The 144,179-nt window shown below is 42.7% G+C and overlaps 1 protein-coding gene and 1 long non-coding RNA gene across 2 annotated transcripts; one reads left to right on the forward strand and one right to left on the reverse strand.

The window, feature by feature from the left end:
• Positions 1-9,635: 9,635 nt before the first annotated feature.
• Positions 9,636-13,819, reverse strand: LOC142144636 (uncharacterized). Its single transcript, XR_012689754.1, has 2 exons — positions 13,746-13,819; positions 9,636-10,254 (listed from the first exon to the last, which is right to left on the reverse strand). It is a non-coding gene; the product is annotated as an uncharacterized LOC142144636 (long non-coding RNA).
• Positions 13,820-13,838: 19 nt separating this feature from the next.
• Positions 13,839-106,284, forward strand: HEATR1 (HEAT repeat containing 1). The gene is made up of 45 exons (XM_075203734.1): positions 13,839-13,931; positions 16,051-16,213; positions 25,856-26,072; positions 27,075-27,216; positions 27,530-27,631; positions 29,149-29,289; positions 30,983-31,194; positions 32,165-32,298; positions 33,028-33,130; positions 37,136-37,246; positions 38,704-38,821; positions 40,094-40,201; positions 42,492-42,587; positions 44,182-44,270; positions 54,949-55,160; positions 60,821-60,942; positions 61,419-61,604; positions 61,742-61,925; positions 63,390-63,538; positions 68,690-68,882; positions 69,778-69,950; positions 70,185-70,349; positions 70,663-70,905; positions 71,624-71,755; positions 73,468-73,574; positions 77,489-77,626; positions 79,307-79,425; positions 81,205-81,326; positions 82,081-82,209; positions 83,653-83,883; positions 84,108-84,237; positions 86,244-86,410; positions 87,631-87,677; positions 87,904-88,027; positions 88,267-88,407; positions 92,589-92,881; positions 93,523-93,673; positions 94,752-94,910; positions 96,539-96,676; positions 96,934-97,038; positions 97,120-97,288; positions 98,077-98,231; positions 98,400-98,558; positions 105,351-105,459; positions 105,677-106,284. Exons 2-45 carry the CDS (start codon positions 16,072-16,074, stop codon positions 105,763-105,765), a joined length of 6,456 nt encoding a protein of 2,151 aa, XP_075059835.1. The 5' UTR covers positions 13,839-13,931; positions 16,051-16,071; the 3' UTR covers positions 105,766-106,284.
• The last annotated feature ends 37,895 nt before the right edge of the window (positions 106,285-144,179 follow it).

The following is a 144,179-nucleotide window of genomic DNA, read 5'->3' on the forward strand; positions in this document are numbered from 1 at the left end:
CACGCCGCTCCCATAATCAGGTCCCGGCTCTGTGACTTTCCCTTTAAGAACCATGATTCTGCTTGCTTCTCCTTCAGACCTTACTTTCACAGGTGTTCCCAGCTACTGTGATCTGGACCACTCCCTAAACCTTATTGGTCCCGGAGCACTATATTAACCTCCCAAGATTATGGGCTTATTGCCTGATCTTTGGTTACTCAGTCTACCTTGGTCTAGGCTAAATTTGCTACTGCTGTTACCTGTGTGCTGGACTTCTACATCTACAACCATCATACCTGGCACTTGTAGTTCCACACTGCTTACTGAATCTCCTACTGCTGTTACCTGTGTGCTGGACTTCTACTTCTGCACACTGAACTGTCTCGTGAGTTGCCTATTACATCTGCACTCATATTGATTGGCTCAACTAACTCTCTGCTCGGCTGCCTGTATTCTTTACTGAACTACAATCAACCTTGTCATCTGTGGTTCTATGTTTGGCACGGCTATTATTATTACTCTGCTGATTATTAGTTGCTAGACTGTTATTAAGAATATATTGCCAAGCTAGTAGCCAGTTCCGTTATTCAAGTTGTGTGCGTTCTATCTTCATGCTGTTGCTATTGGTTACCAACTGAACTTCTTTCGTGATTTCATTGTATTTTGTGAACTGCCGTGTACTCAGCTTGCTGAGTTGTACATATCTTATACTGTTGCTGTTATACCGTCTATCAATATACTATATTGCAACGCTACTAACATCTTCTGTGTTTTGTTCAACCTCCACCATCCGCTGCTAATAACATCTAAGTAGAGGCAAAAGGGATCCATAAAATATCCATAGCCGTGATAGTAAGATCAGGCCAAAAATGTCTGATCCCCCGGTGGAGCCGTCTGCGAGGGATATGCTACAGCATTTAATTCTTCGAGCTGAAAAGCTGGAGGACACATTGGCTCTGGTGCTACGATGTCTTCATACACTCACTGGTCGTCTGGATGCGTTGCTAACAAATCAACCACAGATGCCAGCCTCCCCTCCTGAGCAAGTTTCGGAACTGCAGGCCTCCCTTGTGACTTCCTCTACGCTCAGGTTACCTACTCCGGCCAAATTTGATGGGGACCCGAAAATGTGTTGTGGTTTTCTCAATCAGTGCTCAATCCAGTTTGAGCTTCAATCACAACATTTTCCCACTGATAGGTCTAAAGTGGCATATGTGGTTTCTCTACTGAATGGCAAAGCCTTAGCCTGGGCATCCCCACTCTGGGAGAGGAATGATTCACTTCTCTCTGATTATGCATCTTTTCTTTTGATGTTCCGTTGCATCTTCGATGAACCTGGTCGACTCTCCTCTGCCTCCATGGCTATACTCCGTTTGTGACAAGGGAATCTGTCAGTGGCTCAATATGTCATTGAATTCGGCATATTATCCTCTGAATTATCTTGGAACGATGAAGCACTGGTGGCCGCATTTTGGCAGGGGTTATCTGACCGTGTTAAAAATGCTTTAGCCTCTTATGAACTTCCTACGAATTTGGATGCGGTCATCTCATTGTGTAACAAAGTGGATTTATGTTTCAGAGAGAGAGAGAGCTATAGAGGAAGAGATAGCTCGCCGCCCAAGCTATAGGCCAGTTCCGCACTCTGTGTCACTTTCTACAATACCTGATGAGCCTATGCAAATTGGGAGAGCTCGATTGACCCCAGAGGAACGTGACAGAAGACGTCGGCACAAGTTATGCATTTATTGTGGTGACTCTGGTCACTTTCTAGATTCCTGTGATAAAAGACCGGGAAAAGGTCACACCCCGATCTGCTTCGGGAGAGTCAGATTGGAGCCTAGGGAAACCTTTTCTCCTGTGGCTTGTAGCCTTTCTGTTTCTTTGATGTACAATTCCAAAAGTATTGCTACTCAAGCTTTGGTGGATTCTGGTGCAGCTGAGAACTTTATTTCACAGACTTTAGTTAATGAATGGTTCATTCAATCTGTTCCTTTGGAGACTCCTGTTGTCATCACAACCATCGATGGATCCCAGCTTTCTCAAGGGGTGGTTCATGCCCGGACCGAGCCGCTTCGTCTTCATGTTGGTGCTTTACATTCTGAAAGTATTTCTTTTCTGATTTTGCCTCGTACTGCTTTTCCAGTTGTCCTGGGCCTTTCATGGCTTCAATTACATTCTCCACAACTGGATTGGAAGACTTCTGAGATTCTGTCCCGGGGTCCTCATTGCCATTCTGCATATCTGACCAAGGTGAAACCACTCCGGTCTCCTAGACTCCCTGCACCTTTGGAACCTTCTGCATTACCTTCTCTATATCAATCACCTACTCCAGAGAGGGCCCTGTCCCTCCAGTCTGCTCCAGAGACGGCCCTGTCCCAGGCGGTTCAGCCCGAGTTGCCAGTCCATGCGGTTCAGCCCGAACTGCCAGTCCATGCGGTTCTGCCCGAGTTGCCTGTCCATGCGGTTCAGCCCGAGTTGCCACTCTATGCGGTTTAGCCCGAGTTGCCACTCTATGCGGTTCAGCCCGAGTTACCATTTGGTGCTGTCTGCTCTGCGGCTCCTCACAGTGCTGTCTGTTCTGCGGCTCCTCACCGTGCTGTCTGCTCTGCGGCTCCTCACAGTGCTGTCTGCTCTGCAGCTCCTCACAGTGCTGTCTGCTCTGCTTCTCCTCACAGTGCTGTCTGCTCTGAGGCCGTAATTCTTCCTCAACAACCTCCTACTAATCGTTCCAGTTTGGATCCTAAGTGCCTACAGATGTCTATGGTTATTCCATCTTCTCCTCCTGCTGCAGAACTTGTTCAGAATTTTTCAGATACTTGGAATCCAGTTATATCCCAGCTTAAGAAGACTTCTATTCGATATAAGTCAGCGGCTGACAGGAAACGTAGAACCGTATCTGCTCTTGAAGTGAGTGACAGAGTTTGGTTGTCAACTCGGAACATTCATGATAAAGTCCCTTCTAGGAAGTTCGCCCCTCGATTCATCGGACCGTATAAAGTTTTGAAGTCATCGCTAAGTGTCCAGTGGCCACTTTTAAAAGGGGGGGTACTGTCACACTCCGCTCCCATAATCAGGTCCCGGCTCTGTGACTTTCCCTTTAAGAACCATGATTCTGCTTGCTTCTCCTTCAGACCTTACTTTCACAGGTGTTCCCAGCTACTGTGATCTGGACCACTCCCTAAACCTTATTGGTCCTGGAGCACTAATATTAACCTCCCAAGGTTATGGGCTTATTGCCTGATCTTCGTGTTACTCAGTCTACCTTGGTCTAGGCTAAATTTGCTACTGCTGTTACCTGTGTGCTGGACTTCTACATCTACAACCATCATACCTGGTACTTGTAGTTCCACACTGCTTACTGAATCTCCTACTGCTGTTACCTGTGTGCTGGACTTCTACATCTGCAACCACCATACCTGGTACTTGTAGTTCCACACTGCTTACTGGATCTCCTACTGCTATTACCTGTGTATTGGACTTCTACATCTGCACACTGAACTGTCTCGTGAGTTGCCTATTACACCTGCACTCATATTGATTGGCTCAACTACCTCTCTGCTCGGCTGCCTGTATTCTTTACTGAACTACAATCAAGTTACCATGTCATCTGTGGTTCTATGTTTGGCACGGCTATTATTATTACTCTGCTGATTATTAGTTGCTGGACTGTTATTAAGAATATATTGCCAAGCTAGTAGCCAGTTCCGTTATTCAAGTTGTGTGCGTTCTAGCTTCATGCCGTTGCTATTGGTTACCAACTGAACTTCTTTCGTGATTTCATTGTATTTTGTGAACTGCCGTGTACTCAGCTTGCTGAGTTGTACATATCTTATACTGTTGCTGTTATACCGTCTATCAATATACTATATTGCAACGCTACTAACATCTTCTGTGTTTTGTTCAACCTCCACCATCCACTGCTAATAACATCTAAGTAGAGGCAAAAGGGATCCATAAAATATCCATAGCTGTGATACCTTGTTAGCCCAGGCCACCACCATAGTGGGTTTAAACATACTGCCTGATGTCACATAAGCTGAGTGGAGGGCCTAATCACACTTTTTATCTGTGGGATCCTTCAGTGAAACCCACTCCTGAGTGGGAATTGCTGAAGAGGAGGACAGACGTGCTACAGCAGTGTCAACTCTTGGGGAGGCCTGCCATTTAACGGAATCCTCTGCAGGGAGAGGGTAAAGCGACTTAAATCTGCCCGGCATCATAAACTGCTTATTTGGCCTCAGTCAGGCGTCGGTTAACATTTCCATCATCTGAGTAGATGGTGGGAAGGCAGCCACCTGCACCTTGGTCTTTTAAACAAAGAGAACAATGAAGGGGCCGTGGGTTCTGGATCTGCAAAACCTAAAGTATGTCCGATACCCAAAATAAGGTTATTAACATTATGGGCAGATGCATAATCTACAGAAATAAGTGTGTCCTCTTCTTGTAGATCAATGTTTAATTCACCTTCTTCTTCTGAGGAATGCTCTGAATCATGATCGCGGCCCAGAAATAATCCTTTTGGCCCTGTGTGATATTGTAAGCAGGCGTTCTTTTCCCTGAACTAAATCAGACTGAGCGGATGTGCCTGCGGCAACTAGAGAGTGTGTAGAAGTGTGAGAAACTGGAATCTCATGTACCTCTGTGGACCGTAACATCATCCTGGTGAGTTCCGCCATGGCTGTTGTTAGAGACTTAGCCCAGAGCGGTTCTTCCATAGCTGCTGTCCCCTGGGCTGGACCGCATCGCTCCTCGATCTCAGCTTCGCAAGCCGTGCAAAGAGCCTCCTGGTTAGGCTGTCCAATAGATAATTTGGCATTACATTTTGCACATTTATAAAACAGCGCAGACATACCAGCAGATCCCTTATTTTTGGACGTCCCCTTCTCAGACATATTTTAAATGTATAACAGATTAGTTAAACTAATTACAAAATTAATAAGAAATAGTCTGAGCACTAAAGTCTGTACACAGTACAGCAAGATCTTACAATGTCTGTATGCTAGGTAAATGTCTTGAGCATACACCAATCCCCGGACACTGAAACAATAGTCCTGATTGTGAACAGCACTCAAAGGTGTGCAATATGTCTCTATGGAGTACAATATTAAACAGAAAGAATGATACCAGTTGATGAAGAGGCAGAGCAGAGGAGCAGCGTGCAGCACGACGATCTCCGTGTCCAAATATGGCCGCATCCGTGCCAGGAAGTAGGAAGGGGGTAGAGGGAAGTTCCTCCTCCAGAACCACCCCCCAAATATGGCAGCCACTGTGAACTGCCGATCAGCGCACACCTTAATATGGCTGTCGGCGTGTAATGTATTCATGCTAGAAAGAGTGCCCAGGCAGCGTGTGCAGTGTTTTTTGCAAACGAATTGCCTCCTAAGGAGCGCGATCCTTAGCTTGTCCCGCGCTGCTCGTAGTCTACGGGGAGGGGGGGGACTTGCTGGCACGTTCATCGGGCAGAGGGAGGTGGATCGCTGCAGCTCCCCCGCGCGACTTAGTTACACTGTGGCTGAATAAGTAGCCCCTTTTTCCTTTGCGGGGCACCTAACGCCCAGTAAAGCTCATTTCTAGGGGATGACTGCCGGCCAAGAGGTGCAAGGTAAGTGAACGATGCTGCTGCTTACCAGGCAGGGCTATCTTAACGACATTATGGACCCCTGGGCAAAGCAGCGCGCCGGGGCCCCTATATATATATATATATATATATATATATATATATATATATATATAATTACACATATGGGCCCCCTTAACTTACCTTTCAATCGCCTCCAATCCACTTTTCTTCTTTTTTCTGGGTTTTCGCTGAGTCTCCGTTCCTCCATGCTGTACTCGCAGTGAATGTCTGGCGTGACGTCATCACACCCGACATTCACTGCAAGCACAGCATGGGGGAGGGGCCAGGGAGGGAGCCGGATCGCCACCTGACCTGAACAGGGCCGGATTAAGGGAATGGAGGCCCCTGGACTAAGGGGGCCACCATTCCCCCGTGAGGCCCCCCCGAGATATGCTCCCCCGTGAGGTTCCCCCCCGTGACCTGCCCACCAGCCTTTCCCAAGCACTTTTTTCTGTTCTCCTCCTGCCACTGTAGTCCTTACGCAGTGTCAGCAGCATTGATCGGGCCGGGAGTGCCCCTGCTCCCCGCAACGATCAATAAGGCCGCTGAGCTATGTCAAGGGCCCCCTGGATGCCTGAGGCCCCTGGGCTGTAGCCCAGTTAGACACCTCGGGTTAATCCGGCCCTGGATCTGAACGATCAGGTGACCGCAAAAGGTAAGTTGTTTTTTTTTTTGCAGGATTTTTATTATTTTCATTGAGTCCTGCCTTGGGCCCTCTTTCCCCCTGCGCCCCCGGGCACCTGCCCATCGTGCCCAGTCGGAAAGACGGCTCTGGACCCAGGATGAATAGAGATGACAGGCTATTCACCCCTCTTAGTCTTAGGATCGATCCCCACACTAAACCTGAAAGGGAAAATAAAATAAAAACATGTAAAACCTAAAACTAAACTAAGTATAGGCAGGAGCTTATACCAAACTATCCTATCTCCTAGGCACTTTAAAAAAAACGAGGAATCTACAGGAGAGGAGGGGCATAGTAAGGGAGGAGAGTGAAGATCACACAAGTTGATAAGTGCCTAAACTCCTAGTCCCACTACTATACCCCAATGTCTCGCAGTGTCCCCCAATAGCAGGAAAAAGAAAGCTTTTTTTTTTTTTTTAAGCCATGCCTATAGCGCCCTCTGGTGTAGATATAGTTCAATAACTAAAAGAGTTGCTGCATTTTTTTGTCAAATGGGATATAATTTGTTGTATTACTAGTTAGAATGTGTATACAAAAATATACATTTATTTTATATTAATATTCAACCTGACTTATGTAGGCTGTGGCTCTCCTGCAATTATAGAACGAAGAGTTGCATGTTCTGCCAGCAACGTGGTGCCAGGGCATGCATGCATTTGTCGTTCCGATGGCCGTAGAACCTTAGACTATATATCTTCGATTTAAAACGGTATATTTATATATGTACACACTCAAAAAAGAAAGTGATCTGTCAGAATTTAAAATTAAATTCAAAATATATACAATCATAAATGCAAACAATCCTTGATTCTATGCAGATTTCTAAACAGCGCTTTCACTATCCATTGAGAACATTATTCAGTCAATTTGCCCTTCGTATCTGGTACATACACTGCATGGGAAATAACACACTCAGTGTGAGCCAGCTAAATCCCCTTCACCGTAGGTACCTTTTGGCCCCTGCTTGCCGGGTCATGAACTGGAAGGGGATTTAGCCAGCTCACTGTGATGTGTCTAAATCCCTTCACACTCTGCCATACTGCTTTGGCCCCCCTTCACACTCTGCCATGCTCCTTTGGCCCCCCTTCACTCTCTGTCATGCTGCCTTTGCCCCTTCTCCCTCTCTGCCATGCTGCCTTTGCCCCTTCACTCGCTGCCATGCTGCTTTGGCCCTCCTTCACTCTCTGCCATGCTGTCTGTGCTCCCCCTTCACTCACTGCCATGCTGCCTTTACTCCCCCTTGCTTAAGTTCTTGCACTTACCTTTTCTATTGGCTTCTTTCTTCTCTTCTTTTGTCTTCTCTCTTCTTGCCGACTCCTCTCTCTGCCGCTCCTCACTGAACGTCAGCCGTGATGACGTCACGCCCCAGACTAGGTGCGAACGGAAAAGAGAGTAGTCGGGGAGCACCGCGGTCACGTCATATTTAAAAAAAATATATATATTTTTTTAAAGTTACCCGCTCTCTTCACCAACGAAGAGGGGAGCGATCAGGGTCGGGGCCTACCGGGGGATAGCCCGGCTCCCTGGTGGACCAGTCGGACCCTGATAATGTGTAGATATTAGCCCATGAGAAAAGTTATTTACAATTAATATTCTATGCTAGAACCTTAATGCACATCAGCATGCATTAGACATATAGAAAGAGCCCCCTCTCCCTCTCTATTCACAGAACTTGTTTTCACTAGCAGACAATTATAGTTGCCAGCTCATTTGTTTGGTGTTATTTCGTATTCTCTATATCTGATGCATGTAGATTTGCTTACAGGAGTTGACTATTATACTTGTATACTTTGTAGTGGATGCTTTAGGTTATGTTTTAATCATATTTCCCCACTCTCCTGGATTATCCGAGAGACTCCCTAATTCTGCATAGATCTCCAGCACTCCCAGAGCTGTTGGTTTTCCTGCATCCTGCCACTTCCTAGTGAAGTGGGCAGGATGGGGTCCTCCATGACACGAGTCACGGCAATTTGCGTAATGTAGGCTTTGCCACTGGGCCATATTGATGCGGATGCGTAAATGTATCATTGGGGGTGGTACCAAAATGACACAATTCCCTGCCCCCCCTCCGTCCTCACACTTAACCATACCTTAAGGATATGTACAGATTTTAGTTAATCACATTTTTAAGTTAAAAAGAACTTGGATATACACATGCTGTACATTTTGCTCAAGTGGTACTTATGTGGCATTATTAACCACAATGGGTCTGGTGACTCCCCAGTCATTGTCTCCTGTCCATGTACTAGGATACCTCATCTCTATCCTTAATCCTACTTGAACCATACTCAAGAAGGGCACTGGGAGTAGGTATAACAATTATCATAACAAGAGCGCATAATGGTGAACAATGTAAGTAAGGCAGACAAGAGAAGGAATGATTCTGAGGATACCCTATCACAGTAAAATTATATATATAATATATATATAATTAAATCATTGGTCTGCTTCTGTCCAGTTATGCATTCGGACACCCCTGCACCAGATTGGGATGAAACCAACACGAGATGGTCTAGTTGGATACTGGCCAGGTTTTAGGTGGGGATTAGGGTCCCAGTAGAACCTCCCGTTGGTGTACGCTGGGCAGAACTTTGACCTGGCGAGCCTGTTCTGGGCCTTCCACTAGATGGATTTCAATGACATTTAATATAAAAACAATACTTTAGGGATTTATCCAATATTTTTACATGCTATTAGGACACAAGAGGAAAGCGTGTAGGTCTCTTCCACACGGGTCACATATACACATGTAACAAGTTATCTAGCATACACATTTTTGGGTCGAAAGTTATCTTCCAGGTCTGGTGGCTTGTAAACAAAATAAAATGTGCTACATATAAAGCAGTGTTTCTGTCCAAGTTGTGGCCAGTGGTCCTACATGTGTAACTTACTGACTTACTGTACATGGTGAATTATTGTGCACCATTTTCAGAGGCTTATGGCATGATATCAGCACTAAATAGATTGTTGAAATAATTAGATCACACAGTGCAAGACAATGGGGTATATTTACTAAACTGCAAGTTTGAAAAAGTGGAGATGTTGCCTATAGCAACCAATCAGATTCTAGCTGTCATTTTGTAGAATGTACTAAATAAATGATAACTAGAATCTGATTGGTTGCTATAGGCAACATCTCCACCTTTTCAACGCATCAGTTTAATGAATATACCCCCATGAGTGTGATGGTCCGGCCAGCTGCCTGGATCAGTCACCCCCTCCTGGGTACTCCATTGCTGGGGTGGGAACCTTGGTTGGCATAGCAATTACATGTAAAGTACAGACTTGATATACTGAATATGTAGATGTTTTTGAGAAAGTATAGCAGGCAAAACAAAAATAAAGATGTAGTAATTTTAATGGTGAAAGAAATAACTAGTTTATAACAACCCTTACCTCTCAAATATACCAAAAAGCTGCTTTCAGTAGGTTTTGTTTACATCACATTATGCATTTCTTACAAAATATTCAATTCTAGAATGTATTAGAAAGCTCAACTATATGTGGTATGTAACAGCACACACAAATGTCTGATAACGTCCATTTAAAATATCAGGTAATATATTCCACTTGCTGGTCATCATAACAAGCGACAACATAACTATCATTCTTCGCTTTAAATTCATCAGGCATTATCAAGTGGGGCAATAACATGAAGTTCGAGAGTAGAACTAAAATAATTAATAAACTGTCTGTATTTGGTTTCTTGTTTTCTCCTTCGTTAATATTGCTTGATGAACGGACACTTTAAAAAAGAAAACCCATAATAGTCCACTCCAGAACATGTCCTTTTACCCTCTGGAGCGCAGCTCTGGGAGAAGAAAGTCACAAGCACTATTTGAACTTTTCGTTAAACAGGTGAGCTTTCAGCAGGGACCTGCAGTTAGAGACAATACTTGACAGACAGACATTCTGTTGAAGATTTCCAGGGGCAGCATTCAAGAAGGGTCGTAGTCCTGAGAGCGGAGGTAACCTGGGAGAAAAAAATTAAAAACATCAGCGTGAGCAGAGGGTTGGTATGCAAAGAGATTGTGATAATAGATATTACAAGTGGAAATTGATAGGACAGCACTAAGTACTTTTGTAGTGAAAATATAATTAAAATGAAAGACAAGATGATTTTAGTAGAAGAGCAGTAATTAATGATGGAGAGTAGAGAGGTTATTCCTGCAGCAGCTATTTAAATGGATTGTAGGTGACCAAGATATCATTACAGCAAGATAGAGGTTACAGAAGTCTGGACAGTATGTAACAAAAATTGCTTTGTAGTACAAGCAAAAATGTTTTATTTCTGAAAGAGTAATCAGGGAAAGAAAACACAAAAGCAATAGGATTTTTATATATCCGATAAATTATTTTATCTTAGTCCACTGGGAAACATTGGGGTATAGTGTAGGGACCAGTCATGCGGACACTTAAAGACATCCTAGAAGTTCACCGTAGCTCTACCCCCTCTATACCACTCTCCCGATAGGCCTTCAATTTATGTTTAACCCTGAAGAGGAGTAGACAGGCTCAAACATCAGCGATCGTGGGTGGGCAGTACACCATCATGCCAATTTCTTATCAGCAGACTTGGCGACTGGGCACCTAGCAGACAAGAGAAACCTGGGCACCTTAGCTTTTGGTACATTAACTGGAAGGAAAGCACTTTTTCCTACTGTCGTCTAACTAATAAAATTGTCTAGCTACAGCCCAAACAGGACACCCACAGAAAAAGGAAATGACTCAAGCGTCTTCTTAGACTCTATAATAGCTTCCAACGACTAAAGCCAGAGAGTCCAACAAGCCAAAATCACAGAGGCAGATATCCATGCCCCAATCAATGCATTGTTCAGGACCACCTCTCCCAGATACTCTGTAGCTCTCTGAATCTGTTCCACCAACAGGAGCAATTCAGATCACGTTTTGTCAGCTAAGAAGTCCTTGGTAAGCTGCTCAGACCTGCATTTTCACAACCATAGTCACCCAAGCAGAGTGGGCCTTAAGGAGGCTCCTGTTGTCCCAAAAAAAAGGACTTAATGTTACCCTCGAACTTATGGTTCGCACCATCTTTAAGCATGGCTGCAATAGGACTTGGGATGGTAGTTGTCTTGGACAACCGCGCTACAGGTGTGCCCACCTTAGGAGGTTTTTCGCATTTACCAAGGGAAGAAGTAAGCAGAACTGTAACCTATGGGGAATCCTGGAACTTCCGGTCTGGCAAGTTACAAACGTCACCCAACAAATCATCCAGCGTAAGAAAAATGTCTAACACCTGGAGCACAGCATGTATCAGCTCCCTCACCCCCTAAAAGTAAGTGGTGACTTCCTGCCCAAAGCAGGAGTCCTACATATCTAGCACTTTGCCCTCCCTATGAGCAGAACAGTCAGAGTCTGGCTCATTCTCAGGTTGGGGTGTCACCACCATCCTGCACTTATACTTAACGTCCAACATCCTCTCCAAAATGGAGGAAACCAAAACCAAGCTGCTGCCACAGGACCTTGGCCCAACAAAACACCGAACAAACCAGACTCCCTGAAGAGCGAAAAAGAAATGACTAGATGAGCAATCTAAGCCATAGAGTTGGCTAGTGACTTATCCCAGGCATTTAGAGCTTCAGCTGGAACAGGTAAACTTCGTCATACAAGCTACCCCAGCCATAGCCCTCGAGGATGACACCCCAATCTGACAGATAGAAGAAAATATAAAAGAACAGACAAAAGCAGCACTCAATCACAAAAAAAAATGAGCCTGCAAGACAGCCCTAGAGCTCAATAAATCTTTTGGACTAACCACTTAGTAAAACACAAAAAACCTATTACCTTAAGAGTAACAGAAAAAAGGAGTGCTGGTGATCCAAGATGGCTGCACCCGTGGAGTGACAGACCACCAGAGAGAAAGTGCAAGGAAAAGAAAGAAGCACCTCTCCCCAGAAATGCATTGGTAGCTGTTCAAAAGGAGGCACCTTCAAACAGTCCAGTGCCTAGTGGGGTCTTACATATACCCAGTATCCGCCCCACCTGACCCAGGCCCCTTAACAAAACATGAAGCCTGCCCCAACACTAAGAGATATCCATTCCTGTGGCCCACAGCAGCTTGCTAAACCTATTTTCCAGTACTGTGGTGAGAAATGTTAACACTCATAGTCCTGCTGTCCTACAGAGCACTGTGAAGCAGTGAATGCCATTCCTGCAATCACTGCCTGGGAACCCCTGTAGCGACTATGGCTAGGTCCTGCGGAGGAATCCAGCATTGTGAGTGGGGGCATTAGCGTAATCACCACCTCATTACCTCCGATCTCCTGCTCAAAGCATTACAGTCATCCGCGCTGTGACACTAAAGTTGAAGACTTTGGAGATCACCCCACAGTAATAAAAAATATGTCCTGCCACACTGGGCAATTATTTAAACTGAAGGCCTAAAAGGAGAGGGGTATAGAGCAGGAGGAGTGTCAGTGAACTGCTAGGATGTCTTAAATTGCCCGTTCGCCTGGTCCCAACACTACCCTCCCATGGTTCCCGGTGTCCTGCAATGAATGCTGAAAAATATAAAAAGTTAAAAGTTATGGATAAGTGAGAAGGCTGAAGCATGGCACCTAAAAAAAAGTGCGTAGAAAACGGGATGTATTGTTATTTTTGTGAGCTAATTGAGATAAGTCTTTTAGGTACGTTGTTGTGACATAAGCAATTATACTAATGGTCTCTAATGATGATATCATCCGAGTAAAATGTGAATAGATACAAAACCACAACATCAATGGCATTAACAGTGTCTGTATTATCTCATTTGCTGGTAAGGCTCTACTCCTCTTTCAAATAAAGGGTGCCTCTTTTCATTTTGAAGTAAGAGGTGACGGGATTGAGGCAGCGGGGACTGTGAGGGAGAAGATAATGAGCACGTGTCATGGGGAATATCAGAGAAAAGCTGGTGAGTGTTGTAGGGGTATTGTTGGTTGAGGAGGGGCCCTGTGGGGAACAGGCTTCTCCCTCACATGCCCCCTCTGCCCACATGCTTTACTCACACATGCCCCCCCCCCCTCTGCCCAGCACCTTTAGCCACACATGGCCCCCCTCTGCCCAGCACCTTCAGCCACACATGGCCCCCCTCTGTCCAGCACCTTCACATATGCCCTGTAGCTTCCATCACACATGCCCCCCCTGTGCCCTGCAGCTTCCTTCACACATGCCCCCCCATATGCCCTGCAGTTTCCATCACCCCCCCCCCCTGTGCCCTGCAGCTTCCATCACACATGCCCCCCCCCCTGTGCCCTGCAGCTTCCATCACACATGCCCCCCCATATGCCGTGCAGCTTCCATCACACATGCCCCCCCCATATGCCGTGCAGCTTCCATCACACATGCCTCCCCTGTGCCGTGCAGCTTCCATCACACATGCACCCCCTCTGTGCCCTGCAGCTTCCATCACAAATATCCCCCCTGTGCCCTGCAGCTGCCATTACACATATTGATTTGCCAAGATACCTAAGCTGAACGGGATTTAGCCGCTACCACTATCATAGAGTAAACCGGAAGTGTGAGATAGAGCACAGCAAAGTAGTTCCGGGTGAGGGGTCGCTCATGCTTCCATGTGGTGTGAGTGTGGAGCTGGGAGATCCGCTACATTGTACCGGTGCTGAGAACAGACTATAACACAGCACACGTAGACAGGTATATAATAGCATCATGTAAGACTTCACTCTATAGTTGTTTATATTCATATTCGCAAGAAGAAAACGGCTGGTTTTATATTATTATAAAATATATTATTATATTATTATATCTTAAGTAAGTTGATGGCTCTGTAGAGAGGTGTTGCTTTGCTTCGGAAATTGTTAGATATATGTTTACGTGCTAACGAGACCACTTTCCACAGTGTGATCATATTCTTCTCATGATTTTACACGACATTGGAGGTAAAATTATATTTAAAAATAGTTATCTCACTCGGTCCAGCTTACTGTAATTAAGAAGAATGTGGGAAACAGCGACAAGATCATCACACACAGAGACACGGGTCAGGCTGGTGGTTCAATGTTTGTTTTCTACAGTGTATGAGAAAATTAATTTTGAACTAGTCTGTCAAGCAACAGATTTGCATTATGTTATGGGTATGTATATAATGTCACAGCAAAGGAGAAAGGTAGGCAGATAAACCACACAGAAAACCTTGTCTAGATTGTGTCCTCTTTCACATGTTATGTCAGACATGACACTTTTAATGTTGTTCACGCTGACATGATATTGAGCAGTTTCACAGCATTTGTAATGTAAAGTCACCATTGTTTCCCAAAAGAGTTGTATAGACTTGTATGTAATACTGGTTTGTTGTGTTGTAGATCTACCTTGTGAGATAGGTAGTAGTTTCATCCTAAACTCAGGTTGAGGACAGATACAACTAGCCCAAAGGATTCCACCTTTATATGACTTTAATTCACTGTGTAGGTTGTATCCTTTTCCAACTTTTGCATTATTTTGTTGCACTTTCTAACTGCTTTCTGTGTTTTATAGCCATTTATATTATCAGACATAGTTGTGTGTTTGGTCATTGGGATACATATGACACAAAGCTACTCTCTGGACTCCAGTGCTGCATACTGCTAAATTGTGGTTATTAGCTCTCATTAGAAGGCTATTGCTATAATTTATTTACAATGGGGTTTCTTTTAGCCACCTCTTCCTAATCTTAATGGTTGTCCTATGGTAGATCTAATACGTGAAAAACCGTATTTTGATGTATTTGGTTGTATCTGTGCTATAACTCAACATTTCTGGATGCATAGATGGTTTACTGAGACATAATAGGAACAATTTGCATATCTCTGCCCACAATTCCTTAACTTCTTTTGCTGCTGTTTTGAGAAGCAATGTTATTTTATAGTAGAGGGCAGCTTCATACTTGGCAAGTGCCACTTTATTTGGTACACCTGCATGTTAGTGTGTGTGTGTGTATATATATATATATATATAATATATATATCTATATCTCACACACACACACACACAATATCAGCCAATCCTGTGGCATCAACTCGATGCATAAAAACATGTAGACATGGTCAAGATGTTCATTTGTTGTTTAGACCAAATGGCAGCATGGGGAAGAAATGTGATTTTTGACCATGGAATGACTGATGGTGCAGAAGGGGTGTTTTGAGTATCTCAGAAACTGTTAATCTCCTGGGATTTTCACTCACAACAGTCTCTAGAGTTTACAGAGAAAGGTGCGCAAATAAAAAAAAAATCTAGTAAGCGTGAGTTTTGTGGGGAAAAATGCCTTGTTTATGCGAGAGGTTGGAGGAGAACGGTCAGACTGGTTAAAACTGACAAGAAGGTGGCAGTAGCTCAAATAACAATGCATTACTACAGTGGTATGCAGAGGAGCATCTCTTGACTATACAGGAAGTCGAACCTTGATGTTGATGGGCTACAGCAGCAGAAGACTGCTTTGGGTTGCATACTGACACTATTTAACCTTAAATAGTAACAGACACTAATAAAAAAAAAAATCATGGTTACTTTTTCTAAAATATGGTGTAATTCTCGCTCAGAAGAATGATTACCCCCTTTTTCTCTCCATATTTCTTGTTGTTTTTACAGAATTGTCACAGTTATCTTGAAACTCTGTAGGGACATAATGCAAAACTTTTGTTGATGTAACATAGTTCACATGTGATTTCTTTTGTTTGCACTAAACCAGTTCACCCTTTAGTTCTAAACAATTATTTGCTAAAATCTTATCTTTTGTAACAGTAATGTAAGTATTTAATTTTCTGTTTTCTGCACATAGCACACTCAACAGGCAGCAGCCATGACTTCTTTATCCCAACAACTTAAGCGTCTTGCACTGCCACAGAATGACCCCAGCTTGCTTTCTCGACATCAGGTCGCTTCCCTTCTCTTTGATCCCAAGGAAGCTGCAAATATTGATAGAGACACATTTTTCGCTATTGGTAAGTGGAGTTTTATTTTGCAATAATGGCAAGAAGCCATTCACTGTTTAATTAAAGAATGATTCTTATACTACTTCGTACATTATTGTTGGTGAAAACGTGTGTATAATTGTTATTTATTGTCCAGTGTGTGATGTGGTGAAAGGGTTGTCCTCATCTCGTACCATAGTGCCCCCAATCCTCTCCAGTTAGTGATGTGGCTGATGCTTTCTTTGCTGTTACCTAGTTCCAGCTGCTGTTCCCAGGATAATGAACCAAGCTTTTTCTCTTGCAGCAGTTGTGCCTTGAGGTGTAGCTTGAGAGCATTATTTCCAAAGTGGTAGTACTGCTTTAAGACCAACTACAACATTTAATGTAAATCAGCTTAAAATGTAGGAATAACCATCAAAACGGCAGTTTGACACTTGGCCTAAATCTATGAACCTAAGTACTAAGGTTAAGCACAACTCTTATCAATCTTGTTTTGTCACACACAACTGTAAGATACACCTTTGTACCGTATTTTCTCTTTCATCCGGTCTGGGGGACACTGCTTACCATGGGTTGTGGAGGGGAGCTTGGGAGTTGGCACCTAACTAGTTAACTTTAGTACTGCTGACAAACCCCTCCCCTCTACAATACCCCTGCCTCTTACTGTCCAGTTTTTTTAGGTGCCCTGGAGTTTGGGCAGCATTTTTTAGTACTTGGGGCGACGGTTCCCAAACTGTGCGCCGCGGCGCTGTCTCAGGGGTGCCGCGGCGCTGTCTCAGGGGTGCCGCGGGCCAGCCATAAAAAAAACAAACAGAAACACTTACCAATGGGCGCGGCACCGGGACCCAGCATCCTCCTCTCTCACACAGCTGTCATATCAGTGACAGCTGCTGCGTGAGAGAGGAGGATGCTGGGTCCCGGCGCCGCGCAGATTGGTAAGTGTTTCTGTTTGTTTTTTTTATAGCTGGCGCACGGCAGAGGGGGCAAAGTGAGAGAGGGACAGAGAAGGACAGAGGAGAGTGACAGGAGGGGGACAGAGGAGTGTGACAGCGTGACAGGAGGGGGACAGAGGAGAGTGACAGCGTGACAGGAGGGGGACAGAGGAGAGTGACAGCGTGACAGGAGGGGGACAGAGGAGAGTGACAGCGTGACAGGAGGGGGACAGAGGAGAGTGACAGCGTGACAGGAGGGGGACAGAGGAGAGTGACAGCGTGACAGGAGGGGGACAGAGGAGAGTGACAGCGTGACAGGAGGGGGACAGAGGAGAGTGACAGCGTGACAGGAGGGGGACAGAGGAGAGTGACAGCGTGACAGGAGGGGGACAGAGGAGAGGGACAGCGTGACAGGAGGGGGACAGAGGAGAGGGACAGCGTGACAGGAGAGGGACAGCGTGACAGGAGGGGGACAGAGGAGAGGGACAGCGTGACAGGAGGGGGACAGAGGAGAGGGACAGCGTGACAGGAGGGGGACAGAGGAGAGTGACAGCGTGACAGGAGGGGGACAGAGGAGAGTGACAGGGGGACAGAGGAGAGTGACAGCGTGACAGGAGGGGGACAGAGGAGAGGGACAGCGTGACAGGAGGGGGACAGAGGAGAGGGACAGCGTGACAGGAGGGGGACAGAGGAGTGGGACAGCGTGACAGGAGGGGGACAGAGGAGAGGGACAGCGTGACAGGAGGGGGACAGAGGAGAGGGACAGCGTGACAGGAGGGGGACAGAGGAGAGTGACAGCGTGACCGGAGGGGGACAGAGGAGAGTGACAGCGTGACCGGAGGGGGACAGAGGAGAGTGACAGCGTGACCGGAGGGGGACAGAGGAGAGGGACAGCGTGACAGGAGGGGGACAGAGGAGAGGGACAGCGTGACAGGAGGGGGACAGAGGAGAGGGACAGCGTGACAGGAGGGGGACAGAGGAGAGGGACAGCGTGACAGGAGGGGGACAGAGGAGTGGGACAGCGTGACAGGAGGGGGACAGAGGAGAGGGACAGCGTGACAGGAGGGGGACAGAGGAGAGGGACAGCGTGACAGGAGGGGGACAGAGGAGAGTGACAGCGTGACCGGAGGGGGACAGAGGAGAGTGACAGCGTGACCGGAGGGGGACAGAGGAGAGTGACAGCGTGACCGGAGGGGGACAGAGGAGAGGGACAGCGTGACCGGAGGGGGACAGAGGAGAGTGACAGCGTGACAGGAGGGGGACAGAGGAGAGGGACAGCGTGACAGGAGGGGGACAGAGGAGAGGGACAGCGTGACAGGAGGGGGACAGAGGAGAGGGACAGCGTGACAGGAGGGGGACAGAGGAGAGGGACAGCGTGACAGGAGGGGGACAGAGGAGAGGGACAGCGTGACAGGAGGGGGACAGAGGAGAGGGACAGCGTGACAGGAGGGGGACAGAGGAGAGGGACAGCGTGACAGGAGGGGGACAGAGGAGAGGGACAGCGTGACAGGAGGGGGACAGAGGAGAGGGACAGCGTGACAGGAGGGGGACAGAGGAGAGTGACAGCGTGACAGGAGGGGGACAGAGGAGAGTGACAGCGTGACAGGAGGGGGACAGAGGAGAGTGACAGGAGGGGGACAGAGGAGAGTGACAGGAGGGGGACAGAGGAGAGTGACAGGAGGGGGACAGAGGAGAGTGACAGGAGGGGGACAGAGGAGAGTGACAGGAGGGGGGCAGAGGAGAGTGACAGCGTGACAGGAGGGGGACAGAGGAGAGTGACAGGAGGGGGACAGAGGAGAGGGACAGCGTGACAGGAGGGGGACAGAGGAGAGGGACAGCGTGACAGGAGGGGGACAGAGGAGAGGGACAGGGGGGGGACAGGAGGTGGACAGAGGAGAGTGACAGGAGGTGGACAGAGGAGAGTGACAGGAGGGGGACAGAGGAGAGTGACAGCGTGACAGGAGGGGGACAGAGGAGAGTGACAGCGTGACAGGAGGGGGACAGAGGAGAGTGACAGCGTGACAGGAGGGGGACAGAGGAGAGTGACAGCGTGACAGGAGGGGGACAGAGGAGAGTGACAGCGTGACAGGAGGGGGACAGAGGAGAGTGACAGCGTGACAGGAGGGGGACAGAGGAGAGTGACAGCGTGACAGGAGGGGGACAGAGGAGAGTGACAGGAGGGGGACAGAGAAGAGTGACAGGAGGGGGACAGAGAAGAGTGACAGGAGGGGGACAGAGAGTGACAGGAGGGGGACAGAGAGTGACAGGAGGGGGACAGAGGAGTGACAGGAGGGGGACAGAGAGTGACAGGAGGGGGACAGAGGAGTGACAGGAGGGGGACAGAGGAGAGTGACAGGAGGGGGACAGAGGAGAGTGACAGGAGGGGGACAGAGGAGAGTGACAGGAGGGGGACAGAGGAGAGTGACAGAAAGGGGGGCAGAGGAGAGTGACAGGAGGGGGGCAGAGGAGAGTGACAGGAGGGGGGCAGAGGAGAGTGACAGGAGGGGGACAGAGGAGAGTGACAGGAGGGGGACAGAGGAGAGTGACAGGAGGGGGACAGAGGAGAGTGACAGGAGGGGGACAGAGGAGAGTGACAGGAGGGGGACAGAGGAGAGTGACAGGAGGGGGACAGAGGAGAGTGACAGGAGGGGGACAGAGGAGAGTGACAGGAGGGGGACAGAGGAGAGTGACAGCGTGACAGGAGGGGGACAGAGGAGAGTGACAGGAGGGGGACAGAGGAGAGTGACAGCGTGACAGGAGGGGGACAGAGGAGAGTGACAGCGTGACAGGAGGGGGACAGAGGAGAGTGACAGCGTGACAGGAGGGGGACAGAGGAGAGTGACAGCGTGACAGGAGGGGGACAGAGGAGAGGGACAGCGTGACAGGAGTGGGACAGAGGAGTGGGACAGCGTGACAGGAGGGGGACAGAGGAGAGGGACAGCGTGACAGGAGGGGGACAGAGGAGAGTGACAGCGTGACCGGAGGGGGACAGAGGAGAGTGACAGCGTGACCGGAGGGGGACAGAGGAGAGTGACAGCGTGACCGGAGGGGGACAGAGGAGAGGGACAGCGTGACCGGAGGGGGACAGAGGAGAGGGACAGCGTGACAGGAGGGGGACAGAGGAGTGGGACAGCGTGACAGGAGGGGGACAGAGGAGAGGGACAGCGTGACAGGAGGGGGACAGAGGAGAGGGACAGCGTGACAGGAGGGGGACAGAGGAGAGTGACAGCGTGACCGGAGGGGGACAGAGGAGAGTGACAGCGTGACCGGAGGGGGACAGAGGAGAGTGACAGCGTGACCGGAGGGGGACAGAGGAGAGGGACAGCGTGACAGGAGGGGGACAGAGGAGAGGGACAGCGTGACAGGAGAGGGACAGAGGAGAGGGACAGCGTGACAGGAGGGGGACAGAGGAGAGGGACAGCGTGACAGGAGGGGGACAGAGGAGAGGGACAGCGTGACAGGAGGGGGACAGAGGAGAGTGACAGCGTGACAGGAGGGGGACAGAGGAGAGTGACAGGAGGGGGACAGAGGAGAGTGACAGGAGGGGGACAGAGGAGAGTGACAGGAGGGGGACAGAGGAGAGTGACAGGAGGGGGGCAGAGGAGAGTGACAGCGTGACAGGAGGGGGACAGAGGAGAGTGACAGGAGGGGGACAGAGGAGAGGGACAGCGTGACAGGAGGGGGACAGAGGAGAGTGACAGCGTGACAGGAGGGGGACAGAGGAGAGTGACAGCGTGACAGGAGGGGGACAGAGGAGAGTGACAGCGTGACAGGAGGGGGACAGAGGAGAGTGACAGGAGGGGGACAGAGAAGAGTGACAGCGTGACAGGAGGGGGACAGAGGAGAGTGACAGGAGGGGGACAGAGGAGAGTGACAGGAGGGGGACAGAGGAGAGTGACAGGAGGGGGGCAGAGGAGAGTGACAGCGTGACAGGAGGGGGACAGAGGAGAGTGACAGGAGGGGGACAGAGGAGAGTGACAGCGTGACAGGAGGGGGACAGAGGAGAGTGACAGCGTGACAGGAGGGGGACAGAGGAGAGTGACAGGAGGGGGACAGAGGAGAGTGACAGCGTGACAGGAGGGGGACAGAGGAGAGTGACAGCGTGACAGGAGGGGGACAGAGGAGAGTGACAGCGTGACAGGAGGGGGACAGAGGAGAGTGACAGGAGGGGGACAGAGAAGAGTGACAGGAGGGGGACAGAGAAGAGTGACAGGAGGGGGACAGAGAGTGACAGGAGGGGGACAGAGGAGAGTGACAGGAGGGGGACAGAGGAGAGTGACAGGAGGGGGACAGAGGAGAGTGACAGGAGGGGGACAGAGGAGAGTGACAGAAAGGGGGGCAGAGGAGAGTGACAGGAGGGGGGCAGAGGAGAGTGACAGGAGGGGGGCAGAGGAGAGTGACAGGAGGGGGGCAGAGGAGAGTGACAGGAGGGGGACAGAGGAGAGTGACAGGAGGGGGACAGAGGAGAGTGACAGGAGGGGGACAGAGGAGAGTGACAGCGTGACAGGAGGGGGACAGAGGAGGGGGACAGAGGAGAGTGACAGGAGGGGGACAGAGGAGAGTGACAGCGTGACAGGAGGGGGACAGAGGAGAGTGACAGCGTGACAGGAGGGGGACAGAGGAGAGTGACAGCGTGACAGGAGGGGGACAGAGGAGAGGGACAGCGTGACAGGAGTGGGACAGAGGAGTGGGACAGCGTGACAGGAGGGGGACAGAGGAGAGGGACAGCGTGACAGGAGGGGGACAGCGTGGCAGAGGAGCTGTGACAGGGCAGAGGAGGGGGACAGAGGGCAGAGGAGCTGGGACAGCGTAGCAGAGGAGGGGGACAGCGTGAGAGGGCAGAGGAGCTGGGACAGCGTGACAGAGGGCAGAGGAGGGGGACAGAGGGCAGAGGAGCTGGGACAGCGTGACAGAGGGCAGAGGAGGGGGACAGAGGGCAGAGGAGCTGGGACAGCGTGACAGAGGGCAGAGGAGCTGGGACAGCGTGACAGAGGGCAGAGGAGGGGGGCAGAGGGCAGAGGAGCTGGGACAGCGTGACAGAGGGCAGAGGAGGGGGGCAGAGGGCAGAGGAGCTGGGACAGCGTGACAGAGGGCAGAGGAGGGGGGCAGAGGGCAGAGGAGCTGGGACAGCGTGACAGAGGGCAGAGGAGGGGGACAGAGGGCAGAGGAGCTGGGACAGCGTGACAGAGGGCAGAGAAGGGGGACAGAGGGCAGAGGAGCTGGGACAGCGTGACAGAGGGCAGAGAAGGGGGACAGAGGGCAGAGGAGCTGGGACAGCTTGACAGAGGGCAGAGGAGCTGGGACAGCGTGACAGGGGGCAGTGGAGGGGGACAGGGGGCAGTGGAGGGGGACAGTGGGCAGAGGAGGGGGACAGTGGGCAGAGGAAGAGGACAGCATGAGAGGAGCAGTGGAGGGGGACATCATGACCGGAGGGAGACAGCGTGACAGAGGGCAGAGGAGGGGGGACAGCGTGAGAGAGGGCAGAGGGGGAAGAGTGTCTGGATGCAGAGGGGGCATTTTTGCATACAAGTAAATAAGCATTTCTGTCCTGACCTAAATACTTATTACAATTTTTTGACCCAACTACTTCTAAAACAGGACTGCTCAGTAATTATTTTGGAGGGGTGCCTTAAAAAAATTATGGAGACTCTAAGGGTGCCGCGAACTGCAAAAGTTTGGGAACCACTGACTTAGGGTAAATTTAAGAAATTTTAGTTTTTTTCTTTTATTTTTTACTTTTTTTTTACAGGTGGCAGTGCTGGAGTGTGTTCTACTATAGAGAACACACTCACAGCTTGGCAGCGCAGGCATTCCCCTGTCAGCTGAGAGCCAGCCAGGAGAAGCCTGCGTCCTGACGACCACCCTGTATTGCAGGGGGCGCCAGTGGGGGGACGTCTGTCTCTGTTTTACGAACAGTGGGCAGCGTCTTCCCAAGACCCTTGGATTTGGGGGATTATTTCAGAAGGGTACAAGATTGACCTTTTGGGCCCGGCTCCACGCCGTTACTTCCAGACTCCCCTTCCCCGAGATCCATTAAGAAGACAGGCTATACAGGATTGTGTAGCTTCTCCTCTGTTTCAGAAGGTCATCTGCAGGGTTTCAGATTGCCAGAAGGGAAGAGGTTTTTATTCCAACCTGTTCCTAGTCTCGAAGCCGGACGGCTCCTTTCGTCCCATCCTCAACCTAAAGGGCCTCAATGTTCACTTAAGGGTGGACAAATTTCGGATGGAATATCTAAGGTCAGTAATAAACGGCCTAGAGAAAGATCAGTTCATAGCGTCCATAGATATAAAGGACGCATATCTCCACATTCCCATTTGGATCCACCATCAGTCTCTTCTCAGATTTTCGGTGGGATCAGTTCACTATCAGTTTCGGGCCCTCCCCTTTGGCCTCTCAACAGCGCCAAGGGTTTTCACAAAGATTATGTCGGTAATGGCAGCATGTCTTCACCTGCAGGGTGTTCAGGTCGTTCCTTATTTGGACGACCTACTCATCAAGGCTTCCACAGAGAGTTGCCTAGGCTATCACCTATCCCTCACCCAGGCAGTCCTAAAGGGCCACGGATGGCTGATAAATTCAAGGAAATCCCAGTTGGTTCCGTGTCAGCGCATGGTGTTCCTGGGACTCATTATGGACACCAGCAAGCAAAGGATATTTCTCCCAGTAGAGAAGGTCACCTCTATTCAAAAGGTAACTACTCAGGTTCTGTCTTCCCCCAAACCCTCAATGCACTTGTGCATGAGGCTACTCGGAAAGATGGTGGCCTCCTTCGAGACCATTCCCTTTGGTCGAGCCCATTCTCGCTGTTTCCAGTGGGACCTATTGTCGAAGTGGTCAGGATCACACCTACACCTGGAACTTCAAAAGATCTCTCTATCTCAGAGGGCGAGAATATCTCTTCAGTGGTGGCTGTGCCAGGATCACTTGAATGTGGGCAGATCTTTCGCACCATGGTCGTGGAATATAGCCACGACAGATGCCAGCTTGAAAAGTTGGGGGGCGGTAATCCTGCACCTTCAGCTCCAGGGACGGTGGTCGGTTCAGGAGTCTGCTCTCCCAATAAATGTATTGGAAATGAAGGCCATTCTTTTAGCCCTCCGGGGAGCACAGTCCCTTCTTCAGGGCCACCCGGTCAGAATTCAGTCCGACAATGCCACGGCCGTGGCATATGTCAACAGACAAGGAGGAACCAGGAGCGCAGCGGCGATGGATGTCGCAGCCCAAATATTGGTTTGGGCAGAGCTATATGTTCCGGCAATATCAGCAGTTTTCATTCCAGGAATAGAAAACTGGGAGGCGGACTATCTAAGTCGAAACCAAATGATGCCGGGGGAGTGGTCACTACACCCGGAAGTCTTCCAATCTCTGGTCCACAGGTGGGGTCTTCCAGACATAGACCTCATGGCCTCCAGACACAACAGAAAGGTTCACAGGTTCTGCGCAAGGGTAAGAGATCCTTTAGCGGTGGCAGTGGACGTCATGACGATGTCATGGGAATTCAGGATGGGATACCTGTTTCCTCCGATCCCCATGCTTCCTCGCATCCTCAGACGAGTATGGCAGGGCTCTCTGCCAGTAATTCTAGTAGCTCCCTTCTGGCCACGGCGTGTGTGGTTCGCAGAAATAATATCTATGGCGGAAGGTCCGGGATTCCGCCTTCCGTATCGAGACGACCTTCTTCTTCAAGGTTCATTCCATCACCAGAATTTACCTCAGCTCAATTTAACGGCTTCTGCTCGTAGAGTTTCTGAATTAGGAGCCCTGTCCTGTCGGGAACCTTATTTGGTTTTCACGAGGACAGAGCGGTGTTAAGAACCCTTCCTTCCTTTGTTCCAAAGGTAGTTTCGGCTTTTCATCTAAACCAGGAAATAGTAGTTCCGGTTTTCTCATCCACTTCTCATGCGGATCAGCAATCGATGGAAAAGTTAGATGTGGTTAGGGCTCTCCGCATTTATGTTAAAAGAACTTCCCAGTTTAGACGGACTGACTCTCTGTTTGTCCTTTATGACGCTAATAAGAGAGGCTGGCCAGCCTCAAAACAATCCATCGCTAGATGGATTACGTCTACCATCAGGCATGCTTATATAAAGGCTAACCGTCCTGTGCCGGAGAGACTTACAGCCCATTCCACCAGATTGGTAGGGGCTTCGTGGGCAGCAAGAAATGGAGCTTCTGCAGACCAGCTTTGCAGGGCAGCCACCTGGTCCTCTGTCCACACCTTTACAAAATTTTATCAGTTTAATGTTTTTGCATCAGCTGATGCAGATTTTGCTCGTAGTGCTTTACGAGCGGGATTTTCGGAGTAGTCCCACCCTTAGGGGGCTGCTTTAGAACATCCCCATGGTAAGCAGTGTCCCCCAGACCGGATGAAAGAGAAAAGAGGATTTATGTACTTACGTTAAATCCGTTTCTCTGATTCCGTCTGGGGGACACTGCGATCCCTCCCTTCTGTTATTCTTCTGTGTGCTCTTGTGTGACTGCCCTTTTTATCCTTGGGCTTGTTAAAACTAACTGGACAGGAAGAGGCAGGGGGATTGTAGAGGGGAGGGGTTTGTCAGCAGTACTAAAGTTTAACTAGTTAGGTGCCAACTCCCAAGCTCCCCTCCACAACCCATGGTAAGCATTGTCCCCCAGACGTAATCAGAGAAACGGATTTAACGCAAGTACATAAATCCTCTTATTTCCTAATGAATTATAGATGAACACGGAATAACTGTTTCTTGTTTTTCTTGTAAAGGGTGCACAGGTCTTGAAGAGCTAATGGGTATTGACTCCTCCTTTGAAATCTTTGAGGAGACTCTGTTCAGTACAACCTCTAAAACCATAGAGCGCAGTGTCCAAACCAAAGTCATGAATAAACAGCTGGATGAAAACATTTCCTTGTTTCTCACACACGTGTCCCCTTTCTTTATGCTCAAGCCAGCCCAGAAGTGCCTGGAGTGGCTTATTCACAGGTGTAGTATAAAACATTTTTTTTTAATATAGTTAAATGCAACACATGAATGACGTATAAAGGAACTCTAGCTCTGTTTTGTGTTTGTTTTCATTTATTTATTTATTTGTATTTGTTTATTATTTAGAGATGAATGTATAACATGCTTGACATAGGATTTGCCTATTTTATGTTAAGATGTTACAAAATCAGCTTGCAGAGTTCAACATGTTGTTGTTGCTCCCGTTTTTGTTGCATCTTACATAGAACATATATCCCCATTATAAATACTTATTATTCATTGATTATAAAACAGACATACTTCATCAACATCATCTTCAACATTTATATAGTGCCAGCTAATTCTTTAGCACTTTACAATTGGGGACAAACAGTATTAAAACAATACAGGGTACTATTTACAGACAGAGAGGTAAGAGGGCCCTGCTTGCAAGCTTACAATCTATGGGATACTTGGGTTTATGTAAATATTCCTTACACTTTCATTCAGCCGTTCACTAAGTAGTACCCCAAAGGTATTTTTAAATTTGGGCGTTCTTTCAGTGACTCATTCATTTCAGCCCAGGCCTGATTGTAACATGTTCCAGTCCTCCAGCCTGGATGTTGGGGAAAGATCAACTGTCTGCACTGCCGGTCATGTAGCTGCTGCACCAGGTCCTTCAGCTTCGAGGACTGTAAAGTATTAGTTTCTGTCCTGATCTAAAATGAATGGGCCCTCCTTTATTAGTTTAGTGGAAGGGAGCAGTAGAATACATTTACTTTAACCATTTTAATTTAAAATGTTTTGTATGTGCTATCTTGAGTTAAACCCTACTAGATTGTATGCTTCTATTTTTTTTTTTTTTTCGGTACTGAGGTATGTCACTGCCTTATTGATAATTTTTGTAGCAATGGGACATGTTCTTCAAGAATTTGGTACAGTGTAACTGTTTAATAATTGTCTGCTGCTTGTGTTGACCAGTTGTGAACAGAAAGCTGATACTGTATCTTGGTTCTGTCCCAGGTTTCACATTCACCTCTATAATCAAGACAGCTTGATAGGCTGTGTTCTGCCGTATCATGAAACTAAAGTGTTTGTACGAGTCATTCAACTTTTAAAGATCGCAGAGCCCACCCATAAATGGAACTGGCTGCATCCCATCCAGGTAATGTTGAATATTTCTTTCTGTGTTTCAGAATACATGTCCGACTGAATGTTTAAAACTCATTGGGGTAAATTTGTTAAGCTGCGAGTTTCCGCCGGGTTTGAAAAGTGGAGATGTTGCCTATAGCAACCAATCAGATTCTAGCTATGACCTTTGTAGAATGTACTAAATAAATGAAAGCTATAATCTGGTTGCTATAGGTAACATCTCCACTTTTTAAACCTGACGGAAACTTACAGCTTGATAAATTTACCCACTTGTGTTTATATCCTGTTTTATCCTATAACTGTTTTTTTCTTTTTCTTTAATACAGAAACCAGGGGTCCCTCTTGCCAGAAGCACAGTAATTACACACTGTTACAAGGATATGGATTTTATGGAGTTCATTTGCAACTTGGCCACTAAATCTGTGAAGGTTTGTATTTCTCATTTCTGTTTTTAATGTCATTTTATGTGTGTGGTCCCTTTTTAATGGTCATTTTGCTCTTAAAAGGTTATCTTTGTCATTGTTTGTATTAACATGCTGTACAGTTACTTTTTCATTGTGATTTAACAGCCACAGATATTGAAGTGCAGTGTAAATCTAAATAAGGATGATGCTGACTTCTATTAAAACTTATAATATATTTAACTTTAAGCTAACCACCAATCTGTAACAAAAAAGTAGAATAACACATTTAATATACTTCAACTGGCTGTCCATATGTCATAAGGGCTTATCACAGTTGGCGCACATGCAGACACGAATGGTAGACAGGGCCTTACTTGCGAGTGCTTACAATCTAGAAGGAGGAGGCATTGGTTAGTGTTGCAGGAGGCCGCCTCAGTAACTTTGAAAAAGAGTGTTTGTTGGGGTGTGTTTGAAACGAGTTTCTTTGACCAAGTTAGCTCAAGTTGCTAATCTTTCACAATTAATAGTGTCAAATGTTATGTCAGCGTTGAATTATGTGGTAAACACCTCATCAGCTATGGGCAATAGTAGGTGGGAGTGCATACCCCAAGATTATGATATTGTGCGATAATTAGAAGTGGAAGTCAAAACAGATTAGCAAAGATCAGTCTACTGCAAGTTTCATCCAGTGGCGCGAGCAGTCGGTTCTTCAGAAAACAATCTGACGAGAATAACACAGAGTGCACAGTACCATCATCAGCATCATCGGCTATTTATATAGCGCCAATAATTCCACAGCGCTGTACAGAGAACTCACTCCCATCAGTCCCTGCCCCATAGGATCTTACAATCTAAATTCCCTAACACACACGCACTCACAGACCGAAACTAGGGTCAATTTGATAGCAGCCAATTAACCTACTAGTATGTTTTTGGAATGTGGGAGCAAACCCATGCAAACAGGGGGAGAACATACAAACTCTACACAGATAAGGCCATGGTCAGTGCAGTCAGGCTCCCACATGGTGGGACAACACCTTATTAAGGGACTTCATTGGTGCTTCCATTTTTTCTGTACAGTAGGGGACAGTTAACGCGTAAGGCAGCTGTAGTTTGAAGGAAACCTGCAAACCACTAATTTATGCTAAATTATTCAAAGCCGGTGTAGTATTACTTAATCTTGGTTATTTGTTGCATATAAGCACCTTGGATATTCTTTCAGTTTGTCCAGTATACATTTTGTGCCATCCATTTTCTCATATTTGACATCCTTAAGAAGCTACTTAGTGAGGTATAACTTCTTTATCTTTTATCTCAGGGTTATTCAGAAGCCTGTTTAATTGGAAGACTTGTAATATCTAATTTGCATATGTGTTTATCTCTACCTTTTTATGCCATTCAATTCTGTGAGTTATACACTTAGACCAAAGTGTAGTGGACGACTGATCTTTGCATTGTACACAAATCACTGCTGTGAAAATTTCAATTGTGGTTTAATTGAGATTTTTAGATCATGTAATGCCTCGTTTTTGTTTTTTTAGGTGTTTTCAGAAGAAACAGGAAGCGCGACCAAACTAAGGGTCTTGATGTCTTTTTATGTGTCAACAATTGTGGCTGCTTTGGATGCTGCTGAGAAGATTTCTGATGCATTCGTTGCTAAACTCCTTCCTTATGTGCAAAAGGTATTATTATTGTTTGAGAATAATCTGTTCCTTTCCGTAGCATCAGAGCTGTCTTGGGTTTTCTTTTATTTACTTCCTGGTGCCCAAGAGTAATGGTAGGTTGGCACCTTTTTGCTTGGTGCAGCCCAGGTCTTTGGTACACCAGGTGTGCAGGGCAGCCACCTGAACGTGTCTGCATACCAGAAGAGAGTATTTTGATAGGGTGGGCTTACTCTGCGACCCTGTCTGAGGATTGGTTCCTCTTACTGTCAGCAACCTTTTAAAAACATCCTACTAGTGTTACTAACCCATTAGACACTCACCCACTGTGTCAGCTGTGCACCACTGTGGTGCCCCCAGCTATAGAAGAAAAAATGCTGCCACCACCAGGCTCTAGCACCTGGAACCGCTTGCTTTTGGATGGTGTGTGTAGCTGCTACAACACCTCTTTTCTCGTTACTGTGGCTGGATACTTCTGGTCAATTACTGTGCATTGGGACTTCTGGGTAGGAATGCAGGAGGTGCAATTAAAAGCCCTTGTGATGCCGCTGCTACTGGCTAGGGCTGAAGTGCTGAGGTGAACATAGGCTATTGTGGACCCTACAGCACCACAACGGCCCAGTTCTTCAATAACAATACAACACCGCTAGAGACACTCCTATCCCCACTGGACAGGGGTTGTTTTAACATTTTTGTACATTACTGTACTTTACCTACCACACATTTTGCTAGACAAATTACAGAACGTCTGCCTAAATCGCCCAAACAGGAATTTGGCCTTTCTGTACTTGCTGCTTCTCCCCCCATTTAATTTTGACTCTTTACTTGAATATGGAAAAACTGGGGATAAGCAGTGGATTAGATAGTTATAGTAGGGGAGAGACAGAGTCACACTTTTTTTTTTTTTTTTTTTTTTTTTTGCAGTTCTCTACCTCCTAGGGTTGGAACATAACCCATTCTCCCTGTTTCCCTTCCAGCAATAAGCTGCTATATATAGGCAAAGTATGCTGGGGCTTGTAGTTTCACAACACCTGGAGTGTCACAGGTTAGCCAACACTTCTCTAGCATCAGAGAAAGGATTTAACTATGAGTACAAAAAATCCTTTTTATTTCTCATCCTGCTCCTAAGCGTGTGGCTGCTATCTTTCTCTTGTAGGGCTCCACCAGAGGAGCCCTGCAGTTCTGTGGTCTTGTTTCCTGCAACTTTCTTCTGGTCTATAGCTCTGAAGAGCAGTTTCCAATTAGTACTGTCAACCAAATAAGAACATAGCCATGAAAGAGGTTTGCAAAAATGTAAATGTTTTAATTTTCTGGGCCATTAATCCTGAGGATGAACAACAACCTTAACGATACTCCAAGGGTGTTTTGATATTCACCTGTGTTTTGTTGCTCTCTAAAACTTTCTTTCTCTTTCCTGACATTGGGGTAGACTGCGAGATATTGGGGTATAGTAGTATCTGCAGCAGAGGAGGGTCATAGCAGGGGAGGAGAGTGAAGATCATAAGTGCCTAAACTCCTAGACCCACTACTATACCCCAATGTCTCGAAGTGTCCCCCAATGGAGTCGGAGAAATTGATTCTTACGGTGAGTAAAAATCTACTTTTTAACATTTAATACTTTTAATGATCGTATGACAACATACTGTATATATTCATATAGTAGAAAGAATACTGGTAACCTTTCCTTTCTAACTCGCTTTGTTTTGTGCTCTAGGGGTTAAAGTCTTCTCTGGTGGATTACAAAGCTGCCACCTACATGATAATCTGTCAGTTAGCAGTAAAAACTGTCATGGACCCATCCTTGGTAAAAGCCCTGGCATCACAGATCAGCCGTACTCTGCTGAAAACGTCTTCTCTGGCCCGGGAAGGAGTGGGGTGTCTAATCATACTTCTTCAGAGTCAGGAGTCAAATGATGTGGGGACAAAGTGAGTAACATTATGCATGAGTGTTTATTTTGTTGTCAAATAGCTGCTATTGTTGTAATCACAGCACTAGCGTGTTTTGATGGCAGTGAATGTGGAATATTTCACACAGTGCTTGTACAGCAGTAGCAGGATTTATATTTTTAAATGCATTAGATGCAGTCACATATCTTATGTCCGTTGCTACTGGATGTAACAGTTATGTCATGTACGCAGCTTCTTACTATGGCCGGCTGAATGCTCATAGAGTGCTCACAGATGGTCATCTTGGTTTCGGGTTCATATTTGGGTGGCACCCTGATCCTGAAATTCTTTGTTTCTTCTTCCTGAATTTCTTGGTTGAGTCTTGAAGAGAGACATTCTGATCATCCAATCACTTCTTGTAAGAGTAGAGGCTGCCTCCATGTTGTGGAAGGGAGGGGCAGATCTTGTCATGACATGAGCACTTGGCTCACTCTGTGGGAGTGAAAGGACTACCTTCTGGTCATCTCTTCCCTCTCGTAGCTCAATTGAGAGCCTATTAGACAGAGGCTGCCTATTTTTTATAGCAATTTTAAAAAATGTGGTGTTCATCTCAGGAAGAAATTTTAGGGTAACGTGCATTGTGTGAAAATAGCAAAGGACAGGGTTAGAGTTATGTATGTTTCCTATATATGATCTTGCATGCTTGTGGAATGTAGGGATTCTTATTAGTGTACATTTCCTAGATTACATTGTGTTTTTATTGTTCTTAATTTGTTCTTTAATTTCTGTTAAATGTAGTTTGACCAACATTTTGAGGTGCATAGCATACAATATAAAATAATTAGTTTTAAATCTGTAGGATGTCTACTTTCACAAAATAAGATTGTTTATTAGTATATATGACCTCTGGCAGCAAAAGGGTTGAAACTGCTTTTCATTGTCTACTATTGTTTTGTAAAACTTGTTTATTTCATGTATATTATCTTACCTATGTGCTGCTGTTTCCTAGACCATTTGTTCATCTGTGCAAGGTTCCGGACTTGGTCAATATACTTCAGGAAATCTCCACCTCATATGACACGTGCTCATTGTTACAATACCTACTACCAAAACTGATATGCACAATCATTCCTTCATCTATAGGTACGTGGGCCATGTTGCTGCACAGGTGATGTTAATATGATATATATACTCTCCTGTACATACTATCGGTATAGATGGTGATTTCTGGTGTCATCTGTTGTAATCAGTTAGTTCCGATGTCAACATTTCATTGTTCAGTAAGAAATCTTGTGTATTAGAAGGATCAGTGACCCCCTACTGTAAATTATTACTGACAATGGAAGTTATTATTAGAGATTTGCCTATAAGAAAAAAGCATTTTACCTACTAGACAGTGTAAGTCTATAATAAGCAACTATGGTGATTTTGTTTAAGGTAAATTGCATGTAATTTATAATCTAATATCTTTATTCATTAACAAATCATACTTATGGAGTATATGATTTAGGAAATTGTGTTATTTCTTCCATTTCTTTATATTTTATTTTATATTTTTTGTTTTTGTTTTAGACCACCAATCTTTATTTTTATATGTAATTGTTATTACATATTTCAGAAATGGTTTTGTGTTTTAGTATAGGTGTACTGATCTAGCTTTGTGATGTCTAATTAAAAGGAGATAGTATAGCAAGTGGTATATTGTAATTACAATGCTAAATATTCTAGATTTTGGCCACTGTGTGTTCTTTGTTGGACACTTGTCTTTCTTTCCCTTTGTCATTCTGCATTTGTCATTCTGCATTGATGCTGCTTATTGAATAGTCGGAGTTGCTATCTGTTGTTGACATGCATGTTTTTTGTTTTCCATAGAGGACACTGTAGAACAAGCAAGTCCTGATGTGTGTAAAAGTAATCTTGAAGCAATACTCCACAACATACCACTAGAGAGAGATTTGGATAAACTTTTAGCTTGGTAAGATTTATGAGTTTGTGTTTTTATAAGTTAAGGTGAATTTAAGAAGTAGAATCTTTAGTACTCTTAGGGGCGTATTCAATTGTTAGCGTTAACGCTAGCAAACGAGCGCTCAAAAAATCTTAGCGTTAATACGGTAATTACTCGCGGAATTTCAGCTCGCAGCTCCCTGAAATTTCGCGAGTAAACTACCGTATTAACGCTTTTCGCGCACAATATTAGCGTATAAACGGTAACGGTAATATTTTTTGAGCCCTCGTTTTTCAGCGTTAGCGCTAACAATTGAATACGCTCCTTGCTGTTTCTGAACTCTTCCATTATGAATGGAAGCGTATATTGAAGCGCATGATACAGATAGGGATTGTCTGTTAACCACATGTCTGTTAACCACATGTCCAAAAAAGACTAATTTTGACCAGTCTGTAGTATTTGTTACTAAATACAATAGTTATGCAAATGAAATCAGACGTATTATTACAAGAAATTCTGTTTTGTTAGAACTTGATGACTGTATAGGCCCATATGTTAATAAGGGCCTATACAGCGATGCTTGCATTCAGTTGATTTTTAGTAACACTGGACAGACCCAGAAGTTCAGTCCACACAAATACTCTAATCATGGCAGAGGTCCCTGTGTGGCTCCTGGTCTTGACCAGGTCAAGTCAGGATCCCTTCCTGCACCAAAGTTTACCTCCGCTGGCGCTAACAACGTGGCTGTTGTTTCTTGGAGTTAAAGGTTTTTCTGGCAGTGTGATTTAGATGATGGTCAAGGCTCAGAAGCCCGTTTCGGTCAGGAATTACCACAGGGTTTGGAAGATTTGCATCTGGTGTGAATTGTAGAGGTTTCCTTCCACTTATTTTTGGTCTGGTTACTGCAGTTCCAGCAGAACGGTCTAGAAGGGGGTTTAAAACTTAGGTGTCAGCCCTCTTGGTTTTCTTCCAGAGAAAAGTCTTTCTGTTTTATCCAGTGTGGGGGACACTGCTACAATAGGTTGTATCAGGGCACTCACGAGTAGGCACTTAATAGTTAATTAAACTGTTAATCTAACTGTTGGCAGAAGCTTCTCCTCTGTGCAACGTCCTCAGTGTTTTATTTTAAGTGCCCAAGGATTTGGTCTTCATTTTGGGATGATTTTATTCTCTTTTATTCACTTTTTTGTTTTTTAATTTTGTGTTTCTGTGTACTGTGTTCCAGTACACAGATAACTTACAGGCATGATCTCCTATAGAATTTTATTATTAGTGACAGACTTCAAAGCTGCCTCGACGCCTCTCTGCAGCTGCCTCGATGCCTCTCTGCAGCTGCCTCGATGCCTCTCTGCAGCTGCCTCGACGCCTCTCTGCAGCTGCCTCGACGCCTCTCTGCAGCTGCCTCGACGCCTCTCTGCAGCTGCCTCGACGCCTCTCTGCAGCTGCCTCGACGCCTCTCTGCAGCTGCCTCGACGCCTCTCTGCAGCTGCCTCGACGCCTCTCTGCAGCTGCCTCGACGCCTCTCTGCAGCTGCCTCGACGCCTCTCTGCAGCTGCCTCGACGCCTCTCTGCAGCTGCCTCGACGCCTCTCTGCAGCTGCCTCGACGCCTCTCTGCAGCTGCCTCGACGCCTCTCTGCAGCTGCCTCGACGCCTCTCTGCAGCTGCCTCGACGCCTCTCTGCAGCTGCCTCGACGCCTCTCTGCAGCTGCCTCGACGCCTCTCTGCAGCTGCCTCGACGCCTCTCTGCAGCTGCCTCGACGCCTCTCTGCAGCTGCCTCGACGCCTCTCTGCTGTTTTTCTGGTTGCATATTGATTGTGGTTCTGGTTCATGTACTTGGGGTTTTTACATTACAATGAAGAACTACAGGGTTTGCACAGGGGAAGAGCTTCTGTCAACAGTTCTATTAACCATTTACTTAACCATTTACTTAACTATTTCAGTACCAACTCCTGATTTCCCTCATACAATCCATGGTAGCAGTGTCCCACAGATGGAAACTGAGAAACGGATTTATTGTAAGTCCTCTCTTTACTTGAAGTGCAGACCTTCTTGCAGGGAGTACGGCCTCCATACATACCCTTGAATAGCTCCTTTGGATCGCAGCCTGATGCTGATCACTTTACAGCACCCTCCTTTTGAACCATGGTTTTGGTGGAGTTAAATTCTTTACATAGAAGAGTACCTTTTCTGTTTGCTATTTCCACAGCTAGGAAACTTTTTGAACCGGGTGTCTATGCCTTGTAGGTCTCAAATTCTCATCTGCCATGGGGACAGGGCTGTGCTTAGGACTAAGAATTCTTTCTGCCCAATGTGGTCTCCAGGTTCCATCTGATTCAGGATGTAGTGATTACGGCCTTAGTCTGGGATAAGTCTCCAGAGGAAGAGGGCTCTCTTTGTTTTTGACATTGTTGGGGCATTGATGACCTATGTACATAGGACCAAAGAATTTTGTAGGATGAATCACCTGTTGGTCCTTTGCAACGTCCACATAAGAGGTTGGCAAGCGTCTAAACAGACCTTTTCAAGGCAAATTACTTTGGTACTTTGCCAGGCTTACATTGTGGGAGGGCAGCATGTTCCTGAAAATGCGAAGACATGTTCTACTTGATTGGTTGGTGCCTTTTAGGTGGTGTGGTATGGGCCTCAGCTAAGTGGCCACATGATTTTTGGTGCACACCTTCATGGAGCTCTATAGCTAAAATACTTTTGCGTCCAAAGATGCCAGTTATGGACATAAGGTGCTGCACACCAAGAATTCTGAATGTACCCTCCATTAAGGACCATTTTGGGACGTCCCCTGTGTTTGTGTCCCCCATGGATGAAAGAAAATCGGATTTTTGTATTTACTTTAAATCCTGTTCTCTGAGGCCAATGTGGGACACTGCATACCCTCCCTTTTACACTTTTTGTTCTTGTTCTTTGTTTTATCAAGGATGTCTTTCTTAGAATTCATGTTCTCGTTGGAAAATGTTGTTCTCTCCTCCCCTCTTGTTCTGCACTCCTGGTTCTGTCCTATGAGGCTTTGTTGGAAAATTATTGTGCTTCCCAGACAGCTAATGGGGCCATAGAGGGAAAGGAGCTTGAGTTTTTACAGTTAATTTAGTGTCCAATCTCCTGTCACCACACTCTATTCCATAGGAAAACCGAGGAGGGGGGGGGTGCCTGAAACCCCCCTCCAAGCCTGGGGCACTGTCTTATTGAGGTGGCTGGACCCTGCCCCTGCTTCACATGGCTCTGCAGTGCATGGTGCATTGCCCATGTATATTATAGGGATAGGAAGAATTGGAGAGGAGCCAAGCACTGTCTAATATTATAGCCATGCCTCCATGCATGCTGGCCACGCCCACTGGTGGCATGGTGTGGAAACCCCCTCTACAAATCCTGCATTTCCCCCTGTATTCCCTAGTGTTCCCCATTGGATTCAAAGAAAATTATTTACCGTTAAGTACAAAAATCCCATTTTTTTCCTTAAAGATTTTGATACAGGAGTTTGCTAGCCTGGCACCTGTGTGCTAGTTTTACATTTTGGTTAAATACGAATCATTTTTAGGCAAGTTTATTTTTGTTATGCCTGTCACATGGTTTCTCCCTTCACCATATACTCGCAAGTGTGGGATCAGATGAAGTTTACTCAATTATTGTGCCTCAGATTGTCTGATGCAAGTTAATTGAATGAATTGAGCAACCGATACCATTGGTACAGACTGACTGTTGTGCAGAGCTCTTAAGGATTTTTTTTATTTTTTTTACGTTCTCTTCATCACATTACCCTGTATTTAAAAACAGAAACCGTTTTCAATAATGGTTTAGTGATTGCCCTGTTTAACAGTTTAAAATGTGTTCCTCGCACTTTTACAAAATAAACTTGCCTGTAATGTTTAATTTTACTAATTTACAATTGCTTTTTGTTAATCTGTACATGTTTGATTTTCATGTTAATAGCTTCATAAAACCTGACACTTTTCATATTGCTGTTTGTGCTTTTAGTTCCAATTTGTTAACTCGTGGGATTTTGTATTTTTTGTGAATATAGCACTTTCCTGCAGGAATACATCACCTATGGAGAAGAACACAAAGCTGACTCTAGTAAAATGAATGAGCTGGGCCAGTGTCTCCTTCCTCTTATTAGACTTTTGGAAAGCAAGTACGTAATCCCAACTCTGTGTTCATTAATGTTATAATTAATGTAATTACAAGTCATTTCATGTGCAATGAAAATGTTTGGTTGGAGTTCTGTATTAAGTAGTCTGGTAACTAAAGGGCTAAGGGACTCGATTTTTGATGTGGGCATATTCCTCCACCTTCAGCAGCGCTGTCTCCATGCCCATGTCACTGCACATGTATGGCATCTGCAGCAGGTTTTTATTTATTTAATTTTTAGATTCTTTAATAGGTTTCTCCTATTGCTTGCACTAATGGTTCCAATGAAAATGGGTAATCAGCTAGTAAACTGAAAAACTTCTTACTGTTGGATCAATGTTTATTGGATCTCCATTGTTGTGACTTGGCGGTGTTGGATTTGATTTTGGTACCCCTGCTTTCCCCTTGGCTTTCCTTCCTTTTAGAGTGTGTCCATGGCCATTAACCAATTGGAATGGTTCCTGGCTTTGACATTGGGCTCCCAGTCTGTCACTGATAGGTGGGTTGGTTTGCTAGTGATGATAGTGTGGAGTTGCCATTTTGTGTTCTAGGAGCAGAACTCCTGGGCCTGCCATCTGGTTGCTTTTGTGGCCGCAATAGCTATACCACTAATAGGGAATCGGTTAACCTTCGGAATGTATTGTATAGCTCTTACTCTTAGAGGTTTAGTATTTTGCCATTTATATTAGTCTGGGTAGTAGTGGCACATTTCCATTAGCAGTTATGGATGAGATATGATTTATATCAGCAGTGCAAGTCGTATGCGTTGAGCTGGTAAAAACAAAAAAATCCTATGTCCTTTAAAGTGCTGTGGAATAGCCACCTGAGATACTTTGAGCTCAGCTTCCTTTTATGAACTAATGTTACGGTAATTATAAGTAAAATGCAAATTAACTAATGAAGGATCCATCTGACATTTTGTAGCAGTATGCCCTTTCCTAGTTCCCTACTCTTTCTACTGAAGAGAGTTTTTATATCCTTACATTCTTTTAACTCTGTCCTACATTGTAATAGACATACATGTTAATATAATAAATCTAAATCTCTATAAGAATGTCAACAAACACTGTATAGAATCAAAGAACTTACAATTTTACTAACACCTATAAGAACATTCAAGACATTGAACATCTAAAATAAATACACATCTTTTTTCAGGATAATCTAGGTCACATTACAACATAATTCTGTCTTTGCAACATAACTTAATGTACAAACTATAATTCTTTTATTCAGTGTGTCTCTTAGGACGTAATTATCTCTTGAAAAGATTAGACATTAATGTTGCAACATGCCTCTGCTGATCAAAATAATGGTTGCGTAACTTGACCCTATCTGGCTACAAGAAAGTACTGCTCTACATAAAAAGCAACAATAACTAAATATATATAATGTACCAACATTATCAAATTTGTGTTTTATATGTTCAATGTTTAACACAAGCCTGCTTGCTTTCTGTAGATACCCTGAAGCTTTGGATTTTGTGTTGGAGAAAGAGTTGAAGAATGTGTCTGATCAGGAGAAGCAAAGCTTGTTCCATCAGTTCATCGCTCTCACCACCAGTGGTGGAAAACACGAGGTGTGCCGCTCAGTTATACACATGGCCTTTCACTACTGGTAGTATAGGTTTCTGCTGCAGACTGCTTAGTGTTCTTTTACATTGCTTTTACATTTCACAGTAAGCATACTGACATTTTTATAAAGAATACATTAATTTGAATAAGACTTTTAATGTTATGTTAGTGTATCCCTCTGTCTATCAGTGGGGATGGTTTAGGTGCATACACCGAAGCACCTACCTCAGGGGACTCTCATACTCTCCACAGACATAACTATCCCATTCCTCTTCAGAGGGTACAGTTGGTAGTTACATGAACAGATGGCCCTGCACATGCATGTTTAGTAACAAATGAAGGTAGAGTAGCTGACAGGCATGGTGATAAAGTAGTTACATGTGACCAAATAAATGAACACCAGACCATCTCTCTGATGTAAGAAAAGTGATCCTGTATTTCATGTTTGTTTCCTGCACAGTACTTTATTGCACAGTTGCATCACAAAGCTGACACTTCCTCATTAATTAGCATTTTCATTGACTTGTTCTCTCTCTACTTCAGCATTATCAGCATCTCTCTCCTGACCTTTATCTCAATACACAGCACTGTATTTCTTCCCATGTAACCTATCTGCATACTGCCCCACTCGATACTCCTAGATGCACAGTCTCTCACACATGCTCTGTTAAGATTTCCTCTTACAACGGACATCTGCTTCTGTACTCTCAGCGCACTGACAGGTCAGGCTCACAGCACCAGGTTTGGCTGTGCCTTCAATCCTTGACAGGTAGTCCCAGCAGTTTCACCTTCAAACCCCGTCGCAACTCAATCTCTCTCCACCACACACTAGCATTACTCATAGATAAGTCACCCCACAAAGTGTAAGGGAGAGATTCAATTCCGCATTTGGATGTGCTTATTTCTGCCGTTAACGGTAAGGAGGCTACGCTTATTTTTCTAAACACCTATGGAACGCAAGGGAAAATGAGTGAAGATTTCAGCCAGAACATGGGGGCGATGTGTCTATGCAAACTGTTTCGGAGATGCACAATCTATGAGTTTTTTTTCTCCCCCTGGGATCAGAAGGGACTTAAATGCTGTGATCCCACCACTACACACTAGCCTGCCACAGGCAATTCCATTCATAGCACATCACACCACACAGGAGCATCTTCCAAGCACATCTATTCAAAGGGGACCTTACTGCAGTGCAAAATGCAGTTCCAATTCTTGCCTTACAGTTCCATACAGAGTTATGAGAACAACAGGGTAATAACTGTGTTAAACTATTGCAGTTATTGGAACAATGCGATACATCACTCCTGCTCAGCTTGAATCACCCACAGCCGGCTGTGAGACACTTAGCTTTGGTACATCTGAAGGACATCATTGAGCAATCCAAGGTGAGTAATTGTTGCCTTTCATGTTGGAGATTTGTTGTTTGGTTTAGGTTAAAGAGATTCTAGTAAAATCTTATCAGAGAAATAAATGTACAAAATATATTGAAATTAATTTCTGAATTATTTTCTAATTTGCATGGTCAGATTGGAAGGTGCAATTTCTAAGTTTCTTTTAAAAAAAGACAAAAACATATTTTTCTTTTTTTTACCATTGGGAAACACTGCAACAATGGGATATAGTAGATGAACCTGGCGTAAAAGCACTTTAAAACTCAAACTGTTTCAGTGGATAGCTCCTCTTCTGCTATGCCCCTCACATCTGTGACTGTCCTAACTTTTAGTTAAAGTGCCTTTGGAGTGGGGCATGTTCCTGTCACGCCCTGGATTTTTAAATTTTTCATGTGAGTTTTACCGTTCAGAGACGCCTCCCAGGGAGTGAATAGCCTCTTAGCTTCCTTCACCGTAGGTGCTTGTAATAATGTGAGTAGCCTGTCGGCTGCTGGCAACACAGAGACGCAGATGATTTGCTGGTATCCCGTTGGCATCGAGCAGATCATAATGTTAGGAGTACAGCTCTTCCAATGTGAAGGAAGTCTTGCATAATAATGGGGTGTTCTCTGCAAGGGGCCAGCCTTTCTTTGCAGGTTTTCTCCTGCGGTCATCATTTTGAAGATGGCATTGCTGCAGCTGTCTCCTCTCCATTCACTCTTCGCTGGTGCCACCTCACAGGGATCTTTATATATGTATATTTTGGACTGTTTTTACTATCACCTTGTGTTCAGGATTATAACAGTTGGGCTCTTGTATACCTGAAGGAGTTTACTTGTTAAACATTATACAGTGATTTATTTAGAGTTTTTCTGGTTGTACACATAATTTTCTGAGCCAAATAGTTGCCTATTATCTTCTGGACAGTGTGACCCAGATGTCCTGTGTGCGACGTGATCGGCTTTCTCCCGCAACTGCACTGGCAGCCATTGAGGAACTAGCTTGGTCCGAGTCATGTCCATAGCCAAACTTCCTTGGGTAATGTCTCAATCTAAAGAGTTTTATGGAGAATACTCTTACAATGTTATTGACAACCCTAAATTGCAGTGTGTGGATGATTTAATCATGGTCGTTAGACAGACTTTAGAATTTGGAGAGCCAGAGGTTGAGGTTTCTTCTGGCTTCTCACTATTTAAAAGGCAGAAGAAGCAGGCACAGACTGTTTGCTTGCCACCTTCTCCTCAGCTCTTAGAGCTTGTGTTTGAGGGCTGGCAGAAACCTTACAGAGAGTATCAGATGCCAGGTAGATTAAAATAATTTTACCCCTTGCCTTTGGAGGAGTCTAAGTTGGAGAGTTATCCAAAAGTGGAAGCTCCCATTGCCCACCTAACCAGAACCATTGCTGTTCCTGTTCAGGGTGCGGTATCTGTCCAGGGTGCTGCTAAGAAGTGTGACTTTCTTCTTCGATCTGCATATGTGGTGGCAGGAAATTTGTTTAGACCAAACATGTCTATAGGCTGGATTAGCAAGGCCATTCACATTTAAGCAGAACAGTTGACTGATAGTCTGCAAGACATAGACTTAGTCGAATTGTTGGTATTTGTGTTGGCTGAGCATATTCAGGATGCTTCTGACATTTTAGGTCTGGCTCCAGAGGGAGCTTCTTCAAAAATGGTCCAAATCCACCCACCGTCTGGAAACAGAGATCGTCATTCTGTCCACAGACACAACCGGATTCACCTGGGTGAATGGTCCCTGCACACAGAGGTCTTCATCTCTGAATTCTAACTTTGGGCGCAAGGTTGAGTGCAACTCCCCCCTTAGAGCAGCTTTGGAATGTCCCCATTGTAGCAGTGTCCCTCAATGGCAGGAAAGAGAAAAGAGGATTTTTTACTCACCGTCCAATCCATTTCTCTGACGCTATTGGGGGACACTGCACTACCTCCCAGCTCTGACTGTTTTGTTGTTTTTGTTTACATTTTTAAGATGTTTGTTTCACCTCATTAAGCCCTGTCGTCTGGGCTTTAGTATAAAACTGAGGTTGGCTCCAGATAGGAGGGGCATATAAGGGGTGGAGTCCACTGAAACAGTTTGAGTTTTAAAGTGCCTTTACTCCAGATCCACCCATTATACCCCATTGTTACAGTGTCCTCCAAAGGAGTCCGATACATGGGATTTTACGGTGAGTAAAAAATCCTCATATTGTGTAAACATTAATATGCATGTGAAATTTTCTAAATGTTTAAAAGCCAGCAATTAGATAAACTAATCACTTTCTTTGTTTCTCTTTGTCTCCATTATGCAGGCTGGCTTTGATGAATCTTTTATTAAGGAAGCTATTGCAGCTCGTCTTATGGATGATAATGTTGAAGTGCTTTTATCTGCTTTGCACTCATTTAGGGTCAGTTATATTTTCATTGAGAAATGCAAACCATTGTTATCCACTGTTCTTTTCTTTACTCCTATCAATAAGAAATACATTGGTTTCAATTCAATAATTTCTTGGAATAAATGGTTTAATCTGCAGTTTGTCTATTGAGCTGTGTGTTTGAGTTGTACTTTTTTGATGCACTCAAATTCTTTTAATAAAATGTAATGTTCTTTTAACTGACCTAATGTTCACATTACACTTTATATATTTATTTGAATTGATGGGTATCCGTATTCTCCCCATAAACATTATTGGAATGCCTAACAAAATCCTCAGTTTTAATTTTATGCAAACTGGTAAACTGATCATTGACATACTCTTATAGAAAAATACAGAGCCTTGTCTTTTGAAATAGTCATGAGGGGTAGTAGTAGCAGTTGTTACATTACTACACTGAACCATGTCCTAGAATTTGCAATGGTTCAGATTATTGCTACTTTAGAAACTGTGGCTGCCTCTTTACATTGAATCAAGTTTTTGGACATTGCCCAAAGTCACCCACATCTATTATTAGTCCTAAATCCGCTTCATTAAGAGTTCCTCTAAATAAACTAAACTACGACTTGCAGAAACTTGACCGCCACCAAATGGAAAGCACATACAAGAATTTCTTACTGACCCGGTCCCACTTACCAACAATAATATTGTAACTATTGCTAACTGGTATTCTTTTACTCTTTTAAGATTTGTTTTTTTGATTTCCCCCCCCCCCCCCCATTCCTCTAACCTTCAACCTAACTTTTGGGTGTGGCCAAAATATTCCTGAAATATGTTCGGACTTGTTGCATGTTCGGCAATTTAGTCCAGTTTTGGATTTTATTTTGGCTACCAATTACTGAAGCTGCTGTCAAGTATTCTGTTTATTATATGGAAGTGTACATATTAATCCTGCGTTCCAGATGCGAGATTGAATATGTATATGTGCTGCTGACAGTGATGTAGGAGGGTCTGCAGTGGGGGGAAACACTGGTTTGGAGAGGGGTTGTCTTGAGGTAAAGAACTCTTTTAGCCAAACACGTAGTAGTATTTTATGGTTTTTTTGCACTTGTTGGCCTAAATGTGCTTATGTGCAATATTTTGCCAAATGTTATGATTTGCAAACAGCAAGCTTTTTGTTTTTTAAACTGTCTTATGCATGTGTTCCTTGAAGCAATTTAAGTGATCGTAACAATGTTACGGAACCAAAATGTACAATTTAATTTATTTTTGAATGTTTAAATTAACTAATAATTTTTTCATTGTTTCCTAATTAAAAAAGACGGGTGAGGGACATTAAGCTAGGGGTGGATGCGAAGGAGGGGGTACATAGTGGGTAAGGAACACAACAGTAGGTCATAAAAAAAAAGTATTCGCACCCCTAAAAGTACTTGGGTATGTGTATAACATAGCAGTTGTACATTTACACTTCAAACCTCCTAAACTAATATACATGGGATTAGACCACTCTGGTAATACAACACTTATAGTATCACATTTGGATTTGACCACTATCGTAGAGAAACCAAACATTGTGCAAATTGCCTTGTATGAATTTTAACAAACATGCTTACATGTCTTCTTTCAGCTTTACCACAGCCACTTTGATACAGAAGAAATGGTCTCAAATCTGCTCAACCTGTTTGATCGAACAGATTTGTCTCTGGGTGACAGCTGGTGAGTATTTTTTTTTTTATTATTTTGGTTGTACAGAACATTGTGCTGTTATGTACACCAGACTCCATCTGTCGAAGAATTAGATCTGTTCTAAGTGTATTGAATGTAATAATAATAATAATAATTTGAAATGATCCATAAATCTTTTTTTTATTTAATTTTCTTTTTCTGTCATGCCATTGGTGGACACTGCATCAGTGGAGTATAGTAGGTGCACTTGGAGCAAGGACAGTTTAAATCTAAAAGTGTTGAGAGGACAACTCCTCCCCTACTATGTCCCTCCTAGATAGAACCAGCCTCCTTGTTTTTTTTTGTTTTGTAAGTAAACTTTGGAGTAGGGCGTACTTTTAGGGCTCTTGCCCTTGATATTTAATTTTTTTTTTTATCTTTCTCATTTGCTCCCCTTCCTGACGGAGGGTCTCGACAAAGGTCGAAGATGCAGGTTTTAGCGCTCTCAATCATTTTCCAGTGCAAGTTGGCCTTTGTGCATCATGTGGAGCCCAAGGATCTTAATTTGGTGACCAGTGGATCTCTGTTATGTCACCCGGAAGGTGGTGTTCTTACTCGTTATCTCTTTTGCTTGTAGGGTGTCTAAGTTGGTGGTGCTGTGCTATACCCCTCTTTCTGGCATTTCATTCTGGCAGGACAGTGCTTTAAACCAGGAGATAGTCGTTCCGACGTCTTGTCCTAGGTTTCATATTTCTGATGCATCCTTGCAGCTTCTGGATGTGTTCAGGGTCCTCAGGTGTTATGTGGACCGTACCTCTTCGGTTCGTAAGACTAATTACTTATTCGTTATGTATAATGCTCACAAGCGTGGTTTACTGACCTCTAAGCAGTCTCTTGCTCGTTGGATCACTTGACTATTCGGTTGGCTTATGTTCAGATGGTTAGGCTAGTGCTGATGTACTTGAAAGCTCATTCAACCAGGGCTGTCGGACAAGGCGTCAATGACCTCTCTGCAATTTTTATAACTTTTAAGTGATGCCTGGCTGACACCAGGCAGAAAATGTCAGATTTCAAGCAGGTTCCGAGTTATTTATCCTCTTCTCAGTGAGGATACTGGAAAATGGGAGTTCCTGCCTAAGATGGATACACCTAATGCCTGCCTTTCTAAATCTACCACAGTTCCAATTCCGAGACCAGCTTGTTTGTAGCATGGATAGCAAATGTGAAGTAATTCTAAGATCTCTATTTGTAGCTGTTAGTGCTGCTCTCAGGCCTATTCTAGCATCTGCAAGGATAAACAAGGCAGTTGAGAAATGGTCTGAGCAAATTGCATAGGGATTACAATCTGGTAGATCAAGAACAGAGTTGTTGCCCTCATGAGAGAAGCATCCAAATATTTGGGTGAGGCTGCATTCAATGCTGCTTTAATTCACTTTAGAATTTCAGCCTAAGTAGTTGCCACCAGGTAATGAAGGCTAAAAATCACCATAGTGTGTGGAAGTTATATATTTCATAGTGTATAAGGAAAGGTGTCCATTCTTTTTTCGTCTACTTTGGCACGTCCTTTTTTTTACAGGATGGTCTTGAATGTGGCTTGAAACTTGGTTCTCTCAAGGTCCGCGTATCTGCCCTGATAACCTAAACAAAAGAGTATATGTTCCTACAAAGATAATGTGACCCTGGCATTTGTGTAACAGTTGCGTGAGTTGTGTGTTTGCCTCAACAGAAAATTTGGGGCACACACACTGACCAAAGGGACTTCCCACAGTACTCTGTTGGGCAGAAAGAAGTGGTAACCTCCGCTATTGATACTTTTCAGCCGGAGCTCGTCTCTGTTGATGAGACAATGTGGCTTCCCTGTACAGCTGTTCAGCTGAAGCCCTTTGTTTCCTGCTTTTGTCATAGATCAGTTTAATCGACTTGCACACCCAATTCATCATAGACTTTGAAAAGGACACCTTGCCTTTACCTGGAACTCTAAAGAGCACCAAAACATACTTGGAGTTTTGCAAAGAACTGCAAATAATTTCTCCGTAGCTGGACCACATCCAAAGAGTGGAGACGGGCTTGGTCATAAGATGGGGGAAGACAATCTCCTTGTTTGATGAAAAGTATTGACCTCTGGGAAAGAGTCCAGCTACTTCTGGAAGATAACTTTTATGCTGCTTTAGTGAACCAAAAATGTCTTGGTGGTCCTGAGGGAAGGCCAATATCTGAGATAGGAGTAAGTTATGAGAGAAAACATGATCAATGCCCCCCAAATATAGTCGTAGATTCTGCAGGCCAACCTGAAGTTCTTATATTTATTTCATCATGGCAGAGCAGGAGCATAATGCTGTCCCAGCTATAGCAAGCATTGGTTTTAGGAAATTATTCAGTCTGCTATCAGTTGGGTTCTTGAAGAATGTGTAATGTGAAAGGTGAAGGTTTGTTTGCTTTGACAGTCTGGACATTGGTGCATCTGGGCACATATATGCCAGATCTGGTTGTCTTTCAAGGTAACCGACTCTTAATGCAATACCCTGCAAGACATTCTATACCACTGCTCTATCCACTAATGCAACAGAGCAGAATTGGCTCTAACAAAGGTGCATTGGAGCTAGGAACGAAAGGCGAAGAAAAAGGAAGAGCCATCTGCTGACCAGCTACCTGCAAGTTTAGACCCAGAGTGTAGTGCCTATTGGGATCAAAAAGAGACCCTGATGCAGGCTCTGAATAACTGTATTTTCTCCAGTCCCTGCTTTTTTGGAATCCCCAGAGGAAGTATGCGAGAGACAGCAGAGGGTTGGAGAGATAGGGATCATAATGGGAACACATTCCAGTCCCTGTTGTGCTCTAGTTGTTTACATACTGACTGATTACTTTACATCATCATCATCATTTATTTATATAGCGCCAACATATTCCGTAGCGCTTTACAATTAGGGACCAACATAGTAAACTAATAAGCAAACTGGGTAAAACAGACAATGAGGTGAGAAGGCCCTGCTTGCAAGCTTACAATCTATTGGACAATGGGAGTTTGACACATCAGGTTAAGTCTACATTTGCAGTTGGCACAGCCAGACTGCAAAGGTAAAAGTGACTCATAAGCTAAATGATCCTGTCACACAACAATGTTGGTCAAGGGGTAGTTGTATAACGGGTGGTAATAGGGTAATGTAGTGAGGTTAAGAGGGTGGTTGAGGAATATTAAAGGCTTGTCTGAAAAGGTGGGTTTTCAGAGAACGCTTGAAAGCTTGTAGACTAGAGGAGAGTCTTATTGTGCGAGGGAGAGAATTCCATAGAGTGGGTGCAGCCCGGAAAAAGTCCTGTAATCGGGAATGGGAGGATGCAGTGAGTGTGGATAAGAGACGCAGATATTGTGCAGAACGGAGTTGCGAGCTGGGAGATATTTTGTGACAAGAGAGGAGATGTATGTTGGTGCAGCTTTGTTGATGACCTTGTAGGTCAGTAAGAGTATTTTATATTGGATTCGGTAGAAAACAGGCAACCAGTGTAGAGACATACAGAGTGATTCAACAGAGGAATAACGATTTGCAAGGAAAATCAATCTTGCCGCAGCGTACAAAATAGATTGTAGGGATTTGAGTCTGTTTTGGGGAAGACCAGTAAGGAGGGAATTGCAATGGATAAGTGCATGAATTAAGGCAGTGTCTTGTGTGAGATATGTGCGAATTCTGGAAATGTTTTTTTAGATGTATGTAACATGATTTAGATATAGAGTCAATGTGGGGAACAAAGGATAGGTGTGAGTCGAGAATTACACCTAGGCAGCGAGCTTGTGGGGTGGGATTTATGGTCATGTTATCAACAGATATAAATGTCAGGTACGCTCTTGTTGGTGGGTGGGAATATTATTAACTCTGTTTTAGAAAGATTAAGTTTGAGTTGGCGAGAGATCATCCAGGATGATATGACAGAAAGACAGTCAGTTACACGGGACAACACAGATGTCAAGAGATCAGGAGAGGATAGATGAATTTGGGTATCATCCGCATAGAGATTATACTGAAATCCAAAGGAACTTATTAGATTTGCAATAGAAGCGGTATAGATAGAGAACAGCAGAGGACCTAGCACTGAGCCTTGTGGTACTCCAACTGATAAAGGAAGAGGAGCAGAGGTGGCGCCAGAGAAATTAACAGTGAGAGAGCGATTAGAAAGGTAGGATGAGAACCAGGATAGAGCAGTGTCTTGAAGCCCTAGGGATTGCAGCGCTTGTATGAGAAGAGAGTGGTCAACTGTGTCCAATGCAGCCGAGAGATCCAGGAGAATTAGGAGAGAGTAACGGCGTTTAGTTTTAGCCGTGATCAGATCATTGACAACCTTAGTCAACGCAGTCTCTGTGGAGTGGTGAGAACGAAAGCCAGACTGAAGAGGATCCAACAGGTTGTTTGCGGAAAGGAAGAGTGTGAGGCGAGTGTAGGCAATTATCTCTAGAAGCTTGGAGGGGCACGGCAGCTGAGAGATAGGACTGTAATTTGAGAGAGAGTTTGGATCGGAATCTTGTTTTTTTAGAATAGGAGTAATCAATGCATACTTGTATAGTGACGGAAAGATGCCAGTAGAGAGCGAGAGATTACAGATTTTAATTAGAGGTGAGATGAGCACAGGAGACAGGGATCTACCAATTTGCGAGGGAATAGGATCAAGAGGACAGGAGGTAGAGTAGGAGGATAAGAAGAGTAGAAATTTCCTCTTCATTTGTGGGGTCAAATGAAGAGAGGGTGTCAGAGGCTGGTGGGAAGGAATTGAGCTAATTGCTTGTCGGGGAAGAGGATACCAATTCCAACCTGATCTTATAAATCTTGTCCTTGAAATAGGAAGTAAAATCCTGGGCACTGATAGTGGACAGAGGGTTTGGGGTGTGAAGATTGAGAGGAGCTTTAAATATCTTAAAAAGGCGTTTGAGGTTGGAAACCTGAGCATAGATAAGAGATTGGAAGTATGTTTGTTTTGCAGTGTCCAGGGCATTTCGATAGGAGCGGTAGATAGAAGTATATGTGAAGAAGTTATTAGAGGTGCGAGTTTTACGCCAGTGACGTTCTGCTTTACGAGAAAGTTTTTGAAGATTTCGCGTTGCTGTAGTGTGCCATGGCTGACATCGAAGTCGACGTGTAGTGTGTAGTATGTAGTGTTGCTGGAGCCACTTGATCAATGGCTGTTGCTAAGGTTTGGTGAAAATGAGGTACTGCTATCTCAGTGGAGGAGAATGTAGAGGTAGGGGAGAGAAGGTGTTGGAGAGAGGTGGAAAATTGTTGAATATTAATAGAATTAAGATTTCTGCGGGTATGAGGAGGCTTGGTAGAGTTAGACAGTAGAGAGGTTAGAGCAGTGGGGGTGAGCGTGTAGCTCATAAGGTGATGATCCGAGAGGGGGAAAAGAAGAGAGATAAAATGCATAGGAAATGCCCATTGCCCCTTACTTCATGGGCATATAAAGGCCTTCCTAGCTGAAGGGAAGAGTTATATTCAGCTCAAGATTGGGAGGGGCCTTTTTCTCTTTAATCCTATCTGGGGTACACTGCTACCATGGGGTTGTGTGAGGGGAGTGGAGTTTGGCACTTAACTAGTTAATGTATCATGCTGACAGACCCCTCCCTCTGCAACCCCCTGCAGCTCCTCAGTTTTAGTTTAGTGCCCAAGGCAGTTGGGGTTACTTATGCTAGGAATTACTATTATTGCTATTTTATTTAACTGATTTTTATTTTTTTGTTTTATTCTTTACAAGGGTGTGCTCTGTCCTATACAGGGCACACTAGTTCAGTGAAAGGGGGCAGCTGTCAGACAGTGAGAGCCGGATGGCTCTCGCTGACGGCAGCAGGTCCGTTATATCACCCCCCTTCTCGGTGTGACAGGTGGCTTATAAGCCACTGTCACACTGATATTTATCAGATCACCAGCACTACCATGAGTGTGGTAGAGAGCACCGGTAATCAGCGTTGGAAGCTGTCATTGAGGAGCATACCAAGTCCCCTCCTCAGGAAAAGGAGGGAGGGGGAAAACTTGGTTTCATTTTACAGAAGCCACAACGGTGGCAGAGCAGCAGGAATTTAGCGATTACTGCCTATTGAAGAGGCAGTAAATCGCCACGCTGTTATCTGGAGAAAAAAAAAAAAATTAGCCTGGCAACACAGATGCAGTACGTAGACAGCCAAAACAATAGAGTTCCCCTGCCTGCACAGACATTGTGTAATCTCCTGAAGGCGCCAAAAGACCTGCCCGGGAAAGACAGCGGCTACTCTAAGAGACTGAGCTGCTGACAGACCTATACTGCTCCAGACATCTTAGCCTTATGGAAGGCTAAGTACCATAAAAATCTTATTTTTTGTGTTTCTATACTCACTATAATTTAGATAGGGATGTATTAGAAAATTTATTTCATGCAAATAGAATGCTACTTGCACAGATATTCTGTTGTCTCACACATAGCCTTAACAGTGATACTATCTTTTGACTTCTGTGATAGATTAGTTAGTATCTTCTGTCTATTCCTTGTGTGATTGCCTGTGTTACATTTTATTGCTGTACACTGTTACCTTAAAATTTCTGACAAGGGTAAAGCACCTTGTGCTAAGTATTATACTCGCTTCAAGTTACCCATTGAACAGCAGGACCTGGGGGGGCTTTGTACTGACTGCGGGGGAGCTTCCATGGCAGCGCAGGCATAGACTAATGCACCCCCAATAACAGAAACACCAGTGTGGGCGACTGCCCTGACACAGGGGGTTACCACATTGGTCCAACTGCTTTCTAAACCAGCAGAGATTCCAGTGGTTGCTGCGGTACTCCCGTCAACAATAGACCCCTTTAATTCTGGGGGGATCACGGGGACCTCTGAGTCCCTTGCCTCAGGACAGGCGGGGGATCCATCCGTACTCTCCTCTCAAGCCCCTCTTATGGGATAATCAGCTTGGTCTACATCATTGGTCAGGGGCCTAGATCGGTTAAACCGTTTCTTGGAGGCCCTAAGACCATTACCCTGAGAAAAAGAGACACAGATCCACTGACCCCCTTCTGTCCCTCTCTGATTCGTAAAGATCCTCAGAAGAGGAGGGCAAGGTTTTAGAGGATTCTGATTCTGCACAGATTACGGGCCCAGAGGAATCTACCAGATATCAAGAGTTTGCTGACCTGGTGGTAGCAGTGCAGCAGACACTTGGCCTTCTAGATCTAGAGGAGACTAGAACTACAGATAGGAGTCTCTTTAAAAAGGGCGATCAGTTTTCCTCCATCAGTGGAATTGAAAGAGATCGCAAAAGCATCCTGGAAACAACCTGATAGCAGGTTTGTCATTCCACGAAGTACCTAGCTCTATAACCATTGCAGGAGGATGATCTAAACCGTTGGGAACAAGTCCCTAGGGTTGATACGCCAGTGGCACGCTTGGCACGCCACACCACACTCCCTGTTCCAGGGACTGCCTCCCTGCAGGATCCCACGGACTGTAAGATAGAGGCCTTCTTAAAGTCCATCTACAGTGCAGCAGGTACTTCCTTTAGACCCATGTTTTCATCAGCATGGGTTGCAAGGGCTATGGAAACATGGGCTGATCAGTTGGCAACAAGTCTGCAGGATTCAGACTTACTTCCCCCTGCTTTTCAGCTCAAAGAGGCTTCAGGATATGTATACGAAGCTGCCCAAAATGCAGCTTCCATTTTCTCATCTGTTTCCGCAACAGCAGTTGCGGCCAGGGAGGACCTTACGGCTGATGTCCTGGGATGCAGACACTGAAGCAACGAAATCTTTAGAGTCTGTTCCTTATTCAGATGGAGAGCTATTTGGGCCTGAATTGGACAGCATAATTTGCCAGGCCACTGGGGGCAAAAATACCTTCCTACCAGTCAATGTCCCAAAACCTAGGGCAACCAGGTTTGGCTCATTTAGACAGCTCTTTCAGGGGGGCTCATCTGGTCGGGGCCAGACATACAGGTCCAGATCATCTGGCAACAGGGGACACTCGCACCGAGGTAGGCCTTCCTCCTCCGCGAACCGTCCATCCTCCAAGCTCCCGGATAAACCAGAAGCTTGACGCTCCCCACCCTTCTCACGGCGCTGGGAGTGGGGGGGACGTCTGCTTATGTACAAAGATCAGTGGGCAGAGTCCTCGGAGGACAGTTTGATTTGCGGGATCATGACGAGAGGTTGCATAATAGACCTATCGGGCCCAGACCCTCAACAGTTTTTTGCAACCAGCTTGCCCCGCGACCCACAAAGAAAACGGACAATGCTCCTCTGTGTTGCCACTCTTCTTATCGCGGGAGTCATCCGGGAGGTGCCGGAACAACAAACTAGACTGATTCTACTTAAATCTCTCTTTGGTCTGGAAGCCGGATGGCTCCTTCTGCCCTATTCTGAACCTAAAACAGTTGAACCTACACCTGCAGGTGAACAGATTTCGGATGGAATCCGTCAGGTCGATTATCAACGGGCTGGAAGCAAACCAGTTCATGGCGTTGATAGGAACGTGGAGATAGGCGCCCTTGATGTCTATCTGGAAGGCACTTCATGCTCTTCTCAGATTCACAGTGGGACTTTCTCACTACCAGTTCAGAGCTCTCCCATTCAGCCTTGCAACAGCACCAAGGGTGTTTACAAAAATAATGGCGGTAATGGCGGCTTGTCTTCATTCCAGAGGGGTGCAGTAAGTGCCCTACCTGGACGATATACTAATCAAGGCCGCCTCCGCTCATCTGCTCGACCAGCATCTACAGCTCTCCATCAGGATCCTGGAGATGCACGGGTGGCTCATAAATCGTGAAAAATCCCAGTTAACCCCTTGCCAGAGAATGATTTTTGTGGAACTGAAAATGAATACCAACAGGCAGAAGGTATTGCTTCCAGAGGACAAATCGCGATCGTTATGGGACACTGTGACTCGAGTTTTGTCCTGCCGCAGACCGTCGATCCTATTATGCATGAGCTTACTAGGCAAGATGGTGTCTACATTCGAGACTCTCCCTTACGGTCAAATTCACTCTCGCTGCTTCCAATGGGACGTCTTAAATAAGTGGTCAAGATCGCATCAGAAGTTAGAATGCCAATTGATAACACTTGTCACCAGAGGTGAGAAAATCCCTCAGATGGGTTAGCCCAGGACTATTTACTATTCGGCAGGTGCTTTGCCCCCATGGTTTTGGATCTTAGTATACACAGACGCCTGCCTATGGGGATTGGGGGCTGTAGCCCTTCTTTTGAAACTTCAGCGGCTCTGGTTGGCTCAGGAGACCTCTCTCTCAACATCAACATACTGGAACTGAAAGCCATGCTAAAGGCCTTACAGGGCGCCCAGTCCATCCTGCATGGCCATCCGGTCTGTCTACAGTCCGACAACGCCACGGCAGTGTCGTACGTCAACAGACGGGGGCATCAGAAGTGCAAGAGCAATGGAGGTGGCGAACCAGATCTTGACCTGGGTCGAAAATCATGTTCAATCCATCTCCGCAGTCTTTATTCCAGGCATCCAGAACTGGGAAGCAGACTAAGCCGCCATGTAATTCTGCCTGGGGAATGGTCTCTTCATCCGGAGGTCTTTTCAGTCTCTGGTCGTTCGATGAGGAACCCCAGACCAAGAACTAATGGCATCTCGTAACAACCGAAAGGTCCTATATTTTTGCTCAAGAGCAAAGGACCCCTTGGCAGTAGCCGTCTATGTGATGACAATGCCCTTGTACTTCAGGTTAGGATACCTGTTCTCTCATGTCGCGAACCATATCTTGTGTTTCACGATGATAGGGCGATTCTCAGACCAGTTCTTGCTTTTTTGCCAAAAGTAGTTTCCGGTTTTCATTTTAACCAGAAAATAGAGGTTCCTGTGCTCACAGAGGACCCACAAGCGCCTGGAACAGGTTATGGACTTTCTGGATGTGGTCAGAGGATAAATCGTGATCCGTATCTATGTCCATAGGACTTTTCAAAACGAGGATGACCGGCCTCCAAGCAATCTCTAATACTAGATGGCTTGCATCGACTATTAAGGAGGCTTATATCAAAGCTAACCGACCTGTGCCAGATTGTATTGTTGGCCATTCTACCCGTTCAGTGGGTGCGTCTTGGGCTGTGTGAAATGGATCAGTTGTGCTGAGCAGCCACTTGGTCCTCGGTCCATACCTTTACAAAATTTTACCAATTCAATGTCTTTGCGTCGGCAGACGCCAGTTTTGGCCATAGTGCTTTACGTGCCGAGTGGTCCCTCCCTTAGGGGGGCTGCTTTAGAATGTACCAATGATGGCAGTGTCCCCCAGATAGAATGTAAGAGAAAAGAGGATTTTTATACTCGCAATAAATTAGTTTCTCTGTTTTCATCTGGGGGACACTGCGTTCCCTCCCTTCTGCTCTTCTGTATATTCTTTGGTTGTTTTTCCTATCTTCCTTGGGGCTTTATAATTAAAATGAGGAGCTGCAGGGGGTTGCAGAGGGGAGGGGGTCTGTCAGCATGCTACATTAGCAAGTTAACTAGTTAAGTGTCAAACTCCACTCCCCTCACACAACCCCATGGTAGCAGTGTCCCCAGATGGAATCAGAGAAACGGATTTATCGTGAGTATAAAAATCCTCTTTTCTTTATCAAAGTTCTCTACCTCCCTCCTGTAGTTTTTGCCTAAAGTCAGTCTGTTCTCTTTGGCTGTAGGATAAATATACATTATACTGATCTAGAAAATCAACTGCAAGTGAAGTAATTTTGTGTGTGTTTGAAATATATTGTTGTTAAAAAATTTCCTCTTACAGGTACAAAGTTCTTGAAGAAGCGACAGACCTTATAATCCAGGATAACTCAGTCAAAGACCACCCAGAGCTCTTTAATAGGGTGATTTTGACGATGCTACCACACATGGTTTTCACAAACAATCAGTTTAACACGGCTGAGAACAAAATGGCTGTTCATCTGGGAAGAAGTGAAATTTGTAGTCTACATCCACTTCTAAAGGGCTGGCCAGAAGGTATTCTTGTGTTTTATGTATATTTAATCCTGGCATAGTAAGTTTCGTAGCAAAAACATTGTAAAATCTTCATTTGTAGTTCTGAGGATTTTGCTTAGAGGGCAAACTTGTCAGGCCTTGTTACTGTTGGATCATTCTAACTACAATAGGGATACCTCTCTCCATCTGTGCAAATTGTGCTCCTTTAGATCACATACTTAATGAGACCTTTTAACTCCCTAATAAGCATAACTTAATGTAACTTAAAGAAGAGTATTAATTGCATCCATCGTATATTTTGAGGTTTTACCTTTGATGTATGCACTCTAAATATGTATAGCCATTAAAAAATGTTAGTAAGAGTCCACATTTATATGAACAAAATACTGTTTTCTCTTCCCTGCCATTAAGGACACTGCGATAATGGTTAGAGTGGATCTGGATTAAACGCACTTTAACAGTCAAACTATTTGAGTGGATAGATCCTCCCCTACTATGCTCTTCCACAATTTTAGTAAAGTGCCCTCTGGTGTAGGGTGTTTTTTTTTTTCCCAGTGGGCTCTTGTGTTTTATTTTTGCATGTTTTTTTATTTGTTTTCTTCTTTTAGGTTTTTGCTTTGACTAATCAGGGATGCCTCTCCAGGGGTGAAATGCCTGTTTCCTGTCTTCGCCCCCGGGTTCCTGATCGTTTGAGAGTAGCCATTAGGCTTCCCTCTCTCTTGCAGCCTACCAGCTCTTCTCACTAAAGCAGGGGACCGCTACAGAGCAGTGCGTGCTATGCCTTGACTGCAGCAATTCTCCCACGGAGATCCAGCGACTGTCATACAATCCCTAGCAACGAGTCGAGCTCTAGCAGATATGATTCTCGCGTGGGGGTGCGTCCTCAGCAGAGAACACCATTTTCTGCCACAGCATTGCTGCTTTAGCTCCCTGCTCTGGGTCTTCGTTGTTTGGCGCCATTATATAGTATATTGCTTGGTTGGCTATTCATTATATATTTCTCTTTCCTACCATTGGGGGACACTGCAAGACATTAGGGTGGGTATAGTAGTGGGTGTAGGAGACTAGGCACTTATCAACTTCTTTGATCTTCACTCTCCTACCCTATTTTCTCCCTCCTCTCCTGTGGCTGCCTCAATTTAGTTTAAGTGCCTAGGAGATCAGTCACTTCTGTATAGGCTCCTGCCTATACTTGTAAAGGAAGGTAAAATAAAAACATGGAAAACCTACAACTAATACAAGTTCAGCGCAGGGTCGAACTCAAGAGCCAGAGGAGTGAATAAGACTACAGCTCTGTTCACTCTGGGTCCCAGCGCAGGTAAGCAGCAACCTGGTCTGTTACCTGGCACCTCTGCCGGCAGTCTGTCCATCCCCTAGATTAGCGAGCAACAGGGGGACATAATGTAAGTCTGCCTTAAAGGGTAGCAGTTATTTTCAGGCACCATAGTGCAAGGACGCACGTTGTAAGTTGCTAGTCAGGCGGGAGTGAAGCTGTAGCAGCGCCTCCTTTCCTCCCGACGCACCTGCTGGCATGCCACCCCTCCCACCTTTTTCCCCTAGAGAGCGAGCAGTGGGGGCATTGAGAGACGATCCGCTCCCTAACTGCACACTGCCAGGGCACATTCTGTTTCTGCGGTGTGCATACAAAGCTAACGGCCATACAATAGATGCGCTGATCGGCGGTTCATGAAGGCGGCCATATTGGTACAGGCACTGGAGGCGCAACTTCCGCTCTCCCCCTTCTCAGCTTCCTGGCATGGACGGCGCCGTTGTGAATACTGCAATTGCATGCTGCTTGCCAGACAAAGGAACCAGTGATTCAGGAGAGCAGTCATTTTTTAGGAAGGGCTCTAGGAAAGACGTCCTCCCTACTTCCTGGTGCGGAAGGGGCCATCTTTCATTGTGATACACGGGGATCATCGTGCTGCACGCTGCTCCTCTGCTTTACCTCTCCTCTACTGGTATCGTTACACCTCTTTATTGTAATTGCTAACAATCGATTGCATTACTTTACTAGCCTGTTTACACTATCAGGACTATTGTTCAGTGTCTGGCAAGATCTTTGTCTTCTTAGTAGTCAGACTTTAGCTCTCAGACTTTACTAAATCTTAATATACAGTTTTCTACAGGTATATTATTTTTAATCTGTGTACATTTTAAATATGTCTGAGAAGGGGACATCCAAGAACAAGGGTTCATCTGCTATGTCTGCACTGCATTATACCTGTACCAAATGTAATGCTAAATTATCTGTTGGACAGCCTAAGCAAGATGCTCGTTGCACGGCATGCGAGGCTGAAGTCCAAGAGCGATGCGCACCAGTGCAGGGGGCGGCAGTCATGGAAGAACCGGCCTGGGCTAAGTCACTGACAAACAGCTATGGCAGAGCTTGCACTGGTGATGATGCGATCCACAGAGGAACGTGAAGTTTCTGTTTCACAAACTCCCACACATTCACTAGCGGACGCAGGCACATCTTCACAATCCCAATCAGTGCATGAAGAAGGACGCCTGCTCACAGCTTCACACAGGGCGAAGAGAATCGTTACTGATGCGTCTCGGGGACACGGTCAGGATTGTGACCATTTCTCAGAGTAAGAGGGCGAAGTAGACTTTGATCTACAGGAGGGTGACTTACTCAATTCAGAAGATTCCTCCTCCGCCCAGCATGTAGATAACCTTATTCTGTGTATCAGACACTCCTTAGGTTTTGCTGAACCCGATCCCACGGCCCCTTCAGGGTTCTCCCTGTTTAAGCAGACCAAAGAGCAGGTAGCTGCTTTTCCACCATCCCCTCAGATGGTGGAGATGGTATCTGGCGCATGGCATAGGCCAAATAGGCAGTTTATGATGCCAGGTAGATTTAGATCTTTTTCCCGCTTCCGCCAGAAGATTTTATTAAATGGGAAGCTTGCCCTAGGGTGGACACCCCCGTGGCACTGTTGTCTTCCTCTTCGACTATTCCTACTCAGGAGCGGGTTTCACTATGGGATCCCACTGATAAGAAGCACTTCTTATCAGTGGGATCCCTTAGTGAAAGGTAGTTTCTCAGTGGTCCAAATCCACCCTTCACCTGGACAAGCAGATCTTCATGCTGTCCACAGCCATGCGTCACTTCCTCATGTGGTGGTTGACCAGAGCAGATTTGGTCAAGAGTCAGGCCTTCCAATTGTGGCAGTGGACTTTGGTTACCACAGACAGCAGTATGTCCTGTTAGGGTGCGGTCATCAGACATATCTGGTTCCAGGGCCTCTTGTCTCCTCAAGAGACCTTGCCAATCAATGTTCTGGAACTCGGAACAATCTACAGGGCACTCGTTCAGGGTCAAGGGTTGTTGACCGGAAGGCCAATGAAGGTCCATTTAGACAGTGCTACTACAGTAGTCTACCTGAAACATCACCATCAAGCAATGCCATAGAACGTGCAGTGCCATGGTAATGCTTAAGACAGCGCAAATCATGTCCTGGTTGGAACGCTGTGTTCCAGTGATCTCGCCCATATTCATCCCAGGGGTGAAGAAATGGGAGGTCAATTTAATCAGCAGCAACAGGTACAGAGATTTCTTTGCTGTTCTAGTTCAACATTGGGGTCAGCCAGAGATTGATCTATTGGCATCCCGCCTGAACTTGAAGGCCCTCTCTTCTGTGCAAAGTCCAGGGATCCAGCTGCAAGTTACACAAATGCCATCATGATCCTGTGACGGTTTCATCTGATTTCGTCTGATGTTAATTTTCCCGCAGGTGCCCAAGAAACTAAAATGAGAACTGCTACCTGCCGTTCCGCGCAGGATGTGATACTCGGGCGTCCTAGGGATGGCGGTAGGTCCACCTTACCAGTTGCCTCTTTGTCCAGATCTTTTGGTACAAGGCCAACTCTGCTGCCACTCTAGGTCGTCTGGCTTTGACGGCGTGACTACTGGAACCCTGATTCTTCGAGCCCTGAGTTTTTCATAAATTGTTGTGCGGAATATGATAAAAGTGCTTGTGCAAATTACTGTCGTGTGTGGAAACCTTATATATGCAGTAGTGTGAACTTCTGCTTCAGTGTTTATCACTTGCTATCCTTTCTGCAGGGTGTTTTTCACAAATGTCTCTGTCTCTCTTTTCTGAATCTATCTGCACTCTTTATTTTCTTTCGGTGCAAGTTGGCTGTCATGAATGATGTGCAGGCGTTTCTGCAAGGGGTCTTCGTGCCCAGCCCACCTTTGTACATCTGGTAGAGTCTTTGGATCTTAATTTGTGCTTAGGTCTATTACTAAGGAGCCCTTTGAGCCTTTTGGATTCTGTTGATCTCTGTTATGTTATATGTAAGTTGGTATTTTTACTCGCCATCTCTCCTCTCGTCGGGAGTTAGGGGTGCTGTACTGTAATCTTCTTTTTTTGGTGTTTCATTCGGAAACGTCAATGCTTTGCACTAAAACCTCTGATGCCGATGGTCTCCTGTTTTCACTTGAACCAGGCGATTGACATTCCAGCGTTCTAGGTCACAGCCTTCTGTTGCGTCCTTGCACCTTCTGGATGTAGTCCTGTCCCTTAGGTGCTGTGTGGACTGTGCAGTTTCCATTCGTAAAACTGACATTTTCATCCTGTACGATGCCCACAAGCGTGGTTGGCCGGCATATAAGCCATCCATTGCTTGTTCTCTTTAATCCACCATTTATTCGCCCTTTGTTCAGGCGGCAAGACCAGTACCAGTGGCTCATTCAACCAGGGCTGTTGGTGCTTCATGGATGGCCCATCACATTGGTTCGTGCCGGGCTGCTACGTGGTCGTCTGTCCACACCTTTTCCAAATTGTACAAGTTGCAGGGCTTTGCATCCTGAGATGGTAGCTTTGGTTGCAGTTTTAAGCACAGCTGTTAAAGAGCAATCCATCCCTTAGAGGCAGCTTTTGTATGTCCCCATTGTCGCACTGTCCCCCAATGGCAGGAGAGAGAAAGGAGGATTTTTTTTTTACTCGCTGTCAAATCCATTTCTCTGAAACTATTGGGGGACACAGTGCTGCCTCCCCTTGCTCTGGCTGTTTTGTTGTTGTTGTTTTACCTTTTAAGCTGTTATGCTTCATTAGGCCCTGTCTTCTGGGCTGTGCTACACAAAAACTGAGGATGGCTCCAGATGGGAGGGGCATATTAGGTTAGGAGCTATCCACTCAAATAGTTTCAGTGTTAAAGTGCCTTTACTCCAGATCCACCTACTATATCCATGGTTGCTGTCTCCCCCTAATGGTGAGTAAAAAATCCTCTTATTGTTTTCTTAAATACAAACTTTTAGATTGTATAGCAATGTTCCAATTTATCAGTAAAATATTATAAGGACACTTGTAACAATTTCAGTTCACACTAGTTCATTTTTAGTCAGATTATTTCACAATTATCATTGTTGAAGCAACCAATAACTAAAACATTTTTGTTAAGCCTTTTTATACAAAACAGTAACATCAGAGATGTTACTTCAGAGACATCTCAAGTTTTAATAAATTGTACCCTGCTTACTAAAGGGATGTCATAATATGTTAGTAATTCATATACAAATTTAACATCAAACATACTTATTTTTGCATAGAGTATTGAAAATTTGATAATCAGTATTGTATGACTGGCAGAATTATAAACCTATACAAAAATGTAATTACCTGTCTCTTACACTTCGATTCACACTAACACACTTTTTTCCTTACCCTCAGCACTTGATGGCAGCTTAGAAAAGGCTACACGTAGAAACTCTCTTGTGCTCATAAATAGCAACTTGGCTCATCTGTTGTCAAAAAATGTGGCTGCTGTGGACGCATCTTCAGTTTTAAAGCTGGTAAGTGACTATTTTTACTGTGTTACTGCTGCATTGGTGTTCCATAGTGGGGTCGATAACAAAAGTACTTGCTTGCATAGGCCTGACCACCTTCCCTAACACCGGTAATACTGAACTGAAAAAAATAAAATATATATATATTATATTATATTATATTAATTTTTAATTGTTTCCATTTTATTGCTGTTTGAGCCTGTAGCGCTGTGTCTTTGTTTTCTGTACTGTTTTTAATTGTTGGGTAGAGCAGCTGCTGAGGCTCATTTTATTTTGCAACATGTAGAGGTTTATTTTGCTTTTGGGCCTTGGTGACAATGTCTAAAACCTCCAGTGCATAAGTGATAGGTGCAAAGCAGCAGGGGGAAGAAAGTGAAAAAAATAAAATAAATACTGTGTTACAGCGTTTAGCGCTTACACCATAAATTTGTCTAGATCACGTTGCATAGAACAGCATCATGTTTGGTATACTGCTTTTGAAGGTGGAGGATCTGGTGCGTGTAGCTGACAAGGATACCGTCTTGATGAGACAGAAGGTGACATTTCATGTGCTCAGCCATGCCCTGGTGGAGGGATACTCTAGCTGCCAGGATCCTGAGCTACAGGTTGCGATCAGAGTCTTTCAACTTCTTGAGAAGAGACTGAGGAATTTGGAGGCGCCAACACAGGCAAGAATGAAATATTGTGATGGACGAATAGAATTATGATTTAAATAGAAATATGTCCATATAGTGAAACATTTGTGTATATTTCACATGTTGTTCACAGTATGATGTTTACTTGTGCAATCAATGTTTTGTTGCAGGATATGACAGACCAGTGGACGCTGGATGCTAATAGTGGAGAGCAGTTGCACAGAATCGTGCTGACTCAGTACATTGAAAAGCTGAATGCTGGACAGGGCGCAGATATGGAGGAAGCTTTTTTGCTAATGCTAAGTTTAAAAAACTTTATGTGCAACCTAAGATGTCCAGAAACTTTCCCTAAAGGTGAGAAATGTCTATTTGAAGTGCCCCTGTCACTTGCACATTGTGGAGGCAATTATTTTGTGGAATGCGACTTCACTTCACTTGGAACCCCTGACCACACAGACACATTTCATGTCTTAATGATGTAAGTGGTTGTGGTATGCTGATGAAAGATGATATGCAGTCCTTCTGACACTACATTTTTGTTTAAAGTTCTAAATTTTTGTTGTTCTTCTTCTTCTACTGTATACAGTAGGGAGACCAAGGTGATGATGTTTTATTGATTCCAGTTTCTGAAATCTGTTGGCCATTGGGGTCCCTGTGCAGCATTCGTGGACTTTCCACACTGTCGACGACCCACTGCTGCTCAACTCTTGCATAAAAACAGATGCTAGTCTCCAATATAAGAGTACCTCATCTGCTGCCTGTTTCATCATCCCTAATACTAATAATCACTGTGTTATCACGGCCATAGTGGGTATCCCATGGAAGTTTCAAGAGCTTTGCCAAACAAGTTGGGGTCTCCCCAAGGTTCCAATACCACTGCAATTATTGGCGATGATGAAACATGCTCCTAAAATGAAGAAGCGTGTTAAATAAGTGCAGAGTAGCATGGGGGAGTATTGAAAGTTGCTAAAGTTCCAGGATAGTAGTGTAGTATATTTATTTTTAATAGGATGGTATGTGAATTTGTGTATCTGTATAGAGAGGTAGAGAGACCAAGACCGTCCAGACACTCGGCAACTGTTCACCTCCTTAATGTCTGTCATCCTTAACAGGCTCCTGAAGCCACTGCTTCTAGGTTTTGTGTAGCTACTGTGTGTAGTGTGCAATACATCGTGGCTGGTAACTGCCTGGATCATCTTGACTTGGGATGGAAAAGAGTGCTAGCTTTTATATGTAGGTCACAAGATTTCAGCATGAAAGTACTGCAGGTATAGAGCAGAATTTTTAAGAATAGTAATGTTTATTGTTCTTAAAAGATCTGTTACACACCTTTGAATGGGCAGCGCGCAACAGCAGGACAGTAGTGCAAGTACCACAGTCCCCTTCCATTCTGTTGCAAGGTTCATGTCCTCAAGCTGCTAAAGAGGTGGCGCTTTAATCACTGATAAGTGGAAATGGAAAATATTAACAAGTACCTACAGTAGCTGCTGTTAAACAAATCTACCTACATGTGTGTGTATATGTGTGTGTGCATATATATATATATATATATATATATATATATATATATATATATATATATATATATATATAATGTGTGTGTATATGGATATAGATATAGATACACAAACATGTTTCTCTGTCTCTAGATAAAATGATCTTGTCCTATCTGAACAGGTAACATAATATAATGTATAGTTTTAATCTGAAATTATAACTTTCAAACAGACCAGTGGTGTAATTGGTTGCATTAGCAGGAGTGATTTGTCGAATACCTGTTCACTGATGCATTTCCCCTCTGTTGTCCTTGTTGTCTAGGTGATATGTGGTGGAATCCTGAGACCATGGACGGTCTGAGTCGAAATTACCTGGAACTTTGTATTGGCCTTTTTGATGTGATTGTGTGGGGGGCCAGTGATGGAAAGCATACAGTCAACTTCCGATCTCTCATGAGTTTATTTTTTAAGGTATGATTGTTTGTTTTCTTTGTTATCAGCTGGTACTTCATATTTTCTGATGTGTAAAGAGTTATGTTTTGTTCTTTTAATTCCTATAATTTGTGTATTTCCATAAACACAAATGCAATTACCAGCAACCTTCTCTTTTGAGTAAAATAGCTTTTGCATTGTATATCAAATAATTACATTTAATTACCTGCTTTATACAAGACTACACTAGAGGATGTACTGGCAATATGCATTCTGACTGAATATCCTCTTATGGGACCAGCTACAGTTAGCTTCTGACTGACAATCTGACACTCTCCCTTCTAAAATGACACCATATGGGCCCAGCTACTCTTTATTCTGACCCTCAAACAATTGGTCAAAGATTATGCATGCTAAAATTCACCTTTATGGGACAGGTTGTAAATGGCCTACGACTGCATTTTTGACTGTCCTAAGGAATAAGGTCTGAATGATTCTGTAGTGGATAACTGGTTACAGAAGTTCAGTGGTACTGTGTGCTGCACATACTATTACTAGTAGCCCTGCCTTCTAGAGCCAGAGCTTTTTTTTCATCTAATGTATTCGATAGAAAAGATTTTTACCAAATCCGTATTGGAGTACAGCAAATCTTGATATGTTTCTGGACACATATATACTACATCTGTTATCAGCTGCTCGAGCTCCACAAAAATCTTTGATATAGGTTCGTAACTTTCTAATTTATTTTAAAGTATGTTTCTCTTTCATCCATCTGGGGAACACTGCTCCCCATGGTGTTGTGTGAAGGGGAGGAGGAGTTGGCACTTAACTAGTTAATTCAGTGAGCTGCTGACAGACCCCCTCCCCCTGCAACTCCCCTGTACTTCCAGTTTTATTATAAAGCCCCAAATAAAATAGCCCATTCAACCAAGAATATACAGAAGAAGAGCAGAAGGGAGGGAACGCAGTGTTCCCCATAAGAAATTGGAGAAACAGATTTATCGTAAGTATATAAATCCTCTTTTTTCAGTCATCCAATCTGGGGGATACTACTAACATGGGGTTGTATGAGAGGGGCACTCGGATTTGGCAGTTAAATAGTTAACTTACTGCTGCTGACTCCTCCCCTCTGCAACACCTGCTAGTTTAGTTTAGGTACCCAAGGAGTTGGGCTGTTATTTTTGTGGTGTTAGGTAATTTAGTTATTTTCTTTTGTTTTTAGTTTATATGGTGAGTGTAGATGTATACAGGTGCTGCGGGCTACCTGTCATCTGTTAGATCAGCGTTCCGGACAAACGGAATAAGAAACATTTTTGTCCTGAATTGCCCATAAAGACAAGCTTGGGGCTCATTATTTGGGTGACAGCAGCCACTTGCTGCGGCGCTGTCACTGCCGCTACTCCGGGTCCAGCGCTGCTGACAGGCAGAGAGTGCACGATCAGGAGGAAGCGGGCCATGTTGGGAGATACCATGTTCCCCACTAAGGCGGAGGTAGAATCTGGATCTCTGGTCACGGGACCAGTCCACGGCAGTGCCTGACTAGGTCTGACTGCAGAAACGCTGGGCACGTTTCTATTTGTTGCTGGACCACTTGTGAAGGACATGGAAGGTGTGTACCTCGCTGCGGTCAGCTGTCAGTGAAAATCTGGAGGAGGGGGCAATAGAGGCTTCCCCCCTGCCCCCCTTTGGTTGCAATCTTGGGATGCAGACCCAGCATCAAAGAAATTGCTGGAGGCCTTACCTTACTCTGGGTCGGTCTTATTTGGTCCAGAACTGGACACTATGATTTTACAGTTCACTGGTGGGAAAAGGTTTTTTTTTTGCCGGTGAATGCTCCTAGGGCCAGACCACCTAGGTTCAGTTCCTTTTTGCAGTCCTTTCGGGACCACACCTCTGCCAGGCGTCAGGTGTTGACGAGAGATGGACCTTTTTCATCCCGAGGACAGTCTCACAGGGGAAGGTGCTTCTTTTCCAGGAGGCGTTCCTCTTCCAAGACAGGAGGTGTTCCTCTTCCAAGACCCCGGATAAGGTCCCAGCATGACGGGAACATCCCTCTCCTCGTGGCTAGGGGGGTGGGGGGCCTTCTGCAACTCTTCAGAGACCAGTGGGCGGTGTCTTCACGAGACAGCTGGATTATGAGGATCATTTCCAGAGGATAAGTGATAGACCTTTTGGGTCCGTCTCCCAAACGGTTCTTCTCAACTGGTCCTCTTCGCGACCCTCTGCAGCAAAGATCCTTTCCTCAGGCTGTCTATTCTCTTCTTTCAGCAGGAGTTGTTTGCCGAGTGCCAGATTCCCAGAAGGGTCGGGGATTTTATACGACTCTATTCCTGGTCCCAAAGCAGGATGGGTCATTTCAGCCGATCCTAAACCTCAATGGACTCAATCAGCATTTGATAGTGGACAAGTTCCGTATGGAATCGGTCTGCTCCGTCATCAATCAACTGGAACCCCCTGGAGTTTTTAGCGTCGATAGACATCAACGACGATTATCTTCCCATCTGGAAGGGACATCAGTCTCTCCTTCGGTTCACGATAGAGAAGGACCATTTTCAATTGAAGGCGCTTCCTTTTTGGTCTGTCAACAGTGCCCCATGTGTTCACAAAGATCATGTCTGTCATGGCTGCCCGCGTCCGGGCCATGGGTGTGAACATAATTCCTTATTTGGATGATCTCCTTATCAAGGCTCCTTTTGAGGATCGTCCTGGATCAGCATCTTTTGCTGACCCTTCTGATTCTGGAACAACATGGGTGGGTGATAAATTACCCGAAGTCCCAGTTGGTTCCGTCCCAGAGGATGGTGTTCTTGGGTCTTCTCATGGACACCAGACTACAGAAAGTTTTTCTTCCCGGAAAACAAGGTTTCTGCAATCAGGACATCAGTGCATAATATCTCTACTCTCTTTGACCCTCCATGTTGATGGGCATGAAGCTATTGGGTCAGATGGTCGCCTCTTTCGAGACCCTTCCTTATGTCCGGTTTCGTTCACGGGTTTTTCAGTGGGACCTCTTATGCCAATCGTCAGGAGCTCCCTTTCATCTCGAGTCACAGTATTTCCAGTTGTCCAGGATTGCCCGTCTCTCCCTTCGGTGGTGGGCAAACCCAGATAACTTAGTGATGGGTCGGTCATTTGTGGTCACCAAGATCTATGACCATGGAACAGACGCCAGTTTGAGGAGGTGGGGGGCAGTGGTCCTCCATCTTCGCCTACAGGGTCGTGGTCAAGTAGGGAGGCCTCCCTGCCAATAAATGTTCCCGAATTAAAGGCAATCCTCCTGGCTCTTCAGGGGGCACAGTCTCTTTTCAGAGTAATGCCAACCCAAATTCAATCGGACAACGCCGCGGCAGTGGCCTACGTAAACCGCCAAGGCGGGACAAGTAGCGCAAGTGCCATAGCAGTGGCAAACGAGATCTTGTCTTGGGCGGAAAGGTTTGTTTCAGCCATATCCGTGGTGTTCATTCCAGGGTTGGACATCTGGGAGGCCGATTACTTGAGCAGGCAAGCGTTCCTCCCAGGGGAATGGTCCTTGCATCCTCAGGTTTTTCATGATCTAGTCGACAGATGGGGCCTCCCCGACATAGACTTGATGGTCTCTCGTCATAATTGCCGTGTACCAAGATTTTGCGCAAAGTCCAGGGACCCTTTGGCAGCGGCAGTGGATGTAATGCATTTTAATGCATTAGGACTTCTAACTGGGGTTTTTGTTTCCTCATTCCCATGATTCAGCAAGTACTTTGTCGGGTGGCTCTGGGGGTCCTTCCGGTTATTCTAGTTGCTTCATACTGGCCCAGGAGGGTTTGGTGCGCCACATTCTTCTGCTCGCAGACGGTCCGGGTTGGGGTCTTCTCCTCAGGAGCAGGGACCCTTTCATCATCCTCACTTTGTTTGGTTGGCTTTAACGACATGGCTGTTGAGGCCGACATTTGGTGGGGCAAGGGGTTCTCTTCCGATGTGAAGGCAGGAAGCTGCCTTTGGCACTCATTTACCATAGGATGTGGGTGGCTTATGTTAAATGGTATGACACTCATTCTTGTCAGTCGTTTTTTTCCGTTTGTCTCGTTTATTGGAGTTTCTCCAAGATGGTTTGGATGTTGGGCTTCGTCTCCGTTCCCTTAGGGTTCAAGTCTCGACGTTATCTGTGTTTTTTCCTGAAGTTCAAACCTTCTTCCAGGGAGTGTTGCGCATTCAGTCTCCTTACGTTCTGCCAATAGTGCCCTGGGATCTCAATTTGGTCCTGGGTATTCTCCAGAAGCCTCCTTTCGAACCTTTGCGTTCGGCTGAACTCAGATTTTTGACCTGGAAGGTAGTTTTCTTGTTAGCTATCGCTTCGGCATGCAGGGTGTCAGAGCTTGGGGCCTTATCGTGCAGGGCTTCATACCTAATTTTTCATGAAGATGGGGGGTGGTCTTGAGGACGGTGCCTTCCTTTCTTCCTAAGGTTGTGTCTGGTTTCCACGTGAACCAGGATATAGTAGTTCCTGCTTTCCGAGAGGGTTTATTGTCGGATGGGGTGCGGGCTTTATGCTCTTATGTGGATAGGTCCCTCTACTTACAGTAAGACGGACTCTCTTTTTGTTTTGTTTGACTCCCATAAGACGGTTTGGATGGCTCCTAAGCATTCCATTGCCCCGTTGGATTACATCTACAATTCGGCAGGCTTATGTGAGTTCTAACAGGCTGGTGCCAGAGAGGCTCATGGCTCACTCCACGCATCATAGGCTGCTTGACGGTGCTGCTTTGTATACTACCTTTGGCCGCAGTGTTTTGCACACAGCTGTTCCCGGGCAAACCCTCCTTAGAGGCTATTTTAGAAGGTCCCCATGGTAGCAGTGTCAGCCAGATTGGATGACTGAGAAAAGAAAATTTTGGTATTTACGTCAAATCTTTCTCTGAATCCATCTGAGGGACACTGTGTTCCCTCCCTTTTGCTCTTCTGCTGGATGTTGTTTGTTTGGTTCCTTCCTTGGGACTTTTGTATTATACTGAGGCTAGCAGGGGTTGCAGAGGGTAGGAGTCATCAGCCGTTCGTTAACTATTTAAGTGCCAACTCCGAGTGCCCCTCATACAACCCCATGGTAGCAGTGTCCCCCGGATGGATCCATTGAAAGAGATTTGACGTAATTACCAAAATCTTCTTTTTTTATTTATGCATTGCTATATTGTATGTTTTGTTTTTCTTTTTAACAAGGAACACTTTCAAAATCATGAAGAACTGTTCAGCTTCCTGTCACTCCTCTGGACATATAGCTACAACCTTTCAAGTCCTTTGGGCCGCACAGTGAATGTAGTGCTACAGACCAGAGCTCTCTACATTGGTCACACGTTACTCACATCTCAGACTGTTCAGAAGAAGAAACAGTTTGCGTTGATCTCTTCCCCAGGTAATGCATGTGTTAATACCAGCTGTGGAACCTTGAACATTTCAGCACATACAACCTAAGAACTATGTATGTATCTCAATGGTCATTGCAGTAGGGATTACAATTTATTTTGCAGAGGAAGCTGAGAATACATATTAGACCGGCACCTCAAGGAAATTCCCTTTCTACTTTCTAGGATACAGCTAGTGTATGGTTAAAAATTGATCCTTCTCACTAGTGAAAATTTTTACCAGTTGCTATAATTTGTGGACAATTATTTTCCCCTTTCTTAATATGCCTTAACATACCATTGGTGCACATATTATTGGATACCTTCAGGCTATCTGGTCATTGAAACCTCTTCCCAGATACATATGTTTTACTTTTCATTACTTCCCTATTATTTATATTGCTCCTTTTTTTATTCCACAGACAAGAATAGTTAGTTCAAGAATTAGTTGAGGTTAGAAAGGAGTCATTTAACTTCTGTAATTCAGCAACATGCGCCAGAGCAGGAGTGAGCGATGATTTAATTTCCCTTAAAGCTGTACCACCACCTAGGAAAAATATATTTGCCTCCTTACTGCGCCTTCTGATTGGCCCACTCACTGACACCATTTAAAAATATTGAATCATTGGTTTGCCGGTTCTGTATTACAGGACCAGCAGGGCCCCTGGACAATCACCTGCATATAGCAATCTTTGGTGTTCCGGCTGGGGGAGGGGAGCATCTTAAGAAAATATTTTTTTTCGAAGTTGTAGTGCAGCTTTACATAATAAAGTTACATTTTAGCTCAACTCATTATTTGCAGCAAATAGTAGACTATCTACCTGCTACACGCTACCAATGTTTATCAGCACAGTACAGACATACCTGTTGGTCACTGTTGTTTTTATGTTTTGTTTTTCTCTGCAGTGATTGCATCCTTGCTAATTAACTTGACTAGCCCTGTGAGAGAGGTGCGCAGAGCAGCCATAACCTGCTTACGTGCTTTCGATACAGTGAAAGATTCCCCACTCTTCCCAGTCTTTCATGCTGTGTTGGAAAGAACTGAAGAGATCATTGCAGACTCTACCTATGTGGCTCAGGTAATTTTATTCAGTTACTTGTTCTTCTTTTTATTTGTTGGGTTAGAGGCTCATCTCGTTGTTTACTTAGGGATGGGCATGTTGTATGCTGTGTGTACCTTCTTTAGTCTGTAAACTGTTCGCTGCATTTTGAATTTAAATTCTGGAAATTTCAACTTAAGCATTGAAACCTCAATGTGGTCATATTCTCTATGTAGCTGCTGTTGCAATTAGCATGTTGTTCTCACCGTGCAGGCTTTAGGTAACATGTGTGAAGAGCAGCAACCATCAGGCTCCTCTAAGTCCTCACAGAAGCTCTCAAGTGCATTGTGTCAACTCCTGAGTCTCCTGCAGACCCCGAGCTGTCCGTCGTATGTTGGCAGAGTTTTGCTGAAGGTGCTTAATGATGTAAATGGCGAGGTATGTACAATCCTTTTAAGACAAGACATTTAGATGTCTCTTAAACAATAAAAGCGGTAATATTCAAGTATTTAGCGAGTCATTGTCAAATTCATTATCATTTTCTCCCTGAACAACACAATATGTTAGGATAATGCCTACACATTACACAAAACATCAGGAAAATAAATATATAATTAAAAATAAACTGTAATAAAGCAGTTCATTGATTGTAATTTCTGAAGTCCATTGTACATCGGAACTGAAACTGAGGGATGCAGTCATTATGTAGTGCAGTTTATGAAATAGTTACAATTTGTCTTTTCTCTTCCAGACTATACTCACTCGGCTATTGTCAGTCTTGGAAAGATTGCTGGAGAAAGTTACTCATTCTGCAAGTCAAGTACTGCCAGACGAGGCATTGCTGCTTCAGCTCATCTTGGGGAAGTTTAATGAACATTCTGCTGCCCTCTTGTCTAAGGACGCTCAATGTCTAAATATCTTTGTGCAAGCACTGAAAACTCCCCAGGTCATTCCCAGTGAGATGCCCTCCTTGCAAGTCACAGCACTGGGACAGGTACGTTTGTTGTCTGTTTCTTCTACCAAAAGAAATGGGTGGTGGAAATAATATGTAAATATTGAGTAAACTATGAAATCTGAAGGCATTGTATTTATATCGGCAGCCCTTAATAGTTCTAGAAATATTTTTGTTACTACCTAGTAGTAGAATCTACGTGTAATACATGTATCCGTATCAATGTTCCTTTCTGCAACACGCAATCTTCTCTATGGGTGCCTGTTTGATGGTTTAACACTACTGTGGTAGTTTTGTGTGGTAAAGCCGGACTACTTTTAAATGTCACATGATCAGTAATAGAACTAATATATCTATATACATATGAATCTATAGTGATGGGCTGTTTGCAGAACAGTGGAACACCTTTTATAGCCGGTATGTGTAGCTGGTCTGCAGCGTTCGTTTTGGCTTCTCTTGGTGCAAGCCTTATATTTGGTAAACTCTGCCATACTTTGACTTTTAGAATCTTTTTGGCACGATGTTACCAGCTAAAACATTGTTAGCTCTGCATGTAAAGTGACAATTAGGCCTGTTCTAGACAAATCTTTCTCACTGTAGAGGAAGCATGGTATGAGAGCATGTATGTAGTATAGGAGGTTATCTTTTCTGTACATATGAAGAAGAAATGCTGTTTGTAGCTGAAACATCCCATGCAGCATTGTCTGTATACATCTTTACAGACCTTGATGTGATCACATCTCACCTTGTCTTTCTTTAGATTACAAAGTCTTTCTTTGCTGCTATAGAAGATGGGAGTGTTCAGCAGAAGCTACTGGGAATCCTTTTTGACTTGCTTGTAGACAACAAAAACTCAGCATGTGTCCAGGCTGTCAGCAGTGCCTTTAAATCGGTAAGTCGACAACTATTATTGTAATTATTTTGCGCCATCTGTACGTAACCACATACTCAATGGTTTTCTCATGATGCAATGATATTCGCTTAGATCTTAAAATTATCGATAAGTGATTGGAAAACAAGAGATCGTATTTGAAAAATCCTATTCGAAAACATATTTAAGAAATGTTGTTAAGTACGTTATTGTGCTTGGCTACTGTGGGAGATTTTTATTCCTCCACCTTGTAAATCAATGATAAAGATTATATTTATCTGTCTGTAGCCATTGAGCGCTGTTTGTAGTAGGTTGTTTTGGTGTTGAGCAGAATCTGTGGTCTGTAGAGGTTTTTGTGTAAGGATGCTAGCGTGGTCCATAGGGTTGGGTGAGTCGTTGGTTTCCAGTTTTCACGTCTGTGGGTTTGAGAGGTAGTACCTTTTAGTAAAGAGATTGGCTTTATTAGGATAGTACATCCGATGTACTGAAGGATATTGTTGATTGTGCTGGGAGGTTTAAACGTGATGTGTAGGATAATTGGTCTGTTCCAGGGTTGGTATTGTCATATGGAGGTGGGGGGATTGGTGGGACAGTAAAACAGGTGGGAGTGGAGGGTTTAAGCAGGTGTGTGTAGGATTTGAGAGGATGTTGGTTGGGGGGAGGTAATCTAAATGTGTGGTTTGGTGTAGGGGATTGAAAATACAAGTTGGTGAGGAAGGAGGTGGTAGATTTTTGAAGCATTGGTGGGTGAGAGGGGTTCAGAATGCGGTTGTGTCCGGGACATAATGTAGTACTGTATGTAATGTGAATGGGCTGTTAGGGTAGGTAGTTGGCTGGAGTTGTACTGGATTCGGAGAGCTTTTAAAGGCGGTAACAGACTAGAAAATCTGGGTTAGTAGGTGGAGTGTAGTTATGTCAGTGGTGATGAAGATGAATCACAATAAACAAATGGGATGGATTCAGAGGCAGAGCTACCATAGGTAGTTACCGAGGCCCATGAGCATAATGGGGCCCACTGCATGGCACATGCAGAGCATCAGGGGCCCTGGTTCCCTCCTCTCTGCTTCCCTGTACCAGGGCCCACAGCTTGCTAGTTCCGCCTCTGGATGGATTAGTGTACTTAGCAAAGGTCCGAGTAGGAAAAGCTGGAAGTGGGTGAGCTAGTGACTGAGAAGGGTGGGTAAAGGCAAAGGCAGCAATTATGGTAGGTAGTTATTTGAAACCAACCAAGATGCTAAAAATTGCTGAAGGTGATATTGTCTAGATGGCCATCAGTGTATTACGACATGTTAACTGAACCTACTTAAAATGTAATTTCTCATTCCTGCCATTGGGGGACACTGCGAGACACTGGGGTATAGTAGTGGGTGTGGAGTTTAGGCACTTATCAACTTCTTTGATCTCTACTCCCCTCCTCTACTATGCCCCTCCTCTGCTGTGGGAAACTTTGCTGGCCCACACATGGGCCGATCCTGCTTCTCAACCTGAGCAACAAGTGAATGGTTCAGTGGCCCATGTGACTACAAAGTGCGCAAAAGCGGGCAAGAGCTGTCTGTTCAGCTGTCGGGCCCTAGTGACACTGGAATAGATCCGGCTTCTAGGCCTGTTATTTCACACAGTGGTCATCTTCCGTGTCTGATAGTAAACTTATCCGTTTAGATCAAATTGTCATAAAGCATCATACTTGATTTTAGACCACATGTGAAAAAGTGAACAAGTTTTTTTTTTGTTAGATCTCCGTAAACGCTGGATACATAAGTGCAGAACTTGAGCCTCCAGGAAGAGACAAATGTGTGTCTACAGTCCGGCAAACCAGAAGGAGTAAATTGCAGACTCAAAGGTACTATGAACTTTCACCATATTCAGTTTCATAATTGCTTAATGTTTGCAAATGATTTCAGCTAATTGTAGTCCTTTTTCTTAAATGTAATAAAAATGTTAAATTCAATGATATTTTACATATGATCACCCTTCCTACAGTATTTTGTAAATTATTTATTGAACAATGATTTGCTTCTAAAAAAGTGAAAAAGTGTTTTCTAGATAAGAATCTTTAAAGACCTCAATTATATAGAATTTAGTGATCAGTATTGTGTATCATTATCTTGTTCCTATTAAAAGTAAAATGTTTTTTTATGTTCTAACAGATGTTCAACGTACACAAATGACCTAAGAAATGTACACACTTGTCAGCTCTACATGGCTATTGTGCTAAGGGTAGAATTAGACTGTTCATTATTGCAGCTTTTTTTTCTGCCCTGATATTGGATTGTTTATGCAACTATATTTATTATTATTAATAATAATAATAATAATAATAATAATAATGTAGCATACTATTTCACAACTACTAATGTTTTTCAACATCAGTGACACAGTGTTGTTACTCTTTTACTATCTGTTCGTTGACAGTATAAAATATGGTGACAGAACTTAAAAATGGTATTTTTGTATTTACCATAAAAACTTTCTCTGAACAAGAGTTGGGGGGCACTGCTCACCTTGGGTATAGAGGGCGCTGTGGGAGTAATGGCACTAAAATACTTGTCTAGCCTGCTCCCCTCCCCTCTATGTCCCCACTACCTGAAGAGCTCAGTTTATTTACTAACCAATTCACAAGAGGACGAAAAAACACAACAAAACAGAACTGTCAGAACAAAGGGTGGGAGCGCAGTGTCCCCAACTTGTGTTCAGAGAGAGATTTTACGGTAAGTACGAAAATACAGTTTTCTTTTTCACACTAGTTGGGGGACACTGCTCACCTTGGAGACGTTCCAAAGCTGCCTCTATGGGTGGAAATACTCAGAATGAACGGCACGTAAATTTTTACGGCCAAAAATTGCGTCTTTGGAAACAAAAACGTGGAAATGATAAAACTTGGTCAATGTATGAACAGAAGACCAAGTAGCTGTCCTACACAACTGCTCAGCCGAGGCCCCATGCCACGCCGCCCAAGAGGCACTAACCGACCTCGAGGAATGAGCTGTCGGTTGTTCAGGAACTGGAGAACACTCCGAAATGTACTCCTGCTGTATAGTTACAGTGATCCATCTAGCCACCGTCTGCTTTGTGGGCGGCCAGCCACGCTTACAATCGTCATACAGGACTAGAAGTCTATCGGTCTTCCGAACTGAAGGTGTACGGTCCACATAAATCCTCAAAGCTCTGACCACATCTAAAGAGACCGAATCCTGACTAGAAGCCAGCGAATCCTAAGGAAGAACCGGCAGAACAATATCCTGATTTATGGGAAACCTCAACACCACCTTCGGTTGAAACGAAGACTTCGTTCTAAGCACCTCGCGATCGTCATGGAAAATCAGAAGGGGAGCCCGACAGAACAGAGCTGTTAACTCCGAAACCTGTCTGGCTGAAGCAATAGCCAGTAAAAAGGTCACTTTCCACGAAAGAAGTTTTAGAGAAACAGAATGCAAAGGTTCAAAAAGTGACTTTTGAAGCGCCAAAAGGACCAAGTTTAGGTCCCACGGAGCCACTGGCGGAACAAAAGGCAGTTGGCATGAAGTACTCCCTGAAGAAACGTCTGCACGTCCGGTAACAGAGCTATACGTTTCTGAAAATACAATGACAGCACCGCTAGCTGGACCTTAAGGGACGACCGCCTCATCCCCTTGTCCAGACGATCTTGAAGAAAAGCCAACACCTTGGCTAAACGAAAAGAATTAGGCACTTTGATCTTCTCACACAACATATATATGCTTTCCAAATGCCGTGATAAATGGTGGATGATGACCGTTTTCTCGCCTGCACCTTGGTTTTAACCACTCATGCGAAAACACATTTTTCCTGAGAATCAAGGATTCAACCTCCAAGCTGTCAAAGCCAATCGATCTAGGTCCGGATGAAAGAATGGGTCGTGACTGAGAAGATCCTTCCTGAGAGGTAGACGCCAAGGGCGATCCACCGTCATGTCGAAAAGATCTGAGTACCACGCTCTTCTCGGCCAGTCTGGTGCCAGTAGAATCACTGGAACTCTTCTGCCTCTCACCTTCTGCAAAATCCGCATCAGAAGTGGAGGATAAAGGTACACCAACTTGAAGTTCCAGTGGACCATTATAGCGTCCACTGAGAACGCCTAAGGGTCTCTTAATCTAGCACAATAGCTTTCCACCTTGCAGTTGTGTCATGAGGCCATCATGTCTATTTCTGGCTGACCTCACCGAAGTGCTATTTGAGAAAACCCCTCCGGATGGAGTTGCCATTCACCTGGGTGAAGAACATGGCAACTTTAAATAGTTGGCTTCCCAGTTGCCCACCTCTGGAAATTGCAGGAACCTGTTATTCCGCCCATTTCATGACCTTCATGGCAAGAGGACTCCTTGTTCCTCCTTTATGATTTATGTAAACTCCCGCCGTAGCATTGTCCTACTGTATTTGGATCGGTCGATGTGCCAGGAAGGACTGTGCCTGAACTAGAGCATTGAATACTGCCTTTAGTTCCAGAACATTTTATGGGAAACAGTGCTTCCTCCAGGGTCCAAGTCCCTTGCAATCTGAGGTGAAGAGTGACTGCAACCCACCCTAACAAGCTGACATCCGTCGTCACCACAGTCCAGTCCCAAACCAAGAAAGGACGCCCCTGAGTTAGGGTGTCCCTCCTCAGCCACCAAATAAGAGACAGGCATGTTGTCTCTGACAACAGAAAAACCTGTCTTTCTAAGCGGGTATCCAACCTTGACCACTTTGCCAGAATCTCCTGCTGGAACTTGCGCGAATGGAAATGAGCAAACTGCAGTGCCTCGAATGAGGAAACCATGCGACCTATTAGCTTCATACTCTGAAGTACTGAGACGCAATTCTTTGCCCCCCTTCCCTTGTAACTGGGGCTTGGATGGAAGAAGCACCTCTTGAGCGACCGACAAAGCGAAAGGAGCGAAAACGCCTCCCTTTTGCTTTCGGCAGCTACCAGAACAAAAGCACTCTCCCCCCCCCCCCCCCCCCCCCCCAAACCCCCCGTGGTCTGAGCAATGAATTTGTTCAAAGGAGAACCAAACAATCACCTCCCTGACCAACGGCTGGGTCCTGGACACTTGAGTGCCAGGTGACACTTTTCCCGGGAGTCCTACATTATTCAGGGGGGTGGCACTAAAGCGCCTCTGGCGCTCTCACTGAAGTAGTCGCGGCGGTCAACTGGTGATTGCCGCTGAGAACATAGATATATATGTGTGTGTGTATATGTATGTGTGTATGTATGTATGTGTGTGTATATGCTTTTGTATGTGTGTGTATGTATAATATACATAAATATATGTATATACACAAACTAATACTAGACTAAAAGTGCACTAAGAAAAAACTGAGCTCTTCTGGTGGAGGGGGCATAGAGGTGTGGGGAGCAGGCTAGACAAGTATTTTTAGTGCTATTACTCCTATAGTGCCCTCTATACCAAAGGTGAGCAGTGTCCCCCAACTATTGTAGTAGAGAAATAAAAACATTTTATGCACTTAATCCATATAAGCATTTTTCTGACCTTTTAAATTAAATAATAATATCCCCTGATTGCGTAAATAATATGATCACTACTTCATAAAGTAAAACCTCTTTGGATTATGCACACCTTCCCTCATGTTACCCCTATTTTTAGTATATTGAAATAAGTGGTTGCAAATGTTTTCAGGCAGCAGTTGTTGTTAATACCAAATAGGTGATGTTTTTATCTCAATTGACGGTTATAAAAAAAAAATCTGCATATGTACTGTCTATTAATTGTTGTTGTGACTTGCACATTGGTTTAGGAAACCACAGACTGATGCGCCAGAAGAAGGGAATGTGAACTGGTCTAGAACCACCATTATCCTGGAGCTGCTGCAGCACAAGAAGAAGCTGAAGGAGCCACAGCTCTTAGTGCCTACTCTCTTTTACCTGCTCTCTAGGTATGAATCTACTTGTGTAAGGCAAATCGATGGTAACAAGGTAATTGCTGGAGCAATTTAAGGCATAGTATAGTTGATCACAAGATAGAGGAAATGCAATCATTTAGTGAAGGAGCAATCACAGCCATATAAGAGGGTCCATTGTATAATAAAGCCTTACTACAGCCTATATTCTCACATGAGGGAGACTGGGACATTAAAAAAGACATGAAATTAGCCCAGTAAGATGACTTCAGTGTGCAGTGGCCATTATAACAGACCCTGCATGCAAACTAACCAGCTGTCAAGGTTTTGTGGAATGTGCATAATTGAAGTGGAGTCTTCCATTATTATTGTTGTTATCTTTTCATTTATAAGACGCCACAAAGGGTCCGCCGAGCTGTACATGACATATACAGAAAACAGTGACCCATGACACAACATGATACATACAGAACAAAATATGCAGAACAAAAATTTATAAATATATACACACAGGTAACATGGTAATGCAAATCAAATTATTTCTGGGACAATGAGTGAAAGTGATGGTAGAAATCAGCGAGAAGTAGGCCAAAGCTTAAGAAAACAGGGCTAGAGAAGCAGGCCAAGAGGTACAGAGGTTGATGGAATAGTAGAAGGAGCACACAAGGAAAGAGGGCCCTGCTTCTGAGAGCTAACATCCTAAAGGGAAGGGGGAGACGCAAACAGGGTGGTACTAACTGGGGGAGAGAACCGGGACGGGGAGTTAGGAGGAGGACTGATAATCTTGAATAAAGAAATGAGTCTTAAGGGCATGTTTGAAGCCTTTGAGAGTAGATGCTAACCTGATGGAACGTGGAAGATCATTCCACAGCTGGGGAGCAGCCCGGGCAAAGTCCCGGATACGGGTGTGGGAAGAGGTGATCAGGGAAGTAGTGAGGCGGCGGTCACAGGCAGAGCGGAGGCGGCGGGTGGGAGTGTAGGTAGAGATGAGATTAGAGATGTTGGGAGGGGAGGATTGATTAAGAGCTTTAAAACTTTATTATAACAATTATAAACAACCCATTGGTAATTTGGTGTTTTTTCTAGATGTAGTGTTCCACGGTGCCAGACAGTTGGCAAAACAGGGGCATTGAAAGAAGACTATATAAATGCCGACATTAAAACGAAGGGTAGTGAGGGCCCTGGTCATGAGAGTGCTTACATTCTAAGTGAAGAGGGAACAGCTGAAACAAGATGAGCGAGTGTGGCTCAGAGTGCAGTTTGGGACAGTTGTGAGTTTGCATTAGTGTCGATAGTATAGGTGAGAGTACGGTAAGTTCTAATAAAGAGATCTCTTTATTAGATGTATGTGATGTATGAGATTTATGTGGTTTTTTTTAGAGAGTGTAAACATTTGAAGGCTGTGGGAGAGTCTGATCCAGCGTGGAAGGGAGTTCAAAAGGGTAGTAGCGTTAGAAAAATCTTGTAGATGGTTCTGAGAGGTGGTTGCCAGAGGCGAGCCACAGGTCTGAGGGCGAGTACTTTGATAAGAGATTTAATATTATCAAAACCATATCTCTCCAAACCGTTTAAACATACTTGTTTTGCTTTTTGTCATAAACATATAAATTGTTACCCTTTAAATTAGGTGGTATCCCATATTATTATTGCACCTTATTTTGTTCTTGCTTGGGTTAAAAGCTTGTACATCTCCTGAAGTTTGGATTTGGGTTATAGGTGCCTTGAGCCTTCAAGTCCTGAGCAGGAAAATTTGGAGTACACCAAGCAGCTAATCCTTAGCTGTCTGCTCAACATTTGTCAGAGGATTTCATTGGACAGTGACAAAGATGCAAAAGGTAAGACATTAAGCACCATTTTAATGAAGGTAGTTTGAGATTCTGTGACCTATATTTTTTGTCCTGTACCGAACCAATGATTATAGGAGTTGGGACACTAAAAGTTTAAAATAATAACTGCTTAGGTTTTACCATCTGCATCACATTCCACATCTTCAGTTTTGTCTTGATGCGGATTACAGTATTTACATTTTAGGAGTTTATATGTTGAATTGCTATTACATAGTCCAAAATTCATTGCAGCCCTCCCAAACCAAAATTCCAAAAGTAGACATTTAATTGAATTGAAACTAAAACCTGCAGATGCTAGGCAAAAATAAATGTTTTAATAAACAATTACAAAAACACAATATAATACACAGAAATGTCATAAATAAGTGTAGTAAATACCTCATACATCTCACAAAACAAGAAAAACAAAGCATATACAATTGAGAGTTTTTGTGATTTTCTGTTTTCACACAATTAGATTACACTGTAATAATATCCCTGAATCTATTCTGCCACATCTTATGGGTACTTTAGGATTAGATTAATGAAGGTTTTCTGTAAGTTGATGACCATAAATATATGTGTATTCACTTTTTTATGTGTTTTTTTTATGCTTTGAGCCATAATGAGCCCAGGACTAAGATGAAATGACCAGAAGGTGAACCATGTTCACCCAGGGGCCCGGGGAACAAAAGGTTTTGGTCAGGGACCATTTCCCTGAGTATTAACAGGATTGCGCTGCCTCACCTCTAATGTTGTCTTTGATATCTTTTGAGTGGTTTGCCAGCCACAATAGGTAGCTTCTTAAATTAGATAATCTTAAATCCATGGCTACCTGAGAGGGTAGTGTGTAGGCATTAGTTATGTCTGTAGCAATTGATGGATGAAATTCAGAAACATAATATAGTGGTGCAAGAAATTTGTTGTATAATGATTACAGATCTGAAGGTCGTCATTCCATTTGATTCAATAAATATAAACAAAATATTAATTGTGGTGCCCACTTAGTGAAGCCCACCCACTTCTCCATACTCTACACTCCCTGTTTAGTAGTATATTAAATAGTATGGTGGCACTTGCATCCACCTTTCCAACCCTATCTCGTCTACCCTATAAGTGTCCATAGATTCCTAGAGTTGTTTTTTTGTCATCTCCTTTGTTTTTGTGTAGAGAATCCTAATTTAAGGCTTCAAACTTGCTTGGATTGCATTTGTGTTAGAAATAAATATGTTAAAAAATGCCAATGTCATGTCAAATCCAAACACATTTGAAATGTGGTCTTTCTTTTCTTTTATTACTTAGGTTTGCCCAGTATGCTTACTTGCAGTAAATACATGTGAATAGAACGAGATGCGTTCAGATAGATGCATTGCATTTGCATTAATCTAACTCTAGTAAAATTCTAGTGTTTATGTGGTCATTAAAAACAATGGCTTCTATTTCTTCTAAACTGGTTTAAATGCGTTTTAAGAGAGTTTAAAAATGGATGCATTTAGCATCAGTGGGTTTGAGGCCTAATACTTATTGTATGGGGGAGTTCTCATGTGAACTGTCTGGGGGCTTAGAGTTTCAGTACAATATAATGGTCAGTTGAAGTAATTCCTGAGCACAATTTATGCCATGTGTTTTGGATGTGCTGTCATTTAGTGGACAGCAATGTTGCCTATTTGTTAGAAACTGGCCTTACATTATTCTAAAGGTATATAGGTGTATTTTATAGATCATGAACGTATACCTTCCTGACATTTCAAGCACTAAAAATATATTCTCTTACAATTCATTTTCTAGACGTTCTTGATGAAGAAAAGTTCAATGTGGAGCTCATTGTCCAGTGTGTCAGGACGTCTGAGATGCCCCAGACCCATCATCATGCTCTTCTTCTCCTGGGAGCTGCCTCTGGAATCTTCCCAGTAAGGACATGTAGTGACTGGATCATTACTTGCCTATATAACAGTGGCAATGCCTCATTTATCAAGCCTCAATGCATGTCTGTGCACATTTATCTTTCCATGCTCTTTTAAGCAGCAATCCCACATAGTTTTTTTCCCTTTAAATGACAAGTAAAGTACCATTTTAAGCATGCATTTGATGTCATTATTCTTGGCTATACTACTACAAGTCATCTCCTTTTCAAAATCTCTCTGGAGGGAACAGATCTAGTTTACAGGCACAGCCTCTCAGCATGTCATTAAACAGAGCTCAGATGGGCATTACAAAGGCTCTCTGCTCACTACAGCATGTCCCATGTGATACTACTTGCCATGGTGATGCTGTGGGTGGAAAATCTGCAGAATTATAAATAATTAATAACAGCCTGAAGAAACAAACCAATGGGAAAAAAGGTAATTGCCAAGCTGCTGCTTATAGCCTACAACAGTGATTTATGTTAAAGCAGCAATCCCATGAAAATATTAGATGTTTTTAATTACTAATTTACTAAATGAATGTAAGTCAGTAATTCCCTTAATATTGGAGTAACAGAACTTGTAACCAAAATTTGATAAATTTCTCTGTCTTCCGCCAGACCAATGTTTAGATGTGAGAATTTGGCCATTTAGTGCTTAGACATCAGTGCCTTTGGAAGCATTCATATGTCTTGCGAAAACAACATTTTTCTGTTCAAAACATTTTTTACTGTTTTTAATATCTGTGTTTCTTTTTAAGGACAAAGTACTGCACAACATCATGCCCATCTTCACTTTCATGGGTGCCAGTGTTATGAGACTGGATGACAGCTATAGTTTCCAAGTTATTAGTAAGACTGTGCAGACTGTGATCCCTGCACTTATACAGGTATGTACCAAGTCTTCGGTATCACAAGCTTTGTCTACAAGCTCAAACAATCTCTCAATGTTAATGCATAGTTATAAATATAGTTTTTACTTGTGTATCTGCTCACCATTTCTCCCTTACCGGGATGATGATAGCAGATCAAAGAGGAAACAGGGAGGCAGGGCATAAAATGTTACTCTGAAGGTTACAATACAGTAGAAATAACGCATACCTCGATTATCACAACACTTCAAGTTTCCTGTATTGCAATTTTTAATTTGTATTACATTCCCCTTTTTTTCTCCTTTTCTCTTTTCTGTATATTCATTTGTTTTTCTGTTTATAAAATGTTTGAAAACTAAAAAAAAAAAAAAAACAGAAATCTGATAACAAAAAATATCTTGTGTTGTTAGGACCATAAAGCTAAAAAATATATAGATGTTTTATTCCCAAATAAAACTAGATGAGGATACTCATCAGATAAGTAATTGCTTAGGCGTTACGTTAATTATTACCTTGTGTCGTGGAAATGTCACCCAAGAGGAAATTTTGGGTGAGATCTGAGCAGAATGTGTTTTGTTTCTTGAATTAATTTAGGAGAGTAGACTTTAACATACGGTAAACATGAAAAAGAAGTGTTTTTTATAGTGGAGACAGATATGCAACAGCAGGATTAACAGATCTGTACAGTATATGGTAGTACCGATATGTAAAGTAATATTGAGTTCTATATTTCTGAAGCAAGCAATATTAAAACTGTTCTTACTAAAACTAGAACAGAAAGTGTCTGTTACTTTAAAAAAATAGCATGTTAGTTACCACTCTAAGTCATAGATCCACAATTTCCATTGCTTTCCCTATAGCTAGTTGGTCAGGAGCCATGTTTGTTTTTAAACTGTACAATGTCTGGCTCTATCCGATGGGCCAAATACCTATCATAGTGTATACATGTTTTCCCTGTACTTCTAAACCGAAAAATGTTGTTGTATTCTAGAGTGACTGGTCCCCACTTTAACATTGTCCTCTTTGATCCATGGCCTTTCATATTTTTTTGAGATTGCAATTTTTTTTAAACCGCAGAAATTTATTTTCTCTTTCCTGCCATTGGGGGACACTGCGAGACATTGGGGTATAGTAGGTGGGACTAGGAGTTAAGGCACTTAACAAACGTGTTTGTTCCTCACACTCCTCCCCGACTATGCCCCTCCTCTCCAGCTCAGACCTCAGTTTTTTCTAAGTGCCTAGGAGATAGGTCACGTTGGTATTTATATAGTTTTAAAAGTAGATCAGGTTTTACTATTGTTGAGTGGACAGTATGGGTGATGTCAACAAGTGTTTATAAGTAAAGGAAAATAATAAGCTCATGTTTTAATAGTCCTCTCAAATGCAGAGTTCATGAAATGACTGACATCTGTTTAGCACTTGCATTTTAAAGAGTCTGCTCATTTTTCCATTTTGATACAGGTAGAAGGAGATGCATCACAGGACACCAAGGATAGTGTGGAGAAGGTGGTTGAGAAGATCATTCATGTGTTTGTTGACGCACTTCCTCATGTCCCAGAACATAGACGCCTGCCCATATTGTCACAGCTCCTGGACACTGTGGGGGCCGAACGATTCCTCTGGGTGTTATTGGTTCTCCTTTTCCAGCAATATGTGACCAAAACAGTCGTCATGGTAACCAATGGAGAGAAGGTCAGAGTTGTGCAGATTCACGAAGGAACTCTTCATTTAAAATGTTTATTTTAAAATACTTTATTGTAATACAACTGGATACTAACACCTATACAAGTAAATTCTTTCAGTGTTTTTAGTCAACAAACAATCAGTCATACAATTATATATGCCATGGTGGCAGTATGTGCAATCGTGTTTATTACCAGTCATTGCAGCTATTTCTACTGTCTCTTAATTAACAGGATGCAGTTTTGGAGCAGGACACTGAATTCTGGATATCAGTCTGCTGTGAATTCAGCGTAAATAATCAACTCAAGAGTTTGATCAAGCTCCTGAAATTCCTTACAAAGCTTCCAGAAAATAAAGATGAAGGTAATTACAAAAAGACTATTAAGTAAATTATTTTCGCGTGTCCAGGTATTGTATTTATTGCAATAAAGCTATAATCAGACGGAGATTACAGTGAGTGATCCAGTGATTTGCTTATTGTTTTAGAATGTATCATCTAAAAACAGTTAAAAGTGTCCGGGAGGCTCGGCCCACAGGCTTCTCCGCTCCTGATTTAGGCAATTAAGATCTGGGCAGTCAGTAATAAAATGGTGTGATTCACAGATATAGATCCATGTACTCCTATTTGGGGGGCGAGGAGATTGAGGGAGTTGGACACAGTGGTGGGGTCCAGGCGGTGGTCCCGGTATGGTGTGGTGGCTGTAGGTCAACTATATGAAGTAAATGTTCTTAAATCTTTTGAACAGTTGTCCAGGGAATTTTCTGTGCCTAGAACAATGTTCTTTTCCTACCTCCAACTGAGACATGCCATGTACACACAATTCAAAGGGGAGCCACCAGTGGTTGCCATAGCCCCACTGAGAAAGCAGTTACAGGCTTTGAGCAACAGGGGTCTGATTTCATGTATGTACTCCTGTCTTTTGTATGAATCCACTGTAAATGACTTGAATGACCTGAGAAATCAATGGGAAATAGATATTGGTCCCTTAACAGACAAAGAATGGGGGATGGTCATGGATAGCACTAGTGGCTACACAGCATCATTAAAATTCCAGCAAATACAGGTGTTCATTCTGCATAGGGCCTACTTGACTCCTATTAGGCTGGCTAAGTTCCGCCCTGATAGCACTTCTAAATGTCCAAAATGTAGTTCGGAAAATGGCAATTTCTGGCATCTCATTTGGGAATGTCCCTGTATACAAAACTTTTGGCGAAGAGTCATACGATGTGTTCAAAAAACGGGAATTGAAGTCCCACTTAGGTCATCGGCCACTTGTTTATTTGGGCTCCGTCTGAAGGGAAAGGTCAACAAGCTGACAAAAATTTATATTTCCCAGTTGTTTATGGTGGCTAAGGTTAGCATAGCCCGCTTATGGTTAGCCTCGACGAGTCCCACAATTAAGAGTTGGAAAATCCTGGTTAATGCCACTATAGGGCATGAAAGATTTGTTTACACGAGCAGGCAGGCATTGCCAAAGTTTGAGAATATATGGTACAGGTGGGTGGAGTCTCCATTTTATTTTGTATCCTCGAGTCATGATGTCCCGAATACATGAGGGTCTGGTTCCCCTGGATTACATAATAACAATAATAAAGTCCATAACAAAAAGCAGAGCCCCGCCTCTGCAGAGTACGTATGCAAGAGTATTTACGATGTATAGTCCTAATTAAGTATTGTACAAATGTTATCATTATGCGATACTGGTGTCTTACAATTTAACCAATATTTTATATTCAATATTGACATATTTGCGACTGTATTTTCTTTCTTCTGTATTTGTTTATTTTTTGTTTTGTTGTTGGTATGTATGTACCTTGAAAATTTCCAATAAAAAATACTGGATTTAAAAAAAAAAAAACAAACAGTTAAAAGTGTTAATAAATTTTATGTGTTATGACAAATTAGTATAGGAAATATACTAACTAAAGACGGTAGATGGTGGTCGTCTCATATATAATGTATTGTATAGTAGATGTTTAGTGTCTTATTAATACAATGTGTCATATGAACACTTTCGAATTCTTCGAGAAGAAAAGAAGACAGATACATGTCTTCCAAGTCTAGTTGGTTACTGAGAGGAAATAAGATACATATCTATTTGAGCAATACTATGAATAATGCATTCAGGAGTATATTGTAATATGTCTGTATTAACTTAAAATTCACAATGATACATACAAGTTTTATGGTTACCAATGCTGTCTAAAAAATTATTTTGCCATATGAGGACTAACTGTGTGTTGCCCTTTCATGCATGACTTCTGAAGTCTTCCTATTTTGAAGATGTTCATTATCAACTGCATGGAATATGTCTGTTTCTGTATGTACATATATAATAGTGAAATGTTGCCATTGATTCTCTTTGTAGATAATTCTGAGCAGAAGAAAGGCAAGGCACAGAAACAGAAACCTCAGAAGGAAGACTCTCAACTCTTCAGTGTGGACAGTCACTCGGCTAAGCAGCTCCGGCACTTTAAGTTCTTGTCTGTGTCCTTCATGGCACAGCTTTTGGCTTCCCACAGTTTTGTTGGAAAGGTAAAATATTTATATTCTAACACCTGAGCTACTACGTGGACTGATACTAGGTTGCTTGTCTGATCCATCCATTTTATCCTTTGCTTAAACAACATGGCCCATTTTTACTCACTGTATAACTGTCATTGATAGTAAAATACAACTTTTTTAAAAAAAAACAAAACAAAGCCTTCCCTCTTTGCACCATGCACTGCTCAAATTGGTTATTTTCCTAGGCCTATTGCCAAGATACATTTATTGGTGGTTTAATGACCTACAGTGTTTATGTCCTGAGATAAAGGTAGACTGTCTGTGGTATTGTTGCTGCTGTTTGCAACTCCAGCATGCCCTGCCCTCCGACCTCTGTCGTAAGATTTTTGCATTGAGTTCATGGCAGTATTCTGCTCCCGCTACAAATTGGCTCACACACATTAATTTGCAATGCCTTGATTTTATAATGGCTTGCATTGCATTATTTAATTTCTTAAACAACCTAATAAAGCTTGATGGAAAAAAATGCAGCCTGAAATACTAATTAACGTACACTCAGTCAATAGTAAGGATACAGTACTATGTTCACTAATATAGACATGAAAGCAATGATAACCAAGTTAAATTGCTAGAAAATGCCCCCCGTTTCATGTAGCATCAAACTGTATTGGTCAAAACTAATCTAATATAGATTATCTAAAATCCAACAGTAATGCTTTCATCAGACAGTCTGAGATATGACTAATATGACCAGCATATTCTATTCAAACACTTAATGGTTGTCTACATGCACCTGAAAGAATAAACCAATCAGGGAGTAACAAAGCAGATGCATAATTAGTCTCTCTCATTTTGTTTTGTCTACATATCTTTAAGTGGTAAGTTGTTTACCAATCGCCTACATGTAGAGACATTCTTTTCTCTTTCCTACCATTGGGGGACACTCATTGATATATGGATCAACAAGTTTTTGTGTGACAGAATCCACCCTCCAGACCAGGGTTTCCCAAGTCCAGTCCTCAGTGACCCCTAACAGTGCAGGTTTTCCAGGTCACAAGTGAAATAAATATACCAAAATGTGTCAGTTAGTTATGAATACACCTGTGCTCCAGCACAGAGATAAGGAAAACTTGCACTGCTAGGGGTCCCTGGGGAGCAGGTTTGGGAAACAATGCTCTGGAGGGTGTTGTGTAGAGTTTATTTTCTGAAGTTTATTGAGCTCATTTGCAGTTGTTTTTGTATTTTGTTAGGTTGTGGAGTGTGAAGCTGCTGAGGGATTAAAAGAATTGGAACAAAGGTATGATATAATAAAGTACACACAAATGTTAATCTGAGCTGTAATTGGGGTGGTAGAAACTACACATTTGCATGATGTTTACCAGAAATATAATCTGCTATATTAGAAACATATATACGTAATACACTGCAGTGTATTACACTGTTACACTGTTACTACCTGCAACAATAGCACTTTATATCTATAGAAGTGGTTTTCTTAACTGTAAATTACTTAATCTTTTTAGGGTTTTGGAAGAGGTTCTTTGCTATATCAACTTAGTAGCCGCCTCAGTGGAAGCAAATGCAGACAAACCCACAGCAAAGTTCTGGCGTGCTCTTCTCAACAAGTCCTATGAGCTTCTAGACAAGGTAAGACCTTAGATCATCTATTCTGACAACTGAGTGATGTGCTGTACTGTGCATCTTGGTTTATTTTTAAATGTGCTTAATGAGACATTTTTGCACATATAACTTGACATTGCATTATTCAGATTAATCAGTTTAAACATAGTGATGTATTAACGAGTAAGTGTAACATGTTCGGTAGTTTTATTTCAGTGTTTTGAATCATCCTATTTAGTGTAATTTTACCTCTTGCTGTTGTATAGGTCAATGCTTTATTGCCTACTGAAACCTTTATCCCAGTAATCCGGGGACTTATGTCCAATCATCTGCCGTCTGTGCGACGTAAAGCAATGGATCTCCTAAACAACAAGTTACAGCATCGAACACAATGGCCGGAAGAGCAGGTGGGTAGTGCTTTTACTTTCTAAATAGTACCTGTGATATCCGTCTGTCCATAGTTCAGAATCATATGCACATTTTTCTTCTCTCCTTTTTTTTTTTTTTTAAGATTCTCTATGAGAAAAAATTGATTGTTGTCTCATATAAAAAGTTGTCTCATATAAAAGTTACAAATGAAAAATGCATGTATGAAAACTTCTAGAAGCTTTCAGAACTGAACATTTTGCAGGTAATTTTTTCTTCGGTTTTTTTTTGGTTTTTTTTTTATGTTTAAATCAATGCTCCACATACTGTACTTTTTTGAATGCTTCAACCCATCTTTTCTGCTTGTGAGGGCTGACAGGGACCTGGAGCTTCACGTTTGATTATTCAATGGCTGCTAGTCGCTGCTGTCATCTACTTTTGTCTGGAATCTTCTGATTTGTTTGGTTTCTATTCCCAATCTCCTCTTAAGTGCCCTAGCGGGAATGGTTCTTACCAACCCATATTGGATTTTCCCTCACCATCAAGGATGTAGCACTTCACAACACTTCTTGGACATGGTGCATTGTTCACGGATCTATCAATCCAACCCTCAAAAGTTCAGACAATGTCTGTTTTTTTTTTAGTGCCATAGCAAGGCTTCTTTCCAGTTTAATTTCCGACTGAATCAGGATGACACGGGTACCTCCAGGCTGACTGACCAGGATTGTTGATACTTTTTTAGTGGTACGTCATGGGGCGTCAGTGGACCAGGATTTTAGAACCGCTCTCTGGTCACCCCTCCATACTTGTTCCAAAGTGCCTTTGGTAGAAAATTCCTCCAGGCTGGTGCAAATTCTTATGCTAAGTATACTTGACTTGGCATACCTCCGCAGCTATGGCATGGGAAGATCTTTTAGCTGTAATGATTATCTTCCTTATTTATGATATCTAACCATCAGGTCTGTGTGTCGAAATCTTTGCCATCAGCACATGTCACCAACATGAGTGCATACAGGATGTCCAGTTTCACACCAGACAGCTTTCATTTGCCATCTTCTACCTACATGTGTCTCCATTTGCTCGACTATCCCATTCTTCTGTTGCAGTTATCTGTTTTGGTAGATTGTGAACCTAAGCTGCTCGTTTCTCACCCCTCATTGGAATTTATTGTAATTTGAGAGACTTATTGCTTGGTATTGCATTCTAGACTCCAAGACTATTTAAGTCTTTTGCTACTTGGTCAGGACATGCCTTTCGATTAACATTGTGAAAGTGAAGTTCATATTTTATACCCTTCTCCATTCGTCAGTGGACCTGAAGGTTCACTCAGTGCATTTTAACTGGCACGAAGGGTTCAGGAAGTGCAGACAGATGATGGCTAAGGCCACCAGAATCATTGATTGGGTGACCGTTTGTGTCAGAGATCATGGTTGTTCACAATCAGTGTGGTGAACTGGCTGACAGACATCTTAAGTGATGAACAGGTGGACCCCGAGGTTGTGCTCTCCAACCACACACATTTCTCTGGCGCACATTCACTTGGTGAATCCCCCATGATGGCTTCTCATAGCTTACTACCGGATTTCTGGACAGTAGACATACCAGTACATGGTAATACCTCGGCACAAACTAGTGCGTTACCTCTTCCTTCTTCTGGCTGTGCTTCAGTAAATAAAGAAGGCAATGAGACAGAAGGCATTCTTGTCTATACTGAAAGTTCCAAAAAGGCCTTAAAGGGCCAGTTAAGGACTTCTAGTATAGCATTAATGAGCCCTGACATCTTCCTTCTAGACCAGATCTGCTCTATGACTGGATTTAGGGTTGAGTTGCAGTTGTCAGGAGTTCCAGGTTTGAGCATTGGCAGTCCTTTCTCATCTTCCATCAGCAGATGGAATTTTTGGAGGAATAAAGTGCTGCAGCTTACAGTGGGCTTGTGATTTCTGAGATTAATATATCTATCGCATCATCCTGTGTCCCCCAACATATCACATGGAATAAAACTCACTATTAAATCCCTTTCTTGTTTATTTCACACAAGGCTTTATTTTCCCCCTGTGTATATATTTTAGTGTCTGTTGTAGGTTTCCTTCTGTGGTCGATAAGCTGACTTCTTATTTGTTGCTGTTCTCTTTGCTCAATCTATGTATATTTTCTTTGGTAACAGACTACCTGGGGGGCAGAAGGGCAAGGTTGTCATTTTTCCTTTCTGGCCAACCCCCTGAAGAAAGGGTTTAAATCTTTCACCCTGTTTCTCTGATACAGTACACGAGAAAGAGAGTTAACAAGAACTACAAAAATCCTGTTATGTTTTGGTGTCTTTTAAACTTCAAGTGTATATATTTCCCACTGCTGCCACCAATTGTTATGGGTAGCCACTCCCTGAACTAATATAACATAATTCAACCAGTCACACAATATTTCTGTATTTCTAAACCCACAATCGACAAAGAAAATCCGGCACTGACTTCACAGTCTGTTATATGTAAGTAATAAATCAATAAAATACTGATTTAAATAGCCAGTAAGTATACTTAGAAAAGGATCAGGTTTGCTGCTTATTTTAGGAAGTTGCCGTATATCACCTTCAAAAGAGAGGAAAATTACAAGAGAAACCAACAAAAAAAGCGCAAGAAAGATCCTGTCTAAGTTAAAATATCACAGTAGGATAAATTAATACTAATTAAAATTTATTAAAATCACAGCAAACACCATGTGTACATAAATTGGTTAAAAGTAAACAGATTCCATATTACCCTTGATCCGAATCAATAATAATCCCAAATTTTGTAAAAAATAAAATAAACTATAGTGCACTTACAGGAAAAAGTTCTCGTATTTGATGTTATATAGCGCCATCAATAGTATGTTTCACATGAGATCAGAGTCGATCCACAATCCACGACACAATCATGTCTATTGCAATCCACAAAGCTGTTATGACTTATAAACCACACCTTAATATGATTCATAATCCCTTATCAGTCACGATTATTCAAATATTTCAGCCATCTTGAGGGTAATAGAGAGATATAGATCATTAATATTACATCCGACTCATATAGTCCGATAGACGTTTTGGGCTCTGCCACCTACAGTTACATACAGAGTCAGTCTTCTGAAATAGAAATCATTCTCTCTCCATTGTAAAAGTCTTACCCCACTCTGGGTTTGTATAAATGGATTTTGTACAAAGGAAGTGGTGGGATCCAACTTGACTTTGAATTTTTTTATAAATGAATCAATCCAAATAGCAAGATGGCATCAAATACTGTGATCACAGTAGAATGGAGAGTGTAAGTGACTCGTTTTTCTGCTGTTAATGTGTGGTTACCTCAGAGGAAACGCGTCAGGCAGAACTCCATTCTAATGTGAAGACTGCAACCCCCCGGAGGTTGGGAAAAGTGTCTTTAAAAGATGAGACCGGTTACAAGAAAGGGTCGGTGTTTTGGGAAATCACAATTTTGCATCATCTTTGATTTAATACCCAATTCTAATATGTGACCTAACTTTCCTGTGGAGTGTCACAATATAAGTTTACGAAGTTATATATACCAAACATCATAGGTCCAGTGCATCATCTGAGTTGATACTGATTTATTCACTTTCTCTGCCTGACAGGCAGCTTTTGTTTGTCGTATGGGCCGCCATTCATCATGTTATATATGAATGTGTTTGATCACTAATTATATTGATTTAAGGTGGCATTTTTGAAAACTGAATTATATTTGTCTATATAAAATTTTGCAGGCCATTGTCACACAGCTCATGTCTGTTCGTGTGAAACTCCTGCTGGGGGTGGCTCCCTCCAGTCTGTCCCACATCTCTTTAGGTGTCAAAAAAAAACACTCCTTATACCAGAATAGTTCACCCGATGAGGTCTTTGAAGCTGTTCAGTTCTGTAAAGGTGACAATTGTATCTAGTAACACGGGTGGGCAGAGCCACATAATAAACACAGGCCATTTGAGAGCAGGGCTCTGCTGTGAAGACATTTGCATTTAACGTACAGTGAAAAATAAATTATAAATCGAGTCATTTGATACACAGTATTTATAATGCCGTTATGATTAGGCTTTATTCCCCACAAGTATGTTATTGGTTAATCCTTATAGCTGTAATTCCTCTATGTTCACTACAGATATATAGATAGAATATCTATTTATCTATCTACCACACTCTAATTTTCTTAATTATGTTATATCTGTTCTTTTTTTTTTATTTTAGATTGATTTGCTTTTGGGACTTGTTACGGACCTTCTTTCTGTTGCACTTCGGAAAGCAAATGTGGAAGGGGAAGAACAAGCTGTCAACAGACAAACTGCTCTATACAGCTTGAAACTGCTATGCAAATGCTTTGGTTCTCACAGGCAGCAGGTGTTTGTACCTGTGCTAAATGCTGCAGTGGACCTCATATCTGCAAAGGAGCCAGAGGAAAAGAACGTGGTGGGCAGTGCTTTGCTGTGTGTTGCTGAAATTACAAGCACCATCAAAGCTCTCGCCATACCACAACTGCCGAGGTATGCCATTGTCAAGTACACTCAGCCTAATTATCTCCATTATGGAAATTATTTTATGTTGCTTTTGCTTGTTTGGTCAACAAATTCATGGGTCTGCGGATCTGAGTTTTCAGGCAAATTTCCTGCATTTCTGACACAATGTTTTGTGCTATAAGTGAGAGAATGATACCAAGCACTATAATGTCTTGTTAAATTAACTTATTTAAAGTAGATGTCACTTGTAGTTCGTGTATTCTCCAGGCTTGGAGACAGTTGGGAGAATTTTTAATATGAACACTGGTCAGCTAGAATGTCGATTTGAAGCTGACTGAGCAGTCTTAGCAGCAACAATGCACAGTGCACCCACCTGGTTGAGGGTGATTTAGTTTCTCCCTAACCAAGGTTCTTCTAGTTGGATGGGACAATGTAATACAAGTAGAATTTTTTATTACTCAAAATCTGTTTTACTGTTGTTCATTTATTTTCTCTAGTATATCGAGTACACCCAGTTGTTGGTGGTCCGTGCATTGACAAAATTTGCTGCATGACATTTGCTGTTGGACTTAAAATTTAACTATGCCAGCTAGTCAGAAACTGGTAAGAATTGTTTGACACTGTAGATTTGCAGCACATGAACTGATTGCCTATGTTATTGCTTGTAGACTGATGCCAGCTCTACTCAACACTCTGAAATACAGAAAAGAGCTGCTTACTAGTGAAATTCACCTTCTGAGCACAGTGACTGCTCTACAGAAGGTGGTGGAGACTCTCCCACACTTCATTAGTCCATACCTACAGGAGTCATTGCTGCAGGTAAGTGCATTGGTTGTACTTCATAAAGTATCTCAAGTATCCGCTTATCTGCTGTTCCTAGTTGTGGTTACATTCATTTCTCACTGTAGATGCTATTAACTGGTAAGCTTTGAGGATACAAAAGTAAATAATGAAAAATACAAGCAGCACGAACATAATGTGTCATGACATTGTACCACCATTAGCTCCTACACTCAGCCTCAGTCTGCCCTGTTGTAGCTTCTACAAGTGTATGGGCATTAGTAACTGCATGCAGTGATGATCATCCCAGGCAAATTCTGCTGTTAATCCTCTGTTAAAGTATACATGTTACCAGTCAGCCTAGCTGTGACTACTGCATGTTAATATGTTACTGCTAAACAGGGCTGTATGTTTCAGCCCTACCTCAGTGTTTCTTACTGGCTCAGAGCACCAAAATCTGTTGTGTAGCTGGAGACATTGTGAGCGAGGAAGGGCATATACTATTTTCACTGTCATCCATTCTGGGGACACTTGCTTCACCATGGGGATATAGAGGCAACATTGGAGCTGGGCTCTTATTAAACAGAAGGCTCCACCCCTCTATACCCCCCACTAAAGGCAATCCTCAGCTTCTGCCATCTCCTTGGCAGACTTTGCCTCACAGAGTAAAGTTCCCTGCAAGAAGCTTAATATATTGAAATCCTTTGTGTGATTTTGTTGGTGCTAATTATTTTTTCTGTCTATTGCTGCCTCTCTTCCTTTTTGCACTATACTATATTTAAGTGGGGATTACAGTGGTTATACTCTCACTGTTATTATTTGCCAAGTACCTGAAATAGAAGAACGGACTTCCACTTTCCTTTAAATTGCCTGTTATGTGCTGTCGTATTCAATGGTTAAAGGCTTAGAAGTACTTATTGTAGCCTCCTATTCACAGAAGAGGTCCCGGGACACACTTTAGATAGAGAGACAGAGCCAGAGACACTTAGATATAAAAATAATACGGTACATTTTCTTTTCAGATGACCCAGTTTAATTTAACACACAATCGCCAGTATAGATGAGTGGTGTCATGACCTTCTTCTGCTCCTGATGTGTGAATTTTATGGTTACCTAGGTTACACGTCTTAATCGGATTGCTGTCAAAGTTGGACCTACTTCTCAACTTTCTGTAAGGGTGACGGCGATGAAAACAATCTTGGCAACAAAACTGGCAGCCAGAGTACTTCTCCCAGCCATCACCAAGTGCTACTGTGATCTTGTGGACACACAGCAGGTAAAGGTCACATGCTTTTGTCTGTCATTGTATGACTTTCCTTGCATAACCTAGTTACACCTCTGTGTAGTGACAATCCCTAAGAAATACCAGCTTATTGCTTGATGGGGAATGTAATTAGGATGTATTCTCTGCTGCCTCTGGCCTGATGTTAAAAGCATTTCATTTTCATCATTATTCATGTGTTTAGCCCTTATGCCTGTTTTTATTATATGACCCAGTCTACCCTCTGCATAACATATTGCAAATGAAAAAGAATTAGTTTGCAGGCCAGCTATGTTTCTATCTTTCAGCAGTCTTTAGTGAAAGTTGTTTTTCTTTAAATATTGAAGCTATTCATAGCATATGAAAAGTGTAAGGAATATGATTTATATTTGTATTTTGGCAGCAATTGTTTTAAAAAAACTGATGCAAGTAAGGAGGAATGCGTTTGAAATGAGCTTCTGATGACATTATATGCAGTAAAAGAGTTGCTCTATAAAATGGATTAATATGTTTCAAAGTTTAGTAAACTAATCAAAACATTATTGGCTTGTAAATAAGGGGCAATGTAAAGGGCATCAATGAAATTCTGTCTAGAACAAGTTTACAGATCTGTATGATGCCGTCTAAAAGCATATTTCATGAGACTTAGGATAGAGGATCCTGCCCGTGAATGCGTACGCTCCAAAGGGAGGGTATAATAAGACAATAGGAACAAATTGGAACAATAGACATAGTGGGGTAAACTATGGAGGCCATGATGTTGAGAGGCCTAGATGGGTCCATGATGGTGCAGGGGCCTATTTGGACAACGTTCAGGGTGGTGCCGGGGCCATGTTGGTGTCTGTGCCTAGGAAGTCTATAGTATCTGTATATGTACTCATTGTACTCCTACTTTAGGTTACATAGGAAAAATAAATGGCAGTGATGTTCACAGATATCTAGGTTACCTCCATTAGCACAAATGCCTCCCTGATTTACTTTTCTAAATCCTTCTCCTCTTAGAAGGAAAGTAATGCTAGCCATATATATGCAGATCATATAATGTGTGTCCCGCTGTACAGTTTCTCTAAAGAATAAAGTTGTCATGAGACTTCTGGATTTGTCCAGTTTGTCTTCCATGTCTGTGAGAAAGCAGACTATAGATCTGGATAGAATAGTGTTTGGCTGCTTAAAGCCTACTGATCCATAAGCAATTTATATAAGCCTAGAAATGTCAAATGCATGAAAAAACCAGGACCATGGAAAGTTCTACCCTCTTTGAAGATGTTCTCCATGAAATGGAAAAACAAAAGAGATTCATCTACTCATGTTCTTGGCATAAATAGATGTGGCATTATAGTATAACCACCATACAAGGTAGAAGCAGCCGTTTTGTGAGGCAGACTATCAAATCCCTAGGAACTAGTTACAACTTTGAGCCGTGATTCAATTGTGAATTGATAGATTGCGTTGTCATGAATATTGGTCCAGCACACACAATGGCTGCCTCAAACATGTGTAAGCAACAGCTACCCTTAAACAGAACAAAAACCTTCTCTTGTTGCACTTGCATTGCTATGTTCCCTTATAAATTCAGAAATATTTAAAAGTAGAACCCTCTACTCCCATAATTTATCATTCACATTTTTATTGTTATTTTTTAGCAAAAGTGCTTGGGCTTTCTTATGGACATCCTGAGAGAACACATTGCCTCAATGGATAAACAGCAGCTCTCCTCTCACCAGTCTGAACTGACTTCTTTCTTCCTCAAGGCCCTGGATTACAGAGCGGAACATTTACAGGTATAGATAACAAGGCAAGAGTAAAATATACCTACCTTGGACTGTGTGGTGAATAACTCAGTCTAAAGCGAATATGTTCAAATGTTGTAGGTTAGTTTAGTAATCCGTAATCTGCTTTCCTGTTATGCTAAACTGTAATGGCATATTACCTTCAGTACCTCCGCAGGACAATTACAACATACCAGTCTCTTGATCTCTCAATGTTTAGTCATGCATTGTTTTTTCAGTCTGTGTTTATACTAATTAATGTTTCACAGATGGACCTGAAAGAAGTGGGCACCACTGAGGGCCATATAATAAACTGTTTGATCATCATGGTTATGAAGCTTTCAGAGGCCACATTTAGGCCACTCTTCTTCAAGGTAAGACAGCTTAATATTATACCATTATAACAGTTATAACTGCCTATTACAAGGTGCTCATTTAGTTTTCACACCTTGCAGCTTTTTGACTGGTCCAAAACAGAAGGAGCTTCAAAGGACAGACTCCTCACCTTCTGCCGGTTGGCTGACTGTATTGCTGACAAGCTAAAGGGACTCTTTACCTTGTTTGCTGGTCACCTTGTTAAGCCTTTTGCAGAAATTTTGAATCAGACCAACACCATAAAAACAGGTATGTGTTGCTAGATCATGTTCCTTAATCTAAAACTTACCATTAAAAACTGTTACTTGTTTTGTCACAGAACCCAAACAATTCAAACTGTAATGTGATAATTTTAAGCATGAAGAGAAATGTATCTGAAATATTATGTTGCTGTTTGATTTATATTATTTATTTTTTTTAGTGGGGGGGGCATGCAGGGTACCTGGTTTGATGCTAGAGTCATAGGAATAGTTCATGCCATGCTATTGTCACACATTTCAGGTGTTTCTTATTACTATATTACTGTCAATCTTTAAATGAGGATCAGTGTAAAAGATTTAAAATTATTATAAAAAACGCATGGAATTAAAACCAGCAGATATGTGACTCAAGTACACTAATACCTTGATTCAGTCACTGCAACTCCTTTCAATGTAAAATGGTCATAAAACAAGTAAATTAATTTAAAAGAAAAAAAAAAAAAGACTTACTACTTAGGCACTAAACTAAAAACTGATGGTCTCCCTACAGGAGGCATAGAAGGGTAGAAGCAGGCCACACAAGTCTTTAGTTATAGTAGTGTCTTGCTCCCAGCACAGTGTCCTCTATACCCCATGGTAAACGGTATCTCCCAAATGGATTCCATGAAACTGATTTTACGGTTAGTACAAAAAATTCCTCACATCATTCCCTGCCCATTTACTCTAAACCAAAACATATTTTAGCCTTTCCCCTGGGCATGTCTTATGAAACTTTGATGCACATTGTATTGGAATGTTAATATCACTTAACAATCTCTTCTGATTTTTTTCCCCCAGATGAAGAATTTTTTGAATCGGAGGATAACCAGGAAAAAAGTTGCCTACTTCTTGAGTTTGTTCTTAATTGCCTGCACAAAATCTTCCTATATGATACTCAGCATTTTGTCAGCAAGGAAAGAGCAGAGGCATTAATGATGCCCTTGGTGGATCAGGTATTCTCCTTTAAACTTTCAACAAAAGAGTTTTTAAGATTCATGTTCTAAAAGATATCTGTTTAAAATCTCCTGTTCCAAGGGGTTTTGTTGCTTTTTAAACTGAAATTGAAGCCCCATCCCACATGATATATAACTGCTGATGAGTTAAATAATTCTCTTTGTTAGATTGAAAATTTACTTGGAGGAGATGACAAGTACCACATGAGAGTGAGCAGAAGCCTTGTCCCCTGTATTGCTCAGTTCTCTGTTGCCATGGCTGACGACTCTCTCTGGAAACCTCTCAACTACCAGATCCTCCTGAAGATGCGCCACTCGTCTCCTAAGGTGAGAAGAAAATGACATTCAAGGCAATTGACAATAGTTTAAGAGAATGTGCAAATAAAGTGTAAATATATGTATTTGCGAGCTAATTCTAATTTTAAAAAAAGTGGTTGTTTACAGTAAGATTTGGAACATCTATGCTGTACACTTTAGTAGCAGAGCTTGGGGCTAATGTCTCATTGTAACCCAACACCACCATTTCTGACAGCCACCACAGACTTGGCATTTTGTTTAGTCAACCAGTGAGCACATATTTATAACACAGATTGGGCCCTCTTCATGTAAGTCTTGTGACATCTCTGGGATCCATTTGTAGACAAGTTTTCACCTTCAGACGTTTATAAAGCGTGTTCTACATGTTCAGAATAGAGATAAATCGAATGTGTTCCTAAAACTAATCCCATAGCAGGGTGATATCTACAATGTATTCGGCTTAGTAACCTCTTGCAGTTGATGCAAAGGGGATTCATGAGAGAGAGCCTGTTTATTTGGAAATTACCGTCTGAAAACATGGCATTCATTTATATTCTTCTTCTTATGGATAACTCATACAGGTAACCAATTTCATTTGATCTTTTATTTAGGAAAGTGCAACGGAATTCCTTTTTAAGGATAGTTTATGTAAAAACAGACCATTTCTCTCTCATCCGTTGGGGGACTCCGGGACCTTGGGGTATAGAGTAGGACAGGCGAACGCTGGCACTTTAACTTTCAGTTAACTAAAGCTCTGGCTCCAACCCCTCTATACCCCACCTCCTGCTAGAGGCCATTCTAGTTCAAGTGGCCGGCGAAGCGGGCTGTGCACGTTTTTACTTTTTTTTTTTTTTTTATGCTTTTATTATTTAATGAGTAGCGGAGACTGTGTCTCCGAGTTCTGACAGCCGGCGGCTCGCTGAGCCGCGTAGTCGGCTCGCTGAGCCGCGTAGTCGGCTGTCATTCAGAGTCTCCGCTGCAAGTTCATTCATCTGCTCTCCCGCGGCTGCGGTCGGCAGGGAGAGTGTGAGGCCGTCCGTGCTGTGCGCTGTCTGCGCGGGGGGGGGGGGGGGGGGGGGCGAAGGTGCCGTGTAGGTCCTCCTTTTCTGCCTGCTCCCTCTGCCGAAATTAACCCTCCATTGGAGCCAGACACAGTTGTTGGTGGCTGGGGTCTGTCCTCCATGTACAGAGAGCATGCTGTCTGCACACACTGCGTTTGGAGGGTTGGCAGCAGGTAAGTGAAACTCTCTCTCAGCATAGTGCTGAGAGAGAGACAGTAGAAATCGCAGTGGGTTCTCTGAGATGGCTGTTTTTTACTTAAAGCAGTCTGTTTAATTGGGTAGAGATAAGGTTCTATTTTTAGCTCCGGGAACAGGGTCAGGCAAGGGTCTCTGTCTGCTAGGCTGTGGATTGGTTGAGTTGTTTGTCTGTCTTAGACGTTAGTCAATCCAGAGCTGGGCCCTGAGGGGGGGGGGAGTGTTTTCCTCTTCGACACTTCCCCCGTGGTAGTCTCTCACTCCTCGTGTGTAGACACCTGAATAGGCAGTCATTTCAAAAGCTCCTGCTTCTCCCCTTTTCTATCCTGTATACTGAAAGGTAAAGGGTTGGGGGTGGTGTGTCTAGTCTTTGTATTTTTTACACACTTAAGAGCTTTTGGCTGTATTGCAGGCTCACTTTCTCTTGTAGTTTGTGTGCTGCTTGTTATCTGTATTGTGTGTATTTCACTGTACTGTTTTGTCCCATCTTTGAACATGTCTGAGAGGGAAAAATCTTCACGTGGCAGGGCTGGTGCTACTATGTTAAGTTTCACCTGTGCTGTATGTCATGTTAAGTTACCGTCTGGGCAGCCAGGAACACAGGCTCTGTGTGTGTCCTGTCGGCCCACGGAGACTACTCCTGGTGAAACAGTTGCTGTCTGTTCTAACACGGAGGAGCCTGCTTGGGCTCGGTCTCTATTTAATATGGTGGAACTGCTTGCTCAAAAGGTACAGTCTCAGGCTGCTCAATCTTCTGATTCTGCTTCCTTAGTTCAGGCTTTGCCTGTTGCTGCTCCAGTGCAGTCTGTTGAACCAGCCTGGGTGCAGGGTCTTGCATCCTCAGTACAGGGTCTGGTAGCGGTTTCTTCCTCCTTGGAGAGGATGATGCAGTCAGCCACACCGTCTTCCCCACGTAAGCGGAGGCGGGTGGCCGCATCCTTTCTGGGACATGATTCTGATTGTGGTTCCCAGGAGATGGGGGGGAGTTACCGCTGGGCTCTGACATAGATGCTGCTTCTCTGGTGGAGGTTCCACCTGATCGTCAGAGTGTGGAAGAGTTAATTCAGGCTGTGCGTCAGGTACTTGATATTCCTGAGGAACAAGTCCCTGAGGCTTCTGGATCCTCTCTTTTTGAAAGATGCCAAAAGAGGGAAGTGGTTTTTCCGGCCTCTCCCCATTTGGAGGAATTGCTGTTGAAATCTTGGACTTCCCCAGACAGGAAGTTTCAGGTGACTAAGCAACTGCAGTCGTGTTAATCCATTTCCCCCTGAAGTTCTCGCTAAGTGGGAGACGCTTCCTCAAGTGGATGCAGCTGTGGCGAGGTTGTCAAAGGTAACTACTATTCCTCTGCCTAACCAGGCCACTCTTAAGAATGGTGTAGACAGGAAGGTTGAGACCGTTCTGAAGTCCATTTTTGTGGCACGGGTGCTTCTTTGAGGGCTGCTTTGGCATCAGCATGGGTTAAAGCTGTTGATCGCTGGTCGGAACAATTGTCAGAAGGTTTGTTGGCAGGCCATCTTCTGAACTGCTTCCTTTAGTGGAACAGATTCAGAGGGCAACCGATTATTTAGGAGAAGCTGCTATGGAAGCAGGGACGATGGGAGCGTTCATTTCTGCCTTGGCGGTTGTAGCGCATCGGACTCTCTGGCTAAAGTCCTGGGAGGCTTATGTAGAGTCAAAAAAGACTCGAGTCCATTCCTTTTTCAAGAGGTGTTCTGTTTGGACCTCCGCTTGATTCCTTTATTAGTCGGGCATCAGGAGGTAAGAGCACTTTCCTACCGGTCAGTGTTCCCAAGCAGAGGAGGTCCAGATTTCGAGCCTTTCGTTCCGCAGGTAGGTCTTGAGGACAGTATTCCTCAGGACAATCCTCTAGAGGTCAAACATCCACCCCTAGAGGTGGTTTGCAGCGGGGACGTCAGGCCTGGTCTGCGCATCGTCCAGCTGCAAAGCCGGCAGACAAACAGTCTGCATGACAGGGTTTTTGCTCCTCCACTGTCGTCAGTGGTGGGAGCCCGTCTTCTGCGGTTCAGGGATCGGTGGTGTCAGTCCACTACCGATGTCTGGATTCGGGGAGTTGTGAGCCAGGGTTACAAGATCGATCTGCTTGGTCTTCCTCCCAGACATTTCTTCACCACGGGGCTTCCGTTATGTCCAAGAAGGCGATTGGCTTTAACAGAAGCGATTCAATCCCTTCTTTCGTCCGGAGTGATTATTCCGGTTCCTTATTCTCAAAGAGGTTTTGGAGTTTTATTCCAATCTTTTTCTTGTGACAAAACCAGACGGCTCGTTCACACCGATTATCAATCTAAAGGCTTTGAACACTCAGGTCAGAGTGCCCAGCTTCAAGATGGAATCTTTACGCTTGGTCATTCTCGGCATGGAACAGGGAGAATTTATGGAGGCTCTAGACATCAGGGATGCATATCTCCATGTGCCCATTTGGAGGGGTCATCAGTCCCTGCTGAGGTTTGCGGTTCGGTCTCGCCACAGCTCCACGAATCTTTACCAAGATCATGGCGGTTATGGCTGCTTTGCTAAGGGCCAAAGAGATTACAATCATTCCTTACCTGGACGATCTGCTTCTAAAGGCAGATTCTTCTCAGAAGCTTCTGTTGCACATTCAGGTAGTAATCCAGACCCTGGAGTTGCACTGTTGGATTATCAACTTCAAAAAATCCAAGTTGATCCCATCCCAGCGGATGGTGTTTCTGGGTCTCCTATTCGATACCCGTCTGAGACGGGTATTCTTTCCTCAGGACAAGATTCTAGCTTTACAGGGGATGGTGAAATCCCTGTTGATGACAAGGCGACCTTCCATTCATTTTGCAATGAGGCTTCTGGGCAAGATGGTATCGTCATTCGAAGCGATCCAGTTTGCTCAGTTTCATGCACGGCAGTTTCAGTTGGAACTTCTGTCGCAATGGAACAAATCTCATCGCAATCTGGCGAGTCAGGTTTTTTGCCTGTCTCCGCAGACGCGTCAGTCGCTGATCTGGTGGCTACACAAGCAGAATCTCACCAGGGGCCGCTTGTTCTCAATTAGGAATTGGATTCTGATTACAACAGACGCCAGCCTTCGGGGTTGGGGGGCTGTATGTCTTCAGGTTCAGTTTCAGGTGCTTTGGACTCACAAGGAGTCCAAGCTTCCAATAAGTGTCTTGGAACTGCGCGCAGTGTTTCACGCTCTAAGAAGTGCGCAACATTTGCTGCAGGGAAAAACCGGTAAAGATTCAATCGGACAATGTCACAGCAGTGGCTTATCTCAATCATCAGGGCGGCACCAGGAGTCCTTTGGCCATGAGGGAGACTCACAGGACATTTCTGTGGGCCGAAGCTCACGTTTCAGCATTCATTGCTGTATTCATTCACGGAATAGAAAATTGGGAAGCAGACTTCCTAAGCAGGCAGACTCTGCATCCAGGGGAATGGTCTCTCCATCTTAGGGTGTTTGAACAGTTGGTGGTGAAATGGGGTCAACCAGATGTCGACATGATGGCATCTCGGTTGAATCACAAGGTTCCTTGCTCCTGTTCCCGTGCAAGAGATCCTGGGGCAGTCGCGGTAGACGCTATGTCCGTCCCTTGGAAGTACCGCTTAGTGTACCTTTTTCCTCCGATAGCCATGCTTCCACAAGTACTGAAAAAGGTGGAGTGACGGTGTTCCAGTGCTTCTATTAGCATCGGATTGGCCGCGCAGGGCTTGGTACACCGACGTGCTCTTCATGGTAGGAGGTCGGTCGTGGCGGTTGCCGATACGCCCAGATCTACTAACCCAGGGTCCCTTTTGTCATCAAGGTTTGCATCGTCTAGCTTTATCGGCGTGGCTGTTGAAGGGTGGTTCAGACCATGCTTCATGCTCGAAAGCCGGCTTCAGCCAAGATATATCATCGAGTCTGGAGGACATATATTGGTTGGTGCGAAAAGAAAGGGTATCCTACATCTTCTTTTCGTCTGGCCAGGTTACTCAGGTTCTTGGATGCAGGTTTGCGTCTTAGTTCTCTTAAGGGTCAGGTGTCTGCTCTTTTGGTCTTCTTTCAAAGAAAACTTGCTGTTATACCTGATGTGCAAACTTTTATTCAGGGTGTTCTCCATGTTCAACCTCCTTATTTTCCTCCGGTTCCGCCATGGGATTTGAATTTGGTGTTGAGGGCTTTACAGCATCCTCCATTTGAGCCTTTGAATTCAGTAGATTTCAAATTTCTTACTTTGAAAACGTTTTTTTCTTTTGGCCATTTCTACGGCACGCAGAGTTTCAGAGCTTGTGGCTTTGTCTTGTAAGCCTCCTCTTCTAGTTTTTCATGAGGATAATGCAGTTCTTCGAACTAAGCCCTCCTTCCTTCCTAAGGTTGTCTCTAAGTTTCATTTGAATCAGGATATTGTCATCCCGGCTCTAACTGATTCCTCGTCCTCCGATAACGATGACTCTATTCGTTATCTTGATGTTGTTCATGCCTTGTGAATTTATGTTAAAAGATCTCGGACGTTACGTAAAACCGAGGATCTTTTGATTCTTTAGGATGCTCACAGGAGGCTGGCCAGCTTCTAAGGTGACTATTGCTAGGTGGATTACGGCTGTTATCCACCAGGCTTACAGTGGGGCTGGGGAGCCTGTCCCAGATAATCTACGGGCACATTCTACAAGATCTGTAAGTGCTTCCTGGGCGGCCCGCCATGGTGCCTCCAGTGAACAATTGTGTAAAGCGGCCACGTGGTCTTCTGTACACACTTTCACAAAGTTTTATAGGTTTAATGTGTTTGCCTCTAGAGATGCAAGTTTGGGAGAAAGGTGCTTCGGGCCGTTTCTTCTGAGCGTTCCCTCCCGTGAGACAACTTTCGGATGTCCCCAAGGTCCCGGTGTCCCCCAAGGGATGTGAGAGAAAATGGGATTTTTATACTTACGTAAAATCCGTTTCTCTTAATCCGTTGGGGGACACCGGGCGCCCACCCTTAACGCTCTGGTTTTTCCTTCTGTTTGATTGTTAAGAGAATGTTGTGTGTTAAGTTTATTCTCTTTTCTTTGGTTCTCTCTATCTCCCTTTCTGCGGGCTTGGTTAAACATAGACTGGCCTCTAGCAGGAGGTGGGGTATAGAGGGGGTGGAGCCAGAGCTTTAGTTAACTGAAAGTTAAAGTGCCAGCGTTCGCCTGTCCTACTCTATACCCCAAGGTCCTGGTGTCCCCCAACGGATTAAGAGAAACGGATTTTACGTAAGTATAAAAATCCCATTTTTCTGATTCCCATTTGGAACCTATAAATAGTTTAAACAAAAATGAGAAAGTATATAAGGACTAATGTACTTCTATTGTCAGCTCCATGCAGTCTTTCTGATTGGGGTATGCAGGATCCACCAGTGAATTACAATAACCACTGTTATAAGGTTTTATAACATAAATGCACAATATACACTTGGACTTTACATCACTAACATAATTAAGTCCCATGTTCTTCTTGTATCCAACATTGTACAGGAGCCCAGTTAGGAACCCTCCAGAGAAGTCTGTGTACCTGGACATGTTTTATATGGAATATGTTTCACTGAAAGGTTTTCTCTCCTGCTCTTGTTATCAGGTTCGCTTTGCTGCATTGCTTGTGTTGGTCGATTTAGTGGAAAAGCTGAGGGAGAATTACATGGTCCTGCTCCCAGAATCTATTCCCTTCCTGGCTGAACTGATGGAAGGTAAAGAACACACAGTTCATCTAATTTACTTTCACTTCTTATTGTTCTGGAAGATTAACATACATCTTCATTGCATGCTATCTTGTCAATAAGCATTATAGGGGGGAAAAAAAGACGGAGCCTCAGTTTTTACGAGGATCATTACGGGAATTGTGAAGCAGTTTCAGACTTGTAATGCTGTGCTTTTTGTTTTTGTTTTTTTTCTTTTCTTTTCTAGATGAATGTGAGGAGGTTGAACAACAATGCCAGAAGGCCATAAAGCAACTGGAAACTATTCTAGGAGAATCACTCCAGAGCTATTTCTAAGAGAACTTTACTCATCTCCACCCCAGACTGAGTCAGACTATATCCTGATACATGGAACGTTAATATCACAGAAAGTGACAAACTTAAAGATGGTTGATTGAACTATGCAAAGTCCACAGGTCCAAAGATGAACCATACTGGCCTATAGAGGTCATCTCAGATCATCCTCCAACTTTGTTTACCTACATGCCCAATAATGATGGAATTAATTTCAATCGGATTGTTATAGGATATTGCAGACATTTTTGTGCCTTATCTACTACAATATTGGGCCAATTGTCCAATATTGCCTACAGTATTGCAGCATTTGTGGTCCGTGTAGGTTTGTGTCCATACCACTTTCGAGCCCTCCACTCAGAAAACTTTGAAGTCATGTTTTGTAGCTGTATCATGTTTTGTATACATACATTTTGTAAAAAAAATATATATACTTTGAAGTTTAACATAAAATTCATCTGTGGATACTTCCCTCGATTGTATTTTGTTTACTTAAAATGAGTAAATGTATTTCTGATCTTTCCTTTTGTATTTGTCCATTTTAAATATTAAGACATGAATGTTATTAATGAAAGTAGTCTTAGATGTCTTGACCTAGTTTATTTGATGATGCCTAGTAGGTCTATTTGAAAAAGTCACTTTTCAATAGAAATGCAATTGTTTGTATTTTGCCCATAATTCCCTGAGCCCTCCTGTTATTAACAAGTTTTGGTAATTGTCTCTCAATACTGGAGATTTTTGGGCTCGGGTTTTTGAAAAACCAAGCCCACCCGAACATTGCAGATCCGAGTACAGAGTGCCAAGCCGACTCGGTACTTTTGCGCGCTCTTTGAACTGAAAACGGGGCAAAACGTTACTATTGTGTCGTCAGATCTCGCAGGTTTTGCATTCTACAAGTACCGCCCTCCATGGAGATCTGGCACCATTTCACAGACAGACACAGAAAGGGGTAGCAGCATTCTTGGCAGTCTCCAGTGCAGTTGACCAGCGTCATAGTTAAAACAGAAAGAGGAGGGGTGATAGAGTTCTTTTAAGTCTCCAGTGCCATTGCTCATACAGAAACGGGTAGCAGTGTTCTTGTCACTCTCCAGTCACATTGTTCTTGTCACTCTCCCGTCACATTGTTCTTGTCACTCTCCCGTCACATTGTTCTTGTCACTCTCCCGTCACATTGTTCTTGTCACTCTCCCGTCACATTGTTCTTGTCACTCTCCCGTCACATTGTTCTTGTCACTCTCCCGTCACATTGTTCTTGTCACTCTCCCGTCACATTGTTCTTGTCACTCTCCCGTCACATTGTTCTTGTCACTCTCCCGTCACATTGTTCTTGTCACTCTCCCGTCACATTGTTCTTGTCACTCTCCCGTCACATTGTTCTTGTCACTCTCCCGTCACATTGTTCTTGTCACTCTCCCGTCACATTGTTCTTGTCACTCTCCCGTCACATTGTTCTTGTCACTCTCCCGTCACATTGTTCTTGTCACTCTCCCGTCACATTGTTCTTGTCACTCTCCCGTCACATTGTTCTTGTCACTCTCCCGTCACATTGTTCTTGTCACTCTCCCGTCACATTGTTCTTGTCACTCTCCCGTCACATTGTTCTTGTCACTCTCCCGTCACATTGTTCTTGTCACTCTCCCGTCAGATTGCTCTGTGTCATCGATATGTATTCACATCAGTCCACAGAAGAGCACCAAGCAGCTGCTGGCACCAGTCAAGATGATAGTAATACCTCTACGTCATCTGCAAAAGCCTATGTTCAAGTGCATAGTAGTTTTAAATCGGAGAAACAAAAATGTAAAAACAAAAAGCAGTTAACTTTGTCTTGACTAGAGTTGTTTTTTCTTTACCAACATGCCATTCTACAAACGCAGTGGCATGGAAAGAATCGGGCCTTCGCCTTTTTCAATGAGTGCTAGTCCTGCAACTGTCAGTGAGGCGGCATCTTATAAGGTCAGTCATGACGATGCAAGACCTTGTCATACTGACTCAAAAAGAGGTGCCCAAATACTTTTAAGTGTAAGAGCTGAGCTGGAAAAAAACAGTAATCCATTAGAAGAAACTGTATGTTCAGATTCAGAAATTACACAAATCCCTGAGGAGAATCTATCCATGAGTGCTATGTGTAAGCATGACCTTTCTGATACTGTACTCCTAAAGAAGCCTCCTTTTAGCATTTCTGCAGATGTGTGGATGAGGAGCCCAAGTGTAGCCAGTGATACACAAATTGAGGGTGACACTTTGGATTTGCAACAGAATGAGGAGGATATTTGGATATTTGTATAGCTGACGACAATGCTAATGAGAATGTTGATGACGACGATGATGTTGTTTGTGTAAGTTCTTCACCAGTGGAAGCAGTTCTTGTCAGTGATAAGAAGAAGGCCATTGTCATGCCTGGGCAGATGACCAAAAAATTCTCTTGTGTGGAATTATTTTTACTCAAATCCTGACAAGTTGTCTAGCCATTTGTAGTGTTTGTAAAGCCACAGTCAGTAGAGGTAGGGACCTTAACCATCTAGGAACCTCATCCATGTTACGTCATTTGAAGAGCGTTCATGGGAAGCTTTTGGGAAAATCAGAAACTTATGCTAAAAAAATAACAACAAGCAGTCCATCAGCTAGCTCCCTTCTCACCTAGGTCCCAGCACCTGCAATCTACACCCACAACACCTTCCTCATCGGTGTCCTTACTAGTGATCGGAGTTAGTACTGCATCCAAGTTGCTAAGGCTAGATGACTCCTCCATTATACAGGATTCCTCTGAAGAATTCTTGAGCGTTAGTCCCGCTGCTGGGGGTGGATCTTCATCCCAGAAGCAGACCAAGAAGAAGACTACTAGTAATTTACAGCAATTGACTGTTAACCAATCCTTTGCAAGAGGAAGCAAATATAAAAGCTGTCACCCAGTCGCAAAGCAGATCAGGCGCCATGGCGACTACGCTAGTATTAGAGCTGCGTCTTGTATCCACTATTAATGCAGCTGGATTTAGACAGTTACTTGGTCTTCTGTCCCCGTTACCAAATTCCATCACAACACCATTTTACTAGAAAAGCAATTCCTCACCTCTAGCAGAAGGTTCATAAAAATGTAATTATTGGGCTACAAAATGCCATTCTACCCACTGTACACTTAACCACAGATATGTGGGCAAACTAAAGATTATATGACTGCGACAGCCCACTGGGTTGGTGATTCGCCTTCAACAGGAGGAACAGCAGCAGCATGTACCCAACTTCGTCACATTTTTCAGAGGCAGGCTACTCTGTGTATCACTGGGTTCACTAAGAGGCATACAGCTGACAATCTGTTACAAAACCTAAGGGATGTCATTGCTACATGGCTTATCCCACTAGGACTCTCCTCAGGATATGTAATTTCTGATAACTCCACCAATATTGAGAGAGTATTACAGCTCGGTGAATTTCATCACATTCCCTATTTTGCTCACACAATCAACTTGGTGGTGCAGAGCTTTTTGAAAATTGATAGGGACATACAGGAGATGCTGTCTGTGGCTTGTAAAATTTCAGAGCTTTTCTGGTATTCTGCAGCAGAATATAGGCGATTGCAGCAGCTACAACAATTTAATTTGCCCTGCCACCAACTGAAGAAAGTGGTGGTAACAAGGTGGAATTCCACCTTTTATATGCTTATGAGGATGGAGGAACAGCGAAAAGCCATCCACGCTTACTCTACAAGCCATGACATTGGGAAAAGAGGGGGATTGTATTTTCGTCCAGCGCAGTGGAGAATACTTTCTGTGTTGTGTAAGGTGTTGAAACCATTCAAAGTAGTCACCTGTAAAGTGAGTTCAGACACTGCTCGTTTGAGTTAAGTAATTCCCTTAATTAGACTTTTGGAAAAAGCAACTTCAGAAACTGAAGAAGATGAAACAAATCAATTACGCGAAGTATGTCGGACTTGTAGATCAAGTACTTTTTTCACTTCTCCAGGGTCCAAGAGTTCTCAAAGTCAAATCACTGCATTTTGGTGACTGTGCTTGATCCTAGGTTTAAGAGCTATGTCTTCTCTTTGTTTCCAACTGACCCAGATCTGAAGAGATGCAAGGAGCTCCTGGTGAGCAAGTTGACAGCTCAAAACATGAGTCACATACCTTGTTTCTCAGGCAACTGCTGCTAGGAAAAACTTGACTTTCCCAAGAGACCCAGGGATGATGCAGATGATTCAGCACAACATTTTGACATCTGGTCTGGTCTAAAAGAATTGACTAAAAACTGTGACACCTTTGCCTTAACTCCACGTGATACTACTATCAACATCCAAAGGATGGATGGTGGAGGATTTTTTTAACAGTATAGAAATCGACATGTCAAACAGTCACTTTACATATTGGCAGGTAAAAAGGGCAATTTGGACACCCATGTACAAACTCACTTTGCAATACCTAAACTGCCCACCCTCCAGTGTGTACTCTGAAAGCGTTTTCAGCACAGCCGTGAACCTTGTCAGTAATCAGCGTAGGAGGCTACTTCCTAAAAATGTGGAAAAGATGATGTTCATCAAAATGAATTTCAAATTCCACAAGGAAGGCCTTTACCATCAATTACATGGAAGTGCAGACACTTCTGTAATGGTGGATTCCAGCGGAGATGAATTCATATTGTGGGAGGATGATAACAACAACATCTTGCCACTGTAGAGTTCATTAACAGCACTGTTAGCTTGGGTGCTATAAGCCCATTGGTAGCTTGTTTTGTGGGGCCCAAACAAACCAAGCACTTCAGCCACAAAAGTGGCACTCCTTGTTGCTGAAGTGCTTGGTTTGTTAAAGTGTGCATGTCCTTTTTAAGATCCAACATAAGAGTGAGTGGGAGGGCCAAAGGACAATTGCATCTTGAACAACTCTTCTTTTCTGCCACTGCTGTGTGGCAGTGTTACCTAGATGTTCTATGAACTGCCATGTTTTTGTTCTGTTGCTCTGTCGCTTAGTATCCAGCCAGCTCACTGCAGTCTTTGGTTGAAAGTGGATGAAAACAATATTGTGACCTGTGAGTCAAAATTGACTGGAAATGGGGGTCAGTGAACGTCTCTATTTAATACAATACCTTGCAGACGTATGGATGTGTGACATCAGTGGCGTGTGGCTATGTTCATAAAGAGAAAAACAAAAGTAGATCAGCGCTAAATTTAGTGAACACTTGAACATCTAAAAATAATCTAGCCCATGAAATAAAAAATCATGCTTGAATAACACTCCAATATAAATTTCTCCCTCATCCATTGGGGGACACCGTGAACATTGGCGTATAGTGTAGGGGATCCAGGCATGCTGAAAGTTTTTAAAATATAAAATGCATCCGTGAATTAAGAACCCAAAAACCAGAAAAGTGAACTGTGGACAATACACAAACTTTTAATAGCGATACTATTACATATAAAACATCATAGAAATATCTATCATAAAAACGTAATCTATTCAGCGTATAATAATAATGTGTGTATGTATATATATATATATATATATATATATATATATATAATATATATATATATAAATGAGCCTAGATGTATAAGTAGAAATGTTTGTAAATATTTACTGTCTGATAAAAGATAGTAATAAATTATTGTATTTCTAGCAGCTTATGAAATATAGATGTCCACAGGATTGATGTAGGTTTATAAGTAGATATTCATCAATTCGAACTCATCATAGGTCCTGGTTATCTAGAATATAGCGGCAATCAATCAAACATCATCATTATTAATCCAGAATCCAAGTCAAAAATTGACCTATAAAAAATTACAAATCAACTCCAATTTCATAAACCCTCAGAATAATAGTTTTACAGCCCTTTTTATAGACATCATTAGCCTGCATATACCAAGGCCTGAAAAAATCCGATCAAAAGCTGCGTTTTTATTGTGCAGTTTTTCATAGCTTCATCCATATGACGACTTGTATTCTTAGAATGGCAAAAAGTCGAGATGGTGATTTTGGTTCCAGTGGTTTACAGGCGATTTCTTAGCAGGTTGCACTTTCATACATCTGCCCTAAAAAATCGTGAGATAACAGCAATTTAGCAAAATCGCACCTTTGATAGATTTTGCCTCTGTTTGTTGAGGTTTTTGAAGGCAATTTTGTTTATATTACAATCCCCCTGGCCGGTTAACATACACATGTAGCAAAAGGTGGGGAGCCATATTTAAAAGGATTTAAACTAAACATTTGTTGTAACCCTGTGTGACTCAATGTGTCCTCTCTTGTTTTCCCAAATATGGTTACAATATTTACAGATTGCAAGAAAATGTCAACATTATTATAATATAGATTTTATTTTAGACACCTAAGTACCTGCCGCAGTGTAGCTAACAAAATAATTTCTCTACACAAATCAACATAAGGGCCAAATTAGTCACATTCAGTTAACCAATCTTTGGGGAGAGATGTGGGGACACCACATGCACACAGTAAAAACATATAAACTGCATGCAGATATCACCCTGTTGATTTGAAATCCAATTTCAATGTAAAGTAAAGTAAGTTTTAAAATTTTTTTTATTACTTTGTTGTGATTAACTTCAAGTTTCTGAATGAAGTTAAATGATAAGTTCAGGCCTGTTCTTGTGAAGTCAGGGAGTTAATGGTACATTAAATAAGTTGTAGCTGTATTATACATCACAGGTGATTGCAGACTGGTGCCAATGATCTACCTAGTATTAGAAGTCTTCAATATTTTTATAAAAATCCCCTTCCTTGAAACAGGATTCATAATAATTTGTGTGAATAGGAGAATGCTTCCATATTAATATAACTTTTCAGATGGGCGATTTTTGGGTGGCTTCTTAGCCACGTTAAAGACTTAAATGTTTTGCAAAATATGAAATTGACAGTATATCTCCATTTTAAACCCTCTTCCATGAAGGTGAATCTTTCTCATGCACTTCGGTATTGTCAAAGCTCCCACTTGTAAATATCCCCTTAGCATCAATATGTTTAAGGCATTAGGCATCAATGATTACTGGACTCCAGGTAAATAACATTCAGTTGTATAGTATATCTGAATAAGGAATTACAGACGCACTGGTTATAAAGACGTATGAGTCCTGAAGTAATTACACACACGCTGCTCCTCATATATAAAAATGCCAATCCACAAGCAAAGTAATAAACGCCAAAAATAGAGTGTATAAACAAGAAAACCATAAAACCGTTCAACACACACGAAATTGAACCGTTCCCAAGGTAAATTAACAAATTTTATTCCAAATACTATTAAAACATACAATAAGAATAATCCAAAAATGTACTAGTAGGTTAATTAGCTGCTATCACAAAATTGTCCCTAGTCTGTCTGTGTTAGGGAATTTAAACTGTAAGTTCTATTGGGGGCAGGCACTGATGTGAATGCATTCTCTGTACAGCGCTATGGAATTAGTGGTGCTTTATAGATGATGATAATAGTGATCCATGATGAAATTGATATCACTGCTTCTTTGTATGTTATTTTATGAACAGAATTGTACTTCTTCAAAAATGTCAGTCATTGAAAGTATTGCTCTTGTTGTTTTTATCCAGATAGAGGCATAGCAGTCACAGCCTTTATAACAAGGAGCCAAGCAAAAGCTCAATAATGAGTGTACCAAATATATAAGTTATAATGTGGGACAGCCAAATCAAATGTTAACTACAGCACAGAGATTTCAGCAGTTAATAAGAGCAAAGTGTATCCGCACTCCTGCCCATTTATGATACAACGTTTCAAACTGCAGCCGCTGGTATATTTATCACTGAAGATGATTGATTCAGTTAATAAGTGTTAGTGTCCAGATGGCAAATAATAGGAAGCAAATACTCTCGGATTCAAGGAAAAGCTGATGCGTTTCTCTGGCTGAATGCTAGTTTCATTGGAAAGTATTTATCCAGCTTGCAGTCAATCACTGACTAGATATTAATTAATCGCCTCAACTTAACACACAATTAGATGATCAAACCTTTGGAACGTTTGAAAAGAGCATGATAATCAGATCAAAAGTTAAATAAAGATTACTATAACTTAAATGATTAATCTTCATATGTAAAAATATACATAAGCAAATTATTACATTAAAATATTAAAATAATACTAATAAACAAATTGATACCTTAAAGTCTAGGAATAAACAAAAAAGAATGGATATGTGCACATATGTTCTATAAAGAGAATTCAAAGTTCTTAGTTGCTGTATAATGAAAAACAAATAAATATTAAAGTTAATATATAAGCATAGACCATATAAATTAAAAGTGTCAGATCTAAAGTCTCCCAACCAGAGCGTAACCCATGAACTAACTGAACTTCACTTTGGGTGAAAATCCTCTTCAAGTCAAAAAGTCAGTTTTGTTAAAAATATTTTATGCTGTTTCACAGAAGTTTTATTTAATTTTATTTCATTTAGAGGTATGTTTGATATTATAATCTTGTCTCTTATAACTACTATGTGCTCTTATTAGTATTTTAATCATTGATGCCTAATGCCTTAAACATATTGATGCTAAGGGGATATTTACAAGGGAGAGCATTGACAATACCAAGGTGGGATGATCAAAATATGAAGAATGAATACAGTAGGTGTTCTCATCCTGGTCAAACACCCAAAATTGCTTTAATTTTTTTTTACATATACACGAAAAAGGGTGCATTTCCTATCGTATCATCACACAAACGTGTGTGTATATCTATATCTATATATATATATAAATATATATATATATAAATATATATATATATATATATATATATATAAAAACTTTATTGCACACATAACACAAAAATTAGCTTCAAAACGTATAAACTACATTAAGATGAGAATGAAGGTCAAAGTCAATCCTACCATGAGAGATAAATCAGCAAGTTTTTTGTAATGTCACGGTGGCTAAATGGTTAGCACTTCTGCCTTACAGCACTGGGCTCATTAGTTTAATTCCCGACCATGGCCTTATCTGTGAGGAGTTTGTATGTTCTCCCTGTGTTTGTGTGGGTCTCCTCCGGGTGCTCCGGTTTCCTTGCACACTCCAAAAACATACTGAAAAAGGTAGGTTAATTAATTGGCTGCTAACAAATTGACCCTAGTTTGTGTGTCTGTCTCTGTCTCTGTCTCTGTGTGTGTATGTTAGGGAATTTAGACTGTAAGGCCCCAATGGGGCAGGGACTGATGAGAGTGAGTTCTCTGTACAGCGCTGCGGAATTAGTGGTGCTATAAAAATAAATGTTTATAAATAATAATAACATCATAGTCCATCAAATAATGTCAATACGGTTTTTTTAGGTGGGGGAAAAAAGGTATCCAGTTTGATGCTTCAGTAGATATAGATCATCATCATCATCACCATTTATTTAATGGTCTCATCCAATAAATAGTGAATTAATATGCATGGTCATGACATTTGAATGCTTTACATTTAGTCCGTTCCTCAGGCACTGTTTATCGATGGCTGTCGCGTGTGTTCCACTTTGTCACTGAAGCGCATGCATACCTCCGATGTTGCGCATAACTTTCAGTTTCTTGTCACTCAGATCCAGGCAACAATCGTATCCCTCCTACACATTTCGTCCTCGTGGACTTTCCCAAGAAGATACTACCTTCCTTAGGGGCCTATTTAAGTTAGGGATGTGCACTAGCCACTTTTGGTGTCTCGTGTTTTGTGTTTTGGATTCGGATTTGCTTGAGGTTTTGGGTTTGGATTTGTTTCGCAAAACACCTGACGAAAGGTTTTGGTTCGGATTTAAGGTTTTGGATTCGGATTTATTTTGAAAAAAACAAAAAGTGCTAAAAAAACAGTTTTGTGTTTTTTTTTTCACTCCTACGCTATTATTAACCTCAATAACATTCAATAACAATCATTTCCACTAATTTCCAGTCTATTCTGAACACCTCACAATATTGTTTTTAGGCCAAAAGGTTGCACCGAGGTAGCTTGAGCACATAATGCCAAAAAAAGAGGTACAAGATGGAATTGTTCTGGGCCCTCCCTCCCACCCCTCGCGAGATTCGACGCGAGACTTGGACGACAGAGCCTCGTTTTCATTTTTTTGCCCGCCGCAAATATCCGAACAGTGCTCGGATCCCATTCGGATCCGCACTGTTCGGGTGGGCTCGGATTAGTGGAATCCGAGCCCGCTCATCTCTAAGTAGGACCGCATAATTATACTTTTAGTTCTGAACAGTTCCTCCTAATCCTCTTAAAATGTCCTTTTGGTATGTTATATAACCAACTTTTATAGTGGTTACTCGTTGCTGGAAGAAACCCATAGCAATCTTCCGTTTTTTTAAATGTTTTTGTACATACTAAATTTTCACTAATAAAAATTTTCAAATCTACGAATGTGATTCTTTCCGCACTCACCTCTGCTGTAAATTCCAAGTTTAATTTATTTGTATTGATATACTGTATGTCATAAAGCCCTCCAAGGTTAATCAGTCTCCTCGCCATGTAATAAGAACATCATCAATATATCTATACCACCATATGAGATGCTCCATATATGGATTAATAGCCCAAATATGATTATTCTCCCACTTCACCATATTGAAATTGGCGAAACTTGGGGCAAAAGCTGTGCCATTTAACTGTGAAAAAAAAGTGCATTAAAATGAAGTGAATACTGTTAATTATAAACTCCATTTGTACTGACTCTTGGACGCCCACAAATGACAGAAAATATTCAACATGGTCACATACAGACTATTTAACTGTTGCAGTCTTTAATGTATAGAAACCTCTTGGTGATTTAGCTCTCATTTTAAAACCAAATGAATTATGACTCTGTATTGGGGACTCTCATTGTTTAGAGATAGGAGGACCACCCTATTAGCAAAAGTGCCTTGACGGGGAGGGTGGTTTATACATTCGCAAATGTGTGCAATTGAGAATTCTGCATTTTTAGAAATAGCTTCTTTGCTGGTTATAGCAGTGTGCTGGGGGATTTTTCTCTGTATTTGTTCCTTTTGGATAACCTGACCCTTTCAAGCACCTGTCATGAACCTATAAATTGATTGAGCAACCTCCACTTCTGTAATGTATAGAAACCTGGCAGAAGTGCAAAACCCTTGTTCTAAGGTCAAACAGGTCATACAGTTCATACAGATCCAAATTTATCATCAGTATTAAATATGCATAGCTGCCAGGGTAAAGCTTGAACACTACCTAGACCATACTTTCTTTTATAATATACAGGGTCTGCACTACCATTAGGTGAACCTGAGGCGCCAAATGGTTAAGGGTGAGACTAAAACACTGAATGAGTGATACAATGTCACTCATGCAGTATTTTTAATGCCCCCACGTGGATTGCCGGCCACTAACATCCTACCTCTATGAGGAGCAGAAAATGCTGCCCCAAACTCTCATCTGCCAAGATAAGAAAGCAGCGGTGGCAGGGTACCCCTTCCAAGGAGCAGGCGCGCTGCCTATGGCACCATCAGAGCGGCATCCCTTATAATATGCTCTCTATTATTTTTACCGGGTATCATCTAAAATCTGGAAATTTCTATCAACCGCTTCCAAATGTCTGGAAATTTTTACAAAGTACGCACCAATATATGACAATTTTTCTTCAACTGCTGTCTAATGTTTGTACACTTGTGCCATGAAAATACTTAGGCTTGTGAAGGTTTACTAATCTCTCAGATTTCTGTTTAGATTGTATTATTGGTAATATAGTAAACATGAAATACTCTTTAGAGTACACATGCCGCAGATTGCCTTAGACAGATTCATTTAGTGGATTGTGTAGGGTAAAAAATGTCACTCTCAAATATTTCATAATTATAAAAAAATATTATTAGATATTACTCACTTCACCATTAGGGGGTAGTGTTGTCATTTCAATAAAACTTTCTTCTCTAGAACTATTAATAATCATTTCCAGATAAAAAAGAAAATAATGTTTGTAATTCCATGTATATTTTTTTACAGACAGAAATGTTTTCTTAATGTATCCTGGGGGACTATAAATGTATGTGATATGAAGTAATTTCTTCCATTACATAACATTATAACAGAATAAACTCACCATCTTTAAAGGCTTGTCAAACTTAATTAGCCAACAAATTTTATTTGATCTTTCAAGCTAGGGTCAGGTGCTCTCTAGTCATTGTTATCCCAATCTGCCCTCTATGAAAATTAATCGTTCTCCCAGTCATTGAAGTTTAACTCAAATTATGGAGCTAATTCATTTTACTTTAATGCAGAAACAAGTCAGTGTGTGTCCAAACGTCCTTTAGTGTGTTCCCACGTATTCTACAGAACTAAGAAATATGATGTCACTCATGGAATTTTTTATGTGCAAATTATTTCAGTCAGATTAATGTAACTATACAGTGTCTGCTGCTAACAGGTAGAAGCAGGCACATTTGTAATCTACATTATACTGATTGTATGCAATTGTGGGAGGAGCATGTTTAGAAATTGCTTTGTACATTTATAGAGCATAGAAACTAACGATAAAAGTTGTGCGTATTAAGTGCACATGTTTACTGACTGCAAATATCAGTTTATGTGGAAGAGCATCAAGTAATGCATATTTTGGCACTTACAAGGGATGTGATTAGATACAAAGCTATGATTAGATACAAAAAATAATCCTTGTGTTGTTGATGTGCTGCTCTTCATATGATTCTAGCCCCAACTGCTGTACTCATTTATGTCTGTGCATCTGCTGGAGAAGCCATGATTCTCCCAAAAAGTTTGTGCTTGTGGATCTAAGACTGGGGAGTGACAGTAAAATATCTCACTTAGGAAGGACATGGGGAGTATATCAAATGCACATATATTCTGATAGCATGTACTATTATAAAGATATTAAACTGAGGACCCTAAATGGGCAATGTGTAAGGAATTGGTGGTGTTAGTGGGGGGCACATTGTATAGCCACCACAGAGTTTGGATCTGAATTGTATTGCTGTCATAAATTATGGATCTACATCATATGGCCATCATAGACTGGGGTCTGCATTGCATGGCACCCACAGATTACAGAATCTGTATTGTATGGCTCCCGCAGAGTGGTGCATCTGTATTGTATGCCCGCCACAGATTGGGCAATCTATATAATTGAGAAATATGTATTGTATGGCCCCCACAGGTTACAGAATCTGTATTGTATGGTCCCAACAGGTTACAGAATCTGTTCTGTATGGCCCCCACAGGTTCCAGAATCTGTATTGTATGGCCCCACATATTACAAAATCTGTATTGCATGGCCCCCACAGGTTACAGAATCTGTATTGTATGGTCCCAACAGGTTACAGAATCTGTATTGCATGGCCCCCACAGGTTACAGAATCTGTATTGCATGGCCCCCACAGGTTACAGAATCTGTATTGCATGGCCCCCACAGGTTACAGAATCTGTATTGTATGGTCCCAACAGGTTACAGAATCTGTATTGCATGGCCCCCACAGGTTACAGAATCTGTACTGTATGGCCCCCACAAGTTACAAAATCTGTATTGTATGGCCCCAACAGGTTACAGAATATGTATTGTATGTCATTGGTCCCCACAGGTTACAAAATCTGTATTGTATGGTCCCACAGGTTACAGAATCTGTATAGAATGGCCCCCACAGGTTACAGAATCTGTATTGTATTTGTATAGCCACCACAGATTTTGGATCTGAATTGTATTGCTGTCATAAATTATAGATCTACATCATATGGCCATCATAGACTGGGGTCTGCATTGCATGGCACCCACAGATTACAGAATCTGTATTGTATGGCTCCCGCAGAGTGGTGCATCTGTATTGTATGCCCGCCACAGATTGGGCAATCTATATAATTGAGAAATATGTATTGTATGGCCCCCACAGGTTACAGAATCTGTATTGTATGGTCCCAACAGGTTACAGAATCTGTTCTGTATGGCCCCACATATTACAAAATCTGTATTGCATGGCCCCCACAGGTTACAGAATCTGTATTGTATGGTCCCAACAGGTTACAGAATCTGTTCTGTATGGCCCCCACAGGTTACAGAATCTGTTCTGTATGGCCCCACATATTACAAAATCTGTATTGCATGGCCCCCACAGGTTACAGAATCTGTATTGCATGGCCCCCACAGGTTACAGAATCTGTATTGCATGGCCCCCACAGGTTACAGAATCTGTATTGCATGGCCCCCACAGGTTACAGAATCTGTATTGCATGGCCCCCACAGGTTACAGAATCTGTACTGTATGGCCCCCACAAGTTACAGAATCTGTATTGTATGGCCCCAACAGGTTACAGAATCTGTATTGTATGTCATTGGTCCCCACAGGTTACAAAATCTGTATTGTATGGTCCCCACAGGTTACAGAATCTGTATTGTATGGTCCCCACAGGTTACAGAATCTGCATTGTATGGTCCCCACAGGTTACAGAATCTGTATAGAATGGCCCCCACAGGTTACAGAATCTGTATTGTATTTGTATGGTCCCCACAGATAGGGAAATCTGTATAGAATGGCCCCCACAGGTTGCATAATCTGTATGATATGACCTACACAGAATGGGGAATCTGTATTGTACAGCCACCACAGTTTCTGGATCTGCATTCCATGGCCACCACAGATTGGGGTCTGCATTGTATAGTGGTTACCAGAATGTCATCTATGCAGCGTTTCCAAATGTGCTCTACACTACGCAGCTCCTACAGAATAGGGTCTGCATTTTATGTAGCTTTCAGGAAGTTAACAAATAATGAAAGCTGCAACCAGCAGTCAATATATGGGCAGGAGCACTGAGCAGTTTCTTAGTAATCAGGGATACATTTTTAAAAAACTGGATCGTCCAGGGCAATTATTGAGACTGGGAAAAGACATGTAAACAGACAAACTTGGGCAACATTTAGATTTAGGAGCAAAGCAAAAAAAAAAAACAGGAGCAAATTTGCACCTTGCCAAAACCATGTAGCACTGCAGGGCGGCAAACTTAAAATGTGTAGACATTTTTAGAGTTGGAAGGGGGTATGTCTATCTCTAAATCGAATTTAATTTGTAAAAATAAAGCTGTCCAGTGTATGTGTGCTAAATGCAAAAGCAGCCAATATTTTTATGCAAAGAAATTTGCACCCCTTCCATATGAAAAATTGCTCCTTTAGTTCTCCAACCAGTTCATCAAACTGGTTCTAAAGTTCGAAAATTTGCAGTAGATTCTCAAACTTTAGATTAATCTAAACGTTTGAGGGAAGGCAAAATGGGTTTGACCATGTTTGAGCTACTTTAAAGCACAAGTTCCAGTTTTATTTGAATGCAGCCACTGCAGCCAAAGCAGATTGAACTGGCCCATTGAACTGCAAGCAAATTAGATCAAAATTCAACCTGGTTCAAATTATTGGAGCATCTCTAACAGTGACAACATTGGGACATATAGATCAACAAAAGTGGTGGAGTCACAGGTTGTCATGCATATATTTATTATACACCGATCAGCCACAACATTAAAATCACTAACAAGTGAAGTGAATAACATTGATTATCTCATTACAATGGCACCTGTTAAGAGGTGGAATATATTAGGTAGCAAGTGAACAGTCAGTTCTTGAAGTTGATGTGTTGGAAGAAAGAGAAATGAGCAAGTGTAAGGATCTGAGAACTTTGACAGGGTAAAATTATAATGGCTATACAGCATCTCCGAAATGGCAGCTGTTGTGGGGTGTTCCAGGTATGCAGTGATTAGTGCCTAACAAAAGTGGTCCAAGGAAGGACAACTGGTGAATCAGCGACAGTGTCATGGGCACCCAAGGATCATGAATGCTCGTGAAGAGTGAAGGCTAACTTCTGGACCAATCCCACACAAGAGCTACTGTACCATAAATTGATGAAAAAGTTAATGCTGGCTATGATAGAAAGGTGTCAAAACACACAGTTCATAGCAGCTTGCTGCATGTAGGGTTGCCTAGCCACAGACAGGTCATAGTGCCCATGTTGACCCCTGTCCACAGCCAAAACTGCATACAATGGGCACATGAGCACCAGAACTGAACCATGGAGCAATGGCAGAAGGTTGCCTGGTCTAATGAATCATGTTTTCTTTTACATGTGAATGTCCATGTGCAGGTATGTTGTTTACCTACGGAAGAGATGGAATCAGGATGCACTCTGGGAAGAAGGCAAGCCGGTGGAGGCAGTGTGATGCTTTGTGCAATGTTCTGTGGTGAAAACTTGGGTCCTGGCATTCATGTGGATATTACTTTGACATATACCACCTATCTAAACATTATTGCAGACTATACACACCCTTTCATGGCAACGGTATTCCCTGATGGCAGTGGTCTCTTTCAACATATTGTGGCTAATCCTATATAAAGATTTACCATACCTCTGGGAAAAATAATTTGGGTGTAACTTGGCCACTCAGTCATGCCCACATTTTTCCCAAAACTGCTTTGGTGGATCAGTAAGCACTACCCTTTATGCAAGCCTTAACTTGTGAGTGTCCTGCGAAAATCATTTTGGGAGGTATGTATTTACGAGTGGAAGCTAAATAAATAGAATCTGGTAAATCTCACATTTGTAGTAGTAAAGCTTTTGAGGGTTTTCAACAAATCTTAAAATAGTTTTGACCCTATAATTGCTGCCACTATTCCTACAAGTGAGCAGCATGTCAATTGCATTTATTGGCATTTCACCAACCTCTTTCAGATTATTATATGGGATTAATTCTTTTCACATATCTGCACCATAAAATTAAGACACGCTCAAAACTCTTATACAAATAGATTACATAAATTAAAATCCAAACTAATTTATTCACACAATAACAAACTATCTCAATTATAAAACAAGGTGTGCACGGCTTCAATCAAATATACATAATTGTAACTTTGTAAATTTTATACACAATTTTAATGTGTATTTATCTTTGTATGGGTTGCAGAGGTCCTAGATTCAGACTTTTGTCTTATAAATCTACAATCGTATATTATTAGTTCATCATCTCCAACACATAGCACCCCTTATAAATGTATGTGATTATTTTTTATCACATATAGATTGTTTGCTTTTCAGATATCTGCATGACATGCTGAGGTGTTGAATAAAGAAACCTTCACTCCAGAAAGTGTCGTGCTCACAGTCATATTGAGGACATATTTGAACAGTTAGGATGTTTTAGACGTTTACAGAGATGATTAGTGGCCAAATCAAAATTGGACCATGGAATATTTTACATCTACAGTTTGTGCCAAGTTGGCTTCTTAATGCACTAGCATTAATCACGTTTTCCCTAAAACTGGAAATGTTATTATATTTAACACATACTTCATAGAGCTCCAGAGATGCAATTTTATATTACTTGGCCAGCCTTGCTTTTATTCACTTTTCCCAAAACAGTTTAATATATCCCTGAAAAGCCGAGCTTGACCAAGATAACCACACAATAATGACTAACCACCAGTTTAAAATTCATCCAGGGTGCACATGAGTGGAGAGTTAATCCAATGTTATTTCACATTCCATAAAGATTTTTTTTTTAATTTATATGAAATATAAATATAAAAATTACAGTATCCATATGCATTTGGTGATGTATACAAAGACTATGGGCTAGATTTACTAAGCTGCGGGTTTGAAAAAGTGGGGATGTTGCCTATAGCAACCAATCAGATTCCAGCTGTCATTTTGTAGAAAGTACTAAATAAATGAAAGCTAGAATCTGATTGGTTGCTATAGGCAACATCCCCACTTTTTCAAACCCACAGCTTAGTAAACTTACCCCTATGACTTTCAAATTGCATATAAAACAGACAACAATTGATTATAGTATTCACCCTTTTGCCAAGATACACCTAAATAAACGCTGGTGTCTTCAGATGTCAGGATATAAAAGCTTTTTCCATGCCAACCAAGGCAACTCCAGCACCCACCAACACACCAGATACCCCTTTGGATTTTAATCCCAATCCTAAAAATTAAAAAAAGAAGAAATGCATTAGTGAAGTATAAGAAAAGGCAGATATTAAATGTGTGACATACAGTTTTACACATACATAAATACACCTCCTCCCTCTCACTCTGCTCACATCTTGCTCCCTCTCCCTTCTGCATGTCTCACTGCCAGCAAAAACCAAAATATTTTTATCTAAGATGCAAAAAGCAAATTACCACTACATCACCACTGCCACTTAGAGCCACCAAGAGCAGACCTAGACCTTTTTTTTGGGGGGGGGGGGGGGGGGGGGGATTTTGCTAGCCATGTCCCCCCTTCACTCTGATTGGTTGGTCCTGGTTGGCCCCACCCATTTGCTCTGATGATCTGACCTCTCTACCATTTAAAGGTATGAAGATTGCTGTTGGGGTGGGGTAATTGTCCCCCTCTGGATCTGCCAGTCATGCCCCCACATGCTACTCAGGCCCGCACGCAGCACAACATGCCCTTACATGCCCTTACATGCCCTTACATGCCCTTATCTAATGCCCACTAATTAACCATTAATTATTTTTTTTGCTAAATCACAAACTTCACTTGTCATGAAGGTTCACGGGGTAAATGTATCAAGCTGAAAGTTTTCCCTCAGGTTTGAAAAACCAGATTCTAGCTATCATTTATTTAGTACATTCTACAAAATGACAGCTAGAATCTGATTGGTTGCTATAGGCAACCTCTCCACTTTTCAAACCTGTCGGAAAACTCTCAGCTTCATACATTTACCCCCAGGTCTTTCCTGGGGAAAAAGGAGAGAGGTCATATCATGGTGCTACTCTGCAATCTTCTGATCTGCATAGTCTGTACTCCCAGTTCTTCCTGCGGTCACATGATGCAGTACAGTGAGCTGAAGCTTCCTCTGATCAGCAGTTCACTCAACAGAGCTACAACAGTAGATATAGAATTTAGAGGAAAAAGCTGGAGGACTGCAGGTGAGATGTTGCCAGGCCTGTTGTCCACCACTGCACTAGATACTGTGATAGACACATTTTTTAATATGGCCACACAGAAGATACTGGGGAGGTAATGTATGTCCCAGCTGAGAGTTTATTGAGAATATGAGGGGTTTGCCCCAATTCTATTTTAGTGCTCATTTGTTTGGCAAGCAGCATGCAAGGAGGCACGAGGTTCACTATTATGTGTCATCCAAGGCAATCTTTCGTGTGTGGAACCAGAGTGCAGTCCAGTGATGGAGACCCTGTTTCTGATTGTTATTGTGAGGGTTTCTGATGCATTATTAAGCAAAGTAGGGTAAAGGGGACATTCCAGTTTGATCCACCTTTTTATAACATTGCTTATAAAATGGTTAACAAATCAGTCCCCACATTATACCATAGCTACTGGTTGTTGGTACAAAACTTTCATTGAGTCACACACCTTGGCTACATCTAGAGACATCACAATTCAGTGACCTATGTTAGTATCTAAACAAAGAAACACTCAGTCAAACAGGTGCACAAATAATCAAAGAAAGGCAGCTTGTAGCAAATAAAATAGGTAACACCAAAACCTATAAACAAGATAGTAAAACAACAAAAATTTGCTGACAGGCGCCAATCAAGCCAAACAAATATATCAAAAATGTGCTAAACACAAGGACAGTATTCTATCCAAAAAGTAAATAATACAGAGAAAGAAAATAAAATAAATAAAAAAAAAAAAAAAGGTTGTCAAAGAAAAAATAAATAATGATATTTTTATAAATACAGAGTTCATGAAGTTCATCAAAGTCCCACAATCCTGGAATGTGGAAAAAACTTCTGTAAAGTTCCAATTAATTCAAACTCTTCTCATATGCATGTAGAGGAAAAAACAGAAAACAAAAAACAAAAACATAGTGCAACCTGTAGTTGAATAAGGTGATGTGAAATACCCTTTAGTGCCCGTGCACTGATAATGGTAATAAAAACACCACGTGATGTAAAGGGTATTCTTAACCCCTCAAGGGTATACACTCACCAGATGGTATATGAAATCAGGCATATATATAAATCAAACTGTTCCCATAGATTAGATCTTCCAAAAACGAAATTCCACTCGACCAAGGTTAATCCCCAAAAAAGAAAGAAAGTGCTCGATAGAGTAAAACCATTAGACACTTTATTAAAAAATAAAAAGTGTAGGGATAACAGCGCTGCTCTAAGAAAATGTAAAGCTGCCAATGTGGGTCTGTGTGGGACGAATTCCAAACTTCCCAATAAGCTATAATACAAAAACCAAGGTATTGACCCACGGCGCTATGAATTTACAATCCGCAAAATAGAATAAAATAAATTAAAATAAAATAAAAATAGATACAAAAATACACAAAAGTGATGACAATGATATAATGACAACAGTAGGCACTCTGGAAATACCCAGAAGGATTTAATAAATAAATCCCTAAATGATAAAGGATAACTAAAAATAGTCCATTAGATATATAACAAAAAGAAAAAATATTCCAATAGCAAAAAAATAAAAAATAAATAAATAAAAAAGGGGACCAGTGATGATGTAAGCCAGTAAAAAGTCACAATTCCAGTAAAATAAATGAAAAAATAAAAGTTACCTCTGGATAAGTCTAAAAGACAGGTATCTGGGTTCGTGAGTCTGTAAAGCCCTCCGGGGCTAGGGATGGGGACTCTTCCTCTCCGGAAAGTGGTGCACCGCCAACGGTGGCTAGATTCAGTGAGCTCACCCTCTCTTCCTGTGTCCTGGAACGCAAGCCTGCGTTCCAAGTGCCGTACTTCCGGTTTCGGGCAGCGGGGATGTGCAGCAACGCTGTAAAATGTAAAAGCTAATAAGAGTGTATTAAATCCTCTTCTTGCAAGGAATATTAAGATATAAGTGGCCAACGCGTTTCACCCCTCCATCGGGAGCTTCCTCAGGGTAAGAAAAAGTGTATAGATCCATTCCAAGAAGAGGATTTAATACACTCTTATTAGCTTTTACAATTTACAGCATTGCTGCACATCCCCGCTGCCCGAAACCAGAAGTACGGCACTTGGAACGCAGGCTTGCGTTCCAGGACACAGGAAGAGAGGGTGAGCTCACTGAATCTAGCCACCGTTGGCGGTGCACCGCTTACCAGAGAGAAAGAGTCCCCATCCCTAGCCCCGGAGGGCTTTATAGACTCACGAACCCAGATACCTGTCTTTTAGACTTATCCAGAGGTAATTTTTATTTTTTCTTTTATTTTACTGGAATTGTGACTTTTTACTGGCTTACATCATCACTGGCCCCCTTTTTTATTTATTTATTTTTTATTTTTTTGCTATTGGAATATTTTTTCTTTTTGTTATATATCTAATGGACTATTTTTAGTTATCCTTTCATCCTTTATCATTTAGGGATTTATTTATTAAATCCTTCTGGGTATTTCCAGAGTGCCTACTGTTGTCATTATATCATTGTCATCACTTTTGTGTATTTTTGTATCTATTTTTATTTTATTTTAATTTATTTTATTCTATTTTGCGGATTGTAAACTCATAGCGCCGTAGGTCAATACCTTGGTTTTTGTATTATACTTTATTAAAAAAGGTATAGAAAACTTCCTAGCATAAAACCAAGTAGAACCGCCAGATCAACCCGACAACAGGAAAAGATGGACCCTTACCGTCCCGCAACTTGCAATAAGCGTGACAAATTATGGTATTCAGCGAGCTGTATCCCGGGCAGACACTCGCATACACTTCGCTCGGCACTCCCCCCGCTGAGAGCGTCTGACGTCACACTCCCCCGTCAGCCAACGCATTTCGGCTCGCTTGGAGCCTTTGTCAAGGTGCATGAAACAAGGTTTCAAGGTTGGTATGGAGGCGGCGTATGTCTGTATATGTTGTTTTTTCCATCATAAATCCAGTTTTAATTTTTGTGAATTATGTGGCGATGACCCCATGTAGTCATATAACTAATATTGTGGCCTGTATTTTGGAGTTTGTGTTAATAAGGGACATTGGATGATAAGAATTACATTCCTCTGGGTTTTTGCCTTTTTTGTGATATACAATAACAAAGATTTCTGACATCTAGGCACAAAACAAGTTAAGCCTCCATTTTTATCCTTATTACTTTTTGTTACGAACGCTAATAAAGAAATGGTTTCTACAAAAGACTAACAGTGGTTTCCTTTTATCGACATGAGTGCGGCTACTTCCTTGTTATATTTCACATTTTCTAGGAACCCTCCAACCTTATTGGGACACCTAAATTATACCTTTCCATAGTAGAGAGCTGGGTGTCAACCTTTTAAGATGATTAGAGGTGCTAACGTAAACTTCTCTCTCCCCCATATGAAAAATGCCATAGTCATGGTTAGTGTCAACACAAATATTGGAAGTGTTCAAGCAATCACAGTACCCACAGAGCAGGAGCCTATGGTATGTAGACCCCCCCCCCCTTCACCCCCCCCCCCAAGATAGGTTAATTGGCTGCTTTCAAAATTGACCCTAGTCTGTCTGTGTCTGTGTGTGAATGTGTGTCTATATTAGGGAATTTAGACTGTAAGCTCCAATGGGGCAGGGACTGATGTGAATGAGTTCTCTGTACAGCGCTGCGGAATTAGTGGCGCTATATAAATAAATGATGATGATGTCTCTAATAACAAAATTGTGAGGGATATTGTCAGCCTGCCTGTAGAGAATCACTAGCAGTTGCCTTGATTGATCCCCACGCTCAAAGTAGATGTGTTCAGTATTGCTCAGACTTTGACTTGTGCAAGATCTAAGCCACATTAAAGGGGTAGTAAGGCTTTATCCCATACCTGATTAACTTTGTTCATCCTTTGGCCAATATCGTCATTTTATGCTTCAGCCAGAGCCTTACATAGCATTTCTCCCCTACAGTATAGGAGAGGAATGCTGAGATGGTGGCAGGGGAGCATCTGGCCCCCAGGCTGGTTCCATAATGAGCTATCTGCATTTATTTTCCTTGAAAATGTTTCTAAAAGGCTGCTGAGCTGAGACTCCTTCCCCTCGGGCTAAAATTTGTTAGCCAGACCTCTGCATCCAATATCCAGGGCGTGAGTAGTGCTAAAAATAATCAGTCATTGTGTTCTGAATGGCGTTAGATAATTCTTGGATGCACAGTCAAAAGGTAAAAGTTACTTAATGTAAACAGAAGCTTATAGTCCAAAACCTTAAATTGTGTCATTGATAACTTTTCATTTATTTAATAGTTTGGCATTGACAATTGTTTAGGCAAAATCAATCTCTGTATTTTATAAATGGCTATATCTCAAATTGTCAAAAAAAATTACTTTGCCAATATCTCTCTGCATGCCAATTTTCAAGCAAATCACTTTTACTATGCTAATATTATTAGTGTCTGAAAATATGTATTATGAGCTAAATAATTTACATGCAACAACTAAAGGGTTTACACTTAGGTAAATATGTCCATCATGCTCATTCACTCCTCTGCAGGAGATTACCATGTTAGGGGTGGAGGGACGGGGTGCTTCTCTAAATAAACTGGCAGGCAGTGCACTGTGTGGATTGTTTGATTATTACACATGAGTAGGGCAAGTGGCAGTGGTATAACTACTGCTGGAGCAGTCCATGCAGCTGCTACCGAGCCCCGCAGTGAAGGGCGCCCGGTGATACTGGTCCACCTGCTCTGTAGGTCACCACCGTTCTCTTCTCTCCCACATGCTACTATCTTTATATATTTTATACCCATAACTACCAAACTTGCAGGTGGGGCAGCTTCACCATAGGGCCTATCTTCCCTGTCAAACCACATATGTATACGAGTTTCTCACCATTGGGTAGTACATGGGGGACCCTTATCAACGTTTTTCTGTGGGACCCACAAATTAGTAGTTACACCCCTGTTTATACCCTGTGCATTGGACTGCTTCTAGTCTTCTGATAGGGATTATTGCATGGTTGGGTAGAATTGTGTTGGGTGACATCAAAGAAATGCTATTTCTTTTAGGACCCTAAACCAATAAAACAGAATTACAAAAAAAATAATAATAAAAAAAGAAAGAAATGGAACTTTCACAAAACAATTTGTTTCACTCCATGAATAAGATGTTTCAGCTTTAGAGCAAAGTATAGTGTGTAGATTACTTTTGTGAAATTATAGATTTGGTATGGTTATACTAATGGAAAACATAGATCTTTCCATAGATTTCATATTATTTTATTTCATTACACTAAGCACCACTGTTTCCCATTATAGCAAACAGTAGGATCAACAGATATATAGAGCATTCCTACAACAGTTTACCACTTCATCAGACTCCAAACATTTCAGCAAGAGCTGAAATTCTAGCCATTCTCCGGAGCCCCTGTGGTCTTTTCTATTGTATTCTTTGATCTCTTTGCATAAACTCAGCCACAATGTATTGCTGTAACAATGTGTAGAGCTGAAAACAGATACACAATCGTAACCATCATGAGATGGAAAAGTACATTTTAATGAGAATTTGTACACTCTAATTATTTACATTCAGCAAACAGACTTTTAGACCTTTATTGACTGAAATCAAACACACCATTAACTATTCAGAGATGAAAAGACAGGTGGCTTGAACACAAAAAGAAGTAATCTGGCGGCTGTCAAGCTTGTGGGTTATGTTGCTGATTTTAAGAAAAAAAAATATATTAAACAACCTCTTTGTTCCTTTTAATGTCCTCAGAATCTGACATATGTGTTAATAGAGACTGCAGGCTCTATGTATCATCAGAAAAGTACTGTGTGTGCACATTTAATCCCCTCCATAAAAAGCAAAACATAAATAATAGCAAAGTAACTTTGCTGAAAGTGACTAATGTATGAAACATGACAAATAAAAACGAATATGCAAAGAGAAAAGTGTAACCTATTTTGGATAACCGGTTGCAGATACTGTAACCCATTGCAACAAACGTTTTGCTTTCATTTTCTAAACTGTACTAGAAAATAAAAACTATAATCTCCCTGGTCTGTATAGGTCCCAGTGCTAGTTTTCTTAAATGCCCCTCTATGTTGCTAAAGTCTCATGCTAACTGACATTTTCCATAAAACAGTGACATATAGTATAGTACAGGACATTGCATATTGATACAACCCTTTTTTTATATTAATCTTTATTAAAAATGATTAGGTCCTCAGATAAAGATGGTCCGTGCCATGGCTAAAGTCTTAGAGAAGATTTGTTTTAGTATTTGAAATATTGTAACAATGTGAGAGGGTGTCCCCGCATCCGGAGCCCATGAAGAGGGCAAAGATAAGACGAAAGAAAGAAGCAAGGAAAACTCACTGGTCCCGGGAACCAGCAACAATAAGTGCTTCTCATCTTTCTTGGCAGGTCCCAGCACTGGCGACAGCGAAATCAGCAATGTTATCCAATTGGCGGTCGGAAAGGTGAGCCAATCAGGGCTCACCTCTGGCCATCCAAATTATTGGCGCTGCAGCAAGCCAGCTAACGCTCGCTGTGCCACTGCGTGATGTCAATGTGCCGGCTGTTATATACACCACTGTGCCCAGCACCAAAAGGCAATTCAACGATGGAGCCAAAGAGGGTAGATAGAGGGGGTCTTCCAGCGGAGAAGAGTTCCAGGAAGCCACCAGCGGGAAGAAGAAAGAAAATGACGGCGGTTGCAGGGATCCCTTGTAAGGGCTAAGTGCGCCCCTCTACCCAAGAAAACCAAATACTGCAGAGCACTGAACTGAAGAAGAGGCGCCGCCGGCTAGAGGATCTGGAAGATCCAGAAACACCAAAAAGAAGCCGGCTATGCTTTGCGGAGCAGGTGATTATAAACCCTGCTAGATATGTCAGGCACAAGACCCATAGCATAATTCAGGCACTAGGCCTGGGCAGCATTAGAAGGTGCAATGCCCTGTGCAATTAGATTCTTGTTGATAGTAGGACTACCCTGGATACTCAGAAGTTGGAGTTGCACTTGTTAGGGACCCTCCCATATTAAGACCGCATTTGGTCTGTCCCTTGGAGTAAAGGAAGTGGCCTAGTTAGGTAGAAATATCGGGTAACGTATAGCATATATTATATTGTATGTATCCTGAGCTGTGCAGTTTTGATTATTTTTTTTTTTCTGTATGGTAATCAAGTGGTCATTTGTGTGGTGGTCACTTGCAGTTAATACACTGTACTGTATGCTATTGTATAGACCTGTAAACTGTGTACCCATTTAAATGTTTTCTCCTATAGGATCCAGAAGTCAGGGCCCCATTAAAGGTAGGATTTTGGCATCAGGTAACGTCTGTATTTTGTGATTTTCGCCTTGAAACTGTGGGGTGAATTAGAGCAGTGCACTACAACCAGTAGTAGTAGTAGTAGCATTAGAGCTGCGTGGCGTCCAATAACATAGTTTGTTGGTAGGATCATGGTGCTGCTTTGTTTTGCTATTATTGATAGAGATAGTGCTAGTGTGGGAGGCACATGTAAGCAGGGAGCTAGCTCTGTGGGGTGGTTGTGTGTCATGTTGCTCTTGTTTCTAGGTTCTAAGTAGCAGCGTGCAGATAGCTATCAAGAAGAGGCGACTGTTTTCCCGACCGAGGTGGTGTGGGAAGCAGTGTTTTTGGGTCCGTGTGGATAGTAGGTGGACCAATTGGGGATAAGGTAGGACACCTGTGTGCATCTGTCATTCCTCGGAGGCGTTATAACACAAGCACTCTTCCAGTGATACACACACAACAAATTTTTGCTGTACTTTGCTTTTTAATTGTCAGGATGGCAAATTAGTTCACAACAAAACATTCCACTCAATTTCTTGTAATCCTAATGCTAAATTAACAGAGAACAATTTCCTAGTCACCAGCCAACTTGTTCAGCATCAGTCACACTGCATAATGAACAACTCAGGCTTAAATACTTAATTATCCTCCCCCAGCCCTAGCTTAATGCTTAACGGACAGGTTGCCTTTATAGAGTAGTCCTCTGCAGGTGCTCTGCTTGATTTGTCTCACTGCAGACACACCCTGCCAGCTGTTGTTAGGTGTCAAAAAAGATACCTTGAAACCACTTCAAAATATGTTTCTATATTTTTATATATATATATATATATATATATATATATATATATATATATATATATATACACAAACACACGTTCGAAGTATGCCAGTATACGCCTGTATGGTGTATCGTCACTACTCCCTAAATGCCTCTGAAGCTGCTCACATGCCCTATTTGCATGTAAAGCATGTCAACATAAGTTTAACAGACACTGCTTAGCAGCAGTTAAAGTGCAGAGGATCAGGTCTTTTTTTGGGTGGGGGAGGGTGAAAAAGCTTGGGGCGACGAAGCATTGGGCTGTGGAAATCATGGGCAGAGTGGCTGGTTGTAAAGAGCAGAATTAAAGTATTCATTGGTAGGGGCAGAGCTTCACTGTCTCATCAATGTGAATGGATCTGACACACTGTCCATGATATAGTTGTATAATAGGCACAAAATTTACTGATTATTCAATGCTTTTTGCATTTGTTCCAAAACTGAACTGCAAGAACTAACCTCACTTTGTGGAAACTGTAAATTCCTCCCTTTGGCATCCCTCTCAGGTCAGTACATTGATTTGGCCTTTGACTTTGGGTGCATTCTTCTTTATTGTGTGGATGACAAGAAGGAATAAAGATTGAGTGATTAATTCTTATCTGGAGGACAAGGGAAGAGAGACAGGGAGAGAGAGAGTGAGAAAAAGGGAGAGAGAATGCCAACACTACCACCAGGTGACCTAAGATGAAGTTCTATAGTAGAAGAGGAAGGGGAATAATAAATATCGAGAAAGTTCGAAGAGCAATGCAGGGTAGCATGAAAAGGGAGTCAAATTTTCAGGCTAAACAGATGGGGAGGGATTTGGAAGATGGACCACTAATCCATGTCATGGCCACGTCCTTGCCAGTGGCCTAGCAAGTCATGTATTTACGCAGTACTCCTGTACTGTACTGTACTGTACTCCTTTGGTCGTATGGGATAATTCCCATAATTTGATTCACATTGCCAAAAACAATTAGAATAAAATGTTGATTTTTACTTTATCTTAGACAATGCAAGTGTGCCGCTATGGATATGGAAAATATTAGACGTAGAAATGTATTTCATATGTCAGTTGACATGGTAACTAGTGCAGTCAGATTTCACAGTTTCTTATTTGCATGTCTGACATTAATTGATGATTTGCAGCTTTTTAATAAGTTACTTGACAGCGCCATCAACCGAATAAAAACAGATAAAGTGCTGCTTTTGTTAACCATTTATGGTAAGCTGATAGAAAACAGGCCACATAAAACTGAAGGAAACAGCTACTACTGATATTACTGACTACAGAGTGATCTGTTTCTATTGTTTAACTTTTTAATGACCTTAAAAAATGTTTGTGCTTTTTTTCTCCAATCCTGGCCTCAACTCAATAAATACTAGATCCATAGTCAATATTGCCAATGCTTACTTTTAAAAATAATAGTACATATGAAATACCAGAATAGGGGCATTTAAAATAGAAACTGAACTAAATATTATGGTTTTAGGTTTTTGTGTACCTTTTGTCATAAACCTCTTCAGTGCCATTGTATGACAACTGTACAGGCATTCTGGTTGTAGATGAGAAAGATAACTTTCATTTTGTCAATGTCACACACCCAACCATGTTACTTCTTATTTTGACCACATGGAATCAGGACTATCCAATTGTTCAAATTGGATTTGGACTGATCATTTAAATTTTACAAGATCCATTTGGTGGATCCTAATAGAATGACACAACATGGAAACATGGGAGAAGTAACTTTATTTTCAATATGAAGTGTCAAAATCAATGTGTTTATATTGTATATAATATTCAATACAATTGTACATACAACACTATATATTCAATTGAACTCCTCAGAAACATCATTTGTGGAAAGCATTACCCAATCTATGGAAATTATTATGTATACAATGGTAGGGTATGTATACAATGGTAGGGTATGTCACAGGCAGAGCACATGATCGCAGGGGGAATGAATCCTCCACCCCTGCGATCGGATCCTGGTGCCTGGCTGTCACGGTGACAGCCAGGCTGAAGACAGAATAGCGGAGACCAGCGGCAGGCCCCAGGTAAGTCTGTGCTGAGATGTTGTACCGGGCCCCCTGGTGAGCGAGGGCCCGGTACAACAGTACCCCCCGTACCCCCCTGATGGCGGCCCTGCTTACTATACATTACATACATACATTACATTATGATGTTTTGCTGAATAAAGGATCACCCCTCCATCTGCTTATAAATATACTAATTCAAATCGTCACAAGAAAGGTCCATGATCTGAGGTAGACTTTGGAGACTTCCATTGTCACCTGGGGGTCACCTGCCCTGTAAAGGGAAGTTTCCCTTTACAAGGCAGCGCCGCTTTAAATTTAAGTTCTGAAGATGCTGAACTCGCCGGAGTTGAAGAATCCGGAGGTTCATACATTTACCCCCTGGTAGCTTTTTGCAAGCATCTAGATGTAGTTTTCATACAAAAAATCTGTCTTTTTTTCAAATTGGTACAACATATGAATGAGTCAGTGGTCACAGGAATATCATTATAAAACAATATTCTTAACACTTTTTAAAGGTCCAAAGTGTAACTTTGGTTCGATGCTATCGCCATATTGCCTTATTAGAACTGTGTCCTGAACATGCATGACATGCAGTTCCTCTGTTCCACCAGAGGGGCTGCTCTTCTGACATACCTCACCTGTGGACTTTTCACCTACAAGGGGTAAGTCCCCTCTCTTGCCTGATTACCTGCCTTCCTGCTTTACATTGCTCTGTTCATTGCTGGTAATTTTTTTGTTTGTGGAAAAGTAACAGATTGCATTTCTGATCTCCAGCTTGATCCAACCTTTTGCTCCAGTGTACCACTAGTTTTCCTAAATATCTTCAGATTCCTGATCCAGGCTGCTTGCCATTTGACTGGATTATTTCACCACTGTACCTTTCAGCTTTTTACCCTGTAAGCCTGCCCCTCAATATTATGATTTCAAGTTTTTACCTGCACAGTGAGTGACTTTTGCTTCTGTGTTATTGTGGTTGTTATTATGCTTATTCCATAACCAGGACTATTTGCAGTTCACTGTGGTTTGTTATTCTCCAGCATAAGGGATCTGCTATACTGGCATCACTTTTCTTAATCTTAATAAACTTTACTATTATTAAACACACTGTGATTCATAACACTACCCCTATCAGAAATATTTAAATCCCTCCATTATCATTTGTTTTCCTTTTATCAGTCATGTGGCTATGGTGGTAATTTGTCCAAGAGATCTTCAGCTGGAGGATTTTGAAGTCCATCATTAACATGTGACTCCTATTATGGAACAATTGAGTATCTTCTTCATCTGTCTGTGACATAATCTAGAAGTTCCTGGCCCAAAGGCTTACTGATGATGTAGCTCTCCGTCATCTTCTGTCTTCTGTGATCAAGAATTTGGCTAGCAAACAAAATTATATATAAAGCTTGGTTTTTAAATTGTGTGATACACAAAATGTGATCCATTCTCTTTGAGCTCACAAGCTTTAATAGACATGTGACTCCTATTCTTCATAGGTGGCAGTATAGCTAATGGCTCAGGGTACATTTTTGCTAGCTCTGATTCTGTGTCTGTGGATTGTGTGAGTGACAACTTGGAGAAAGGCAAAGTTGAAATGAGTGGTACATCATAAACACAGTTCTCAGTAAGTTGGTATCAATATGGGCACAAAACTATCTTTGGTTAAAATCCACACTTTAGTTACATCTCTACAATGCTACAAATGGCTAGACAACTGTTGTCAGGATTTATGTAAAGATAATTCCACACATAAGAGGTGGATTTTTTGGTCTTATGCCCAGGCATGACAATGGCCTTCTTATCACTGGCAAAAACTGCTTCCACTGGTGCATGACTTACCACAGCAGAGTTCATTAACAGCACTGTTTGCTTAGATGCTTAGATGCCTTAAGCCCATTGTAAGCTTGTTTTGTGGGGGCACAAGCAAACCAAGCACTTCAGCCACAAAAGTGGCACTGCTTGTCACTGGAGTGCTTGCTTTGTTAAACTGTACATGTCCTTTTCAATATCTTACATAAGGATGGATGGGAGGGCCCAAGGACAATTCCATCTTGCACCACTTTTCTTTTCTGCCACTGCTGTGTGGCAATGTTTCCTAGATGTGCTATGAACTGCCGTGTGTTTGTGTCATTGTTCTGTCGCTTAGCATCCAACCAGGTAGTTGCAGTCTTTGTTTGAAAGTGTATGAAAATAATATTGTCACCTGTGAGGTGCAAATTACTTGAAATTAGTGTTATTGAGGTTAATAATAATGTAGGAAAAAAAAGAGTAAAATTATATGATTTTAGCAACAAAAATAGGGATTTTAGAAATTAATAGGAATTCAAAAGCAAAACACAAAGTTAATCCAGATCCAAAACCAGAACACAGGGATCAGAGAACATCTCTACTTAAAAACAGCACTGACTGGCATCACATGAGGACTTTCCACAGCGTAAACAAGACTCTCTCTGATCAGGGCCATCTTAACAATATTATGGGCCCCCGGGCAAAGCAGTGCACCGGGGCCCCTAGATATAGATATAGATATAGATATATAGATGTATACAGATATAGATATAGATATAGATATATAGAGATAGAGATAGATAGATGTACTTGCTCAGTGACCCTTGTAGGTTTTGTTTGCAGGTTTTATTCTTTTGCAGGATTATTTATTCTCATTAAGAGCCGTGCCTATGGGGCCCCCTTGCCCGTGGGGCCCCCAGACAGCTGCCCATCGTGCCCAATGGAAAAGATGGCCCTGTCTCTGATACCAGTGGATTGGATGTGTAGTACATTCTAGCCCCTTTCAATGCAATTCTGATGCTTCCCTGGTTGCAGTCTCCATTGAAGTAGCTATAGACAATGCCTGCTCTAAAGTCATTTCAGGCTCCGGCAGCAATTTCTTTTGTGTATTTTCACTTGTCATAACACATACTAAACAGTCTCTTAGGGCATCTGATAACCCTGCTCCAAATTGACAGTGTACACATAACTTTCTCAGTTAAGCAATATATTCTGTCACACTTTTACTTTTAGATTGTTTTCTTCTGTGAAACCGAAATCTCTCAGGTATCTGTGTGGTACACGCAACATACACTAAGGGGTATATTTACTAAACTGCGGGTTTGTAAAAGTGGACATGTTTCCGATAGCAACCAATCAGATAATCAGATTCTAGTTGTCATTTTGTAGAATGTACTAAATAAATGATACCTAGACCAGGGGCGGATCTAGACTTTATGTTTAGGGGGGGCGATTTTGCATAATCACGCCCCTCCTTTGCGCTGATTGGCTGGCCCGCGTTTAACCCCGCCTTCCGCCCGCGATTGGCCCCGCCCCCTCACGTTGTGATCGGCGGCTGGGACCTAGCTTTTTGCTGTTGGGGGGGGCGAATGCCCCGATCGCCCCTCCCCCCCCCCCTGGATCCGCCACTGACCTAGACTCTGATTGGTTGCTATATGGAACCTCTCCAATTTTTCAAACCCGCAATTTAGTAAATATACCCCTTAGTGTAACACAGAAGAATGGGTGTGATTTGTTATTAATTATTATCATTACCATTGCCAAATTGCTCTAAGATATTCCACTGAAAAATCTTTATATGCAGACACAATTGGACACAATTCCACTTAACTTGTCGCATATTCCATTTAGCTGCTAGGCTCACCTGGTGGATGATGTAAAGTTGCACCTACATCATAGAACAATACCATGTCCAGCTTGCTGTGCACCCCCCATTATAGTGGAAACATAACACCCTAAATCTGCAGGGACTGCCCTCTAAATCAGTGTGCATATAGCTTACTAAGCAGCGCTAGCCAGTATCAGCATACATTGATCGTGCTGAAACATTGCTAACTAGTCTCTATTGCTGGGTTTGTGTACATACAATTGTGTATATTGAATGTGCAGTGACCATGTGCCTCTACAGTTTGCTCATCCACTTGCAGATAAAATTAAATTCAGATGATACCCCCTGCCCCTCCTCACCTCATAACTTTCCTAACAAAGTACGAGTGAGTGATGTCCAGTTATCCAACCAGAATGATCATGCCCTCATGATCAAGGGGGGTTGGGAACGGGTGATCGGTACTGAATATTCTGACACCGTGGACTTCTCCAATTAAAAGCCGAATCTGTAAAAAAACGATTTAAAGAGAAGCAGACTTATCTGCATACCAGCGTTGGAGATGTCCGATCGGCGTAAGACGCTGACCTCAAGTGACTCCGACTACTGAGGTGTCCGTCACTACACTTTATCGTCATCGCGACTTCTATCACTTTGAATATAAAGAGTCCTCGGTGTCATTATGGTGGTAATCGTGAAAACGACCACCGATCAAGGGCACCAAGAGAAAAAGGAGTCTGTACAAAGTATTGGCTGGGTCCACCTGTGTAGTGAGACCCAGTGCAAGCATGCCCACTTAGCAAAGGTATCCAAGCTCTATCCTAAGCATCTATGGCAGGGGCCCAAGAAGTTGCTGTATAGGGGTCCAAAATTTCTCTTGGTGGCCCTGTCTCTGACATCATCAGCAAGAATGACCTTTGGCACAATAATAAGCCTTCCATCATCAAATGATGCAAATGTTTTATTAGTAATAAATACGGTTTCCAGCTTCCAGCATTTAGTTTTTGGGGAAATCTTTTGTTTATTATTCCTGTGTTTTGTTTTTTCATTCATAAACAATTGCTATTAGTGAATAAATATACCATAAAGAAATAAAATACACAAGTGTTTATCTTGTTGTTTATTTAAACATGGATGAGAGGAGGTATTAGGAAACAGGATTCCAAGGGAGAGAATAGGGCCAGAGGAGAAGGGAGTGTTTTGAAGCATGAAGAGGGTCTCGAGGCTGAGGAAGTTTTTATCTCTTAACCCGTCTCATCAATATGTATGTGTGTGTATCTATTGCTTTTAATATACTGCCCTCATTCCAATGTATTGAGGAAGGGGCCCCTTATTAGGCCTGGTGTCCAACAAACTCCCTCCCCTCTACTCTCCACTCCCGACGCTGGCGCCTAAGCTGCTGCATCACTTTGTACAGCAAGGGGCAGGTGTTTCTTTAAGATTGTTGAGCTTGTGGTCAGAAGCCCGCTCAGTTCGATCTGCTCAGCTATTTCTACCTGCTCTGTGCACAGTTCTGTGCCAGAGTATTGGGCTCCATACCTGTACTTCAGCATTCCTGTGCATGTTGTTGCTGATTCCTGTGATTCTCACCTGTACCATTCAAATCTTCTCTCCTGCCTGTCATTTTTATACTCTTTCTGGTTTTGGTTGTTGCTGACCTGACTTGTCCTGACTTGCCTTCCTGATATTTGTTTTGGCACTATACTGTCTGACTGTGTACCAGTCCTGGTACACTGACTATTCTCTTCTTTTCAGCTATCACCAGCTCATCAGACCTGAAGGTATGGCATAGGGTCATGACCTGTGAACCTACCAGCAGCAAAGCCAAAACCCCTGGTGAGAACCGGGGGTTTGTTAGACTCTTCTCCTCTTTTGCTGCCAGCACCAATCCAGGTTGGTGAAAGAGAATCCACTAGAACTGTGACTGTATAATTTTTGAAGCTGTCTTCATCATCTGTGTTTATTTTTTTTTTACAGTCTGGTTGTAGTATTTTTCCAAAATATGGTCAGTAAGAAAGATAAGAGGTTAAATGATTCTGGAGCCCTCCATCATCACCTATGTTCTATTACCTTGCATGTAATTTTAGTTGTAATAATTCCAAGATATCATCAACAAGTACAACAGTATCAATGTAGAGTGAATTTTGGAGGATTTTGAAACCCTTAACCCTTCATTGATCAGATCTAGTTAAGTGTTATGTCACAAAGTAACGTATACATTGTTTAATAAACCAGATGCTTCACACCACCTGGGCCTTTTTACATGACATTTTGCAAGAACATTTCTTGAGCAACTCTACATTTGGTGATTGTGGCAGTACCGTATTTCTTTAGATGATTCTCTTTATCTAAATAAGAGATTGTCAGCAAAGTGTACTGGCACCTGAGGTGGAAGAGAATTTTGGATCACTACAATGTCATATCTGTTCTTTTACCAAGCACACGGTTATACTTAAAATTTCCGAAAGACACAGCTAGCAGGAATGTTCAGGAGATTTTCGGGGCCTTCCATTGTCACTTGCCTTTTTTGTTTCAAGCATTTTCATGTGTTTGTTGTCTTTTTATAATAAGATGATCAGCATTAAAGTCCAGGATATGAGATGGGAGGATTTTGGATCACTCCATTTTCATCTGAATTCTATTACTGGGTATTGTTGACATCTGTCCATGTCATCATCGGCAAGAAGAACCCATGTCAAATTGCTTAATGATATCTGAACCTTCCATTATCTGCTGACTTCTGTTCTCAATCATCTGGATCAGTTTAGCAGACAGGTATCATCTTTTGTTTTTTTTAAATATGTGATCTCGACAATTCCTTTTCTTGGAGCTCACAAGTTGGCATAGAACTAACATGCACAAAGGGATACCCGATCCACATGCTTATAAATGTAATTTTTGTTATTACAACATTGCAGACTAGATGCTACTTTACATTTCTTTAAATAAATCAGAACATTTTTGTTGAACAATAACACTACACGTTATGAATGCCATGATTCACTATGAGACTGGTTATCTGTACATAACACTGTCAGCAAGTAGGATCAAGACCCAAAGCAGGAGCACTTCTAGCCTTATTTTAGCAATTGTGCTTTTTAAAACTGTCTGCTTTTTATCTGGTTATTTTCTATGCAAAATTGTTGGGCAACACTAATTACTGTGACTGCTGCAATATTTCTTTTTATCAGTTTTTGGTTTGTTTTTATAATTTTGGAAAAGTTCACAAGAACTAGTTTTTGGATATCTCTATTATCATATGTATCAGGAATATGGTAATGGATTGTCAGCAAGGTGAGCCAGCACTTGAGGCGGATGGATTTTCGAGCCCTCCAATGTCCTTTACTTTTTTCTAAAGCTGTCACTCACAGGACTGTGAGTGCTTCTTCCCGGACATTTAGGAACCGTGGTCGTCCTCCATCCTGAGGGACTGCGCATGCGCAGCCCTTTCTAAACCTTCAGTGTATGTTCCTTTAACTTAATTGGCAGATCAGGCAACCTCCCTATATTAAGCACCTGTGGTCAACACCACGTTGCCTGATCTTGGAGTCTCATTCCCCATGAGTCTCTGAAGGTGTTCCTGTGTTTCCTCGTTTATTCAGCCCAGCTGATTCCTGTGGTTTCCAAACCACTTCTACCTCTGTGGTTTCCAAACCACTTCTACTACTGTGGTTCCCATACCACAGCTACCCTTCTGTGTATCATCGTGACTGTGAGCTGATTCCTATCCGCTGCCTCCGTGCACTACAGTCTTCTAACCACTTCAACTCTACCATGTATTATTGGGACTGTTAGCTGATGCCTATCCGCTGCCTCCGTGCACTACAGTCTTTCATTCACATCCACTCACCTGTTCATGATTGTGACTGCTAGCTGATTCCTATCCGCTGCCTCCGTGCACTACAGTCTTCAACCTGCAACTCGTCTGTGTTTCATCATCGTGACTGCTAGCTGATTCCTATCCGCTGCCTCTGTGCACTACAGTCTTCAACCTGCAACTCGTCTGTGTTTCATCATCGTGACTGCTAGCTGATTCCTATCCGCTGCCTCCGTGCACTACAGTCTTCAACCTGCAACCCGTCTGTGTTTAATTGTGACTGTTTGGCTGATTCCTATCCGCTGCCCCTGTGCGCTTCAGTCTTCAGTCCTTGTCAACTCTCCCGTGTTTCCTTGAGTCTGCTGCCACTATTGCTACCCGCTACTCTCCGTGATCAACAGTTCCAGTTCAACTCTGCTCTCCCGTGTCCCATCGTTACTGCACCTGCTGGTTGCTATTGGCTACCTCCGTGTTCCCGCAGAGACCCGCTGCTGCTACTTCTCAGCGCTACTCATCCATCTACTGCTGATCCGCTCTCCACGCTTTCCTGTGTTCCCTGCTGGTCTACCTACCTGTGCGCTGCACCTACTAGACCACCGCTTCACCCATCCAGGGACTTTGCATCCTGCCGGCCTCCTGCCGTTCAGGTATCTCTGCACTCCTGTCTGACTGCCTTCTCCTGAACCACGGTATGCATACTTCTCATTGACTGTGCTGTGTATTGCATACCTTGCTGGACTGTGTTGGTTCTCCTCTGGAGTTTGCTATCCGCTGAGTCTATTGCCATCATTGACTGTGTTATCTCGTGCTGGATTACTTCAAGAGACTTTCTATATTGGCAGTGTTGTTCAGTCATATATACATTTATATTTTGCATATTACTGTGGATCAAAGTCAAGGTGCCCGTGTATATCTTGTGTTGCAGTCTCTCCCCGTGCACCTCCTCACATATATATTCAGTGGTACAACTTGCTAGTGGCAGACCACTGACCCCTGTTTCCAGTTTCACCTGTTCCAGTATCCTCTCACATAGCAGTGGTACAACTTGCTAACGCAGACCACTGACTCCCCGGATACCTCCACTTGGATTCCATTCCTTCACTCAGACAGCGGTACAACTTGCTATCCGCAGACCGCTGACTCTCATCACCTCCTCGTTTCTGTTGGACATTCCTCCTCACTATAGCAGTGGTACAACTTGCTACCGCAGACCACTGTCTACCTTCACGTGTCCTTTGTCCATACAGTTCCTCGTGTATTACTACCTCCATATTGCCAGTGCTGCTAGTCATAGACTTTCCTGAGCATCTCATCATCTGCTATTTCCTGTTCCGTGATCACCCTGCTACCAGAGTACCATATTACCACCTATACTGCTCTGGTAAGCCTATCACCTGGTGATCCCTGGGTAAAGACTCCTAGTGCCCGTGACAGTAAGATCAGGCCATGACAGACCCAGATACGGAACCTACTGCTAAAGAGATGCTGCAGCATCTGGTCAGCCGTGTGGAGCAACAGGATGCTCGCCAACAGCTGTTACTTCAATGTTACCAATCGTTAACCTCCCAAGGAACATCTGGACAGACTGTTACAGCTAATATTGAAGCTCCTGTGCTTTCCTCCGTTTCCCCAGTGCCATCCCAGGTGTCTACAGCTCCTACGCTTCACCTGCCTACTCCGTCAAAATATGACGGGGACCCCAAAACTTGTAGAGGTTTCCTTAACCAATGTTCAGTCCATTTTGAACTCCAACCTCAAAATTTTTCTACCCATCGTTCCAGAGTGGCCTATCTTATCTCATTGTTTTCTGGACAAGCCCTGGCTTGGGCCTCCCCTCTGTGGGAGAGAAACGATCCAATTCTACAAGATAGTGCCAAATTCATTTCCACGTTCCGAAGTGTGTTCGATGAACCAGGTCGTGTGACCTCCGCTGCTTCCAGCATTCTTCGTTTGCGACAAGGCTCCCATACAGTAGGACAGTATGTCATTCAATTTAGGATCTTAGCCTCTGAACTTCAGTGGAACACTGAAGCATTAGTTGCCGCCTTCTGGCAGGGGCTCTCCGAT

The sequence above is a fragment of the Mixophyes fleayi genome, chromosome 3 (genome assembly GCF_038048845.1).
Source record: "Mixophyes fleayi isolate aMixFle1 chromosome 3, aMixFle1.hap1, whole genome shotgun sequence".
In the NCBI taxonomy this organism is placed as follows: Eukaryota; Metazoa; Chordata; class Amphibia; order Anura; family Limnodynastidae; genus Mixophyes; species Mixophyes fleayi.

Bases quoted from the DNA above. Each gene is read 5' to 3' on its own strand.
- HEATR1 (XM_075203734.1), top strand. From the start codon at position 16,072: ATGACTTCTTTATCCCAACAACTTAAGCGTCTTGCACTGCCACAGAAT. The intron at 38,822-40,093 runs GTGTGCCGCTCA...AAACTATTGCAG, and splicing joins CCAGTGGTGGAAAACACGAG to TTATTGGAACAATGCGATAC. The intron at 81,327-82,080 runs GTAAGGACATGT...TTTCTTTTTAAG, and splicing joins CTGCCTCTGGAATCTTCCCA to GACAAAGTACTGCACAACAT.